General features: G+C 39.5%; 2 protein-coding genes across 7 annotated transcripts; one reads left to right on the forward strand and one right to left on the reverse strand.

Moving 5' to 3' along the window:
- Positions 1 to 290: 290 nt before the first annotated feature.
- Positions 291 to 62,174, forward strand: LOC122865855 (membrane-associated phosphatidylinositol transfer protein 2). 5 transcript variants are annotated; one of them, XM_044174792.1, is made up of 28 exons: positions 291 to 427; positions 9,656 to 9,685; positions 24,783 to 25,011; positions 35,747 to 35,961; positions 38,217 to 38,338; positions 38,715 to 38,948; positions 41,832 to 42,170; positions 42,264 to 42,359; positions 43,469 to 43,573; positions 43,706 to 43,770; positions 45,429 to 45,519; positions 46,135 to 46,288; positions 46,412 to 46,601; positions 46,722 to 46,841; positions 47,169 to 47,380; positions 48,600 to 48,775; positions 51,455 to 51,625; positions 51,772 to 51,912; positions 53,155 to 53,316; positions 53,420 to 53,686; positions 54,161 to 54,309; positions 55,471 to 55,587; positions 56,916 to 57,032; positions 57,142 to 57,290; positions 57,389 to 57,538; positions 58,835 to 59,018; positions 59,102 to 59,230; positions 60,286 to 62,174. In XM_044174792.1, exons 3-28 carry the CDS (start codon positions 24,934 to 24,936, stop codon positions 60,652 to 60,654), a joined length of 4,302 nt encoding a protein of 1,433 aa, XP_044030727.1. In that variant the 5' UTR covers positions 291 to 427; positions 9,656 to 9,685; positions 24,783 to 24,933; the 3' UTR covers positions 60,655 to 62,174. The 5 variants fall into 5 exon arrangements, with proteins under 5 accessions (XP_044030727.1, XP_044030732.1, XP_044030729.1 ...); XM_044174796.1 differs by lacking the exon at positions 291 to 427 and adding an exon at positions 9,331 to 9,511; XM_044174797.1 differs by lacking the exon at positions 53,420 to 53,686.
- An 8,471-nt stretch (positions 62,175 to 70,645) lies between these two features.
- Positions 70,646 to 96,169, reverse strand: LOC122865168 (kinesin-like protein KIF2A). Of its 2 annotated transcripts, XM_044173221.1 has the most exons (21): positions 95,914 to 96,165; positions 94,868 to 94,962; positions 92,970 to 93,089; positions 91,440 to 91,494; positions 89,677 to 89,796; positions 88,012 to 88,112; positions 87,240 to 87,335; positions 86,501 to 86,555; positions 85,278 to 85,440; positions 83,824 to 83,914; positions 83,680 to 83,743; positions 83,503 to 83,594; positions 81,424 to 81,566; positions 81,080 to 81,284; positions 80,402 to 80,512; positions 80,201 to 80,268; positions 77,452 to 77,541; positions 75,345 to 75,489; positions 75,140 to 75,241; positions 73,037 to 73,172; positions 70,646 to 71,448 (listed from the first exon to the last, which is right to left on the reverse strand). In XM_044173221.1, the coding sequence occupies exons 1-21, from the start codon at positions 95,972 to 95,974 to the stop codon at positions 71,363 to 71,365; spliced, it is 2,199 nt and encodes a 732-aa protein (XP_044029156.1). In that variant the 5' UTR covers positions 95,975 to 96,165; the 3' UTR covers positions 70,646 to 71,362. The 2 variants fall into 2 exon arrangements, with proteins under 2 accessions (XP_044029156.1, XP_044029157.1); XM_044173222.1 differs by lacking the exon at positions 77,452 to 77,541 and having other exon boundaries at positions 95,914 to 96,169.
- Between the last annotated feature and the right edge of the window lie 34,844 nt (positions 96,170 to 131,013).

A 131,013-nucleotide genomic window follows, 5' to 3' on the forward strand; every position in this document is an offset into this window, starting at 1 on the left:
GGCGGCTGTGCACCGCTGGGGGGCGCCTTTCTCCTTTGTTGTCAGACAGAGGGATGTCCTGTCTTCTGATGTAACAGTCAACCTGGATATAGCATCAGCCACCGGCAACATACTGACGCTCAAACACCGGACAGGTCATCCGTGTTTTGGATGATGGAGGTGCAGCGGTGACCTCCGTCCACAGCAGCGGGACGCAGACGGGCGGACACACCGGGGAATGAACGCTCCGTGTGGGGAACAACAGGACGGACAGCGCTCCCCCTCCTGCTGTAGAATATAAACACCATCACCGACGCTATCACCGGGCTTGTCCTCACTGCACTCCTGTGTGGGGGAAACACACCTTTAACTGACAGCGGTGTTGCACACAGGCTTTGTGCAATGTGGAAATCCAGCTGAATAACCGGAGACAGACTCAGAGCTGCAGGTGAGTCGCTGATGGAGGATAATAATGTTGTTGTTGACACTAATTAACTCTCAGATATATCATTAATTAGGCAAATGGTCACAATGCAAATGTTGATTATTCCCAGCATTATTTATGGCAGTGTTTGAAAGAGCTGCAGCGGTCAGGTGGCATCCGTCATTGCAGCTTTCCTTTTACCAGAACAAACCAGCTGATCAGTGATCAATAGAGTCTATATATCGGGTTCTGGTGTATGTCAGGGTTGTTTGAAGAGCATATTGTTGCGTGTATGTTTGTGTGCTGTGCAGAGTCTCATGTATCACCCCCGAGCAGTGAAATTACAGGTTACATAAACCCCACAGGATACCATGCACCTTTTCTCCCATTTTAAAAAACACAGACAGGTTCTGGGTCTACAAACTATTTAATCTCTGCAAAAAACACAATATACTGCACAATGCACAGTATGCATGGGCATTAAATGGCTATATATTTCAGTGTGCATGGCTGGGTTAACCTGTTAGTGAGTCCCTGTTGGGCCCCTAATGAGTCTCCCACCTCAGGCCCTCTGTGCATTGTGTAGCTGTATTACCTGTTATATTATATATATATATATATATATATATATATATATATATATATATATATATATATATATATATATATACATGGTCCCACATTCACTCTGTGTCAACTAGTTTGGTGAAATGTGATTAAACGCAATGTATTTAGGAATATTTACTATGTGAGCTCAAAATAATCTAAAAATAATTCACAATCACAACCAGATGTTTTACAGCCATGCTAGCGCCTCTGTGAAGCTGTACTCAGGCACAATGGTGCTTTAAGCTAAATGCTAATGTTAGCATGCTAACATGCTTACAGTGACAATGTTATTATGCCTTTTGTTCATTTTCACGTGTGTGCAAAATCCATCCAATAGTTGTCGAGACTTTTCACTCAACCCGCGAATGTCAGCCTCATGGTGGCGCTAGAGGAAAAGTAAAAGGATTACAAAAGTTATTAGGATTCATCCTCTGGGGAACATGAATGTCTGTACAAAATTTCATGGCAAGATATTTCAGTCTGGCTCAAAGTGACGGACTGAAAAGGCTAAAAACCAAGTGACATGCAGTGAATTTTGAGTTTTTCGGGCCGCAGGGCATTTACCCGCTGGTAATCCAGCTTTGTTAATGTGCAGTTAGGACCTGCTTCACATTGACACCTTTAATCCCGCCCTCCAAAGTTTTAACCTAAATGTCTTTTGACCTGAAAATCACCAAATGATTGCTCTGTTGGATGAGGTAGGATTGATGATGTAACTTCAAACGTTGATGAGAAACTGGACCAAACACTGAACGTGCCTTTCATTCGCTGCAACTCGCCATTATTTTCATTCATGAATCTATTGATTTTTTAAAAAATGTATTAGTAGTTTAGTCTGGAAGAAATAATGAAAAATGCAACAATGTCACAAAGACGTCTTCAGATTGCGTATTTTGTCTGACAAACTGCCAAAAATGTAAATATATTAAATTTACAATCACAGAAGACAAAGAAAAGCAGCAAATATTCACATTTGAGAAGCCGGAAGCAAAAATAAACAAAGAATTTTTGGCATTTTTGGTTTAAAAAAAAACATCATTAGGAACTTTTTTCTGGTAGTTGTGCGTCCACTTTTTAAATATCTTGTCTGTGTTTTTGTCCTTTTTTCTTATCCTCTTTCTGTAAAGCACAATATGAATAATTTTTACTTTCTTACTCACTTATATACTGTGTAAAACTCCACCCGTCCTTGCTCCAAATGTTCTGTACAACCTGAAAACAATGCAGGCATCTACAGAGCCGGAGCTATTCTTAGACCCTGAAGGTGAAAACGCTAAAGAGGTGCTGTTGTACGTGTGATCCTCGCCTGGCCTTTAACTTATTTAGACGGATGCTGCAGTGGAGCCAAAACTTTCTAAGAAGGACACCTTAAACCTGGAAAGAGTTTATCCCCCTGTCTGTCACCACAGGGCTTTAAATAATCAGTGTTTCCACATCTATGAAGTACAGCAAACAACTATATCAATCTTACTGTAGATATTCAAACCGACCTGTTGACTGATGCACATACAAAAGAGTGTGGGCAGTTATGATATTTTATTTATTTATCTGGTAACTTCTTACAACAGCAAGTACTGTTTTTAAATGAGGGTATGTGCACGTATGAAAACAAGAGTCTGCAGCCATGTTAGCTGCTCTGTGCGGTTGTACTTAGCCACAGTGGAGCTTTGAGCTAAAAGCTAACATCAGCGTGCTAACATGCTCACAATGACAATGCTAACATGCTGATGTATAAGCAGGTATAATGTTTACCATGTTCACCATCTAAGTTTAGCGTGTTAGCATGCTAACATTTGCTAATTAGCGCTAAACACAAGCTGAGGCTGATGGGGATGCCATTAGTTTTGCAGGTATTTAGTCATAAACCAAAGTACTGAACAAAACATTTCTGACCTGATGGTGGCGCTAAATGATGAGTCAGGTGATCACCAGAGTCAGCTAGATTCATCCTCCGGGGGCCGTGAATGTCTTTACAAAATTTCACGACAATCCATCCAATAATTGTTGAGTCTGGACCAAAGCGGTGGACGGACCAACAGACATTTCCACCTGTAGAGCTAAAAATCTGTCGGTTATCGAAGGATTTCACCAGCTCATTGAAGTTGTATCATGCAGCTTCACTATCGCCACGACCATCGGATCCATCGCTTAATGTACTGGTCCTGTTTCCTCCCATTTCAGGTTCAATGTGCATGATTTTAATGTGTGTAGTTGGGAGTGAAAGAAGATGGAGCCTCACGGGATCTGATTATCGGGCCAAAATGATTAGGTTTGCTTTAATGAATGCTGTTAGGAAGTGGCCACCTCAGAAAGAATGAGTCATGGTATTGATTGCTGCCCCCCTCCTTCACTTGCTCCTTCTCACTAGCCACCCCCCCCACCCCCACCCCTCTTGTCTTGTCCATCCATCCTTCATCTTCATCATTTCATGTCCTCCTCACGTGGACATGCCAGATTTCTTTCCCCCCTTCCTCTCCAAAGATACGACGGACGAGGATTTGAGGAGATGCGGCATGCAGCCGGGGCTGAGCGCTGCATACCAATAACGCCGTGACTCGTTCGGCGCTACAGTCTGGATGAGAGAGGAAGGAGGAGGGGTGGTGGGGAGCTGAGGAGGGGGTGGTGGTGGCGGTGGTGGTGTGTGGGGGGGGTCTTGTCACAAGATGCCACGTCATCGCAGTGTGTGGAATCTATTTTTAGCAGGGTAAACAGAGGGATTCCAGCCCACTGATCACGGCTTCACAGTCAGGACTGTGTGGTGGAGACGCTCTGTGTGTGTTGCGCTGGATGTGAATGAACCACACTTCTGTTCAGTCCTGACTGTCTGCCTCCGCTGTCACTCTCCTCGCACCCCCTCGGCCCGTCAGCGAGGAACACTGCGCCACAAATAGACCGACGAGCTCCGTTGTCGGACGCTTTCTCCTCCTCACTCCTCGCTTTGCATGCATTCACATATGCACTGTGTCTCTCATCTCTCTTCATTGTAGCACTTCTCTGAGCACATTTACAAAGTGCTTAAACAAAGGACACGAGAGACAGTAAGACAGTTATACAGTAAACAATAAAACCAGATAAATGACATAAAATAACAGATAAAATAAATTAAATATTACACTCAGTCGCCAGATTATTAGGTACACCTAGCTAAAACTAATGCAGTCTGTTAAAACAGCCCTTAATTGCTTTATACTGACAGGTTTATTATTTTGTTTCACTCCGTTTATATCAATGAGGATAAAACATTCTTTAAACAAGAGTTTTCTTTAATGCTGTGACAGATTTTTTCACTTGTTTTAAGAAAATAAGGTTTTTATGACTCAGATATGCAAAATATATAATACAACACAACAAAAGAAGCTGATAATATAAGTAAGATTTTGAATGTCTGACTTTTACTTGTATTTTTATATTCGTGTAGAGTGGTATTACTATTTTTACTTAAGTAAAGGATTTGATTACTTCTTCCAGCACTGATGCAAACAGAACAAGCTGTATTTAGACTCACATTGTCAAGAGTTTACAGCGGGCAGTCAGATGGTGCCCTTGCAAGAACACTTTAAATATAGATCCATACCTACATGACGTCCCCAGTTGCTTCGGGGTCATGTGAGACCAAGGTTGATGTGTGTGTGTGTGTGTGTGGGGGGGATTGTTCTGAGAATTTAAAGTGGTCACGTTTGGCCACGTTTGCGGTGCTCGGTTTGAGCACTTAACTCTAATTAACAATCCCCGGGCTTTGTGCAGATCCAGCGAGGCGTTGTGTCCTCATCAAATATTCAGACGCACACACATATTCAGTGGTATGGATGAGGCAGAGCAACCTGCTTACCTGATACTTACAGCGTCACTCTGTTAGTTAAAAGTTATCTCTGCGCATCTGTTTCCTCAGAGATGAGGCTGATTGCTCTGTGAGGCTGCACCAACAGTGGAGCTTTGAGCTAAATGCTAACATCAGTGCTAACATGCTGATGTTTAGTAGGTTTGCCATGTTCACCATATCAGTTTAGCGTGTTAGCATGCTAACATTTGCTAATTAGCACTAAACACAAAGTACAGCTGAGGCTGATGGGAATGCCATTTGCTCATAAACCAAAGTATTGGACAAATGACATTTTTGACCTGATGATGGCGCTACATGAAAAGTTGAGGGATCACCAACGTTAGTATAGTTTATTCTGAGGGGAACATGAATGTCTGCTCCAAATTTCATGGCAATTAATCCAATAGTTGTTTAGACATTTCACTAAAAGCTAAAAATACTAAAATAAATGCTACTACAATTGTTATTAATAGTCTTATTACCATTATTATCATTATTATTCCTATCACTATCATTCATATTATTATTATTATTATTATTTGGACCATTGGTTCTGCTTGAAGTTTCTGCCTCTTAAAGGAAGTTTTTCCTTGCCACTGTCGCCAAGTGCTTGCTCATGGTGGGATTTGTTGGGTCTCTGTAAATAATATTAGAAAGAGTATAAAGAGGTCTAGACAAAAAAGTGCAATGAGATAACTTCGGTTATGAATCGCTGCTATATAAATAAAATTGAATTGAATCATTAAAGTCGATTCATCCTCCGGGGACCATGAATGTCTGTACAGAATGTCTCGGTAATCCATCCAGTAGTTGTTGAGATATTTCAGTCTGGACCAAAGCGGTGGTGTTGCCGTCCCTGCTGCTGCTAGCGTTTTGTAATATCTTTGTAATGATTTTGTGCGTTAGTGATACATCTCCCCTAAGCAGAAACTCACACGTTTACAGTCAGACATTATGAATGTGGGTAATCAAGAGATGGATCTGTAATCTTAATGGATGCTTAATCTCTGTGACAAATGAAAGTGGGTGAAAGGGCCGCGTGTCACTGCAGTCTGGCTCCTGAGAGCGAGCTCCGTGTCACCCACGCTACACTGCTGAATGTTAGCCAGCCTCGGAGGCACTGGAGCCGGGCCAAACAGTAATGGTACTGGCCCGAGGAGTGGAACTTTCCCCCTTTATCTCTGGGCCTTCAAATCTCCTCGGCTCCATTAACAACAGTGTCTTCCTCTGCTGTCCTACTGTTTCCTTATCTATGTCTCATTAACGGCAACCCCGTCCTTCTGTCCACGTCCACCTGCTCACCCTCTTGTGTGTAGCTAAGTGTATGTGTTGGTGCTCAGGTGTCAAATTTAAAACCACAAGCCATCATCTCTGCGTCTCCTTGTCTCCTTTTCAGCCTTCTCATTTCTTTACCTCCACCTCTCTGCAGTTCCTCCCTGAGCCTCCGTTCTCGACAGAGTGAAGACGAGGTTATAAATGGAGGCGAAATGATGCGTTGAAAGCGAATTGTGAGTTGTTGAAAGAGTCCGTTTGTGGTTGATGAGGAGCCAGTGGCTGCTCGGGCGGCTTCTCTGATCTCGGCTTTCCTCTCTTGGAACAACTCATAGTGGTTATTTGAAGGAATAGATTGACATTTTGGGAAATACGCTTATTTGCTTTCTTGCCAAGACTTAGATGAGAAGATCGATAGCACTCTCATACATTATCTGTTAAATATGAAGCTCCAGCCAGGACAGTTGCTGTACTGTACAACTTTACTCTGTTCTCCTAAAGACTCCTTATAATTGTTTCATCTTTAGGGGCATGACTTTATGTTTCACTAAACATAAAACATAAGAAATGTCAGATTAATAAACAATGTGACCCAATCAGCAGGTGCTACACCTACACATTTGCTGGCATGCAAGGCTGGTTGTAAATAACATTTGTGTTTCAGGTTTTTTTGCCTTGTGGAGTTTTCTTATAAATAAACAAAGATCATGTTTATATTCAGTGTCACCAAAATGCGTTGTGTGTGTCCCTTGAGGTCTAACAAATGTGTTGGATGCATTTTCTTCCTGTTTTCTTCCTAAAACATTTGCAAAGTATTTTAAATCTCGCATTGTTAACATCCACGTTTACTTGCTAGCAGTCTCCTTCGTCCCTTAAACGAAAGCTGCGCTAATCAATATGTTCATATGAACAATGGCTCAAATGACTACATGTTATGTGAAAGGGGTCGCCTCAGCTCTGCGGAGCTTTATAGCTCATTGTTTTAGTTTTACGGCCCACGACTTTACTGTTTTGGTTCACTCTCGCCGCAGCAGCAGGCAGTGTTCAGCAAAAAAGCTCTGAGAAACTGACAAAATTAGCAAGTGAAAAATCTGTGATAAATCTACTTTCTGCCCAGCATCAAACCGCAGGCAGCTGGTGAACATAGTGGCACATACAGCAGCTCAGATATTAACCTCGGGAGTTTGTGGAAACCAGATTAGAGCTAAAATGATAGTCAATATTTGACTTACAGTTTCGGGTGGCCAGACACACGACTCCACATGAATGCTAATGTTGCTTTGTGTCAGCTGGATGTGTAAATAGCCATTTGTTTGCCTATATCGACTTAACGTTTGTACGCAGAAGTCTTGTATGCATTTGGCTGCTCTTCAGTTTAAGATTACAATCTGCCTTTAACGTTCTTCAGACGTCTCTGCAGAATCTCAAGCTTGTGCTGAATGTCCGACAATAATCCATAATGCCAGTTCACATCTCCCTGCCATCCACACGCTTAATGGTACTGAAATCGAAATTGTCCAGATCTTATAAATCTTATGAATACCTGAGAGTTTGGCTAAACAGCAGTCTCACTTTTACACTGGTGCAGAAACTAAAGATAAAAATGTATTTTTTTCTCCATCAGAATAAAGCATGTTTTTCTCTGGAGGATCACAGGAAAATGATTGTACAGTCAGCCATCATGTCTGTGCTTGACTATGGAGATATCCGTTATTGTCTTGCTGCTCACTGATGCAGTTTATCATTGTGCTTTGTGTTTCAATACAGAAGATAAATGTCATTTTTATTTATAAAAGTCTCCTGGAAAAGCGGCCTCAGTATATCACTTCTCTTCCTAAATTTAAAACCACAGCAGATCTCAGGCCTGTTAAACTCTGATTACCCCTCGGGGAAATGCTGAACCTGGGAAGACTGCCTTTCACTACTTTGCACCTTAGAAATGGAATAAATTACAGAGGATTTTAAAAGTTATTCAGTGATATTCAGGTTATTATTTCCAGCTGTGTTCTCTGTATATGTGCTTTTGTTTGTCTAGTTATGTTTGTTGTATGTATTTGTTCTTTTGTTATTATCTGGCTCTCTGCTGTACTCAGGTCTCTATAGAGATCTTGATCTCAATGAGACTACCTGATTAAATAAAGTAATATTATGTAATGTTGCATTTACATTAATTTGCCTTCAATCCAGGAACTCATTGTAAATCATAGATTGATATGTAAAAGTGTACAAGAGGGGAATTTTCCTTAAATAATAATAATAATAAAACTTTATTTATAGAGCACTTATCAAAACAAAGTACAAAGTGCTTCACAACAAGAGAAATAAAATACCACAGTGAATGATGAAATATAAAGAAATAAAATACATAAAACACACAAAAACAATAAAATGAACAGACAGGTAAAATCAGGATCTGCTTTCTAAAAAAAAAAGTGTTTTGAGACGAGACTTAAAAGAAGACACTGACTCAGATGATGATGTCTTCGGGCTGGTTGTTCCAGATCCTCGGGCCCTGATGGCAAAAGCTCTGTCCCCCTTAGTTTCCATCCTGGACTCAGGAACAGACAGGAGACCCCTGCCCGAAGATCTCAGACTACGTGAAGGTTCATAAGGGATTACAAGGTCTAAAATATAGTCTGGAGCTTAAAATCAATCCTAAAACCAACAGGGAGCCGATGTAAAGAGGCAAAAACAGGTGTGACGTGGTCGAACCTCTCGGTCCTGGTTTACAGCCGAGCAGCTGAGTTCTGTTCAGTCTGCAGCCGTTTCAGAGTTTTTTTTTAAAGTATTTTAAATGCTGTTGCTGCTGGTGAATAAATCAGTAACTCAGTCAAAGCTTTAAAAGAAAAGTTAGGTCCCTTTTTTAAAATATATTTAAACCAAGCACCCTGAAATTTCATCAAAATAAATCAGTGAATTTCTGTTTCCTCATTCCTCGAATGTTTGTTTTTAAGTGCAGTGAACACCATTATAGATGCACAAAGCAACCAAAGGCGCAGGAAAGCAGAGCAATTTGAGAAGCATCACAACTAACCCCTGCTAGCAGCCCCACCCCACCCACCTCTCTGTTTCCCCTCCACCTCCACTGCCGCCCTGAGCTAAAAATAACCCGTCCTCCCTCATCACCAAGCCATCACGTCAGGGCCACGTTCGCTCTCATTTGCTGCCCACGCCTCTTTTTATGTTGTGATGTTTTGACAGTGTCAGATGATCACATTAGCTGTGGGTGAACACGTTTGCAATCCATCAAGGAAAAGAGACTTCCAGCTAATTTCATGCACAGAAATCAGCTTTTAAATAATAGTTTTCCTAATATATTGTACTCTATTTTATTCTGTCCTGTTGCATTTCTGAAACTGGATTGAGGAAGGAAATGGTTTTGAAACGTGACTTCTGCTGCATATCTGGTATTTGTGCAATAAGAGTATATTTGACAGCACACTCTTTCACAGATAGCTGTGATAGCTCTTAAGCTCTGAATCCACGTTACCGTGCATGTCTAAAACATTACAACATTAGCAGCTGCTCACTGAGTCTCATCTCATTCACAGGAAGAAACCACCGCTGGAGATGGACTGCAGGTCAGTGACAACATCTCGTATCTGTGGTTCTGAAATCCAAACAGTTTCTGTCAGCTGAGCTGTGGAGGAGGAAGTATTCAGATCCTTTACTAAAGTAAAAGTACCAATGTAAAAATACTCCGTTACAAGTAAAAGTCCTTCATTCAAAATCCTACTAAAGTATTATCAGCAAAATGTACTTAAATTATCAAAAGTAAAAGTACTATTTCTGCAGAAACACGGCCCCTGTGAGTGATATATTATTATAATGACATTATTATTGTTAATACTGATGCCTCAATGTTAGAGCAGCGTTTTACTGTTGTAGCTGCTCGAGGTGGAGCTAGTTTTAACTGCTTTATATACAGTTAGCTAGTTTTAACTGCTTTATACACAGTTAGCTAGTTTTAACTGCTTTATATACAGTTAGCTAGTTTTAACTGCTTTATACACAGTTAGCTAGTTTTAACTGCTTTATACACAGTTAGCTAGTTTTAACTGCTTTATATACAGTTAGCTAGTTTTAACTGCTTTATACACAGTTAGCTAGTTTTAACTGCTTTACACAGTTAGCTAGTTTTAACTGCTTTATACACAGTTAGCTAGTTTTAACTGTTTTATACACAGTTAGCTAGTTTTAACTGCTTTATATACAGTTAGCTAGTTTTAACTGCTTTATATACAGTTAGCTAGTTTTAACTGCTTTACACAGTTAGCTAGTTTTAACTGCTTTATACACAGTTAGCTAGTTTTAACTGCTTTATATACAGTTAGCTAGTTTTAACTGCTTTATATACAGTTAGCTAGTTTTAACTGCTTTACACAGTTAGCTAGTTTTAACTGCTTTATACAGTTAGCTAGTTTTAACTGCTTTATACACAGTTAGCTAGTTTTAACTGCTTTATATACAGTTAGCTAGTTTTAACTGCTTTATATACAGTTAGCTAGTTTTAACTACTTTACACAGTTAGCTAGTTTTAACTGCTTTATACACAGTTAGCTAGTTTTAACTGCTTTATATACAGTTAGCTAGTTTTAACTGCTTTACACAGTTAGCTAGTTTTAACTGCTTTATACACAGTTAGCTAGTTTTAACTGCTTTATATACAGTTAGCTAGTTTTAACTGCTTTATATACAGTTAGCTAGTTTTAACTACTTTACACAGTTAGCTAGTTTTAACTGCTTTATACACAGTTAGCTAGTTTTAACTGCTTTATATACAGTTAGCTAGTTTTAACTGCTTTATATACAGTTAGCTAGTTTTAACTGCTTTATATACAGTTAGCTAGTTTTAACTGCTTTATATACAGTTAGCTAGTTTTAACTACTTTATATACAGTTAGCTAGTTTTAACTGCTTTATATACAGTTAGCTAGTTTTAACTGCTTTATACACAGTTAGCTAGTTTTAACTGCTTTATACACAGTTAGCTAGTTTTAACTGCTTTATACACAGTTAGCTAGTTTTAACTGCTTTATATACAGTTAACTAGTTTTAACTGCTTTATATACAGTTAACCTGTATTAACTGCTTTATATACAGTTAGCTTGTTTAATCCAGTGGTTCCCAACCTAGGGGTCGACCCCTCCAAAGGGTCACCATATAAATCTGAGGGGTCGAGAGATGATTCATTTATTTCAAAATAAAAAATTTTAGGACAAGCCCCTTGAGATCCTCAGACACGAAAACATGGAAATGAACAGATAATGAAACAAACAAACAATGACATAAAACAATCAATATAATAACATCAGCAAAAACACACACATAAGGGCTCTAACACAATCCCAAACCACACACACTACATCTCTATTACAAGCATCATCTGCACAAAAACCAGCAAGAAATCAAATAAATAAACACCGCCACGCCGAATAAAATTATGTTAATAGTACTGAGCCTACAGTCAAAACCAAGATCAAGTACATTTGAGTTAAACAAGCAAAGAAGTCATGGAAGCAGTAATAGCAGTAATAAACTGAATGAGTTGTTCCTGTCTGATGGGGCTTTGAATTTAAAAGATTAATGATGTAAGAGGAAAAAACGAAGCTCTGCTCAACATATTTGTATTCAGTTTTTGGACTTTGCTCTAATATTTGCTTTTTTTTGTGAAACACTGGATAATTTTAGGCTCTTTGAGCCTGGAACGGTTATTTAAATGAAACCAGCTGAGAAGTGTAGAGGGGGTGGAACTAGATGCTGTTTTCTTGTAAGGAGTCACAAGCCAAAAAAAGGTTGGAAACCACTGGTTTAATCTTAAACAATGTGGTATAAGCTTATCATTAGATTTTTTTTTTTTTACGTAAAATCTTTATCTGAAAAGTAACTAGCAGGCTAACTAAAGATGCCAGATAATAAGTGGAATAAAAAGTAAAATATTTCACTGTAAAATGTAGAAATTTAAAGTCGCATAAGAGTAAAGTAAAAGTACTTAAAGTGAGAACATGTAACTTTTGAGAGAAGGAACGACATTATTCTCAAATGAAAAGTAGATATGATAAGTAAAAACACTCAGGGATTTTGCCGATAAAACCTTTTTTGGTCTGGTATGACCAGTAGCTTATGGTTGCTAATGTTAGCTAAATTTAGGTCGATATTGCTGTGTAACATTACTGAACGTGTTCACTGACTTGATACTGTTAGCACAAGAAGACCTCAAAGTTGTAGTCAAGTACTGTACTTGAGTGAATGTAATGAAATTAAAACTCAGCTGAGGTGAAAAACGAATATATAGCAATCCACTGGGAATTGAACCAAATATCAATACCGTCAGTAACATCACAGGAGCCGACGAACAGTAACCTGCCACTGCTGTTTGATATGTGCAGGAGGAGTAACAGGAGTGTCTGGTGAGGAAAGATCACAAATTAATAGCCGTAACAGTAGCAGATGTTGTGTGTATAGCGGGACTGTGGCGTTTAGAGAGCAGGGGTTGATTCTGTTAGCATGTGTTCTGCTGATGCTCAGATAAAGTGTGTGTGTGTGTGTGTGTGTGTGTGCTGGGCGGTGTACCCATCAACAAGTCATTTCATTTTGAGGATGTACATCCCTGCAGCTCGCAGATAAAACGAGAGGCCGAGAGCGAGGAGAGCGATGCCTGCTGCACAAATCACAAAGCTCATTCTCATTCTCCGCCTCACTTCGTGGTCGTTGGTATGACAGTAAATTTAATCTCGGTGTAAGTTTTGCCTTTGGTGATCCGTTGTAGTAAATGTCTTCAGGTTCATCCTCAGAGCTAAAAGGCCTCACAAGCTCTCAATTCTTGTGCTGGATATTGTGTTTGAAATGTCCCTAAAGATGAAGCAGCAGCTACACAATCCCCTATAGAACCGGTCTGGCTGCAGGTGGGGTATTTTTAACCTCAAACCCACTGAGATGTGTTGGCTGGATGTAATTAAAGAGACGTTTATAAAGCATAGACATGTGAGTCATGGAGTTTATCCTCCGCTTGCAGCGCTCACTCAGTGCACATCAGGTCTCATTCAAAGAAATAGCTCCAGTTTGTGCCTCTCATGTATTAACAGTGCATTCACAGTCACAGGGCTGAGCATCTGATTTGATCTGATTCTGATCTTTAACCAAGAAGATCGTTTAACAACAGTTTTCCAGAATCCTTAAAGGAATAGTTTGACTATTTTGTGAAATACACTTTCTTGCAGAGAGTGAGATGAGAAGATTGATACCACTCACACGTCTGTCTGTTAAATATGAAGCTACAGCCAGTAGGCTATTAGCTTAGCTTAGCATAAAGACTGGAAACAGGGGGAAACAGCTAGCCTGGCTCTGTCCAAAAGGTAACAAAATCCGCGAAGCAGCACCTCTAAAGCTCACTAATTATCACGTTTTATATCACGTTTGTTTAATCCATACAAAAACTAAAAAAGTGTAAAAACACCAGATCAGTTTCCAGGCAACCAGCAGAGACTGGAAGTTACTGGTCCCGGCCAAGAAATAGTCCGACACATAACCCCCTGTAAAACGGTGAATTGTCATTTTTATAATCTTTTGTTTTTTGTACAGAAAAAACAAAAGAGATAAAACGTTAGTGAGCTTTAGAGGAGCTGGGAGGCGGATTTTGTTACCTTTGGACAGAGCCAGGCTAGCTGTTTCCCCCTGTTTCCAGTCTTTATGCTAAGCTAAGCTAATAGCCTACTGGCTGTAGCTTCATATTTAACAGACGGACGTGAGAGTGGTTTAAAGTTTAAAGGAAAAGTTTGATATTTTGGGAAATACACTTATTCGCTTTCTTCTTGAGAGTTAGATGAGTAGATTGATGCCACGCTCATGTGTGTACGCTATACAGGAAGCTACCGCATTTGCATTTTGAATCACTGTGTTGGTACAAGCTGTTAAGCATGCAATTTAAGTGATTTAAGTGTAGAAAAGCTGCTGCAGTATCCACATGTAAATGTAGATTGTAGGTAGTGGCATCACAGATACAGTCTGGAATAAAAGCATGTGTACAGTTTTGCTCATTCAGTGGTTTGTAAGTCAAATGGAGAGACATGTGCTCAGGCTGCACTCAGCTGGCTCATTCAAATTCTGTGGACAAAGCAGGTGAAAAAAATACCCAGCAGGAAAGGCAGGATGGTCACGACACCCTGCAAATAGATGCATAATCATCAGAGCAGGTGATCTGCCTCTGGGAGCACAGATAAAAGTGATTCATGCACATGTTCTGCTTTTCTACACGCCACTTTCAAACAGTACATCTCTAGTATCACATTTAAAACTATATCACATTGGAATAAAGGCGTTAAGGATTTGCGTGGATGTGTCAACAGAGCTTTGCTGGGTGCTTTATGGTTCGTTCACTGTACTGAGTGTGCAGAATGTGAGTCCTGATTTTATACCCATTTGTTGCACACTTTAATCAGGTAAATAAGGTATTTATAACTATTGTCGATCATAGCTTCTTCACCATTTTTTTAATGCAACATTTCTCAGGTTCCAGCTTCTCAAATACGAGGATTTTCTGTTTCTGGATTTTGTGTTTCTCAGTTTTATATCATTGTAAAAATGAATATCTTTGTGTTTTGGACTGTTGGTCGGACAAAACAAGACATTTGAAAACAGCAACTTGGACTTGTTTTCTGGCATTTTGTGTTCTGTTTGTTGCACGGGGAAAAAAAAAGGTTTTTAACCTGTTATTTTGGCGACTCGCACAGTTTAAGGCACAAAAACAAATCCTCTTGTTGATCTCCTCATAAGCTCCCAGTCGTTCTGGTTTACAATTGTATATTCTAATCCAGTTGGCCAGAAATGACAAGTCTTTGCTCTTTTTGTAAAACACAAGCAAAATATCGATGTGTTATTCTGTATGAAAAAAACCAAACGATTAATCGATCAAGCGAGAAAATAATCGGCAGATTAATCGATACTGACAATAATCATAGTCATTTTTTAAAGCAAAAATGACAACATTTCTCTGGTTTTTATATCATTAATATCATTGTCGGACAAAACAAGACATCTGAAAAAGTCACCTTGGACTTGTTTGCTCTGGCATTTTATAGACTATTATGTCCATTTGTTGCACACTTTAATCAGCTAAAAGGTTTAAAAAAGCATAAAAAAAGGTTTTTCTCTAGATGTTTGATGAAAACATGTCGTACGAACAGAAAGAAAGAAAAAGCAATCAGTCTTTTTCTTTTTTTCTTTTTATTGAATATGGGGTAAATGAATAATAATGATAATAATGATAAATTAACAAATCTTCATATAAGTTAAATTCTATCAAAAAGAGATTTATATTAGTGGAAAATTTGGCTCTGTGTGTGTGAGTAAGAGTATGAGATTTACAATAAAACACAAGGGCTTTAATGTTACATTTAAATTTAGTTATAAGGTCTCTTATTGAACGCAAATTCCTGTGTATCTGTCCAAAACTTACTCGATGAGGTGCAATCGTTAAATGAGAGGGGAAACAGATTCTGGCTCAGCGTTCGAGAGTGATGTGCACTGAAAAGGCAATCAATCTGGTGGGCTGCACCACCGACCTGCTGCATCACAACAAACTCCACCTATCAGGCTTCAGCCTCATGCGTCTCCATGGTAACAGAGCTTCCTCAGTCCCGAGGAGGTGGAGACAGCGAGGGGGGTACAGAGCAGAGGTGGATGGGGGAATGAGAGAAGGAAGAGGTGGAGGGGGAGAGAGAGAGAGAGAGAGAATCGATACCTTCTCTTATTTCTCAGCGAAGGATTTAAAAAGCGAAGCTCCTTCCCGATCAGGCGGGGCGAGCCGGTGAGGATTGGCTGACAGCAGACGGCAGAGTAAAGGAGCAGGGATGGGGTGGAAGGATGCCTGGGCTGCTGGTCTCTGTGGGACCAGGATCTGCAATGGCCCCTAAGCCTCTGCTCGGTGGATCAGCTGGGTAGCTGTGGTTAGGCGTCTCCTTCTGCGAGGTAAACATCTGCTTTCTTTCACTTGTTCATCTAAAAATACTGCCGTTAATCGCAGGGTTGAAACATTTCTGAGCTGTTGGCACTGTTCAGAAAACACAGGTAAATTAAATGATGGCAACATGGATGCCTGCCTGTTGGGCTGTAGCTCACACTAGTCCAGGCTGATGTAGATGGAAAGACACATTAGGTTGAGGATCTGCAGGTGGCTGCAGTTTGAGGTGGGGACTAGAGGCAGCTTTGTAATTTTACTGCAAGGAAAATATGAATGTGACAAGCGATGGATTCATGTTTGATGTGTGGGATTTACCTGTGAGGATCATGTGTGACTGCTTTAGCGATGAAACATGTTGCAGTGAAGCTTCTTGTCTTGTGTGCAACACATGTTTAACGGTCATGTTGGGTGGTTGTGATGTGCTGCACGTTCAGGGAGTTTTTCCATCTCTGAGTAGTGTAAGCTGATGGGAAATCAATCAGTATAGGAGGTAATACTTTGCAACAGAAAAGACGTGAAATAACATTTGAATCAGTTTAATTTTTGCTGATTTTTACTGTAAATATTTTGTAGGTGTTTAGCGATGATCACTGTAGCATGTTAAAATCTACATTGCCATGTCGTTCTGCTAATTTTAATGAGAACTGAAGTACGCAACGAGAGCGCACAGTCCAGTACTTGACTCTTGGGATTTCTCATAACATGTGGAGAAATTATACTCAGTGTGTTTGTCATCCTCGGCCTGCCTGTGTGCGTGGCAGACGTCAAATGATTCATTCGGCAAGCCGGCATGTTTCTTCAGATGGGGAATGCTGTGGTGTGTTTTAAATCCATGTGTGTTGCGATTATCAAAAGCAGAGACAAATCCCGTCAGGGGATCTTGTTAGCGCAGCACAACCCATGTAGCTCCTCTGAAGGCTGAAGCATCGAAATCAGATGCTCCGGGTGCAAAACACTGTGATGTGTACCAAAGACATGAGCTCCTTGCTCTTAAATTTGCTAGTGCATGTCAGATTACAGTGTGACAGATACATATGGTTCATGCTGTATATATATATATATATATATATATATATACACATACATACAGTATATACTTATACATGTGTCCTCGTGATTATGATAATTCATTGGATATGCATTGTGCCAATATGTTTTATTTATGGACTTGCTTTGATTTTCATGAATTAAACATGACCATCACACATTAAACAAGAATTTACTGTACAAAACCTCACATATAGATAGACAGGTTTCCATGTGATGTCATTGTGAGATGCTCGTGCATGTGAGGGTAGAAAACATCTTCTACAAGAGGAGTTGTTTTTGTGCCTTAAACTGCACGATTTGCCAAAATAACGGGTGAAAAATGTTTAATATCCCCCCCAAAAAGAAACCAGGGTGCAGAATTAGCTATTAGCATGTAGCGATTGGTGGTGGATAGTTTTGTACAGAAACGGTTGAGGAAGAAACATCTGTTTTAAGGAAAGACAGGTCACACTGTTACTACGTATTAATGGCTGTTTAATTAATATAGCAAAAGTTAATCTGTGATCAATGCTTTGCTGATCAGTTGTGACGTGTGTTTAGAGTTTGAGTGTGTGACTTGGTGACAGCTGATAGAGGTGGAAGGCTTTTTCATGACCCTCTACAGCTGATAAATAATACTTATTACAGCCGCTATTGACATAGTTTCTTGTGACTGAAGTTTTACCTGTATACACTGCAGGCAGCTGATATTATGAGTTTCTGCACCAACATAAGACATCTGGCATATATCTAGTGTCTGGTATATGTATTAATGGTAAACAGCAGGAATTTCATATATGCTAACATTACTAATATCCAGATTGAGGGAGCTGAAGTTGCTCAACTTTGACATTATTTTTACATTACTAACACTACTTTTTGTTCACTCGTTACTTTTTATGCTAACATTATTTTTTTTAATGCTTTTTTCCTTGCTAACATTACTTTTCTTCATGCTAATGTTACTTTTTTCATGCCAAAATTACTTTTTTTATGCTAACGTTACTTTTTTAAATGCTAATGAGCGTGAGGAGGGTTTCTGTGCTTTTAACCCGTGCTGCCTGTTGATGGTTTGGGATACAGACAGGTAATTCCTCATTAAATACAAGCGCTAGCTTTGTGTATTCTCGGTTAGCATTACTGCTACTAGCTGCCGTTTCTCCCTGAAATTCCACGTGTCATGCCAGCTAGCTAGAGTTCACTGATGTTTTTGCATGTACTAAATAAGTATTGGAAATGCGAGGAGTGCCATATACAAATTTACCTCTAAGAAGTAATTTTACAGGTTCTCAGCAAGTTGCTTTTTTCTAAATAATGAAAATGTCTGTATATAAACTATCAAGACATTGTGTCCAGCTGCACACTTAACCTTGTAAACGGGAAACTCGTCTACATTCAATCAAATTTTATTTATATAGCGCCAATTCATAGCAGAAGTCATCTCATTGCACTTTTCCTATAGAGCAGGTCTTTATAGCTAGATTACGATAACACACAGAACATGTCATGAGCGGCTATAATCTATATTTTTATATTAACAATGAATCACATGACTACATGTATATGAAAGGTGTCACTCGTTGTGATGAAACCACATCACCCGACTCTGCTGTTCCCCTCTACTCGACGTCTTCGTTTCAGCATCTTTCAGCTCACTGTTTTGCTTCTACGGCCAAACAACTTTATTGTTTTGGTTCGCTCTCACCGCTCTCATGCTGTTGTTTCCAGCAGCGCGAAGCAGCTGTTTTCTACGAAAAAAGCTCTGATAAATCTTCTTTCTGCTCAGCACCAAACGGAAGATAGTTAGAGACCAGCCGGTGAACATAGTGGAGCATTTCGCAGCTAAACAGTCATATATTTACCTCAGGAGTTGGTGGAGACCAAAACAGAGCTAAAAGAGATTGAATGTTCGACTTACATTCATCAGGTGACAAACACGACTCCAAACGAATGATAATCCGTATCTATTGTATTTGTAAGTAGGTTCCACATTAACTTAAAAGATGATAATATTATTGCAGGTTTAAGAGAGGGTGTTGACCTGACTCTTCAACTAGTGTTGTATGTAGTCCTGTACACCATTGTGATTTTAATACAATAAGTAATAATAACTTTTGCATTTCTGCAGAACATAGATCTTATTTTCTATGTTTTTAGAGCAGTGGTAGCTGCAGAAAAAGCCTGCAAAGGGCAGAGAGGTGCGTAAATAGCTGGCTCCAGAGATAAGTGGTCTCATCTCTTGACATCCAGGCTGAAACATTCACAGTCTCTATGGTAAGTCGGTGCACACAGTGTTTGAGTTTAATGTGAATGGGTGGACGTTTGGCTGAAGTGCGTTTTTCAGGGGGTCGGTTGAGCAGAAAGTCGATCCCCGGGAACAAGCTGCTGGCAGGCGGTGCTGTGTTTAATGGACCGGAGCTGTTTTTCCTCTGAGTCGGATGCCTCTGTGGCAAATTTGGTGCAATTTAGCTGTAGGCCTTCTTAGTCTGCCATCACACAGGACTTTGATCGAGGGCAGCTGGCAGCCAGTCACCCTCTTAGTGGTGGCGATGAGACATTTACTTTCTCTGCGGAGGCGGAGTGGACACTGACGGAGATTTTCGGCTGTGAGCTCAATTAGGAGGCTTTCGAATTTAACCAGGAAACTATAGGATTGTTTTGAAATTTCCCAGCGGCTGCATGAAGACAATCTTCTGTTGGATTTTGGCAGTGATTGAGAAAATGTTTTCATACCATCGTGGTAATTTGAGCCACCCAGCAGTGCTCGCAGTTGTTAATTTCTATAGAGGCCAGTCTTCCTTTATGATTGGCTCCATGTTTTATTCCTGATGCTGTAATACGAGGTGCGAACTTCATCAGTTAAATGGATTAGAGTGGATAGAGCTACACAGGGAAAGCAGAAAGCTAATTTCCTACTTGCTGTGGTTTAGTAGCTCTGTGGGAAATTGGCCATAAGCCCAAGGGAACTTTGTTTAGGTTTGAACTCGGTAGTGGACCTTCCCAAAGTCATTAGAGGGAATGGAGCCATATTCAGAAAGAGATACTGAAGGATGTTGAGATGAAAAGCATTACATCACATGTTAATAAAGTACGTGCTGTTATTCTGAAAAAATGTGATTGAAGTATGTGGTTGCTTGCCAAGTCAGAGCTCAGTATTTTAATGTTTTACTTTCAGAGTTAAGTGCTCATTAAGCTTATTGTGGCTTATGTTGCTACTGGGCGTGCAATATGAATATATACTGCAATACACACACACACTTCTGTTACAGACACACTGGATAACATGAAAAGCTTGCTTATAGACTAACTACTGTACTATATTCAATGTTCTTTATGTTTCTGTCTCAGGTTATTTAGTAATTTTGTGTTAGACAAAACAGACAGTTCTTATCCCAGTTTTGTAATAAAATACTGAATAGCATAAATGTCAATAAAGCTGATGGTGGATAATACGTAACTATTCTAGTGCTGAAACAGTTAGTGACCTAACCAATTAGTCGATTGACAGAGAAATAATCATCAAGTCATTTATGAGGAAAAAATGTCAAAAAAACTCTGGTTCCAGCTTCTCAAATGTGAGGATTTGCTGCTTTTCTCTCTTGTGTATCATTGTGAATATCTTTGGGGACTCAAAGATGTTGGTTGGACAAAACAAGGAATTTGAAGACGGCCCCCTTGGGCCCCTGAAACATGTGATGGTCGTTTGTCAGTATTTTGTAACATTTTATCGCTTAAACTTGCATTAACTGAATTTTTTTGCCACTTGGGGGCAGCAGAAACAAGCTGTGAACGCAACACTGACACACATTAAATTATTTTCGTTAATATGGTGAACTTGTTAGCAAACAGTGTCTTATTTACACATCCAGCAGTTACGGTGCAACATGATCGTTGATTAGGAGGCGTGTTTGTGTCACTTGATGAATGTCAGTCCAATATTCTCACTCTGTTAACTCTGTTTTTGGTCTCCACCAACTCCTGAGGGAAATATCTGGCTCTTTAGCTGCTAAATGCTCCACTATGTTCAGCAGCTAGTCTCTAACTGTGTCTGTCTGTTGTTTGCTGCTGAGCAGGTCGTGTACAGTGGCTTTTTACAGCTTTCTCTCTGAAAACGACGCTATGAGAGCGCTGAGAGTGAACCAAAACAGTAAAGTTGTGGGACGGAGAGATAAACAATGAGCTGAAAGGTGCTAAAAAAGTAGCTTCTTTGGCCAGAGCTCGACGTGCAATGTCGTATCTAGAGCTGCAACTAACGATTATTATCAGCATCGATAAGTTTGCCACCTATTTCTCAATTCACAACAGTGAAAGACAGTGAAAACACATTTTTCCAGAGTCAAAGGGTCTTGTTTTGCCCAACCATCAGTCCAAAACCCAAAGATATTCACTTTACAATGATATCAAACAGGAATTTTCGCATTTTTGCTTAAAATAGTAACATTCTTCTAGTAATGAGCTCTAGTAACATCCTCATAACATAACGTCCTCGCTGTAACAGTCATCCTCTTCAGTTTATGTTCTTTATCTGTTCTGTATCTGATGTGCTGACTCACAGCTCACTTCGCTGATGGATGCAAATAAAAAAAAAACAAAAGGCTCGGTCTTCATGCACGGCAATCCGTCTATCTGTTTGTGTGTCAGTTTTCATCTGTCTCACATTTTGCTTTATGGGGATTACTGCGTGTCTATATATAGCAGTTCTTCTGTCGGTCAAGGACTTATTCTTCACAGGATTCAGTGTGAAATGCCACTCCATTTCCCTGCTGTAATTGTATCAGAGTACAAACCCCCCAGCACAGCAAATAAGGTCGTACATTACAGCCTCTGGAGAGCAGCTTGGATTCGAATGGTCATTCATGGTTGATACAGAGCACTGCAGTTTTAATACCCGCAGCTGAATTAAAGATCAGAATATGGAGAATATTTCACATAGAAAGTCTCACTGTGATTCAGAGGACTAAATGATGATGACACCCACCGATATCACTTGATTCTCTGTGAGCTGAATTAACTTTTAAATTATATCTTTTTAAATTATACTATTGAGATATTTTACTTATGGAAACAATGAGGAATGGTTCCAAACCATTTCCAAAATTAAAAAATTAAAGCTTTACTATAAAGTGACAACATGTACATATTGGCATTAGCATTGTCAACCTCTTTCTTTTAAGTTCAGTTTTTAGCTAGTCAGCAACTGACTGTATATTCAAGAAAACTCGCATGGTGGTTTTTTTGTATTTTTTCCTTAATTCTTTTGAAATTGTGACTGTATGGTTTGTACAGTTGGTAATTATATGACAACTTTTCGATAAACAGATCCACTTCTTCTCAACCAGACAGTCATGTAATCTTCATCTTCCCAAATATCTTAACAAGCCGAGGTCAATTTTCACTAAGACACGGTGCTGCTAATTTATAGAGTTATTATTCAGGGTTTCCCGCAGTGTTTTAAACCGGAGGTGGGCCTGAAATAAAGACCACCTCCGGTGACATCAGAAAAATCAATATACTTTAATGAAATAAAACAGAGCAAAGCACTATATCACACAATACATGCCACATATTTAATGAGTGTGGCTATTTTTAGCATGTTATCTACTAACTAAATTGATCACGAGACAAAATGTGCTGGTCGGCTTTGCTAGAAGATCTTACCAACAATTTCCTGGTTATTGGTTAACGTCTTAGAGAACATATTTAAAGATTAAGTTCTTTATAACTTTGTTTCTTCATTTTTTTTTTAAATTTCTTACATAATCTCCATCTTTGATATTCTGAATAAAGTTTTAAATTACTAAGGTAGAGGAAATGAATAAGCCCGGCTTGGACTGGAGGCTGTACTTTGTCACAGCCGTGCTTTGAGCTAAATGCTAACATCAGCAAGCTAACATGCTTACAAAGATAATGCTATCATGCTTTTTTTGACCAGGTATTATGTTGACCATGTTCACCATCTGAGTTTAGCATGTTAGCATGCTAACATTTGCTAATTAAAACACAAAGCACAGCTGAGGTTGATGGGAATGTCTGTTTTTGCAGGTATTTGGTTATAAACAAATTAAAATTTTGCCTTGATGATAGCACCAGATGAAAAGTTAAGGGCTCGCCAAAGTTATTACAGTTCATCCTGAGGGGAACAAAATTCAATACCAGTCCATCCAACAGTTGTTGAGACATTTCACTAAAAACCACAAATATGTACCTCAAGGTGGCGCTAGAGGAAAAGTCAGGGGATCACCAAAGTCAGGAGGATTCATCATCTGAGGAACATGAATGCCTGTACCAGATTTCATGGCAATCTATCCAGTAGTTGTTGAGACATTTCAGTCTGGATCAAAGCTGTGGACAAACAGACCGACACACCGGCTAGCGTAGCTTTAAAATAAATGTTAAAAAGCTAATGAAGCCCCATGTTGTTGGCAGGAGGCGCTTCCAGGCTGCTTTCACTGTCATACTGTACTTCCTGACCTCTACGGTTCATCTGCTACAGCAGCTTGACCAAACACGCATAGCCTAATCATGCACAGATGGACAGACAGTGGGACACAACCTGTACACTACGCTACACACAGATAAACACAGCACTTTTCATTTGACATTTCAGCTCCTCCTCTTCTCTCTCTCATGTTAAGACAGCATCAGATTCACTCAGTCTCTTAATCTGTCTGAGTATCCTTTGTCATGTGACTCTCCTAAACTCATGTGACTGGTCGCTCAGCAGGTGCACGTACAGCCTCACAACACAGCAGCCTCACAATCATCAGTGGACAAGCCATTACCCTAAACACTGTTTTCTTTTTGGACACAGAGGGAGAGCAGCGAAACGCACAGAGAATCAGTGGTGGAAGAAGTATTCAAAGCCTGTACAATGTAGCACTGTAAAAAGTACAAGTGCAGAAGTATTATCGGCAAAGTGTGCTTTAAGTATCAAAACTCAAAGTATTCATAATGCAGAAAATGGCTTCTCTGATGGTTTTTAATATATATATATATTAAAAACCATCAGAGAAGCCATTTTATTAAATATATAATATATTTATATATTATATAAAAAAAATCTTGTCCTAAAAACCTTATTTATATATTTAATTTAATTCTTGTTTAAAATGTTCTATAAATAAAACATCTGTATCTTGAAACAAGAAAGAATAAAGCAGATTGCGGCACTAGAATTATGAAAAATGAAACTTGATTTTAGAAAATAATTGAAACAAGTCAGTTTTGCATTTAAAAAAAAAAAACGGTTGGAATATTTTTTACAAGACCGGCAGATCTTTTTACTTAAAAAATAAGAAAATAGTACTTAAAGCGGCTACAATAAAACATTTTATTTATAACAATGATACTAATACGTAAACTACAAGTACCTCGATATGTTCACCGCACAGTAGACGAGAGCTTTGTTGGATTTAAAGGCTACATTGGTCACAACTTGGCTGAATCTTCAGTGTGTAGACAGAGTTGGGATTTAGGTTGCTGGGGGATTTCAGGGATGTTGCTAGGTCAGTGGATTACCTTGTAATAGATCTGTAGGAGGGCTGGAGGACGCACACAGGATGTGTTGGCTTGTGTACGGGGGGTTTAATCCTTGAGACAAACATGCTGTTTGTAAGTGATGCTGGAAAATAAAATCTACATATTCTTATATTCGTATCCCACTGAAAGTCTTTTCTTTTCTCCTTTCTCAGGTGTGAATGACGATGACTCCCATCCTCGCTGTTTGAACATGCTGCTTGGGTAGCGAAGCCGACCGAGAGGAGCGTCTACCCTCTTACACTCCTTCCCCTCTGGACACACACACACACACACAGAGTCTGTCGGCCCAATTCAAGCACAACCATGCTGATTAAGGAGTATCGCATCCCCATGCCGATGAGTGTGGAGGAGTACCGCATTGCTCAGCTCTACATGATCCAGGTGAGTGGTTTTCCTCAGATAATAACATCACACACAAACAAAATACAAAAAGCTGTTTATACTATCTGAAATTAAAGGATTTGATGTTACGATGTTGGCAAACAGGGAACAGGAAAGGACCCAAATGTAGACAGAAGAGGCAGCACGATGATTTAAGTGATTTAATGGAGTTTACTGGCAGGTACAGGTAGACAGGTACCAAACAGGTAACAGGCAGATATAAGTCCAAACACCAGGGACGCCAAAACCAACATAGCAACTGGGACGAAGTGACAAAGAACAAAGTAAGCTAAACTAAAAGACACTTGAGGGAAGTAGACTATTTCAAAATAAAACAGGAAATAACAGAACACAAACCCAAAACCACGACATTTGATGAGGGAAGTCAGTGTTGTTACTGCAGTACAAGGAAGCTGGAAATCTGGAGTATTTTCTAACATGAGTTCAGGTTTGTGTGTGAAGGCGAGCGGGAGGTTAGGAGTTTAAAGTGTCATCATGTCATACTGAACATGGTCAGAGGGTCACGGGGGCAGTGTTGTTCTGCAGACCAGATGGTGCTCCATATGCCTGTGGATTGTGTTTCATTTCATAATTTTGCGCAAATACACACACTCATATACACACATTAAAAATTCCTCTGAAAATGTTTTTTCTCCCTATGAGTAGGAAGTGAATAAAGGCAGAAGCGTAAACGCAGACAACCACGTTTTAGTCAAATTAGCCATAAATCAAGGAAAAGTAAGCATTTAAGTTTAGTGTGTTTGCAAACAAATTAATTAATTAATTTATTAATTGCTGATTATTGAAAGAGCCAAAATTTACTGTAAATGATAGAGTTGTGCATATTATTACATAGGACTGAGAATTGAATGATTATGTTAATTCTGTTTGTTGTTAGTGGAAATTTATTTAAATTTAATTGATGTTGTGTGGCTTCATGTTCTGAAACTTGTGTACTTTGTTACTGAGCGTGTGCAGTTAGTGATATAACCCACAGTGCTGGTAGAACGAAAAAAACTTGACAAAGTAGTTAAGAAAAAAGTGAAATACAACGTGCAACACATAACAACATCAAAGAGCGAGAAAGACAGGTTGGGATTTACCTTGTTGACATGAGGATGCTAAAGTCGCCTCAAAAATGTGTTTGTTTATTGCTACTTTATTTGGATGTTTGAGCTTCTCTGTGCAGAGTTTGTTTTCACATTCATCTGCTGAGGAATATTAATCTTTAAAAAGGTGATTTAACTTTTTTTTGTCACAAATGATCATGTGTCTTAAAACGTGTCTGCAGGGCCTCTTTAATAAACCAGATGATTGGATTTTCGCCCCTTCTTTGGAGTTTATGAGTCAAAACCTTCTACCTGACTGGCTGGTTTTGTGATTTAATTTTTGCCCCTATAATTACACTCAGTTGCCAGTTCATTAGGGACACCCAGCTAAAACTAATGCAGTTTAATATAACAGTCCTCCCTCCATGAAGGTTGTAATAAAACAGTTTTAGAGAGGTGTTGATTCAACTATACGATCATTTTGGAGGATGCAGTTTGCGGTGCTGTTGAACTCTATTGCATTATATGCGTTTCTTTTATTTTGTCCACCCCATGTACACTGATGAGTAAGCTAAATAACAGAAATACCTCTCAGGCAACACACAGACTGCCGTATCCTCCTGTGGGAGGTTTTTTTATGAAAAGCCTGTGAAGAAGACTGCAGACACTACTCAGGGCTGAAAAAACGCTCTGCCCCGTCCTGTGCATTTTGGCGTAAAATAAAATGATTAAAATCAGTTTTTATTTACAGATAATTCTCCTGAAAAGACGCTAGAACTGACCATCACTGAAAGATAATGCATTAAAGGACAGAGCTTTGTGTAGTAAAGATGGATAGATTATTTAACATTATTTATTGAGTTTAAATGTTCACTGTTGACTTTGGAAACAGTAGTTTGATTTTTTTCATTTAACATCATAACATATTTATCAAATCTGTAATATTGCAGCAATTTACATAGCATTTTTGTATACTACCATTATTATGGTAGATGATATACATACACAGTATATAAATGCAGGAAATAGCTTTGGTTTTTGGTTTATTACACAATATTCACATGTGGACAAATAATAATAATAACAATAATAACTTTATTTATACAGCACTTTTCAAAACAAAGTTACAAAGTGCTTTGCATGGTTGAACCAGGATTAAAACATTTCAGGACGCAATGAGGCAAATAAAATCAGACAATTAAAGATAAAACTAAAATAAAATGGAATAAAATACCCAACAATGATCTTCAACAAACCTCCTGAATGTCAGCTTTGATAACGCACATTATTACCTGCACACACACACACACACACACACACACACACATCCACTGCCGGACCCCTCCTCCTGTTCAGCGTCACAGTTGAGCGCCGGTTGCCACGGTAACCATGACATCAGCTGCAGCATGGCAGTCACTGCCATCATTTGTTTGGGGGGGGGGGGCTTATATGACGGTGCAGTCGGCGTTACCATGACAACATTATGTCTAGCTCTAAATATACAGTTAAAGTTGTATGCATCACTCATGTACAGGGGGGTGGACACAATAACAACCTTATGTTATAATGGATTTGAGTGTTTAGCTCCCTTTTCTCTCTGTTGTGGGAAAGAAAATAACTTTTCCAGCAGTTAAAAGATGAAGAACATGTTCCTTCATCACCATGAACACACACACAGTGTAGTTTGTTCTGACTCAGTCCCACACACACCGTCCTGCTTCCCCAAATACTCACTATAGCACCACATGTGGATTAATCCGCCGCTGAAAATAGTCCCCAACAAATGCACTATTTCCTCCTGTTTGTTTGAGTAAAAACTACAGTGAGCAGCTGTTTTAGGAATAAAGAAATTTCTGGAAAACAACAAAAAAAGAGAAAGAAATTAAATGTCTTCAGTAGGAACTAATGGGGGCTAATTGCCACAGACAGGGTAGGGAAGTCAGAAAGTATTGCGAGATGGACTAACACTGTTGATTTTGGTATTTTCATGGGATTTGTTGACAATAACAGAACAATAGAGTATTTCCAGCCTCATACCTTTAACCTACTATATATTGAACCGCAGGGGACGTAAAAATAAAACCTTGTTTCCAAGTGTCTTTGTAAAAAAGCTAATCCAAGGTGTATTACCCCTAGAAATATATTAAGAAGTAGTTTTTAAAAAACATCTGTCTCAGAAACCTGAAGCATTTCAGTGCAACCTCACCACCATACAGCCTCAAAATGACCATAGGGTTAGATCAGTTTCAACAAAAAATGATTTTAAACTTTGCAAAGGTGGAATTTATTGGATTACATTACACAGATTGTTCATGTTACTGTGTTTGACATCTCCTAAAACAGGTTGTCTTCTAATCAAATTTGCTAATTATAGCTGAGGTTACAGCTGCAGCCATGCTAGCGGCTCTGTGAAGCTGTATTTAGGCACAGCGGTGCTTTGAGCTAAATGCTAACAACAACGTGCTGACAACGACAATGCTAGCATGTTGATGTTTAGTAGGTACAGTATTCGCCACGTTCACCAGCCTTCAGAGCAATCCATCCAAAAGTGAAAAGACATTTCACAAAAAAATAGTTGTTGAGATATTTCAGTCTGGATCGAGGTGATAGACCAACAGACCGACATTTTAGCTAAAAAATAACCAAAAACAAGCGATTGCTCAGTCCTTAATGTGACCTGATGATGGTTTTATGTAAGTGAAATATCGTCTGATCTTGCACTTTTAGCTTTTCTACACTTTCTACACTTGTCTTTTTATAATTTTGTCCACTTGTTGTTGCAGTATGCGAGTTCTCGTGGCGTGTTGGTGTTATTTCACCAGAGACCTGACAGTTTGAAACATGAGTGTTGCCAGAAAACAAGCACAGAACTTGAAAAATGGGAGAACAGCTAAAAGAGTGGGTGCATGAAATGTCTGAGCAGCCAGTGATAACGTTTGATGCATGAGGCTCTACTGTTGCTCCAGTAGGACTGAGCGCAGGCCTGAGGAGGGGAGTTGTGAACCCCTGGTTTATGCTAACCTTGCTGTGTCACATAAATTATTCAGGGACGGCTCAGCCCGGCAGAAACGAGACCCTCAGCAAAGCCAGACCCATTATAATTCCACAGAGAGTCTGCCAAAGCTAGTAGCACTTCTCAGATTGTACATTGGATCTGTTTTCTTTCACTTCTTCTGCTCGTCTGTCTTTTCCTGTCAGGCGTTATATATTGTATTAGCTATTTCTTTCTCTTGAACAGTTTTCGTCTGTGTGTCAAACTGGATAAGTGCCTCGACTCGCTTCGCGGCCCAATTCTGACTCATCTTTCCTCATGTAGATCTTTGGTAGTCAAACAGTCAGCTTTATTCAGAACGTCAAATCACTGATTTTTACTACATTCAAGGACTTTCAAGACTTCGGTAACTCTTAACTTTACGGATCCATATTTTTCTGATAGTTTCCCAATAATTTCCTGGGAAGATTCCTGGAAAGAACTATGTACTAATTACTGGAAAAATAGGAATTTCCTTGAAAGAACAGTTCCATTTAAACCCAAATAAGTATTAATTCATTATTAATTCATTATTGATAACTTTAGTCTTTATATATGTTGTTTGCCTGTAGACAAATTTCACATTTTTGCATGTTCAGCTGATCTGCTGTGCACCAACTTAAAGACTCCCTAGGTTACGCAACAATTAATTAAAGTTGCTTATTGAACACTCTCGTTTTTCCCTGTAATTAGTACCAAATAACATATTTCTTTCCAGGAAACTTCTTAGGAATGTTTTGAGAAATTATTCTGAAAATACGGATCTGTAGAGTTTTTACTTTTTATTCAGTCTTTCCTCACCTGCACATTTTCTCTGAGAGGAGAAAACATAAACGCGTTAAGGTCATTTATTGCAGCAATACAAAAGCAGCTTTAACATACTCTGTTCAGAAAGGTTGGTTAAGACTGTGGAATTTTTGGAACTTGTATCACTCGTCTCTTTAGTCTCCTAACATTGATTCAACCTTCTGCAGATCACTATTTGATCTTAGCTTCGACCTGAATTTCTCCTCTTTAGTTTTCGGCTGTAAGGAGGACAGTGTCGTCTGTCGGTCAGTCTACGACACCAGTTTAGACTGAAATATCTCAACAACTATCGAATGGATTACCATGAAATTTGATTCAGACATTCATGGTGCCCAGAGGATGAATCCTAATGACTTTGACGATCCCCTGACTTTCATCTAGCGCCACCAGCAGGTCAAAGTTTACACTTATTTAGTGAAATATCTCAAGCATCGACTGAATGGACTGGCTTTGGTGATTCAATGACTTCTGCTGTAGCTCCACCATGACATTTATGTTTTTGAGTGAAATATCTCAACAAGTACTGGATGGATTGCTGTGAAGTTTTGTACAGACATCCAAGTCAAGTCAATTTTATTTATATAGCCCAATATCACAAATCTCAAATTTTCCTCTGTACAGCGTACAACACCCTCTGTCCTTAGACCCTCATTCTGGATAAGTAAAAACTCCCCAAAAAAACCCTTTAATGGAGAAAAAAATGGAAGAAAGCTCAGGAAGAGCAACAGAGGAGGGATCCCTCTCCCAGGATGGACAGACATTCAGTACATGTAATGTGTACAGAATAGACCAACATAGTAAAATTACAGTATGGACACTCAGGATTGCAAAAGTATAGGTAGATTGTAAACATATATGAAGAATTTGGATCCGGGAGGACAGTGAGCAACTCATTCATGTCCTTTGGTACTTTGGTTTATGATCAAATACCTTCAAAACTGTCAGCCTCAGCTATATTTGGTGCTTATCAGCGCATGTTAGCATGCTAACACACCAAACTAAGATGGTGAACATTATATCTGCTACACATCAGCATGTTAGCATTGTCACTGTGAGCATGTTTGCACGCTGACGTTAGCATTTAGCTCTTAAGTACAGCCTCACAGAGCCGCTGTAGACTCTTGTTGGCTTCTTTCATGCCTCAACTGTTGTGTGTGTGTGTTTGATTTTGATGACAAACACCTGAACCCACAAACCTCAGCAGCAGCCTTGGTTTAGAAAAGCTTCCACTATTGTTGCACATGACAGCAGCACAGGGAATTGAAGGTTATATTACCATGAGGTGGATATATTAACACTGCTGACTGCAGGACGCTGATCAGTACCATCTTTAGATAGTCAGTCTTTGACTGTTTGGACTATTGTGCAAGAGAATATCTTCGGTTTTCTACACAATGAAGACCTGTAGAGAGTGTCAGACTTCTCGTAGCATCACCTGATTCGTTTTCATAAAGATCCATAAACCTCCTCACAGTCCCCGGGGAAATGCTGTATAGTCGACAGCTCTTTGCTCTAAGATGTGTGTTATTAATACAGATCCTCTGTGCTGCAGCAGAGAGGACGCAGACACGAGAAGGTAATTTAAGGCCCTTAGCTCCTCACTTAAATTACATTACCTGCTAGATTACAGCAATTTTCCAGCTGTTTGCCTCTTCTGACCTTCATTACTGATATCCCCTCCCCAAAGTCTTCAGGAGAGAGAGCTCCGTGTTCAATCTGAGCTCTCATTCTTGACCCCGAGCGCCCCACTCTTGCTGTTAATAATGATCACGATGATTTGTATTCACATAGTGCTGTTCCTCGACCCGCAGCACCTTACAATGGAAGGAATAAAACAGCTTTTCAATCATCAGTTACAAACCATGATATGGTGTCTACAGTACTGACAGTGTTCACACTGACTCAGCAGTAAGATTAAAACATAGTAGTCTATGCAAACAAAGATTTTATTAATTGATTAGAACTACAGTGCGTTAGGTAATTTATATTTTCAGCACCAGTTTACATCAAAAGCGTTTATCATGGATGTGATGTTGGACCAGCTGGGCACCGAAACATACAGGTGACACATGTTTTGACTGATTATTGGCACCTGGAAGTACCTGCTCCATCATCGGTGTGTGTATTTGTATCAAGGTAATTAATAGGGATACACTGATCGTATCAGGGCCGATACTGACCTTGATCGGATTGGGTATCGGCCAGGCATGACTGATCCACATTATAAAATTAGAAAATTATTATAAGAGTGTTTCTGCTAACAGTTGGCGGGCGGCTGACATGAGGCATTCCCTCATGTCACCTTAACTAAAAATGATCTGGGGGTTAACAGAAAGCACACAGATTTGAACAAACACTAAACAAACCTGTAGATTAAAATTGAAGCGCAAGATGGAGGAGCTATTGGCAGAAATGTAATATAATATTTATAAGCATGTTTTCATTAGTGTAGAATCGCCTGAAAATAAGAATATAATATTTTAAGTGTTTTCATTAGTGTAGATTCACCTGAATAAGCCCTTGTTTTCGTTACCTATCTACAGAGGAGCCCCTTCCACAGGAGGTCGCCATGTTGCACTGCCATGTTTCTACAGTAGCCCAGAATGGACAAACCAAACACTGGCTCTAGATAGGGCCTTTTGTGTTTTTTGCGAGTTTCGCGGCCTCCATAGTTTTGCCTACACTATTGGAGGGGGAGGGTGAGGTGAGCGGTATTCAAATTGTTGCGATCTGCAATTTCACTGCTAGATGCCACTAAATCCTACACACTGCTCCTTTAATTTATTGATGAATTGAAAATTCATGGCTATAAAATGTCAAACAAATAGTGGAAAATGGCCATCACAATTTCCTGCAGCCCAACTTGATGTCCTAAAAGTGTTTGTTTTGTCAAAAATGCAAAGATATTGAATTTACAGTGATCAGCAAATCAGCAAATTTCGCACATTTTATAAGATGGACACAGAGAACATTTGACATTTTTCCTTAATAAATTAATCACTTTGATCACAAATTGTGTGTACATAGACTAATCGATTCATTGACGAATCATTTCAGTGCTGGTTGAGAGCCTCTCCTAAAACTTAAACGTAGATAATTGGGCTCCTATAGCAGATCCTGTAGGGGTTTAATATATTTTACCAGCCAAATAAACTCACTACGTGCATTCGCATGTGTTACAGCTGAGTGTAACAACCCAACGGTTACAGTCTAAATGGAGAGCCTCTTAAGGAGATGTAGTGTGTTTATAAACTGATGCCGTAATCCACGGCTCCCTCTGTGAATCAACAGGCTTAATACACACAGCTCAGTCTTACAGGATCTGTGGGGTTGAACCATCTGCTGCCTTTTATCAGAGGATGTTACATGCTGGGGAGAAAGGAAGATCATTGGTTTCACCTCCTCTTTAAAGAGTTCGGATTATTTAGCACAGAAGGAGAGGAGAGAAAAATAAGAGGCCAAGTGAGCTGTGGAGGTATTAGGAAGATTTGAAGAAGAGAAAAACAGATGTAGAGTATAAATAAGAGGTGACTAAAAGAATTATAACAAAAGCATGTGGCAGCTTTTTTCTTTCCAGCTCATCACTTTGCCTCTGCTGCATCATCCGTCCAGCTCTGTGAGGGAGGTGGATTTCACAAGGTTGCACAACACCTGAATGAGAGACAGGAGTGCTGTGTAAGGGGGAAGTTAAAGGAGAGGAGGGAGGCTGGGAGGGTGTGTGTGTCAGGCTAAGTCTGGATAGACTCATTGCTTGTATTGGCTGTTTCTGCACTGAATTACCTCTCAAACCCACATTTAGCAAAATAACTGGGGATGTATTTTTGTCCCCCTCACTTTTACACTTTCAGTTTGATTTACTCACTAAAATATCTCTTTAACAGTGTGAGAGATTATAAAAATGTTGATACGTTCATCTACGCCGACTGTTGCTACACCCGTCGTTGCGTAGATATGCAGTTTGTAGTTTTTAAAGCAATGGGTCCTTGATTGGCAGGTTTTATTGGCTCCATGAGTCGGTTGAAAATGCTGTCTCTGCTCTGGGTGACTTTTTAATGTTTCAAGCTAACTTGTTTGAAATTATGCTGTAAAAGGGTCTTAAATATGGTTCCATACATGATATCATGCTAACAGACTAGCAGGCTAAAGATAACAGGTCCCAGGCAACAAGTTAGCATCCTCACCAACTGATGATCCATGTAGAATATATGGAAATGAAGAAACAGCATTGCTCTTGTGTTGCAGTGTAGAGCTAGTTAGTCCTACTATTATAATAGTAAAGTAAGATAAGATGGCTGCTTATCTTACATACTTACCATATCATATCTTACTTCAAACGTTACAAGAGAAAAGGCTTTTGGGATGAGGACTAACTGATGTGTTTGACAAATGTAGCTAACGCTATTTCGGGTTTACGTTGGCTTGAGTGCAGCGAAGCTTCCCCAAATCCAACAGAGCAGGACAGAGCCGCCAACGTTAGCCTAAACCCTGTAGCAGCATCCAGGATCAGCTTCCACACATTGAATTTAAACTCTACACAGTGGTTAATCTATCGTGAAGATGTTTTTTTTTAATGTTATATGTAACCCCACAAAATAATGTAGTATGAAAATGCTCCTTATTAACCTTGGAAGTGACGGTCTGTTACTACTGTAGCAAGTAAGCTAGTTAGCCGGACATTGCAGCTCATGTTAGAGCAAAAAAACCCCACACAGTTTAATCCATTCTTTACACTTTTGCTCTTGTATTTTATGTCCTGAAAGGTTAAAAAAAACAATACCTTCCAAACTCTTTAAATGCTGTGTGTCGCTCTTAATAGGGCCGCTTGAACATCCCTTTAACATGTGCAAAAATCCAAAGCTTGACAGACCTGCTGAGCCTATAGCTGCTGTTGCTAAGCTACGATTGTTTTTATTCACAGTTAATATTATCCAAAAACACGCGAGAATCGAGCATAAATCAAAGCTAAGGCAGAAAATCTCAGTGCTCTTAGTTGAAAAGATGGAAGTGCAACATTATTTCAAGAAAAGGCACAAAAAAGTGCGTCTTTGCTTTATAAACCAAAAGTGTTTTTAATCTTAATGAACAAAGGGGCTGTTTTGATTATCTTCTTATTTACAACTTTATTAATCGTAAAGTTTCAGATCTCTATCAAGGAAACCGAATTGTGACTTTAAGTAGGATTAATGATGCAGCAGTTTACAAAGCATCAGTGGTGGAAGAAGTATTCAGATCCTTTACTTAAGTAAAAGTACTAATACCACACTGTGAAAATACGCCACTGCAAGTAAAAGTCCTGCATTCAAAACCAAAGTCAACTTTTCATGAGAAAAACAGCCTGTTTTCAGCTCTGTGACGATGCGTTTTCCAGCTGATCCGAGGGGGGGTTAAAGAGTTTATTCAGCTTCAGAAGGAGGAGAGTTTTCTCAGCGCATAAAGGAAACTCTTCATCCTTCAGTTCATCACAAACATTCCCAATCACCACATTTGCAGGTTTTCACTCGATATGAAGGGGATGAAAAGTTGTAATCTGCAAAGGAACTAAAGCGGTCAGACAAATGTAGTGGAGTAAAAAGTTGCATAAAATGGAAAGTACAGGTACATTAGGTAGCATTTAAATTTTTTTATTTTTTGTTGCCAAAAACACAATAACCAATAAAATTCAGGAAATGGCTTAATGTTGAAGAACCTCTGATTTTATTGTGTCCTCCCTACTGCTGAAACCAAACCTACGCCCGTGAAATAATATAACAAAATGTTGATTGTTTTTATTTTTACATTTTTGATGAACCTAAGCAGATCCTACGTCTCCCTCCTCCCTCTGTCCTGTCATGTTTCTGCCGCCTTGCAGAAAAAGAGCCGAGAGGAGAGCTGTGGCGAGGGCAGCGGGGTGGAGATCCTGGAGAACAAGCCTTACGAGGACGGCCCCGGAGGCTCGGGTCAGTACACACACAAGGTCTATCACATCGGCAAACACATCCCGTCCTGGTTCTGTGCCATTCTGCCCCAAGCTGCCCTTCGGGTGGAGGAGGAGTCCTGGAACGCCTACCCCTATACACGAACCCGGTGAGACAACCACACAAAAAGGAGGAGGAAAATCACTAATAACACAGATATTAGAAATGATGAATGACCATCTGCAAGGCATGAAGATATTGCAAAATTGCTCCAACCCTAAAATCATCCCTGAGCCCGTGCTAAAACATTTGCTCCACATTAACACTTAAGCATATATTACATTAAGTGATTTCAGAGCAGCTGGCATTATCTAAAGTACAAAGACTGACCTTTTAGTAATAAAACGTTGTTAATGGTTTTTATCATATAGCTTCTAGACTCATAAATTTGACGAATTAAATACAATTCACTTGACATTGCTGATGGAGCTGTTTTTTCTATTTGGAACAATTTCAGCTGAATAATCAGACGCACTGCTGCCAACTTTTTATATCCTCCCGATAACTTAATTTCTCCAAACTGACCAATCTAGCTACTTTTTCAGACCAGCAAGATTTTATGCAGCAAGTTAGTAGAGTTGATGTCAATCTCATAAATTAGATTTGCAGGACGTCACCAAAGCTTTGTAGCCCCTCCATTAGATTTTAGCACAAAATAGTCATTAAATGCGCTGAAAACACATTTTCTTAATCACCTTCTTACTATGAGCAAAGGGGTCGAACACACGATTCAGTTGTGGTTATTTCACATAAGAGATTTATGTATTTGTGTTTTTGTCTGTGCTCTTCTGACTGGTTTGAGGTGAGCGGGGCTCAGGTGGAAATAGGCGATGTCACGTACTTCCGTGCACCAATCAGGATTAAGCAACATTTGAATCAAAATGGGTTGACAGTTGTGTGTCAAATCAAATCTGATCGAACCACCCCTCCCCCCGACAGTCCAGTGTTTCCTCCCGTTTCATCTTATCAGAAATGGGAGCTGCATCTGGACGCTCTGCTCTCTGTGAAGGATGTCAGTACAAATGCTTTTGGCTATGCAGTACGCCTGCTACTAACAGCTATTTTAATTATCGAATAATCTTCCAATTTTCTCGATTAATCAGTTTTGTCTATAAAAGTGTCCGAAAATTGTGAAAAGTTTGTCACAATTTCCAAAAACAACATATTCAAATTACTTGTTTTGTCCCACAAACAGTTCAAACCCCCAAATATTCAGTTTTCTGTCACACGAGACAAAGAAAAGCAGCAAATTATCACATTTGAGAAGCTGGAATCAGGAAATGTTTGATTATTTTTGCTTGAAAAAATATTCATGAAATGAATATTCTTTTAAAATTTTATGTCACTGAGCTTTAGAACTGCTATAAGCTTTAATTTTCGAGAGTATTCATATCTTCCCCTTACTGTTTATTCTATTCATTAACACTATATATATATATATATATATATATATATATATATATATATATATATATATATATATATGTATATGTATATATATGTACACTACTCTGCACTTCACTGCTTTTTGCGCTTTTGGTTAGAGGCTAAACTGCATTTCATTGTCTCAGTACTTGTACTCTGTGCAAAGACAATAAAGACTAATCTCTAATCTAATCTATACATATAATTATTTTCTTTTCCTGTTCATCTTGTATGATCATCACTGTGATGATAATGATGTGCCGACTGACTGTTGTGATGGAGATGGGGGGGTAAATGTGGTTGCTATGTACTGTTCTGTGTTTTCTATTTAACTTCAGCACAATTTACTGTAAAAAAAACAGATGTCAAAAAGTCTAATCCAGGTCTTAATTCAGTTTAATATGAATATAGTCACTGTGTTTTGGCTTAGTAGGGCAGCATAATCACATGCACACATTTAAGCGTATGTGAAACGTGATGCAGTGCTCATATAATGGTAAATTCCCATCTGCCAGCAGAGCAGCACAATCGCTCCCCGTCATCTTTCAACTGTCATCTGCTGCAGTTTGTCACAATCCATAGCATCCCACCGACTCTCCGGCTGACAGCTCTGGGGCCCCGCTGAGGGGAATCAAATGGATTGTGAGCACAGCTATGTGTGCCAATTGAAAAGGCACACACCCGTTTGTGAAATATACATTTTCAAATAAAGATTGGCAAATAAATGTAACCTCAGTTCAAGGAGCGGCTGAGGCATTGTCACTGGAGAAAATTAATTGTTACCCGCTCAGCGACGGCGTGTGACAGTTTTTGAATAGGCTAGAATAGACAGTTCTAGACATTGGTGTATTCCTTCAAATATTTAAATGTTTTGCCATAAACTGCCAAAGTGATGGTGCATCCATACTTCTAAGCAACCGCTTGTGTTTTGTCTCTCAGGTACACCTGCCCCTTTGTAGAGAAATTCTCTATAGACATTGAGACGTATTATAAACCAGACACTGGAAATCAAGTGGATGTCTTCAATATGTCCTCTGCTGAAAAGCGACAGAGGACTGTAGGTAAGTCTATCTAAGTGTACTCTTATATTGTGCCTTTTGGATCCACTGGCAGATCGACATCTCCTCATAAACAGGATCAGGAATCAAATTTACACAATGTTATTTGCAGCGAAAACGCAGACAGTGAGATGCAGAGGGATACAGGCTTGTGTTGAGCCTCTGAATACTAAAATTCACTGGGGTGCAGGAGAAATGTGCAGCCTGCTCCAGACACGTTCCCTGCAGGGAGTGATTACATAAAAGTCACACACACACACACACACACACAACTCTTGAGGTTGGTGTTCAGTCAGGACGTCGTCACATCTGTCCTGCTGCTCAGATATGCATCAGTTTTGCATTTGCATGATTTGTTATAATTTTGTGCCCCTTGTAGACCCTATAGACATCGTAAAGGACTACATCCCTCCTCATGAATATCTGGTGGAAGAAGACCCTAAGCTGTATCAGTCAGTCAAGACCAAACGGGGTCCGCTGTCAGACGACTGGATCGAGGAGATCAACCAGAATCACGGTCAAAGCCCCGTCATGTGTGCCTACAAGCTCTGCAAAGTGGAGTTCAGATACTGGGGCATGCAGTCCAAGATCGAACGCTTCATACATGACGTGGGTAGGTATGGCAGATTGTACGCGTGTGTGTGTGTGTGTGTGTGTGTGTCCTTAAGAGTCAAACACAATTCACCTTTAAGGTCCTTTTTCTCTTCTCTTACGGTTAACCCTGAAAAATCAGACATATTCCTGAAAAATCAGGGAAAACCATGAAATGTCAGAGAAAAAGGAGAAAAAGATGGAAATGATCCTGAAAAGTTGATGATAGCCCCTGAAACATTTGGGAATAATCCAAAAAAGTCAGGGTCAATGCTGAAAAATTTAAAATAATTCTAAAAAGTCAAGGATAACTGTGGAAATTTGTAGGTAACTTTGAAAATATAGGAATAACCCTGAAAAGGGATAACCCTCAATTTGGTGAGTAACCCTAAAAGTCAGTGATAACCCTGGAAAAGTTGTGAATAACCCTGGAAAAGTCACTGCAAACCTTAAAAAATTGTGAATAACTTTACAAAGTAAAAGATAACCGTGGAAAGCCAAGAAAAAAAACAACTGAAAAGTCAGTGATAATACTGAAATGTGGGAATAACTTTCAAAGTTAATAACTCTAAAAAGTCAAGGATAACCATGAGAAGTTGGTAATAATCCCTAAAAAAGACAGGAATAATGCAGAAAAAGTTGATAATTAACCAAAAAGTCACGATAACCCTGAGAATGATAACCTTGAACATTTTGGAATAACCCCAAAAAAGTTAGGATAACCATAAAAAGGTTAATGTTTTTCAGGATCTTTCCGTTTTCTTTGTACCTGTGTGTAACTAGCAGGTCTATGAGAAAACAACAGACCTGATCTCTGTAATGATTAACCACCGATTAATGAAAACACTCTGGTGTGGAGCAGAGAGAGAGATAAGGGGAAAATACTGAAAAAGAAAATGGTGTACAAGGTGAGTGTGAGGAATCGTAAGAGGACAGGTAACGCAAATAAATAAAAAGCTAAAGAAACCTGGCTGAGACAGTATAGGAAGTGTTTGAAAGGCAGGAGCACAGAGAAGAGTCTGGCTCCCTGAGATAACACAGCAGACTGGATTAATTTCCTGCCAGTGTTGGGCTGTTTCTGTTTCACTGCTGTGATTTAAGACTGTTTATACACTCTCTCAGCCCTCTGCTCACTCCGTCACAGCATTTACGTCCAGGCTAATGAAGCAGCAGCTGCTCTGTCTTCATGGCATTCTCACTCGGTGGTCTAGTCAGCAGAACTTCAACCACAAAATGTGCTTTTTTTTTTTTCTCCCGTTGCATCCACCGCCAATTACATGCTTTCAAGGAACTTTTCCGTTGTTTTTATTCTAATTTCATCTTCAGCTGTTTACTGGACCTCTAAACTGCATCTCATCTGCGTGATTCATATTATAATGAATAATATTATCACACAGCAGTTCTAACATGGTGTCTTTATTCTAAATTGTGCTGAAATTGTCTTTGGGTTTGTGTAATGCAGAACGTTTCAAGCTTTAATAATCATTCATTTCAGCAATCTAAGTTCATGCCTAATGTCATAATGCGTTAGTGGTTATTTTCACTGGATATTAATATAATAGCTTTCTCTGTTTGCTAATATTGGCTTTTATTGCCAGGTTGGTTGCTTTAATGATGATCTGCTTGGAGGGTTACGGTTTTATAACCAGCTGGTGCTTGTTTAGTTCATCAAGAGAAAGACATTGATTAAAATTAAATCTCCTTTGACAGATCACCTTTCAGTCTCGTTTCCTCCAGTCTTTTAGTTTTGATTTGGAATGTGTTTTCATATATATATAAATAACATTTTTAATCAGGCAATGTCATTGTGATCAACATGTGTTGTGCAAGGGAGAGATCTGATTTGATAAACATCATATTTTATAAACTGATCATATATGTAAAGCCTGAATCTGTTAAATAACTAAAATAAATAAACATAGTGGAGTAAAAAGTACAATATTTCTTCACAAGTAGCAGGAAAATGAAATACTCAAGTCAAGAACAAGTACCTCAATATTGTACTATATTGTGTCCGTCTGACTTTCCAAAATCCTATTTTAGTCCGCCGTCTACTTTACAGTTTCAGTTTGACTACAATTTCTCTTAACAGTGTCCTTGAACTATCCAGCTGCTAAAATCCAGATGAGAGCTGATAAAAACACAAAACAAAACAGTATTAAAAAAGTGAAAAAGTGTTTTCCAAAAGCAGCAAAGCAGCCTTATAAGGCTTTTTCTGCCCCAGGATGAGCCTGTTGGGGCTGACAGGAAGCTCTGCAGACACTACTCAGGGCTGAAAAACTACACACCATGCATGTTTTTGGAAAAAAGAAAAACAATTAAAAATATTTCGATTTAAAGGTGACAATGTGTAATTTTATTATTCTGATGAAAAGACGCGACTTGAACAAAGGACAGTGTTCCTGAGGCAAGAATTGATTTTTAATGACAAAAACTACATTTCAGTCTTAAAGTTTTTGCATGTTTTAGTTATTTTATTTTATTTTTTATTCTTGCAGTTTCTGGTTAGAGGTGTAAATCTACTGTAGCATCAGTTCAGTCTCAGGTTTCTATCAATGCAACCGGTATTAGTGTGCAGTAAAAATACAGACATTTAGGACAAATTTCTAATTCACTCTTTATTACGATGTGTTATTTGCTAAATAGTATTCCCTTATTTTTGTCTGGTTGAAGAACACCAGGCTTCACTGTGCCCCTCCTCATGTCTGAAACCGAACCTACACCCTTTACCTGGCTGGACCTTTACCTGACATGCCGTTCTTAACTGTAAATCTCTGACCAGCTTTCTGTATTTCCCAACCATAACTACATACTGTACTTTAGTTGATTTATGTCACAGAAATATGATTTCTTCCTCACTAAAATGAATTGACACGCCAATAAATCCTTGTTGCCGTCCTTCCAGGCCTGCGTAAAGTGATGGTTCGAGCCCACCGGCAGGCGTGGTGCTGGCAGGACGAGTGGTACGGCCTGACCATCGAGGACATCAGGCAGCTGGAGCTGGAGACCCAGCTGGCTTTAGCTAAGAAGATGGCCCACTACAGCCTGAATGAAGAGGGGGAAATGGAGACCCACGGCTCCTCCGTTAGCCAGGACCAGGAGCAGGGAGCTGAGACTGTGGGATCGGCTGCAGAGGCCGAAGGAGGAGGAGGAAAGCTGGGAGATTCATTGGAGACACGAGGGGAGCTCACCAAGCAGTGGTCAACATCCTCTAGATCCTCCAACAGGTCATCTAAGAGAGGCGGTGAGGACGAGTTTGTGGTTTTTACCTCATTTATTAGCTTTTGGCAAACCTCTCGCCTTTCTCGTAAGTTTAACATGTTGTGTATGATTACAGGCAGTCCGTCTCACCAGAGCATTTCAGAGTGGAGGATGCAGAGCATCGCCCGAGACTCAGAAGACAGTACAGACGATGAGTTCTTTGATGCTCACGGTAAAATCATCAGTTTCTGCAAGATACATAATATATTATTCTGTATTTTATACATGCACTATTTGTTTTATGTTACAGCGCTAAAAATGATATTTCAGTTGTGCCTCCTGCTTCGTTCTGGCTTTACAGCATGCAAACATTATGTTTGGGCTGATGAATATTATCTGTGGAGCTCCTAAAGGTTCCATCCTTAATCCTGTTTTGTTCCCTTTTGGTTCTCATTTCGCCCCGTAATGAATGCATCGAAACATGAAATATTAAATGTATAAGACCATCAGATTTATAGAGGAGCAATTGTGCTTAGGTTATATTATTACCATTAAATTTATATTATATTCACTGAATGAAACCTACAGTACATGGTCTTGCTCTTCGAAAGAGCTGCCAGAAAAATAGTCAAGTCCCTTTATATATAAAGCACATTTAAAAATTTTCAAGGCAAGGTTAAAAATTGGCTGTTTAAGGCCGCGTTCAGACCGACTTCAACCCTACATGAAAAAACGCAGCCCCCTAATTCGCTTGAATGAGCAAGTGACGCAGAAGACTCTGGCTTTTGCCGGACTGCAGCGTGACGTCATCCGGCAAACGCTGCAGTGGCCAATCAAATACGTGCAATAGCACATTCCTGATAGTAGATTACTTTGTAACGAGAACGCTGTATTTCTAGTGTTTACCTTGTGATTGTCACGACCAAAGATAACTGCTTTTGTGATAACGCTGTAAAATCCTGTCTGTCAGTGTTATAAAATGCTGTGCAGTTTGTTGGCGTGCGAATTCAAGCCTTCAAATTCAAGGATCTGTTACTCAGACCGGACTTCCTGGATTGTCTCACCTGAAGCAACATGCCCCCACCAACGCAGCCCCCTGTGTTGTCTTAACACAGACAGAATGACACGCAAAGGTTTGATCCCCTTTGCTTTTCAGCCTAGAAGGTGGAGCAACTTTAGGTCGGAAGACCTCAGAGACCTGGAGGAGGTTTTAAAAGGGTCCAGCCGTACAAACAGCACATAAATATGCGTCATCTTTGATTCTGTGTTATGAGACTGAGACTGTTTTGACCAGCAGAGAAGTGTCTTAGATTATTTACATTAGAGGTCTGTATCTTGCAGAGGACTTTTCTGACAACGAGGAGATGTTTGCCAAGGAGATCACCAAGTGGAGCTCCAATGATCTGATGGACAAGATAGAAACAATAGAGGTGGATGAAGCACAAGGTAGGTGACTCTCCTTGTGTTTCTGTTAGAAACTCATTTACGTACACATCTGATAAAAAGGACCACAGGACTTGCATTTACAGTTAGTAATCTTTTGTTTTAAATATCAGTGAATGAATTATGTTTTCACAGAAGCTTTGTATCAGGAGTCGGACGGGGAGTATGCTGTGATGAGTAATGAGGAGAGGCAGATGGAGGTACAGTTTCTTCACTTTTTCTCATTTCATTCATGTCTCACTCACACACTAACACCCGTAATTAAATAGCTTGTAGATAATACTCCTCCTCCTGAATTAGCTTTCAGTCATCCTGCCAGTGTAGTGAAATTAGGATCCACTCTCTACTGCAGCCATCAGCTGAGTTTTATTTCACCAGAAGTAAAAGATTAAGGGCCCTATTTTTGTGACGGAGCAACGACCAACGCAAGAAGTGCACAGGTTTCATTCAGATGAGACACACATAAAACTCGGTATTCTGTCTGTGTATGTGGGAGACGTCAGATTACCGGAGCTCATTAATCCTGTGTGTCAAACACTGCTGTGCCACATTTTATGATATGATGCGACAATTTACAACATGAGATAGAGTAGAATTAAAACTGCAAAAGTGTGGTATTGATGCGATCATATAAACGGCCAAACTACGTATTTATATCGTCACTGTACGAAAAACAGGAGTCAAATTCCTTGTATGTGTACACATACTTGGCTAATAAAGCTGATTCTGATTCTGATAAATCACATTGTGCCACTCTGCACCTTCCAGACAACTACACGAGTTCCTTAAGAAGCGTCTTTCCATTTGTTTATTTATTGTTTTCATGCGTCACATTGATTGGCTGAGAGTGTATTTATTAATCACCACACCCTTCGATTTATATTCCACTTCACCCAGACCTTTTACACTTTGCGCTGCTGTACATATGAACCATGTCCGTGAGCTCAAGACCTACCGCTTTGCACTAAAATAGGCTTTCACAGGTTACAGAGTGTGAGTTTGTATAAATGCTGTTTTTGGGTGCGTGTTCCTCCTCTTTGTGTCCAGTGCTGTGTCTCAAAAAGGCAAGGACATCAATCCATCAGGTTTTCCAGAAAACTAAATGTAAGTCTCAGTCCTGTAGTGCACAGTTCTTCCAACAGAAGAGAGTAGAATGACATTAGACGTCTTAAGAATAGATCTACACTTCTAAGAGAACATTAAAATAGATTAAATTTCGTGTAGAATAATACAGAATCCACTGTTTCTTGGCTCTGAGCAGTTGCCAGGCAACCAGCGGAGATTCCAGGAAATTACTGGTCGCGACCAAGAAATACTCCAACACATAACCCCTGTAAAACGACGAATTGATGTTTTTACACTTTGGTTTTTGTTGGGATTAAATGAGATGTAACATGTTTATTAGTGAGCTGTAGAGGTGCCCCTAATTTTCAGTTTGTCCTGAAATTAGAACCCACATTCAAGGCAAAATATCCCACCACAAGCGAGCTGCTGTTTCCTGTTTCTTCAGATTGCTTTATTTAGTCTGACCAACAGCCCAAAACCCAAAGATATTCAGTTTACAATTATTTAAAACAGAGAAAAGCAGCAAATCCTCACATTGCGGAAGGTGGAACCACTGAATGGTTGTCATTTTTACTTCATAAATGACAAATGATTAATCAACTATCAAAATTGTTTTTGATTAATTTATTGTCAGTCGGATCAAATTGTTTTAGCCCGTATTTTGCCCTGTATGTTGCTCATTTGTCTTCCTCTGTGCCCTTCTGTCCTTTCCCCCTGTTTTCCTGTAATCTGCTCGCTACTTCATCCCGATTAACCCCGTTTCCTGTTTCCTTCCTCTCTGTCTCACCTGCAGGATTGTTCGTCTCAGCAGTGTCTCCAGCCGTCCAAAATTCACGTCCTCGTTCTGGTCCTGCATGGAGGAAACATTCTGGACACTGGCTCTGGTACAGCAGCTACCAAATCCTGTAACATTATTATGAAAGTCACACTTCTAATTCCATGAGTAATTAAAGCAGCTATAATCAATATTTTTATAATAACAATGGATCAAAAGGCTGTGTAATCTGAAAGGTGTCGGTTGTAGTGACGAACCTACAGAGAATTAACACGAACTCTGCAGTTCCTGTCAGCTCTACGGAGCGTTTTAGCGTCTTTCAGCTCATATTTTGGTTAGGGGGGCAACAACCTTATTTTGTTTCGCTTCACTCTCACAGATTTCATAATGTCGTTTCCAGCAGCTGTTTACAGTGAAATAGCTCTAAAAAAAAAAACGACACACTACCTGCAAAGCACATAACGGCAGGCAGACAAAGTTAGCGACTACCTGGTGAACATAGTGGAGCATTTAGCAGCTAAAGACCCAGATAGACACCAGAAACACCTGGAATACCAGATAGTTTTAACCCTTCTTCACATGAAGCAATGTAAGAAAGAAAATGTCTTGTTGACAAATGACAAACTTGTGACAATAGATCGGATCGCTTTATTTTCAAGGGTGGAACCACTGATCTAGAGTCCTACAAAACAAAACATTTGACCGTGTTCTTGTTTGTCTGCAGGTGAACAGAACAGCAAGCAGGCAGATGTGAACACGCTGAGTGGGGCTTTTGAGACCGTGATGAGGGTCCATTACCCTGCAGTGCTGGGTCGCATCGCCATCCGGATGGTCCCCTGTCCTGCTGTGTGTGTCGATGCATTCTCACTAGTCTCCAAGTGAGCATTGCTCTTGAGTATTCAACAGCATTTAAATAATCTGCTGTAATATATGCAAAACCTGCTGTGCAACTGTTAAACACACATACGGACAGATAACAACAGCTCCTTTCTGCTGTGCAGTTTAAGTCCCTACAGCTACGACGAGGGCTGCCTGTCCAGCAGTCAGGACCACATCCCTCTGGCCGCTCTGCCCCTTTTGGCTACCTCTGCGCCACAGTACCAAGACGCAGTGGCAACCGTCATCTTACGAGCCAATCAGGTGTACAGTGACTTCATCAAGTCTTTAGAAGGATCGACTTTTAATGGCCAGGTGAGTGTGTAACCTGGAGGTGCATATTTCTGTTTCAGATTTGCCTCGTTGGCTCGGTGATGCATGTACAGATGAAGTTATGTGTGTATTCATGTTTTTGTGCTTTGTTTTCTAACGCAGGTGTGTGTTATCGGGGACTGTGTTGGGGGTATCCTGGGGTTTGACGCTCTATGCAGCAGCTCTGTGACGGTGTCAGAAAGCCAAAACAGCAGCAGGCGGGGCAGCGCCATCAGCGTTCAGGTATCAATCTCAACTCTCAGGTGTAATGTTTACCATGGTTATCATCTTATTAGCTCTAAACACAAAGTACAGCTGAAGCTAATGGGAATGTTGTTAGCTTTACAGATATTTGGACGCATTGAAATTTTGACCTGATGATGGCGCTAGATGAAAAGTCTAAGGAAAAGGATCACAAAATTTATTAGAATTCGTCCTGATGGGGACATGGATATCTGTACCAAATGTCATGGCAAACCAGCCAATAGTTGTTGAGATATTTCAATTTGGGCCAAAGTGGTGGTCAAGCCTGACGATGTTCTTTTTGTTCTCTCCATCTCTGTCTCTCAGGACACAGACCTTCTTTCCCCTGGTATTGTCATAAACAGCGTCTCTCCTTCCTCGCCGTCCCTCGAAGGAAGCCGCCATCTCAGCCGCAGCAACATCGACATCCCTCGCTGCTCGGGGCCCGACGACCCCAAGAGACAACTTCCACGCAAGCGCAGCGACTCCTCCACGTACGAGCTGGACACCATCAAACATCACCAGGCCTTCCTGTCCAGGTGAGACACAGAAATGGACACAAATGTCAGACACTCTTCCACAGATTTCAGCTAATAGTATGTTTGTTTGCATTTTGATTTAGTTTTAGTCTTTTGACAAAAGTGTTCATTAGTTTTTGTCAAATTTAGTTATTTAGTTTCAGTCAACAAAAACTACATTTTAGTCTCATTTTGTTTGCATTTTCATGTCTTGTAAGAATTTTGAGGCCTCAGCTATCGCCATCTTTGTTGTGTACAGTCACCATGGTTACGAGTGTTGGTCTGATCAAGGTTAGCACTGTTAACTTGTTCATGCCCACAGAGTCCATGCTCTGCAGTAATACAACAGACTGACTCTGATTCTCAGTAAATCCAGTTATCATGTCCAAACAGAGCTGCTCTCTCTCTTTCGTTCCTGCTCACCTAGGATTAGCATTAGCATTAGCATTGCCAAAGCCACCTGTTCTCTCCACTGCAGAGCAGCGACTCATTTAGAGGCTGGATTCACTCACTTGTTCACTAAAATACTGTTCACTGTCTGGGTTTAGCTCGAAAGGAGAAGCTAAAACGTCGGATAACGTAGTGATATTTCTTTAGTACACACATCTAGAGGAAGATTTAGATGGTTGACTGTCGACATAAATCCTAGAAGTTACTCATTTCTTCTGATAGCAACACAAAAGATAGACGACTGAAAGTAATGTTAACATTACATCCACAGCACTTGATAAAGTTACGTTAGCTTACCTTTTTATAAATGTTGACCTGCGTGTTTACGCAGTTTGTCCCAACCTTCTTGTCTGATTCTCAGTGGATTGTGGATGAATTTAGTCTGTAAATCTGTTTCTTCTAAGAACTGGTAACATCAGATAACATTACTGACAGAGACAGGACGTTACTGAGTTTAAGATGCTTCTTATTAACAGTAGTGCAACAGATCAAGCTGCTAAATCATCTTATGAGCAAGAGATTTTTGGGGCGACTGAGGAAACGATGTGATTCTGCAGATGCATGCAGGTTGTTGAATAAGTCATTTGTCTGTCTGTCACATTATCGCTTAGTTTTTATTACTTGATGAAAAATGTAATAGGCTACATGTCCATGTCATTTGCAAAGGTTACTTTTTATTTAGTTTTAGCCTCATTTTTGTCATGAAAAATAGGTTGTCAACGAATATTTTCCAGCACAGTTTAATTAACGGAATGAACACTGATTGTATGAATGTTTTTTCTCTGAGCAGCCTTCACTCCAGTGCGCTCCTCGGGGAGCCCGGATCACGACGCTCCAGCAACAGCACCATGCTGGAAGGAGGCTCCTTGGGAAAGTTTGACTTCGAGGTGACTGACTTCTTCCTCTTCGGCTCTCCTCTGGGGTTAGTGATCGCACTGAGGAAGACTGTGGTGCCCTCATTAGATGGTGAGGAAAGATTTCTCCTTTTTTGTGCACCTTTTTGTTTTAGTTTGCTTTTGGTTTATTATGATGTTCCTCATGTATCCGACTAAGCATATGCTGTAGGTTTAAAAACAAAATGATTCTAATGATTTTCCTTTTGCCAGATGAGCAGGAAGTGGTTATTTGTAGCCTCCAATGTTTTTTCCTGTGTGAGATACATATCTCCAGCAGCTGGAAAGCAGGTGTCAGGGGTCAGAGGTCATGATTCTGATCTCAAAGGCTGAAAAAGTTTTGGCTGAGACAAGACAAATACGTGATTGAAGTCAGAGCTCACGCAGGCACGAATCTGTCTGTTCTGTGTGTCCTTTGGGGTTTAAAGGAGAGAGGTTACTGACCTGCAGCTGTTGGGTTAACATCTGGACTAATTTCCAATTAGATATGATTATAGTTCACAGAATGTTGGACGTTTAATGTTTCTCTTTTCATTTCTTAGTTTTCTCAGCCATTTATTTCTCATTGTTTTGATTGATTGGGGTTTATTTTGGTCCATAAATAATCACAAAGGCAATTACTGCCAACAAAACAATACTGAAGAAAACAAAACAACACATTTTTTCAGACTGAAATGGTATAGGCTGAAGTTGCAGCTTATTATGCCTGCTCTTCTTACATTACATAGTTTGTTTGCCATCAAAAGTTACAGACAAACGTTATAATATTCTTACCACGCTAATGCCATCTTTTTATCATACATTTTTAGATTTGTTCATTAAAGCTGCTCTAATCCAAATTTTTATATTACCAATGGGACAAATGATGGTGCCATTTGTAGTAAATATTAATCCGACTCTGCAGTTCCCCCTCAGCTCCATGGAGCGTTTTACCATCTTTCAGCTCCTTTTGTTTTTACAGCCCACAACTTTTAACAACAACTGTTTTGTTTCAGTCTCACGGCTCTTTCAGCGTAGTTTCCAGACGCAGCAGGCAGCTGTTTTCAGGGAAAAAGCTCTGATTAACCCACTGTACACTACCTGCTCAGCAGCAAACAGCAGACAGACACAGTTAGAGACTAGCGGGGCAAGAAAGTAGGACATTTAGCAACTAAAGAGCCAGATATTTCCCTCAGGAGTTGGTGGAGACTAAAAGAGAGAGAATATTGGACTTAAATTTCTCAGGTGGCCACAAACACGACTCTAAATGAATGACAATGATGTTCCTTAACTGCTGGATGTGTAAATAGGCATCTGTTTGCTAACAAGTACCCCACATCAACTTTATATCAATGTTGTGTTTACAGCTTAGTGCAAAATGTACAGCCAAAAAATGTATTAATGTAATTGAAATAATTGTTAAACATTTTTGTGTGCTACATGTTTTCAAATTAACCCCTTTAACTGAAGTACCCTGTTTGTCAAACATGCACATTCATCTTAAATCATGTTGGCTTTCTTTCACTTTAAACAACGTTTGGATACTTTCAGGTGGTGATTTATTTTAAACTTTATACATGACTTGTACCATTACAATCTACTTATTGGCCTTCTTATCGAGAGTTAAATGAGGACATTGATACCACTCTCATATCTGTACGCTAAATATGAAGCTACAGCCAGCAGCTGGTTAGCTTAGCTTAGCATAAAGACTGGAAGCAGGGGGAAACAGCTAGCCTGGTTCTGTCCAAAGTTAAAAAAAGTCCAGCTACCAGCACCTCTAAAGCTCACAAAATAACATGATATGGTGTAAAAAGGAGTTGTAAAAAGTTGGAATTTTACGGGGGTTATATCTAGAACTATTTTATTAAGTCACATAGTCTAGCTCATAACCCCCGTTAAACTGCACCTTTTTTTAAGACCAGATATAACGATATTACTGAGCTTTTGGCAGATTTTTTAACCTTTGGACAGAGCCAAGCTAGCTGTTTCCTTTTTGTCTTTATGCTAAGTGTGGTGGCACTTTAAAGATTAATTCACAAAGAGCAAGTTGTCTTTCAGAGTTTATTGCAATATTCAGTCACACATTTGCAAATGGACCTCTGAGCTTGCTAGCCTAAGAGATACTGAATGAAGTTAGATGAAGGTTTAAACACAGTGTTGGCTAGAGAGTCTCTTTCTGCTGGATATCAAGAGTTGCTGATAACATTGGCAGGGAAGCTGAGGGCTGAATTCCACGGGTAGCAGAGAAAAGACAAGGTCTTAGACAGTATTCTGTCTAATATAAGACAGTATGAAGTGAATTAGTTTTTAAACTGTCAATAAACTAAGCTAAGCTAATCGCCTGCTGTTCATATTTAATGGACAGACTGGTGAGTGGTATCAATCTTCTCATCTAACTCTCGGCAAGAAAGCGAATAAGTGTATTTCCCAAAATGTCAAACTATTCCTTTAAATACTAACTAAACAGCAGCTGAAAATCTTGTTTTTGCTGACCTCCAGTGGTTTAATTTCTCACCTGGCTGCAGTGACGTAGAAGTGTACTCCAGGGTGTGTCAGTACACCGTGACATCACTGCTGGGTGTGGTTACAGGTGCAGCAGTCTTGAAACTTTCAACCAGAGAGAGCAGTGAAACACTACTTTTTTAAGTAATTCTTTAAATAAACAGCGGGTTAGTTTGTTCTTGATAACTAGTTGCATGTATCATCCCACAGTCTGTGTTTTTAAAAACTCTTTTTACACTCTTTAACCGTGTTTCCTTCCCCTCTCCAGTGTCCGCTCTGCGTCCGGCCTGTCAGCAGGTTTACAACCTGTTTCATCCAGCTGATCCCTCGGCCTCCCGCCTCGAGCCTCTCCTGGACAAGCGGTTCCACCTGCTGCCTCCCTTTAGTGTCCCTCGTTACCAGCGCTTTCCTCTGGGTGACGGACACTCGGCTCTCTTGGGTGAGTCCACACAAACATACATCACGAGACATTTCACTGCAATTTTACTTTTTCTGTACTGTACTACATGTAGGTGAGTCTTTAGTTGTTTATGTGTCATCCAGCTTTTGTATCTCTTTTCTTCTTCCCTTCATCTGGCTTCCTAGTTGAGACCGTGCAGAGTAACCCTCAGCTGCTGATGGAGTCTGGCGGTGCAGCGTCCCATCGCTGGCTGGAAAGCAACATCAATGAGACCTCCATCCCTGTGCCCGTCCTCAACTGGCAGACCTCACAGCTCCTCACAGAGAGTGTGTATCTGTTAGCTTTGTCTCAGTCACGTTGCTCTCTTTATCTCTTTTATCGCTCTCGTGTTTGTTTTTCTGATGCAGTCTTTGACTTATTTTAAAGGTAAATTATTGACATAGTTTTGACCATGATTTCTATCAGTTAAAATAACATTGTACTAAATAGTTCGACAGTTTCGGAAATATATTTAGCGTAAAGTCTGGGAACAGGGGGAAACAACTAGCCTGGCTCTGTCCAAAGGTAACAAAATCCACCTATGTACTACACCCCTAAAGCTTGCTAATTAGTGCCTTGCAACCTCACGGTAACAGCGAGACTCCAGGAAGTCCCTTCGCCCAGTCTTGATGCTAAGCTAAGCTAACTGGCTGCTGGCTGTAGCTTGATATTTAGTGAACAGATATGAGAGTGGTATCAATCTCCTCACATAACTCTCAGCAAGAGAGTGAATAAGTGAGTCTCCAAAATGTCAAACTAACTATTACTATTTAATTGCTGAGATCTAGGAATATGGCAACATCGCTAAAAATAAGTCTGACAGGGAAGAAAAAAAACACAAAGTGAGACAGTCAAACAGGTTTTGAACAAATCCTCACGTTAGTCAAACTTATTCGGAAGAGAAAACAAAGGCAAATGGTAAAATGGTTCATCACAGTTTACTTCCGGTTTCGACTTTGTGGTTCAACTGACAGTTGATCTACCGTACTTTTGTGAAAAACCTATTTTCCTGTGCAATTAGGGATTATTAGCAACATCCCAGATGCACTCACTTTCTCACTCACCTGTTTACAACCGGGCTGATCAACTGACTGCTCGTGTTTCTTTCCCCGTCAGGCTTTAATGTAGCGTCTGCCGAGTTCCCAGATCTCAGCGATTACTTTGCTAACTCGCAACTCTGTTAACCACTCTCTTAAAATGTTTTCCTCCATTACATTAGCAAATTGCTTGTTCATCAGCTATAGAGGAATCATACAGACTCACGTGTGTGTTATGTTAGGTTATGACATATGAAACCTGATGATAAAGGTAGTGGTTAATAGTGTTGCAGAAATCACAGTTACAGTTTTTTGGACTCCTGGACAAGAAAGTTGTGTGTATGTTATCATAAACAACAGAAATGTTGCCAAAGCTACGGAAATACGACTTAACTGGAATTTTTCTTAAATCACTATTTAATTCATTCATAATCATCAATTCTTGATCGTCTTTGCAGTGAAGAATATGACTCCTCTCTTCTGTCTCTGCAGCGGATGCTCTTCACTCACATGTTTTTGTGGATGGCCAGTACCCATCGTCCACATCACCGGGGGTTCCTCACCTTCGTTTCAACCGCAGGGCCAGCGAGGCCAGCATAGCCAGCCAGGTGTCAGGCTTGGCTGACTCTTACACCGCCTCCAACATCGCCACGAGTGAGTTGACCTCTAACCTCCTCTGTCTGACCCAAGTTTTGGTCTACAAGCTGACAATGTATGTGTTGACATTCTCATTTCCTCCCTCCAAACATCCCCTCAGCACACAAACGTGAAGTCAGCCACACTAAAAGGCCCAGTCTGCTGTCCCAGCTGGCTCTACCCTACAATAAATTTGCTTCTTGGAGCCCGTCCCCACGGTTGCGCCAGAAAACCCGTCAGGTGTTCCCAAAACCCAACGGTGTGGAGTCTGAGCAGAGCTCGGACGTTAGCTCTGACATGACCTCTGACCTCACCAATGTCACGTCTGACATCACAGACATCAGCTCGGCGCCCCCGTCACCCGGGGTGCTGAAGAACATAGAGCAAGGTACCCTGGGAGCTGTAGTAAGAGGACATGAGGGAAGGATGCTAGGCTCCAGCCTCATTCCCTGTGCTCTTTCCTTCCTCCTCTGGCATCTTCCTCTCTCAGATAGTCCTCCTCATTTGACTTCTTTTAAGCTCAGTTTCATGAGAACCACTTCAATGCTTTCCTTTGCAAGACTACCAGAAAAAGTTTTCTTGCGAGAGGGCGTTCCTAACCTCTTTTCATCTCATCGCTGTCTGTTCTTAGTCATAGTTCGGAGTCTAGTGCTTCCTGGTGTAACCCTTAAAGCTGTGTTATCTTTTAACTTCCTCCAGTTTATGATAACCTTAAGCTGTTTATCTCTACATGAGCAGAATGTAGATCTGCAGTGGACTTTTTTTTAACCACACCACAAAGATCAAGATACTTGATGCAATGATTCCTAAACTTACTCTCTCTTTTTCCCCCCATATTTTCCTTGTTTCCTCCCTGCTGTAGTTGCTTCTCGGTGGTGGGGCAGTAAGAGGATGGACTACGCCCTGTACTGTCCTGATGCCCTGACAGCGTTTCCCACAGTGGCTCTGCCTCATCTCTTCCATGCCTCCTACTGGGAGTCTACAGACGTCGTCTCTTTCTTACTCAGACAGGTCCGTAGAGTCTTTCGATTATTTATAATAGTAATAATTTCATCTTTAAATGTAATTATTATTAAGTATTTTTAGCCATGCTAGTGGTGTGGCTCTAACAATGGGGATCCACCACTTTGGTCCAGACTGAAATATCTCAACTATTGGATGGATTGCCATGAAATTTATATATATACAGTGGTGTGAAAAAGTGTTTGCCCCCTTCCTGATTTCTTATTTTTTTGCATGTTTGTCACACTTGTTGTTTCAGATCATCAAACAAATTTAAATATTAGTCAAGATAACACAAGTAAACACAAAATGGAGTTTTTAAATGGAGGTTGTTATTATTAAGGGAAAACAAAATCCAACCCTACATGGCCCTGTGTGAAAAAGTTATTGCCCCCTAAACTTAATAACTGGTTGGGCCCCCCTTAGCAGCAACAATCAAGCGTTTGCGATAACTTGCAATGAGTCTTTTACAGCGCTGTGGAGGAATTTTGGCCCACTCATCTTTGCAGAATTGTTGTAATTCAGCCACATTGGAGGGTTTTCGAACATGAACTGCCTTTTTAAGGTCATGCCACAGCATCTCAATAGGATTGAGGTCAGGACTTTGACTAGGCCACTCCAAGTATTCATTTTGTTCTGTGAACAAAATGTAGTTTTTTGCAATACTTTGACATTCCCATCAGCCTCAGCTGTACTTTGTGTTTACTTAATAAATGTTAGCATGCTAACAGAGTAAACTAAGGTAGTGAACAAAGGACAAAGCCATAAACCTTGTTGAGTGAAATGAAGCACACTTCAGTCAAAGCTAACGTGATGCTACAGCAATTTATTGTCTATTTTAATGGTTATTTTTAAAAAATTTACATTTATTTTCATTGCTGTGATGATCCAGAATATACAGATGAAGAATTGCAACAGATGGATGCCAAGAAAGCAACCAGAGAAAGTGCCTATGTTAGCAGCAAAATAAAATCTAAAACTTTAAATTAACTACTTAACAATGGCAGACTGCTGCATCATATTAGCTTTGGCTGAACTGTGGAGTGCTGAGGCACACCTGTCCAGTATGAAGATCAGATGGCTGTGAAACTGAAACCTAAAGTAACCATTTACTACTTGACTATGAAACTGGTTCTGGGCTATTTATTTAAAAGTAATTACCTTCCCTAGGTGATGAGACATGAGAACTCCAGTATTTTGGAGCTGGATGGTAAAGAAGTGTCTGAATTCACTCCGTCCAAACCCCGTGAGAAGTGGCTCCGCAAGAGGACTCATGTTAAAATTAGGGTAAGAGCTCTCTTTGTTTTTAAGTGCATTTCTTACAGAAAATGTTTTGGACAGAAAGGAAATGCAGAACACTCAAAAACATATGATAAGCTTATAAAATACAACACATTGTTCAAGATTAAACCAGTGGTTTCCAACCTTTTTGGCTTGTGGCCCCTTACAAAAAAGTTTAGTTGGGGCTCCTTGTCTCATTTCAGATGTCTATGAGTTGTTAGCACTTTCACCAAAGAGTGATTCCTTCTAAACTTCACAGATGGTTTCATTTAAATTACTGTTTGAGGCCCAAAGAGGTAAAATTATCCAACATTTCACAAAAAAGTAAATATTAGACAAAAGTCAAAAAAATGTATACAGATTTGTGTAGCAGGACTTTGTTTTTTTCTCCCCCATTTATCATCTCAAAACCCCTCAGATTCTTCTTGGACCCCTAGTTTGGGACCCACTGGACTAAACTAGCTGACTGTAAATAAAGTAGTTAAAACTAGCTAACTGTATGAAAAGTAGTTAAAACTAATTAACCATATATAAAGAAGTTAAAACTAGCCAACCATATATAAAGTAGTTAAACTAGGTAACTGTATATAAAGTAGTAAAAACTAGCTAACTGTATGTAAAGTAGTTAAAACTAGCTAACTGTATATAAAGTAGTTAAAACTAGCTAACTGTATATAAAGTAGTTAAAACTAGCTAACTGTATATAAAGTAGTTAAAACTAGCTAACTGTATGTAAAGTAGTTAAAACTAGCTAACTGTATATAAAGCAGTTAAAACTAGCTAACTGTATATAAAGTAGTTAAAACTAGCTAACTGTATATAAAGCAGTTAAAACTAGCTAACTGTATGTAAAGTAGTTAAAACTAGCTAATTGTATATAAAGTAGTTTAAACTAGCTCCACCTCGAGCAACATTGATGCATTAGTATTAACAATCTAATAATGACATATATAATAATATATCAGTCACAGGAGCCACTTTTCTGCAGATTAAGTATTTACTTTTGATCCTTTAAGTACATTTTGCTGATAATATTTCAGTAGAAGTTTAAATGCAGGACTTTTACATTGTTGTATTGGTGCTTTTACTTAAGTAGAGGATCTCTACAGATCGTCTTCCCCCACTGCATACAGCTCCAGAAGAACTCCCACAGGAGGGTAGGGTGGTCTCAGTGTTGCCTGAGAGGCAGAACCCAGGCCAAAAAAAAGTCAGAATATGACTCACTACTGCTCGTAAAGCGGGATTTAAAGAGAGATTTTAGAGAATGACTCAAACCGAAACTGTAAAAGTGAGGGGGATTCTGATTTCCTGTCCTATCCTCCTCTGTGTGTCAGAATGTGACGGCTAACCACCGCGTGAATGACGCTGTGTTCACGGAGGACGGAGCCCAGATGGTGACGGGACGTTTCATGTACGGCCCTCTGGACATGGTCACCCTTACTGGAGAGAAGGTAATGACGACGTCCAGCTGTGATGTACCAAAAAGAAAGGCGAGTTACGTAATCATGTCACCATCTGTGTCATTAAGGTCATACAGAGTCATTGTGTTATTTCTTGCAGATTGACATCCACATCATGACCCAGCCTCCCTCTGGAGAGTGGGTGTACTTTGACACAGAGCTCACCAACAGCAGTGGACGTGTCTCTTATGTAATCCCTGAGAGCAAAAAGCTTGGTATCGGGGTGTATCCTGTCAAAATGGTGGTCAGGTATGCTAACACCGTGTTATTTATAAAATAAAAAATTTATATTTTACTTGTACATCTCACAATAACTTTTCCATCTTCCTTTGCTGTTTCTCTTGCAGGGGTGACCACACATTTGCAGACAGCTATCTCACTATTGTCCCACGAGGAACAGAGTTTGTCGTATTCAGTATTGACGGCTCTTTTGCTGCCAGTGTGTCTATAATGGGCAGCGACCCAAAGGTTCGAGCTGGAGCTGTGGATGTGGTGAGGTAAGGATCACACCCACAACAACTCTCTGTAGCTTTATTCTGCAATCATATATACATACACGGTAGATATCTTTATTACACAGTTAACTGTTAAAAGAAATATCTAGATGGCGGTGGCCGGTAGCTCCCTCAAACTTTGCTACATGTTTATTATGTTTGTTGTTGTTTTTTCTTTTTTGGGGGGGTAAATACCAAAGCACTACTACTAATTGCATATTATATTTTTATGTGTATATGTGTATATACATATTTTCATTGATGTCGAGAATACAAAACAGAATAAATGCACGCAAAAAACAAGTAACGAGAAAACAAACAAACAGACAGCAACAGAACACAGTTAAAAATGTGGAGTAGTTTGTAATCATGGTTTTAAACTGACTTATAGGTACAAATGTGTTGAGTTTTAGTGTTTGTTGTAAAAATGTTCCAAGTGTGTGCAGCACAAAAACCAAAAAGTTTTCCCAAATTTAGTGTTTGCACGCGGGACATCGAGCTTCAACCAGTCACTAGATCGAGTCAAATAATGAGTTTAATAAGGAAGTGATGATATACTGTGGCAAGTTGCCATTAAGGGCTTTATAAATAAATAGAAACCAATGCCTGTCACGTCTTACTGTTAGAGATGCCCACCCAACCTTTTCATACAAGATGTAATGAAGAGTGGAGGCAGAGGCGTGTCTATAGATAACATCACCATAGTCCAAGACAGACAAGAAGACGGCCTCAATTATTCGCTTCCTACTGAAAATTGGAACATTAGCTCTGTTTCTGCACAAATATCCATTTATTTGTCGTAGATGGCAAGTGTGTCAGTGTGAAATTTAAATGTAACTTTTTGATCCATCCAGATGCACAGTTAGATTTGGCGGAGAGGCTCTGCTCTTTGAGCGATCTTTCAAAGAATCGAAGCAGCAACAGGGATTCTGCAGGAAGAACTAATCCCTCCTTAATGAACACATATGTGAACATTAAATCTTAGTTAAATAAACAATACTAAAAATATAGCACATAAGGAGGAGGTTGGGGTGGTGGAGGGAGCTGCGGCAGCAAACAGCGTTGGCATGAATGAATCAGCAGAGTAATAGTGAAAAATGTCAGGTTATAATGGTCCACCTGTACACCTGCATGAATTTAATTGGATGTTTCACTCAGCTGGTAGCCACACAGCTTTCAATGAGCCAATGATGGTGTAGTGTGAACGAAACAGCTGATGCCAATCAGCTAATGCAAATGCCACTTCAGTGCTCAGCCTGAACTAACGCTGTGCTCCATTTATTTTATTATTTCTTGCAGATATTGGCAGGACTTGGGCTATTTGATAGTATATGTAACGGGTCGCCCTGACATGCAGAAGCAGCGTGTGGTGGCCTGGCTCTCTCAGCATAATTTTCCTCATGGCGTCGTCTCCTTCTGCGATGGGCTGGTTCACGACCCGCTCCGACACAAGGCCAACTTTCTCAAATCCCTCATCAACGAGGTAAGGAAGGCCGCTGTGAGTTTGAGGCGGCGTTATAATTAAATTCTTGAAGTCTCTAAAAGCTGATGTCCCTCTTTGATTAGGCCCACATGAGGATCTTTGCTGCCTACGGCTCCACCAAGGACATCTCTGTGTACTCGTCTATCGGCCTGCCTCCCTCCCATATCTACATAGTGGGAAGGCCCACGAAGAAAATGCAGCACCAGTGTCAGGTATGGAATAAATCCTGATTTTTTTTGTGCCTAAATTTACTGAATCACACCACATCAGACAAATAAAGCACATTAGTGTTGTTCTGTGCAGTCCATGCGGTGAATCGATGGTCATGAATATGCATGTCAGTTCATCATAATCAACATTTTAACCATCTGCTTTGTTGTACAGACCAACTTTTTAATCTATCAATACCAACTTGTGCTTAAAATGTTAGACAGCCGGTCAGAATGCAGTATGGCCATGACAGCGTGGGAATAAATATTGTGATTGTTTACTCTGTTCTGTAGTGGATTTTTAAAATTTTCATCTAGGGGAATGTAAACAGCAGCAAGATGTTTAATAATATGGTCGGCATCTTAACATTAAAAAAGACATCTGGGAAACACTGTCCAGCAACTTTGACTAAGTTTGAGCACCAAGCATCATTGATGTAAACACAGAGTCCGCCTCCACTCGTCTTGTGTTCTGTCTGCACGTCGATTGCAATAGCTTGATCTGGGATGTTGTGGTGGAGCCAGGTGTCTGTAAGATGTCAGCAGTCTCTGATTTCCCATTGCTGGGTTAGCCTGAGTCCCAATGAATGAATTGAAATGAATGAAACCGTGTGAAAAGCTTAGAGGGGAAGTGTCTTTTTAGGTGGAACTGCTAACAACTCATCTACACGTGACAAGGGGCCCCAACTAGACACTGCTTTTTTGTAAGGTTGGAAACCACTGGTTTGATCTTAACAATGTGTTGTATTTTATAAGCTTATATGTTTTTTTTAATGTAAAATCTTAATCTGAAAAGTAACTAAAGCTGTCAGATAGTGGAGTAAAACTTTCCCTCTGAAATGTAGTGGAGAAGAAGTATTGTACCTCACAATTGTACTTAAGTACAGTACTTGAGTAAATGTACTGTTTTGTTACATTCCACCACTGTGTTCAGTGGGCTATGAAAAGGTTTTATTATTATTGTATGTATGTGTTTGAGCTCTGTCACTGTCAGAGGATTTTCTAGCTCTTCATACGGGTTAGGAAACCAAATCTGATTGACTTGACATCTCTTCCAGTTCATCCCGGACGGCTACGCTTCCCACCTGTCCCAGCTGGAGTATAACCAGAGGTCTCGTCCTGCCAAGCCCGCCAGCACACGCATGGTCCTCCACAAGGGCAGCTTTGGGTTGGGTGCAGCCGGTGGAGACTTCCTTCGCAAACGCAATCACATCTTTCGCACCATCTCGTCTCAACAGCCTGGAGGGGCGGGGCCGGCCTCTCCCAGCCAGCCGGGGCGGACTGAGCGTACGCTGAGCCAGTGCGAGATGGAGCGGGAACGAGGTGTCGGAGCAGCAACCCAGAGGAGTATGAGTATAGCTGCAGGGTGCTGGGGCCGCAGCGGGAGCACCAAGGAGGGCAGTGGAGGGTTACTCGGCCCTAAATAAGGTTCAAAATGGAGCTGTGGTGTTAAAGGACCCGGCCTGAGCCACCATGATCTCTGGACTAGACAAAGAGAGAAGGGTGGAAGAAGAGGAAGTGGATGGAGGGTTTGTGTTTTAGAAATTTAAAGGGATAGGGGAGGGATGTAGCATGAACAACACCGTTGATTGATTGTTAAAGAATAGGGAAGAAGGGATAGAGAGGGATCTATCCAGGAGGAGTGGATTAATCAGGCCAAGTGGCATCCATTGAACAAAAGACAATTCTGTAGCATGACTCTTTTACAGTAATACTTTTATAGGATACATCACTAACTATTTAAAAAATGACAAGGAAGGATTAAATGAAATATTGTAAGCCTTAAACTAATCTCGTATAACGGGACCCCCCCATCTCTCCTTTCCGAACACACACATATACAATACACCGTCCTAGCATTCGCACTCATGAGCTCAGGACAAACTGCAGAGCCAGATTCATCTTCAAACAGTCAAGCACGGGTTTGAGGCCAAGTTGATTGGCAGCCATGGCAAAAAGCCAATGACTTTCACTTCTGTTTCTGTCCCACTGTCAGCTGAGCGACATGTTTCAAACACAACACTCTACCCGGCAATGACTGGCAATAACACAAAGGAAGGAGAGAGGAAATAAGGAAACAAAGATTAACATCTTAAAGAGCCACTTCATCCAAGTTATAAAAAAGACAAACATATTTTCGCACTGACCTCTAGTAGTATCTAGCCATGCAGGTCGTTTTGGATTTGTTTGTCCAGGATCCTCCACCCCAATACAGTGCAGGAGAGTTTCAGCCACTTTCTACTGAAGAAATTGTCCCTTGAGGTCTGTGGGTTATGCAGAGTAATGATGACACTCACTGTGGACGGACGTTTTTAGCCACTCTAGTGGCTAAATATTTTGCCTCTAGTGATGGCAATATTGGTCGGTCGGCCACTTTGGTCAAGACTGAAATATCTCTTCAACTGTTGGATGGATTGCCATGAAATTATGTAGAAACATTCATGGTCCCCAGACTTTTCCTCTAGTTCCATGATGAGGTAAACATTTTTGGTTTTGAGTGAAATGTCTCAACAACTATTGGATGGATTGTCATGAAATTTGGTTCATACATTCATGATCTAGTGGTCATCTAGTGCCATTATCAGGTCAAAGTCACTTAGCAAGTGAAATATCTCAACATCTACAAGATGGATTAGGGCATAGGATGGAGCCTTGGGGATGGATTAATGTACAGACATTCATGATTCCCAGATGATGAATCCTGCTGATACTGGTGATCCCCTGACTTTTCTTCTAGCGCCACCATGAGGTTGACATTTGTGGTTTTGAGTGAAATGTCTCAAATTGGAAGAATTGCCATGAAAGTTGGTACACGTCAAAATATGAATTTGTCCAGTACTTTGGTTTATGACCAAAATCCTGCAAAACTAATGACACTACCATCAGCCTCAGTTGTACTTTGTGTTTAGTGCTAATTAGCAAATGTTAGCATGCTAACATGTTAAACTAAGATGGTGGACATGGTAAACATTATACCTCCTAAACATCAGCATGTTAGCATTGTCACTGTAAGCATGTTAGCATGCTGACGTTAGCATTTAGTTCAAAGCACCGCTGTGTGCAGTAGTACAGCCTCACAGAGCAGCTAGCATGGCTGTAGATTCTTAAGTCTTGTTTAAATGTAAATTTTCAATGTTGTGAGCACCACAGACAAGATTCGATTCACCTCCATTGTACTGAGGTGGAGACAGAAATCTTAAAAAAGTTGGGCACATAAAACCAAAACTGTCTGCATGGCAAGATACCACTAGAGTTAGTGAGTGAGAAAATATGTTTTTTTTTTTTTGTAATTTTGGGTGAACTTATCCTTAAACATCTGAGTGCTGGATTTGAAATCATGAAATATATTCTATCAGAGATGAAAGTACTTTTTGTCTTAGTCACAGAACAATTCATCACTGATACATGCATCAATACTACATGTATTTAAATACATAATGTTAGCAGGTTGCTAGTCCAGTTTTCATTCCACCATGTGTGAGACTCTGTAGTATTATCCCTTTCAGTGTGGCCTCTGGGCCATCCAAGGCCTTAATATCCAACAAGACACTTGCTCCACAGATGGAACAGAAAGCAGAAAAACAGGGCATGCAGCATTAAAGCAACAACTGAAACTCTGTACAGTCCACAGCAACAATCCCTTTATATATTCATCTGCTTGCAATACCTCTGATCCACCTGTTGGTGGTGTTCTGTTTCCCACATGTGCTGCTGCTGGGAGACACTTGTGCGGTGTTCCCGAGCTTTTTGCTCTTTTTGCTCGTAGGATATCATACAGGATGGACCTGTTTCATTTCAGGCTGGACCCTGGGAGGGACGGAGGAAGTATTTCCACATAGCTTTCACTTACAGAAACCTGTTAATCTTTCAGTATTTTTACCAAATGGACAGAAGAATGAGCCGGAAGTGATTCGGCATGAATGTTGAAAAGACTGGATTGATCCTTTCGGTGGTGCCCTTATGAGAGCAAACATAATTTTGTTACTTCTGTCTACTGAACTGTGTATTTTCATACAAAGGGGACGTAGAAGAAGAAGCCACCTCACATTTCCAATCCAAAACCACAAACGTTGTGCACAAAATAGTTGGATTTTCCAGTGCTGATGCCACCCTCGGATATTAAAGGATAGGTTTACAATGTTCACAAAAGTCAGGTGTCCATATGAACATTGAAACAGGTTTTGCTTGCTGTAATCATTCCTCCTGTTTATACTGGCCATTAAGAGGTTTATAATGCGCTTCCAATGTGTGCAAAAATGTATTCAAAACTTTATATGAAGCTAATACGAACGTTCAGCAGTCTGAGTTAGTCAAATCAAGTGGATAGCTCCCAAAGTTACAGACTTTTTTGTATGAAATTTGATCAAAACAACATTTTGGACAAATTCTAATCAGGTTTCAGGATGCATCACAGTAGTAAGTCAGCTCTGCTAAGGGTAACAAATGTCTTGCCTTTGGATTGTCTGTAGACTCTGGAAATCATGCCATTTTAATTTTTGATACTCTTGGACCATCTCAAACATGTAGGCATTCAGGGTAAGGCCTTAGAATAGTTTAAATCTTATCTACAACATAGATAAGTATGAGTTATGATTGCTTCTGCTACTGTCACCTGTGGTGTACCCCAAGGCTCCAGCCTAGGCCCTATTTTATTTTCATTATATATGCTTCCACTGGTCTTTGTGTTTTGAAAATTCAACATCCCTTATCATTGCGACGCTGACTACACAGCAGCTATATTTCCCCTTGAAACCAAGCGAAAAAAACCAACTTTAGTCTCTTTTAAGAAACTAAACTCCAACTAAGTGAAATTAGAAAAGCAAAGAGTTTCTGTAGTGGTGTAGAACATTCTCTTCTGTACACATGCCGAAACTCTGGGTGTCACTTTTGATTCTGCGTTTGTGCGTAAATTTGACAACCCTAACCCATCACCTATAGTGGAAGCACATTAAGAAGTTATCTTTTGACAGCCAGTATGAATGGGAGGAATGATTACAGCAAGAAAAACCTGGTCCAATGTTCAAATGGGCACCTGACTGTTGTTTCAAGGCAGAGTTGAAAAATTGTGAACCTATCCTTTAAACCCATGAAAGCTTTTGGAGTAAGGATGTGTGGAGTGGTTGTAGCTCTTGTTCACTTCATGTTACTATGCTGTTGTTTTATGCCCAGCTTCCACACAACACAAGAGTTTCTGTTTCCACTCTCTGTGTGATCAGCAATGTCTTCAACCCACCAAAAAAGCCAAAACCATTCTCTAATACTGTAGTTAATCAACTGTGTAACCTCATTGTTGTTTTTTGCACTAGTTTATGGTGGAAATATACTGTAGTTACCATCTCATGTTGCTACATTTAAACACCTCTGTAGTGCATGACACTTTTTATTAATTCCAGGGTATACTGTATGTGCAGGTACGCACATGTCTGTACATTTTGTCAGGATATGAAAATAATGTAAGTAAATGTGCCAAACAGTAGACAGTTCTAGAGAAGTATTTAGACCAGGGGTTTTCAAAGTCTTTGCCACTGTGGGTCCACCCCCCTCAGACACAATCAAGACAACTGCATCCCACCAACACTCCCCTCCTCCTATTCTCCTATTATTATTCTTTGTCTTACTTCTGTTTGGTAGATAATCAAGCTCTAAGTTTTGGAGCTACAGTTCCCATAATGCTTTGGGAGATGTAAACAGGAAGTAAAATGTTGCTATTGCAACTTGAGCCCTGTTTTTATTTAGCTTATATTTGTTTACATTTTGGCAAATTGGCACAATTAAAAGTATGCCGAATTAGCTATTAGTGGTTCCCATTTGCAATCTACCCATGGATGTACAGACAACTATCAATGGATTACTCTGATACTGAAGAAAACTTAAAAACTTAATGATTCTCAGGCAGGTTCTGGAGTTATAAGGAGCATATATTTTCTATGATTTCTTCTCAATTTATGGACGTTTATTCACAAAGATAATGATATCCTTGGAAAGTGTAAGTCACACTGAATTGAAAAAGATGTGTATAATGTCTGAGTGTTCAGATTTGACTTAGTTAAAACTCTGCGAAGGAGTACAAATTTTGACGCAAATTGTTGCAATCAGATGCAGAGGGTTTCAAAGTACGTTAATTAATTGCATCCATGCAGTGTCACAACCACTGCTGCTGCAACTGCTGACTGTGTTGTTAAGCAGATCAGCAGACCAAACTTACAATAACTAACTTCCCCTTGTTTTCAGAACTCCAGAACACAGTTTGAAAACCCCTGATTTAGACTGTATCCAACGTTTTATTATAGTAAGAAGGTGAGAAGTGTACTAAGAGCATTACTTACTGTTTTGACTGGATTTTGATTGTTGGTGACTACATTTTTAATATAATATTGTCCATGTCTGAGAAAGAAAAGTGGCTTTAACAGAAAACTGAAGATACTTACTGTAATCGTGGACTATTTTGCAAGAAGTCATGGACTTTTGCATTGAGTTTCTGTTGTGCTGTGGGTGGTAGGTTTTTGGCTACAAACACATTGTTCCCTATTGTGGCCGTTTGGCTACTGAGTTGAATGTCCGCCCATTTAGATTCTGAAACTGTTCAGGAGCCATGGATGTGTCGGTGTACATACTGTAAAGATGTATATGTAGGACTTATATGTTTGAGAGTTATTTATTTACCTAAAGATCATGATGTTACTCTGGAAATTTCAGGTGAAATATATTTGAAATATGTAGCATTTTATTTGTCATTAAGGCTACGGACCAACACAGTATGGTTTTTGTTTTTACCAGTGCAATATTATTGTTCCAGTCACAGCCAGGCAGAACCACTATCACAGCAGGGGCACAATCTACCACAATACAAACTACAGGCAATTCAGTCTGAAATCATACACACACCACCTGCAGATGTGTTTCACACCTCGTGAAAACTATTTGTATTCGAGCTACTGTTGACCTCTGCTGTCTCTTTACAACAGTCAACTGCTGAGCATTTTATAGGACTTACTGTACCTATTTTTCAAACTGGAGTATTTTACAAAACCTTTGAAATATAACTGGAGACTGGTTTTTCAGTCAGCAGTGGGTGCATGAAAAAGTGAAACCCCATAACGAAGCAGCTCTATTTATCAAGCTGTTGCATGTCATCTAGTCAGACTGGAACTACTTAACCTTCATGCTTAACAATGATAAACCAGTTGTGTTGTCCACTATGTCCTTACTGTTTAATGAAATATATATCAAAACATTCTGCTGATTATATTTGAGATTATTATAATTATTGCCACATTTAGGAATATGCTTAGAGGCCTACAGAGATTTATCCTCATCTCATTTTTTAAAATGCACAGTCCAGTATTAGTTTTAGTTATTGACACCTTACAACAAAACTTTTTGCGTACCACTTTCTAATAAAGCACCCTTTATTATAAGTTGTAACTAATTGCTTTATGAATGGTTAAATGACTAGTTTGACATTTTGGGAAATACACTAACTTCCTTTCTGGCGGAAAGTTCGATGAGAAGATCGATATCGCTCTCATATCTGTCAGCAGCCGGTTAGCTTAGCTTAGCACAAAGACTGGGAGCAGGGGGAAACAGCTAGCCTGGGTACCCAGCAAAGTCCGGGTCAAGAAATTGTTTGGCATATAACCCACCATAAAAACAGCTAATTGTCATTTTTACACTTCAGTTTTTGTACGGATTAAACAAACGAGACATGGTGTGTTAATTTTCAAGCTTTAGAGGTGTCAGTAGGTGGATTTTGTTACCTTCGGACTAAGCCAGGCTAGCTGTTTCCCCCTGTTTCCAGTCTTTATGCTAAGCTAAGCTAAATGGCTGCAGCTTCATATTTAATGGACAGTTATAAGTATGGTATGGTATTGATCTTCTCATCTAACTTTTGCCAGAAAGCAAACAGCGTGATTCCCAAAATTTCAAACTTTTCTTTTAATACCAGTAGATTATTTACTAATGCTTCAAAGTTTAGTTAAAGGTTTTTCAAAAATCTTCCAACTGAAAATGTGTTTTTATTAATGGCTTATAACTGATCTATAAATGATTTCTAAACCATTAATAAAGCCATTACAACTTATAAATCCTGTATAAAGGGTTCCTTATTATTAAGTTTTATATGATTCATAATTATTTATAAATCCCAACACTGGGATGTTACATCTCCCACACTTTGTGGTAATCCAGCTGTAGGATAAGTCATATTTTCAAAATACACAACTGAAATAAAACATCACAAATACTATATAACTGTAGGTCTGTGACATATATTAAGGTCAACATTTATTGTGGCAATAATTCATATATATTTTGGATATATGCAGTGTTTGAAATTAGATTCAAGTTTCACATTCTCAAATTTGAAATTATTTTAGTAACAATTTATTTTAACCCCCTTATTTAGCATTTATAAGCAGTATATAAACACTTACATATTATAACACTAAAATGTAGTTGTGAGCAATTATAAGGACACTTTTTTAAATGCATTTGTGACAACTTTAACTCTTCCTACAGTACAAAAATCCATAATTGCATAATAAACAGTTAATTAATACTTGATAGCATAATACAACATAGTTATGTGTCTTCATGGGTTTTAAAATATATTAACAGTAATAAACCTGCCTGTGAATGATGTGTACATGTACATAAACATACGTCATTAAATGCTTTACAACACACTGTAAGGATTTATTCATGTATGATTACAACTTTTATGTCATTTTATTTTAAAGCATTTATACACATTATAGATGCTTCATAGAATGGGTTATAGTTGTTGACAAAGACATTAATAAGCACTTAATAAATGTTATAACTGATTACAACTACAAAACACAATGATGTTAATTCAGTGTTAATATACTGCGTATAAATTCTAAACAAGGGGCTTTAAAATAAAGTGTTTCTCCAGTATTTCTCTGTATTCTGTTAGCAGCTGTATACAGATGGCCATATAACCTCTTTTTTTTTACATAGTTTGATTGGAAAGTGTTATTCTTTCATTCATGACACTGACAACCACTTATAGAAGTACAGTGTGTACTTGGTTAACAACACCAGTATCAGAATTACTCTTCTAAGTGATTTTGACTCGCGTGTTGTTGTTTTCAGACATAGGATACAGTAGGTACTGATGTCTCCTAGTTCATGTGTTCAGGCAGATCGGCTTACCTCTGCCCGGGCCCCCGGCTCGCTCTACCATTGTCTGTACTGTGGAATAAATACAATTGGATGGTAACTCAACATGTGTACGTGTGATTTTATTAGCCATGCTACAGCGGCATGGCTCCATGGATGGTAATCTTGGTCTGTTGGTCGGAAACTTTGGTGATTCCCTGCTAGCGCCACCAGCGGGTTGACCTTTGTGGTTTTAAATGAAATATCTTGACAACTATTACAGATATTCATGTTCCCCTCAGGATGAATTATAGTAACCTTGGTGATTCCATCACTTTTCTAAAAGTTTAATTTTTTACCAATACTTTGGTTTATGACAGAATACCTGCAAAACTACTGACATCAGTCTCAGCTGCAGGTAGTTTAGTGCTAAGTAGCAAATGTTAGCATGCTAACATGCTGTAGCGGTTTGACTAGGAGCTGACAAAGATGATCTTTTTAGTTAAGGACCAGACAATCCCACAAAAGGACCAATGTCTTTCAATACTTGGGAGTCACAATAACTAACAACCAGGCAACAAAAAACACAAAGCACACCAAAAAAAAACAACAACACAAAAGTTCAAATTCAAAGTTCAGCAAGAGTCCATATTTTAACAGGAAACTCCTCTTCAGGATCCCACCCAGCAGTGTGAGACTCATTGCAAAAAGTTGGCCGACAAAAACAAAACCAAGTGACCCCTCTTGACTCATGAACCAGCTTAGTCTCCGGAAACCCCGGAGTTACCTTTGGATGACCTTCGGCTTGACACGCCCTACTCTGCCACTGATTGGCTTACCCCGATATTCTTACCCTAACCCTAACCAATCTCACTCCTCTTGCCTAAACCTAACCCAACCAACGAACGCAACGAGTACTAGCCAATCAGAGACAGAGTAGGGCGAGCCATGACTTCACCGTCCAACCAAAAATGGCGGCCGGTGCGCTGCAGTTGGCTCCAGAGAATGGACGGGCTGGGATCCGGGCCGTTTGACTGTAGAACGGGTGAACACGAACTGCCAGGGGTCGGCAAGATAACCGGCTGTCAAGCGTTTGGACATACTGGACCTCTTCCACAGGTGAGTGAACGAGCGCCATTTTAGTTTGAAAACCCGGCATCGTTATTCTTTAGGCGGGAAAACTGGTACCTGTGTTTGCTGTTTTTATACAGTAAGCTAAACTAAGATGTTGAACAAAATAAATGTATACCTAACCTGCTAAACATCAGCATATTAGCTTTGATATTTTAAATCCATCAAAATTAAATTCTTCTCAAGTAAACCTAGCACCAGTTTGTTAATCTCATGTGTTAGCATAACTAAATTTGGGTCACAGAGGTAGCTAACCATGGTTTCTCTAACAGATAATAAACTGGCTATGTTTGAAAAATCCCAGAAGGTCGTAAAATATAAAAATATAATTAACTCCCCCTTGTATGTTTGGTCAAGTTTGCTTTGTGGCTACAATCACCTGGAGAGGCAGCAGGTGTATCCATTACTTTTAACTTTATATTTTGACTTTGCTAACTAGTTTTCATGCACTCTCAGTTGCAAAACTTGCTGTGTAGGTTACTGGTTAAAGACCAATTTCTAATCCTATCTGTGTGTTGATTTTTTTCCTCTTAAACACACACACGTGGATAAATCTTGCATATATGTTTTTTTCATCTCATTACAATTTAATTAAATTTTTTTTTTTATTATTTGAGCTATTCTGCAATCTTTGCAGGTACCCCTGCTTGGGAATTAATGCACTAAATACCACCAAATGTGTATTTTTTTCCTGTTTGAATAACGTTTGCTAAAAACTACAGTGTTCAGCTGTTTTAGGAAATTACTGAGCCTTTACAAAAATATACTTTTGAGACCTGTTTTTAAAGATTTATGTCTTCATCGGAACAAATTTAGGCACAGACAGGGTAGGGAAGTCAGAAAGTAGAGACGGGCTAACACATAGTTGATTTTGGTCTTTTCATGCGATTTGTTTACAATAACAAAAATATAGAATAACACAAGCCTTATCCTTTACCTCTTTTGTCAAAGACACAAACCATCGTCACACCTTTTCTGGAAATCACACAGTAAGTTCCCACAAATGCTTAAAGAAATACTAAAAATTCAGAATGATTGAACTCTCAACATTAAGTGTCTGTAAAATGTCACGAATAAAGTCTGTCTGCAGTAACATATACAGCTCAAGACTTCTATCATAATATTAACATTTTAAAAAGTTTTTAAAGAATAAATAAAAACAAATACAGCAACAAGAAGTAGCCTTTCTTTATTTTGGCAAATTAAAAATGACTGTTTCAGTAATTGTTGCATGTAACACTCTGAAATCAGTAGCTTTGTCTTTGATTATAGTGCCCCCAGTAGGTAAATTAATGTAATGCAAGGCTAGTTTTGTGTTTTAAGCTTTCTCTCAATCAAACATATATTACATATAGTATCAACACAAACACACAGTGGCTCATTTTACACACAAACTCGACATGCCCTGTTCACCCCTGAGCTGAAACAAGGGGGTTGAACAGGAAGAAAATCCTCCAAATATTGCACAAAATGGCAAAAGTTGTTTATAAAATTGGCCAAAGTGAGGATAAGCTATGATTGACCCTATAAAAATGTATTTAAAACAAATAAATATTCACCTTTTTTTGTTTTTGTTTTAAAATGAAGCACTTGTGACATATCACACATACAAAACCTTGTAAATACACTTCACAGAAGGATGGAAGAGCAAAGGCGGTCTGCTCTTTGGTTTTACAGATGGACGGATGGATGATGGGAAGCGATGGCAGCCTGTACAGCAAAGAGGTTGAGGACAGACCAAACGCACAGAGAGACAGTAAGTCATAAAATCACAGCTGAGCTAAATCAGCTCTTTTGTCAACAGTGACCTCCTTAACGGCAGGCCTTCACCTTTCTGAACACAAGTCAATATTACAGTGAAATATCATATATTTTATGTGTCTATAGTGCACGAGGCCTCTTCGGGGTTATCTGTTGGCTAGCTTGCTCTTCTTCCTGGAGTGCAGAACGGAAAGACTTGACTTTATCTGAAAGAAGAGAGAGTATCACAGCACAGTTTACAATGACTGAACTATCAAGAAAGAAATACTTGTGTTTATAACCTCTAAAGATCTTTTAGGACAGGAAATACTCAACATTGCTGCTTCATCTATCTGTTAAAGTCCTAGCTTTTTGTCATATGTTAAAGTTCCTTACAGCTTTATTCAGACATGACAGAACATTTACGTGTTCGTGTGATATTTGGCACCTGGTGCGAGAGAGAGAACAGCTGTAAATTAAAAACGTTCATATAAACGAAGAAGACTGTTGTCTCACAGGCTGCATCATTAGCCAGGTTTCCATCCAAATGTAGGGCAAAGTTTAACAGAATTTTCGGCAAAAGAAAATGCGAATTAATGTACGTTTCCATCCCCTACTGTTATGCGAATATTAGGAGTTGGTTCATTGAGATGAGCAGTAGGTGGCGCTTATGCTTCAGTCAGGTGCCATTAAACCATTGCAGAAGAAGAGGGTGCAACAAGATTACGTAGTTAAAAGTGCGGCAGTCAAACTTCAAATAGTGGGGGAAAAAATAGAAGTAGAAAACATGATGGAAATATGACTTTTCTGTTTCATGTATTTAATTTAAGAAACGCCTCCTCACAGCTCCACACAGATCTGATGTTTTTGTCTGCCGACATTTTTCGTCTCTTCGGTGGAAGCTTGAGTGACGTTTAAGTCACATGCTTTATGTAAGTTGTGATTTATTCTCTAAGTCGGTTTCCATTGCACACGTTGCATTTTCTTTTTATCGATGAACAAACTTTTCCACCTCAGCCTTTTTGTGATATGTCGACTTTGTTTTCCAATTTTCTGCGTTTCCACTCAAGTTTTTTAATGCGCAAATTGAAAATGCTCATTAAAAACGGTGGATGGAAACCCTCCTACTGATGGATGTTAAAACTTACTTTGCAGATGAAGCCTTATTAATGACACACGCCCACGTTGTGTGAATCCACTGATACATTTTCACATCAATTTTATCATTTAACGTTATTAGAGAGAGAATCCTGCTGCTTGTTTTATAATATCTGACATCAGTGCATTAGTATTGACTAACAGGATGCTAAGTTTAATTGCTGTTAGCTCCTATGTATAGGGGTTTTCCTGGATATTTATTTATTCATCCATGCATGAATGAACACTGAAATTATGGGGAGAGACTGTTGGTCTGATTATTACTGCGATTGTACGAGTTTTTTATTTTTATCCTCCTCGGCTCTGGTTGCACTGCAAGGGGAAAAATAGGTTTTATAGACTGAAATGATTTGAGAACAATCTCCTCAACAAGTTAAAATTGTCTCTTTCGCAGTGTTTCACGGTTTATTAAACTAAAGTGTTTTTTGTGCACAAGAGATGAAGACTGAGATAAATTAATTAAAGGCAGTACAAGACACGCATTTCTCTCTGTTTATTGTGCTGCTGCAGCCGGCTCCTTTCAGACTTCTGTTGAAAGTGTCATGGAAATGGTAACGTAAAAGTGAGCAGGGAATTTGTTCAGACACGAGGCCGACAGATTAACATAAAAGGGTTCATGTCTGAAAGGGGCTTAAACATTTAATGACAGATCTTTACCTCTCAGCTCGGTGAGAATGTCTATCTTCTGATCCAGGATTTGTTCTAGTTGAGTTGCAAACGACTCGACATCGTAGTCCACCTCCTCTGTCATTTCCAAAAGCACCTTCTCGTCTTCCAGCCAGCGGATCGACTCCTGTAAGGACACGATGCAGTTTAACACCTTCTGTGTTGTTTAAACTTTAACGTGAGACATGAGACTGATAAAGAGAACGGGAATGAACACCTGCCTTCATTGAACTGTGAGCACGTACATTTCTATGGACTACTTGAGGGAATTGGTCTGTGGGTCACATTTCGAAAGAGCTGTAGCTTGACATTTCATCACATTTCAGTAATAATTATTTGGGCTCTATTTTTGTGGCAGTGCTACGATAAAACAACTTGGTATTTTCCTGACCATGAAATTAGCTTTGTGTGTTTGTGGTATTTTAGTGGGAGTTTTATTCAAATTAAGAAGTGCAAATAGAGTTGTTGGTATTTTGGTGGAAACTGGGTCTTTAGATGTCTCAGAACTACGTCTATTTCTGGCACAATGAAGGACAAACTAAATCCTGTAGATTTTTAAATTAGCATTAAAAAGTAACATTTAGCGTGGTTAAAGCAGGAACATAAAATAGTGTGCACTGATCTATAAATTATTGATTCTTGCAGTATCTGTCAGGGTTCATACACATTTTGATCGATGGATTTCTAAGAAGTTAAAGTGTAACTTCACCCCCAAATTCTGCTAGCTCCCTCCGTCCAAGCATATTTAAAATATGCATCAGAGGACTGCAGGACAAACACTGTAGGGGGCGTGGCCTCCAGAAGGTAAGGAGTGAGCGATAGACAGCTAACCAGCCATGAGTAGCTGCTGTCAGACTCTCCGTGTCCACGCTGGAAACCTGTGTTGTAGCTGAGCTATCATTAGCGGCTGAGAGGCTCTCCGGTGATGGGGGAGTGTCAGTACGTAGCCCTGCTGTTTATCATGGGATCATATGAGGGAAAAGAATGATGCGGTTCTGGTGGTGCTTCTACAGCCGTCAAAAGCACATATCTGAGCCATTGCGCCAAAATTTAAGAATACTAAGTGCATGGTTAGCAAAAACTAGCATAAACTCCAGGGAAGGATGCATCATTTTCCAATTGCATGACTTTTTCAGGTTTTTCTTGACCGTACAGTACGAACAACATATTCTGTTGTCCACAGCTGTTTTACACTGCAGGGATTTAATTAACTGAAGGAGAAGTATTTTATACAGGCACCTGAAGGCAGCGGGGCAGATATATATGTTAAGTCTGCTGCAGCGCCGCTTGATTAAATCATGTGCAAAAGACACCAAATTTGCAACAAGCAAGCTGTGACTTGCAACATGAGATCAATTTGACAAATGTAACTAATCAAAAGAAACTCTACTTGTGACCCACGCACGACAATAATTTGTGAAACAGGATGCTGGCACCATTTGTGATCTGTGTGTAGGAAGTGCTCGGTGAAACAGGCCCCAGGTCGGTTTTAACTCGGTACTCTTGACTGTTTGTTTATGCGGGAGACGTCAGATCACCAGCGCTCATCAATCCTGTGCATCATCATGGCCTTCTTTTGAACTGTTTAGCAAGGACAGCGTTTCATGTTTTTAAAATTTAAAATGCATTACAGTCCAAACGCCACTGTGTCACATCAGTTACGATATCATATTTACAATGTGAGATACAGTATTAAGTAAGTATTGATGCTATCATATAAAACAGCTTCAACAAACTATTAGAGTTTCTATTATTTATTTCTGTACAAATTAACTATTTAAAAAAAAACATCTGCTTCTGGCTGCAGATTTGTGCTGCTGTGTTTATACCGTGCAGCTCCGTACCATCCAGATAACAACACGACTTCCTGAAGAGGCGTCTCTTCATTTGTTGAGCTGCTGTTGTCATGCTTCCCTGTGATTTGGCTCAGCTGTTACAGAGCTATGAGACGATGTGATTTGCTGAGAGTGAATTCATTAATCTGATATATCACTTCAGCCAGCCCGTTTGCACGTTGCGATGTTGCACAGACATGAACCATTGCAGTCTGTGAGCCCATGACCTACCACTGTTAAAATAAAGGCTCTACTGTACCTGGAAAACCGCCCTGTGGTCCTCCAGAACCTGCTCCTCCATCTCCACCAGCTGAGAGACGGCTTCATGGAAAGTGAAGAGCTGCGGGGAAACCTCTTCCTCCTAAAGAGAGCACGACCACGTCGTTTTACATCAGTGACACTGCGACATGTTAACTGATATGTTAAATCAAGCTTACGTACACCCGAGTGAATAAGTAGCTTACGTTCTGTTCACAGAGCAGCTTCAGGTCGTCTCTCTGTGGAGAGCTCCCGACTCCCCACTGAGCCTCCAGCACCTCCAGCTGGTTGACGTGTCCTCCCTGACGGCTGTCCATCGCTGCTGCAGGGTCCACTGTGAGCTCCTTCACCCTGACAACACATCAGTGCCGCTAGTGAAATAACTACTGCTACAGGTATCTGATGAGCAACACTGTGTAACAACCTGGTTGTAGTTGCATGCGATATACAGAAGACATGCAAACAATACAGACTGACTCCATGCATGTTTAGAGTGTGAACATCAAAAAAATAATGAATGGTGGAGAAAACTGGTACTGCAAAATTAACAAACAAAACGACATAAAAAAAGGCAGAAGTTCTCCCTTCTACTAACTTTGGGATTAAGTGATGTAACAACTTGGGCCAATGTGCATTATCATGGGTGATACACACCCTTCCCAAGATATACTGAATATATTTTGGTGGCCTTCAGGTAAGCTCCCCTCCAGACATGTTTTAAGACATAAAATTACTCCCGCTATAATAATAATTTATGGTTTTTCCACAAAGAAGTTCCAATTACCCCGTTAAAAATGCTCATTGAATGCCTCATTTCAAAAGCTTAACTGCTGGACACAAGATGTTTCCTACTTAAATGTAAAGTCCATTCTCAGTGTTTGTAGACCGGAGGTTACAAGTTTCCACATCACACTTGTGTAAGTTGCACACTAGACCAGATTTAAGGTGAGCTCAGAAAAACTTTCCACCTTTTTAGCAGATACATATGAAAACATCCCTATTTACACCTGGTATTAACATGTGATCTGAATCTGGATAATGACATCCGATCCCCGGGTCTTTACATTTACATCTGGTTTTAAAATTCTTGTTATCTCGATTCTGCCCACATTGTGATCAGATATCAATATGCAAATCTGTTAGGCGAGGCTGGCTTGACTTGTCAATAGACATAGTACGTCTCAGGTCAAGGGTAAATTACTTTTAGCGAAGCAAGACTTGCTAGCTAACGTGCTTGCTTAAGCTAGCAGGAAGAGGCGTTGTTAGGTGACCTTTTAACTTGCTGGGCAGATTTTTTTTTCTTAAGAATGTGGTCGTGCTGTACGGATTGTATTTACACCTGAGATCCGATCACAATGCGAGCCAGACCACCTTCAGATATGGTCTGGCTGATCCGATCGCATTCTGATCCCAATTCGTTCTGCATGCATTTACACTTTAACATATGTTTATCCTAATCCAGGTAATGTATCCAGATACAGATCACATGTTAATGCCCGGTGTAAATGGGGTGCTAGTGTCAAACTCTGCGCATACATCATTCTGCACAGTGAAGGTTAAACATCCAAGTGAAGTAACAAGAAGGAAAAACACATTTCTGACTGGAGGGGGACTTTAAATACAACCTGCAGTTAAAGGATAAGACTGGTGATATTCTACATTTTTTGATATCATCAACAAATCCCAAGAAAAGAACAAAACCAACAATGTGTTTGTTCGTCTCCTTAATTGTTTCTGATTCCCCCACCCTGTCTGTGGAACTCAGCCCCAAGCCCATTGGTTCCTACTGAAGGCGTCTTTTAAAACAGCTCTCAAAAATATATAGTTTAATTTTTTTTAAAGGCTTAGTAATTCCTGAAACAGCTGGACATTCTAGTTTTTAGCAAAAGTTACTCAAACAGGAGGAAATAGTGTATTAGTAGGGGACTATTTTCAGCTGCGGATTAATCCACATTTGGTGCTCAGGTGAGTATTTGGGGCAGCAGGAAGCATGAAGGAACATGTCACCCAGTGCAACAGTGTGGCTCACTGATGTGTTTTTAATAGTTTCTGGACAACAATGGAGATCTGGCACAGAGGAAGAAGATATATCAGGCTTTGATACACAGATGATACTTGTTAGTAGATACGTTCATTGTTGGTTTTGGTCTTTTCAATATTAGCCTTGAACTGAAATATACTTTCTATGGCTCTAAGCGACTTTGGGTAACTTCCGACTGGACAGGAAGCAACAAAAATTGTTTGTTAATGAGTAATGGGGATTATGTCATGGGTAGTAACTTGTTGTGTGAGAGATGTATGAAGTGCTCGTACTCGTAAGTAGGGGAGAGCTCAGAGCGACTCCCTCCGCTCCCGCTCTGGGAGAAGGGAATGTCTGAGGGACTTATCCCAAACTCCTTTACTCTGGAAACATGGCAGGAGAGAGACAGAAAAACACAAACGCATAACCACAGAAGAAGAGACGGTAGAGGATTATGTTATGTTGTGCAACCATTCTCACACTAATTTAATTCAGTCAGCATGAACATGTGAGGAGAAGGAAGACAAACAGGGACGCAAAGGTAACCAAGACTAACTGATGTGAACCAAATGATTCAAGATATAAATTGTAACTGGTGCTGCGCTATTCTAGAGAAACAACTGCACTATTCAATGTTTTTATATTAACAACAGGTCAAAGGACTGTGTGATGGGAAAGATGTCGCTTGAGGTGACAAACCCACAGAGAATTATCATTAAACTCTGCAGTTCCCCTCAACTCTAGTCTTTTAGTCTGCTTTAGCTTGTTTTTGGTTTTACGGCCCACAACTTTAATGTTTTTGTTAACCTTCGCTGCACTCATCAAACTCTTTTCCAGCAGCAGCTGATGAAAGCTCTGATTAACCTACTGTACACTACCTCTACCTGCCCAGCACCAAACAACAGACAGACATTACCTTTATAAAGTGATAATTAGGGACTTTTTGATCGGATATGAATCAAAGTTTAATTTGGAGATTCTTAAATTGACGTGAATCGATCAGCCGATCATTTCTCTAAAGAAAGGTCTCCACTCTATTGGTCCCTGTTGAACTACAAAAACAACACTTACGGTCATAAAGTGGTGTTACAGAGTGATGCGTGTTTTCACTCAGAAACAATCTTTGAATACAAACACCAGCTGCAGAAAGCACATTAACCAGAGAAACCATTTCTAAATGCACAGCACATAAATATTGGAACAATTACTCGACAGCAATTTTGATAAGTGCTTAACTGTGTAAAATATTTATCAAGTAAAAATGTTTTCTGGTTCCAGCTGCTTTTCTGTTTTATATCATAATAAATTCAATCATCCACAAGGTTAAATTTTCGGTACTGTCTTGTTCACAATTTATATTAACAGTATTACATCCTTTATAACAAACTGTAATGCCCATATTTATGCGGACGATACAGTTCTATATTGTTATACTGCACACTCAAGCAAGACTAAATACATGCTATTTTCTAGAGCCAGAGATATTATGGACAATAGTTTGCATATTACCACTCTGAATGGACAGAGTATTGAGAGGGTTTCAGAGTACAAATATCTTGGTATCTGGCTGGATCAAAACGTTACATTTAAATTTCACATTGACACACAGCTATGACAAATGTTCCAATGTTCAGTAGGAAGCGGATAATTGAAGCTGTTTTCTTGTCTGTCTTGGACTATGGTGATGTTTTCTATAGACACGCCTCTGCCTCCACTCTTAAACCTCTGGATTCAGTTTATCACTCCGCCCTAAGATTCATTACCAGTGACAGTTTTTCTACTCATCATCACATCTTGTATGAAAAGGTTGGGTGGGCATCTCTAACAGTAAGACATGACAGGCATTGGTTTCAATTTATTTATAAAGCCCTTAATGGCAACTTATATCACTTCCTTATTAAACTGGTCCCACAGTCTTTATTTAACTCGATTTAGTGACTGGTAGAAGCTCGATGTCCCACGTGCAAACACTAAATTTGGGTAAACTTTTTTTTTTGGTTTTTGTGCTGCACACACTTGGAACATTTAACAACACACACTACAACTCAACGCATACCTGTAGTTCAGTTTAAAACCACGATTGGGTATCTTTCACCATTTCTTGACATTTTATACATTAAACAGTTAATTTAAACATAATAATCTTTGGCTGAATACAGACAACAGCTGCAGAAAGCACATTAACCAGAGAACAGCAAAACTTTTCCTTTTAGCCGTTACTGAATTAACGTTAATTAGCTATATCGGATCTTATTTTAACCAGCGACAGTCAACTAAAAATGAGAAGCTGCTACCTTTTTATGTAGCATTGCTCTTTGCTAATAAAAAGAGTGAGGAGAGAGATTTGTTAGTGTCAGAGCTCAACGAAACCGGGTATTTCGCAGACTGGTAACCGCATCCAAAATGGAACCGGCAATCTAAACCCATCCCTAGTGATAATGTCAATTTTGTATTTTACACCATTTTCCAGAAGAAAAATCAATGAATACTGCTCTATGTTTTGCCTACAAATCACAGCTCTTACACTAAGCTTTACAGTGATTATTAAAACACAAACATTTAAATTAGAATTTATTTAACTGAGATGATAAAATGAAAAGTCTATTCATATTTACATTATTTTGAGTGTATTTTAGATACATATACAGTCAGCTGTCACCATCACACTCATCACTGTCTGGGTATGAAAGGAAATGCTATGAATTGAATTTGACTTCTTTTTTAAAAGCAGGAATCTCAAAAAGCTCACTGAAGCAATAGATAAAACACATGAAACCACCATCAGAAGAAAGATTTCTCATGCCTCTTTACAATAGGGCTCAGTTTAGAGATTGAGAGTGTGGATCGTTGCTGTATGTAGAGATGTGTTTTTATGTAAAAGTGAAAGTAATACCAATAACCCTGTACAGCCACTGATGCTGGATAACTAAAATATCTTATTTTAATGTATTATATTGTGTCCTTGATTTACAAGACATAGAAACACCTTCTTGAAATTTAAATTGCAACTCTTCAAAAGCTTTTTGAAGCAATCAATTTTACCTGTTGGCATATCTCAGCGTGTTCAAGGTGTTTTCACATGATGCCATTCCAGGAGAGACGGTTGCAATCTGTGCAGGGAAACAGAAACAGAGAGTTAGATCAATAATTATCAACAAATCTGTCAACCACCATCATATTTTAAATAATGCATCTGTCCACAGAAGGTACAGTAATATACACACAGCTCTGCTTTTGTCTCACCATGCATGTCCTGGAGTTTTCTCCTATGAAGGAGTCCCTCAGCACTTGGGTTAACTTGCTGGCTCTAAATGGAGTGTGAGGTTTGTTTCTGCCCAGAGCTCGAATACACTCCTGCAGAGAGAGGAACATCATCAGTGGCTGTGTAGAGTAACAATTTCTACATGCATATCACATTAATATTGGAATAGTAATAGTCGATAATCGCATAGCTGTGTAAAATATTTATCAAGACAAATTTAAAATATTCTCTGCTTTCTGCTTCTCAAATGTGGTGATTTATTAAATGAAATATCTTTTGGTTTTGAACTGTTGGTTGGACAAAACAATCAACTTAAAGATGTCAGCTTGGTCTAGGAGAAATTTGGATGGGTATTTTTTTTTTGCCATTTCTTGACATTTTATACATACAATTCATCTAAAGATAACTGGCTGCAGATGGGACAGCACTGTCATACTGTCTGCTGCAGTCCGATACAGAAAGGGTTAAACAACTAAATGGAAGGCCCTCAAACATACAACTTGCAGGAGTGAGTGCTAAGAGTCATCCCTCTGGTCCCATATAGACTCATCCAGGTTGAGGGTGGAAGTAAACAGGCCACCATAAGTATGGTGGCATCTCACTTATAAACCTGCTGTATTAAAAGGATTTTACCCCCTTTTTGCCAGGAAATATGTGACCTTTAGTGCCAGCAGGCTCTTGTTGATCTCGGCTCCTTCGAGGCGAGTCTGACGGTCAGCGCTGGATGTGTCTGCCCCTCTCTCATTCCCCGCCAGGTCAATAAGGGAGAACTTTCCGTGCATCTTCCCCCGCCGACGCAGAATTATCTGGAACACAGCGTGGCTCCGAGAGGAGTGAGCGTTCGCCGAGGTCTGACCAGAAGTCCTGAGGGAAACACAGGGACAGAGGAAAAACAAAGCTTATTCTTGAGGGCCAATCCAAACTTTTCTGAACAATATTTATAACTCAGCTACTCTCAAACTACTGCTCTTGCTGCTGTTTTATTTAAACGATCATCTCGTACCTGCAGCTGTTTCCCACTTCGATGAGTTTGAGGACATCCTCTGTGCATTTCACCTCCCTCTCCTGCAGCCCCACCACCTGCACCTGCTGCTTCCCGTCCTCCAGGACCCGTAACTTGGCTTTGCGGTTTAGCAGGTCAAACACCTTTTTAATACAAACACAAATTGGTTCAGCGTTTCACCTGACGTCTCTTAAGCTTTACTGTGTCTCTCAGGGCTTCTAGGGCTGCCCCTAACGTTTTTTTAATCGATTTAACTAACGATTATTTCTTCGATTAATCTAACAACTAATTTATCGATTATTCTAAAGATTCTTTTTTATTAGATTATTTTAACAATTAATTTACCCAAAATAAATATCAAAAAACTTCAATCATTTTCTCTTAAAAACAAACAAATGTAACAAGAAACAAAGTGTGTACTGCAGGGCATTATTCTACAATAAAAAATATATTTGTCTATTGAGATTATGATCACATTTGAAAGAATAAATTAATATTACCCTATTTCTAGTAGGTTATTTCTTATGTTACCATTTTTATTCTACTTAATTCACCGCCTTATTTTAGTGTTTACTCACAAACTACTTTAATCTGCTCACCTTGCTTTTCCCTTCAGTCGTCCCCCCCCCCACGCCACTTTCTGTTTCTCTCTCTCTCTCCCTGTATGTGTCTGCACTGTTGACTTCCTTCGTCAGCATTGTTTTATAAAGTCGCCCAAAAAACACAATTTTGGATGCTGCAGCTTGTTCTCCGGGGCGAATCCATGCTTTGACCGGGTACAGCCATACTTCATTGCGACGGGCCGCCGCACGATATGCAAATCGGCGTATTTTTGTAATCGATGACATCAATTACATCAATGAATCATCCCAGCCCTAAGGGCTTCTGTAATGTTTCTCTCCAAATGTCAGGCAAACTCTAAGCAATGGTTTTAAATGCTGCAACAAATCATAAGCTGAAGTGAATACACAAGGTTCTTGAACAAAGCCACGGCAGAAAGATAAACTAGCTAAAATTACTCCGACCTCAGAGTGCAACTATAGAGTTATTTAGGAAGGGTGTTACTCTTTTATGACACAAAGTAGAAATTGGTGATAGTTTTCCTTTCCAGTTTGCAGTATTGGACAAAGGAAAATTTTGAAATGCAGAAAATACTATCAATTTTTTACAGGCAAATAATGTAGGTAAGTATTCTAGGTTATATATGCAAAAATATCATAGTGGCCAAAATGAATATATATCTTAAATCTCATACCAATCTCATATCTCATCTTACCTATATTCTCTTTGCATAGTAGGCTATGAAGTAAACATTGGCAACCACTTGCATGGCCTAACAAGACTGAGGCTCTGCTGTACGTAGGTACGGTGATGCTTTGAGCTAAATGCTGATGTTTAGCAGGTATAATGTTCACCATCTTTGTTTAACATTTGTTAATTAGCACTAAACAAAGTAGAATTACCCTAGTCGGCCCTATCCAATCGTTTTTCAATGCTTACTGTCGTGCATCTTGGATATTTTGTGAAGCAATGTCCAGTTCCTCTTTCACTACACCCCCTGTTAATATATGTGCCCTTTACAGATGGGCGAAAATCTTCTGTAACATGTCTCAAATACTATATCCCTGCAGTTGGCAAACATAAAATAAATAAATAATTATTAATATTATGACTTGCGTGAATGCAGCTTGTTTTTCCATGACTTCACACACTTCACACGTCAAAAAACGCTAAGACTGCAAGGACCTCGACAGCATGTGTCTAATTTGCACTGTATTACACTGACACTCACAAAAATTGTTCGGTTTGAATAATTTGTTACAGTTAAGGACACCTCTGGATCTCTTCTAAGTATCAGCAGAGAGATAATTTCCTAAATTAAGAAAGTAGATCAAATGCTTTTATTCATGAGCCTAAAAGAGAATTTTTGGCCATTTAGGCCTGATATCCTACCCTGAGACTCTAGATAAATATGGACCCAGAATTTGAAAGAACACTTGCATCAAAGTTTCAGAGGCAGCACAAACTCAGTCCTCTTCTTGAATAAATTAATTACTAATGATGTTAAAAGACACTTGCCTTCCCGCTGTAAATCTCGAAAAATGTGGCAAAGATTTGGAGATCCAACTTCTTGTAATTTGGCTTCTTTATCATGAGAAAGACATCTCTGGCTGCATGAGGAAAGAAAAGGAGAACTGAATTCAGTCAAATGGAGTAAACCAACAGTGAAGATAGAGAGGTATGGGAGAAACTAACCAGACAGTGCATAGATCCCTTTAGAGCAGTCCTGGTTCTTTCCTGAAAAGTCCCCTCCCATCGTCTAAAAAGGAGATATCAGTTACAACAGGAAAAGTGCACTAAAAACATACACTCTTCTCAAGTTAAAATCAAAGCACTCACATGTGTTTTTCCGCTTCCAGTTTGTCCGTATGCAAAACAAGTCGCCATCCCCCTCTCAAAAATGGTCTCAACCAGCGGCTGAGCAGTGAACCTGGAGCAGAAGCGCGTAGGTTAGCATGAGCAAATTGTGGAAAATATATAAATGAAACTATAATTTGTAAATAATTTAAGAAATTATTAAAACTCAACTCATTATTATAAAATGTTATTTCATCCTTCTTAGATACTTTTTATTTCATGCCACTTTTCATTACAGTGGTGTTGTCACCGCCCTCTCACCGTTCAGCCAATCACATGTCCCCTGCCTTTTAAGCTAGCAAGCTCAACAACTGATTTACCCATTTAGCTCCTTTTTAGCTAGAGCAACAACAATATAATAATTCTGTATCAACTGTCTAGCTGCTGCTGTAAATACACACAGTACACAGACATAGACACTACCATCTTTTATTTATTTATCTTAACAAGGCTGCACGTGCCACTTACCTAGCTGGATAACTAGCTACCCAGGGCTGTGAGCTTGGTTTATTACTCAGCATCAAAGTGAAGATACAGTGTTAACGGCAGCAGCTAACGTTATCTGGTTAATCCAGAGTTACTTCTGTCACATTTTGAATCACAAATGTGTCAGAGAAAGATTAAAAAAAAAACAACTCTGTGAATATCTTTCTCTGTGGTTGCTCAAGCCAACATCAGCTAGCTAACAATGCTAACAGACTATTCACTTTGATGCTGAGTAATAAGCTCACAAGCCAGCCTGGCTAGCTAGGTAGCATGAGCAGCCTTGTTAAGCTAAGGCTTAAAAGTTACAGAAGTTAGTTACTGTGTTTTAGCTGGTTGATTCAAAATAACGTTGGCATTGTTGTTGCTCCAGCTAACAGGAGCTAACTGGCTGGTTGGTAGCAGTTGTTTAGCTTGCTAGTTTAAGAGAAGCAGGGGGTATGTGATTGGCTGAAAGGTGAGAGGGTGGTGACAACACCATGGTTATGAAAAATTACATTATGAAATAAAAAGTGAAATAATAAAATTATATAACACTTTTTAGCATTGAGTATTTTTAGCCTTTATTTGATAGAAACAGCTGAAGAGAGACAGGAAATGTGGGAGAGAGAGAGGATGACATGTAGCAAAGGTTCGTGGATTCAAACTCTGGCCGCTGCGGTATGGACTCAGCCTTGTACATGGGGCACATGCTCTACCAGGTGAGCTACCGGGGCACGCCATAATGTTATAAAACTTAAAAACATTAAAATTAAATAAAAATGTTATCCATGAAATTATTTTGTTATTAATTAATATGAAAATGAATGATAAAATTTCATATTAATGAGTTAAGTCTTAATACTTAAATTATTTCACAAATTGTTACACAATTTATTATGATTATTTCATAACTTTAAAAAAAAAAATGTATTTAATATTGAACATTTTGGGCTTCCATAGAAACACATTACCTGTAAACCATTTCATTGGTGGAGTTCTCATCAAAGGCGAAGTCAAATCGGAAAGTCTGGTTCTCTAAGTAGCGGGTCAGGTCTACTTTCTGCTTGGGCTCATGGACCATTACCACGTCCTTACTGGGAATGGTGATCACATCCAAATCCTTCACTGACAACTCTAAAGAGACATGGACAAAGACATTTTCCCCCCATTTCTTTGTTCATGTGTATGCTACAAAGAAAACGCCAGTTGCCGATACTGTGTTCAGACAGAACGCGAGGCGAATTTTAAGAGTTGGCACGACTGCATACAAATTCTATGAAAAGACATGGTTAGATGCAAATTTTCCTGGGGGAAGCGCGACTTGATGCAAAATATTTTAACCAGGAGAAATTTGCACACAGACTAAAGTGAAAATGATGTATTCAACTTTGTGTAGATTCATGAATAAAACTCTGTGTACGCAGATAGACAGAAATACGCAGACGCATTCTTTTCGTCAGATTTAAAGCCGCACGTACGCCTGATTCTGTATAATTCTCAGTCATTGTTGAGCTGGGCGCAAGTGCACGAACCTCATTTCTACTCCCACAGTTTGCCATAAATGGATGTAGAAACGCCCTTAAACATCCGTTTGCATATCGATATTTGTGCCCACTCCACCACTCATTAGACCTGTCAAAGAGAAGAACGGCAAACAAGAAGAGCAATTTCACCCATTGTGTTGCATCAATGAAGTTCTAGCTAGAAGCTAGATTTGACCACTGTGTTTACCTGTCTATCAAATTTCAGATTATTGTCTGATTATTGTATTATTCCGAAGTTTTTTGCATAGGGTCTGATGTGATTGTACAACTGATCATTAACAGGAAAATAATAGCTTAAATGTAGATAAAAAGAACGACAAAATTCATCATGAGTCATGACTAATTAAAACTTTTAGGGTTAGTTTATAAATGGTGTATGCATGGTGTTTTTGCGTACGTATCGTTTATGCATCCGGCCCCTGGAGTTTCTCGTGAGATCTCTAGTGAGGCTGAGCTGAACTCAAACAAACGCAGGTGGTGCCTATGTTGCTAGCTATCTTACAGCTAAACGTAGACACAAACACAAAAGAAGAACACAATGGGATAGCCGGCAGCGAGAGAGGGGCAGGTAGTGCGGAGGGTTAAGAGGTGAGGGGGGGGGGTGCTTTGCGCTCTGTCTGAACACACCTACTGAATAAAGCTACTCTTACCTTTTTTATTGAGGGGACGTGCACGTACACATACACATATCCTGTGCTCCTCGATCTGAAACATCAACAGATAAATTGTACTGTGCTGTATGTATTGTGTAAACACTTGTATAAGACATTGGAAAGAGCCTCTGTTCAGACATTTTAGCGCCTCAACATCACAACCTTCCCCCTTATATTTCCCCTAAAGTAGCTTTAAGGTTGGAAAAATCAACTTATTACACAGTTTCACATAGAGCTTGTTTCAGCTCCTCGAAGCTCTATGATGTTTACACTGAGTGAAATATTCAAACCCCAATGTTTTCTATGGATGCATAGAAATGTCTTGTGCATGATTTTATACACATTTCCCCAAAGTTCAACCGGACATATGTGCTAAATTTGGAAACTCTGGGATCTCAACAAAAATTTTAAATAAAAGTTCTGTGGGTTTTAACAATGTTTGGCTACACAGCATGAGATTGTAATGACTGGCGGTGTTTAAGGAGCTAATTCTCAGAAGCCAACACACTAAAATGATGTAAGAGACTAAGCTGGTTATAGTTAATGATAACAAGCTTCACAACAAGAGCAAATATAGCTGTGTTCTTTTGGTTAAGTACCCAACAGTAATTTCTAATGAAATCTCATGCATGTGTGTATATATATATATAACATATATAAATATGTGATGTGGAGGAAATAACCAAAACCAATACTTTACACTGAATCTGGAAACATGGCTGTAAACCAGACTTACCAGATCATTACTGGTTAAAGGCCTGTAGTCTAGACTGGCTCTGAAGTCTCTGATCATACACATGATTTCATAGTTTGGCAAATTGACTTCCACCTCCTGAAATGGACAGAAAACAAAAGTATCAAATGAAACGTACACCCAAAAAGCCAATAAAAGCTGTGCATTTTGTATATTTTACATATCCATACAGGCACAGCAGAGAAAAATATATGTATTTTTTCTGAAGCAAATGAAAACCATGTTCTTTATTTGGAAATATGAGAAAATGTGTTGTAATATTGTGCTTTTTTTAAATTTTCAAGATGGAAATTATCCTACTAGAGTTGTGCATGAAACCCGAACCCGGCTCGAGACCTGAAGCTATATTTTTGCTTAATTTCATACATTATTGACCCGCAACACATGGAAGTAAACAATTGGCACAGTCAGGGGGACATTTCTTAAAGTCCCGTCATAAACATGTTTCTCCTCTTGTTCCTTTTCTTGGATGTTTGAGTTTCACTGTGCAGAGTGATGTATGTGCAAGAGTGCTCACCTTAAATCTTATGATTATATGAGATTACAAATAATTTGGAAGCCAATCACAAGTGATGTGGAAACTTGAAGCCTCCAGGTCACATACACTGAGGATGGACTTTTAAGTGAAGTAGGAGACATTTTGTGTAGAGTAGTTATCCTTTACACACCTCAGACACTGTGTATATGTGTGTGTATACTGTATGTGTGTGTGTGTGTTTGACAGTGTGTGTATATGTGTGTGTTTGCTACTCACTTGTGCCCTCTTCTCTCTGAGCTCTTGTTGCTGAAGTCGCCTCTTCTCGCGTTTCTCCTGCAGTTTCTCCACTTCCTTCACACAGTTGGATTTCCTCCGAGCTGGAAAATTATCAGTATAATCACAATTAACAACCAAAATTATTTAGGGATAAGGACGGTGTTGTTCTACATTTTTCTAATAGAGTTCCCTACCCTGTCTGTTGCACTCAGCCCCAAGACCATTTATTCCTACTGAAGACGTAAAACTTTAAAAACAGGTCCCGAATATATAGTTTATTTGTTTTTTCAGTCTCAGTAATTTCCTAAAATAGCTGCTCACTATAGTTTTTATCAAACATTACCAAACAGGAGGAAATAGTGCATTTGTTGGGGATTATTTTCAGCGGCGGATTAGTCCACATTTGGTGCTCTAGTGAGCATTTGGGGCCGCAGGAAGGTGTGTGTGTGTGTGTGTGTGTGTGTGTGTGTGTGTGTGTTCATGTCAACATGTTACCCAGTGAAAGCAACTAAGTACATTTACTCAAGTACTGTACTTAAGTATAATTTTGAGGCACTTGTACTTTACTGTACATTTATTTAACAGCTATTGTTACTAGTTACTTTGGTAAGGCTCTGCACACCCACACAAGTGTTTTCAATCACTCTGGCTGATTAAACCTCTTAGTCCAATTACACCTCTTAGGTGTAAGTTGGGTGGAGCTATGTTGTACTATTAAGGGTGTTAACAGGGTGAGTTGCCCCTCCCAGCAAGTACTGTGGCTGGACTATGGGTGTGAAGGAGCTTTAAGATTTTACATACAAATTATATCATACCTTTTATAAAATATGATGCATTAGTATTGATTAAACCACCAAACCATATAATACTCTAAGTAATAAGCATTTGCTCCATCTCAGCCAGCTACAGCATTAATATGCTACTTATACTTAAATGTATCAGAAGTAACAAATCAATAATGTATAATATACCACTGACAGGGTCCACTCTGCATAATAAGTACTTTTACTTTTGATACTTGAAGTACATTTTTCTGGTGATACTTATAGACTTGTACTAAATTTGGATTGCAGGACTTACTTGTAGCAGAGTATTTTTACACTGTTGTGTTACTACTTTTACTTAAAGCATCTAAATACTTCTTACGCCACTGGTTTTTCATAGTTTTTGGACAATAATGGAGCTCTATGGCACAGAGGAATAAGATATCAGGCTTTGGATAAACAGACAAGTTGTTAGTAGGACACATTCGTTGTTGGGTTCAGTGTTTTTAATGGGATATGATCTCCCGACTTATTCTTTTTAAGTGATTCTGCAGCTTTCCAAATGCACATTTTATATTTCCACAGTAAGCTACATTCATGCTAATTCCAACAGCCACAGCTGAAAACTAAAACAAGTGCTGTAGTATGAGTCGAAGTCCAGAAGCCAAGCCAGTGAGAAACTGTGAAAGAGCCTTTGACGCCCTTGCACACACAGCTGTGTGGGAGCATGACCTCACTCGTTGTGGCCTCTGCAACATACCCTCCACCAGAAAATAACAACACACACACACACTTGGTCTTGGAAACTACCTCGAAGTACATCAGAGATTACAAAAACTAAGGCATGTGGACTTGAATAACCTCTGACATGCATGATCCAGATGGAGAGACTGCGTGTTACCGTTCTGCTGCTGTAACAGGGTCTGGTTGAGTGCAGATTGGGGCGCGATGGCTGGTGGAGGTGGCTCTGCAGCTTGGCTGTGCTGGCTGGGACGGGCCCGAGTGGTTCCCACTGCTGCAGCTGAGGAGCACACAGTCCAAGATAAATCATCCATTTGTGCAAGTTAAAGGGTCATTTCAACAAAATTATAAAACAAACATACATACAAACTGTTTTTCCACTTAGCTCTACTGGTATCGATGCATGCAGATAGTTTTGGTTTTATTTAGAGCTGAAACGATCAGTCGGTTAATCTGAGTTGATTGACACAAAATTAATTGGTAACTATTTTGATAATTGATTCATTCTTTAAGTCTTTAAGCAAAAATGGCAAACTTGCTGGTTCCAGTTCCTCAAATGAGAATATTTTATGGTTTTCTTTGTCTTATGATGGTAAACTGAATATCTTTGGATTGTGGACCGTTGTTCACAAAGCAAGACATTGTAAGACGTTCCCCTTGGGCTCTGGGAAGTTGTGATGGCCAAAGTTTTTATTTGCTGACATTCTCCAAACCAAATGATTAATCAAGAAAATAAATGATCACAAAACTTTACTGAAGAAACAATCCCTGTGAAAACTGTTTACAGTGAGATCTGTGGATACAAGATAGATTTATTGATCATTTTACAACACAGGGTTATATAATGAGATTTTGTTTTGTAGTTCCCTTTATGCTACTCAAAAAAAAAAACTATATACAGTAGATCAGTGAATAAATAATAATTAATAGAAATAGAAATTATTATCCAGAGTAACAAAGACATTGTTTCTGGAAAGATGCGTTGGTGTTGAATTTTTTTAAAATGTAATTTTTAAATGCTTTGAGCACCACAGATGAAAATTCATTCACCCCTCTGTACTGCTTTGGTGGAGAAAAGATGGATATCTTAAAATCTGGGCAAATAAAATAAAAAACTAAAGTAATTGCATGGCTAGATACTAGGGATGCACTGGCCCCTATACTGACCTTATTAATCGGACTGGGTAACAGCCAGATGTGACCCATCCACATTAAATACTTTAATATTTTCTGTTCTGCCCTGTTCATTTAGCTGCAGCGAGCTATTACTTTCTGCATGTGCTTCACAGAAAATATGCATTTTAATGCGAAGGCAGCGGTAGGCCTTTTATTATGAAATCCAAAGTGTTGACAATGACATTCACAGCTTTTACAAAAGTACATTTTCTGCACATTTTGGTCAGGAATTCGTTTTGAAACATTGCATGGACGAAGTAACGTTAAATGTGACTACATGTGTAACAAGGCTTGATAAAAGGAGATGAGAACTGACGCTAAATCTTATTTAAAAACAAACTTTTAGGACTGGAGTAAAAATAACTACGGAGGAACTGTGTGACATTAGTTTGTGAGGAAAAAGAAGAAATAAGACAGAGCCACACGCAGGTGAATCCATTAGATGAAGAACTGCAGAAGCATATAATTAACCTGAATGGTGCTTTTTTTGTCTCGGCTGTCGTGTGGACACAAAGAAGAGAGCAGTGCAGCATCGACTCTGATCGTTTCAGCTCGTTCTGTTTGTAACGTCTGAATCTGTTCACTACACCAGTAATCCTAAAGCAGGAACTGTCTGTGTTACATGTAAAAGACATGAACTTGATGGCATCTCTGCCTTCAGGTCAAGATATGATTTAAAAACTCACCCACACCTCCCTGGGGAGCAGTGCTTCAGTTAGAAAAACCTCCGATTTAAATCAAACTTACCTCTATTCTCCCGTGGAGCATTCTCAGCCTTTGGTATTGCTGTAATCCGTCTGGTCTGAAAACAAAAAAAACAGAACCATAAACCATTACAGAGCTGAAAGTAGACTGATTTCACAGACACTGTTCAAGAACACTCCCAACATTAAAGTGGGTGTCTGTCACCGTCATGGACAATTACATGCTGAAGTCATTATCAAACATTTTTGGAGCAGTTTGAACAAATTTCATTAGCTGATCTCAACGCACAGGTTAACACAAGTCTAACCTATAAGTGCATTAGCAGCTATTGTTACACAACCAGACTTTGATTAAAATACAGAAGCTAAGTCTATGACAATAAGGTGTGAGACATATTTAAAAAACCTGCTTCCTCACAGTTGAAAGAATAACTGTGGTGCTAATGATGATTTTCACAGGTAAACACTCATCTGTATAACACACAGTAGTTTGGAGTAGGGCTGCAGCTATTGATTATTTTAGTAATCGAGTATTCTACCGATTATTCCATCGATTTTAATCGAGTAATCGGATTAGACTACTCATACTTTTGCTTTATTAAAGTTTATTAAATTATAGTAAATATGCAAAAGAGAAAATAAGACAGGTCTCTTAAAATGAACAATTAATTGGTTTAATTTTAAGAAAAAATCTACATTTTTATTGCTTAAATTGCATACAATAATATTATCTGTCAACTAAACCCATTTAGTGCATTTAAGTGCCATATTGCATTCTGGGTTTTAAAGAAAACAAGTTTCAGAACTACAAGTTTCAACTTAACTACAGCTCAGGCATAACGTAAGCCTTTACTGTCTTCTTCATGGCATCTGTAGGAGGCAGAAACGAGTGGACAGGAACTGTGACTATCATAATAATAAATAACATGAATGAAGCTCAGGCTTTCACAAATTGGCCGCAGCATTTTATTTTCTTGAACAAAACCTTTCTAACTTAGGGACATAACTAGCCACCATATTGATTTACGTAACTAGCCATTACATAGAGCCATAATTAACGTAGCCTACATTCTTTACTAGCCTTCATATGGCTTGTGTCGGGTCCGCTTTGTGGACTGGACGCACAGACTGTAACGTTATGTTTTCTGCTGAGATGCTGAAGCACAGACATCGTGCTATTGTGGTAGGCTAGTTGGGTTTTACAATAGACACACTGCAAAGAGTTTTCGTGGACACTTTGTCGCTTCTCTGCGCCCCTCGCTATTTTCTCTCTTCCTCCTTTTTGTAATCCACGCTGTCAAATCACACCAAAGACGCTCTGAACCGTCTCTTGTGCGGCAGTAATAATCATCCGTGCAAAACACAGTGCGCTGTATGTAATTATATGGATTAAACAAAGCTTGCTGATGATTTTTAGTAATCGAGTTACTCGAGGAATCGTTTCAGCCCTAGTTTGGAGCCTTGTGATAAAAAAAAAACACCATGTTCTCTTCAAATCAGGAACAATAATCTATGACCATGTCATGTATGAGAAAAGGGATTGATAATTGGTAGCAACTGGTGAGGAGCAGACCTTGGGGAGTTTGCTGGTTTTGGCAACATTGGAGGGAGGAAGAGGAGCTTCAGGACTCTGTGGTATCTCCTCATCAGGAGCAACATCTGGATTCAGAGCAAAGACGCTCTCCAGATCGATCTGAGGCAGAAACAAGACAGATGGTTATTATTATTATTATAATAACCTTTTGATTTCATCAGGTAATCTCACTGAGATCAAGATCTCTTTTGCAAGACAGAGTATAAAACCCCTTTCACACATGCAGTCTATCCCTGAAATGTTCAGGAACATTTTCTGCATGGGGTCTTGTGTGAATGGGAACAGGGATCGATATTCACGGAAATCTGTACCTCCAGTTTCTCACCTCAAGACCTCAAGTGACATTTCAGGGGAAATGGCTGTGTTGTGAATGAAAGCAGTAACATTACAGGGACCAGCACATAAAGGCCAGTGGTGGAAAAAGTATTCAGACCCTTTACTTCAGTTAAAATCCTGCATTCAAAACCTTACTTAAGTAACAGAATGTAACTATTATCAGCAAAGTTCACTTAAAGTATGAAAAGTAAAAGTATTCATTGTGCAGTAAAATGCTCCCTGACAGTGTTTTTACTATTATATCTGATGTTTCTGGATTAATATTACTGCTGCATTAATGTGTTTACTGCTGTACTACTTTATATACAGTTCGGTAGTTTAATCTACAGCGATGCATCATATTCTATAAGATGTTTATAGCGTTGCTGTCCTAAAGTAAACTTTTCATGAGCTCAGAAAAACAGCCCCCATCTATTGCCAATGTTCCTGAATGAAGCTGCATGTGTGAATAGTGAAAATCACTAACAGTGCCTGAAAGGTTATCCCTGTGATTTACTGGGAACGATGTGTGAAAAAGGCTTAAGAGTATAGAGAGCCGAGGTGAAACCGGAACTTCCAGGTTCTGTTTCTGAAGGAAGAAAACCTCATTCAAAATTATCTAATAACGTTGATTATTCAATATTTGTTTTTGTTTTTTTTTAGCTGCCTTTAACGAACACCATTTCCCTTAATCCCTAGACGTTAGCGGGCTAAACGTTGCGGCTCGACAGAAGAGGCGAGTCATGAGCGAGTCAAGAGGTTGCGGTTAGTTCAGACATGACTGTAACAACTGCAGGACAGAGACAAAGTTTTAAGACAACTAGAAAGATTAAAAAATTACTTTAGAAGAGTATTGTGACGAAATCAAGTTACGATGACGCAAGTAGTTTTTTTTACATGGGCGTTGTAGTTTTTAATAATTGTTTAACTTTGTTAAAATCACAAAGGTTTCAGTTCATTATAGCAAGCCATGTAGTGGAGCCAATTTGTCTTATATGGAAAATAAACTTCAGGAACAGGCTTAATTTTTTTCAGAAAGACCCGATGAAAGAAATGCCGAATGACAGATTGCACTGAGTTACAGAAGCTAGTGGAACACAGGCTAGACAGGAAGTGACGTCGTGACTTCGGCTCTCTATTGAAGAAGAAACAGAAAAGAGGATGAGACGCACAACAAAACACAGCCAGTGACACACAAACAGCATCATCTAAAAAGATTTAATTTAATAATCTTTGTAATTTATTACATTCATATGGTGCAAAGTTGTGGAAGGCTGATGAACTGTAGTTTTATATTTGATTAGATATATTGAGGCGGTTTTAGTAGGAGACATTTATAAACTCCTTTTTCATGTAGTACACAGTAATTATTTCAGATGGAGGCTGTGAGGGAATTACTCTGCAGTAACAGCACAAATAAAACTCATATCTAATGCAAGTTAATTTAACTGTGTCTTGGTGCCACACTAATTATTTTCCAGACACGCTGAACGGACAAAAAGAATTTCATCAGTTGATTTGTCAAGCCAAGACATAATATAGGAAGTTAGTGGCAGCTGTACCTCTTTCCCTTTGGTGTCTCCGTTCTCGATCCACTCCACTGTCACACTATCATTGTCCTCGTGCAGCGATGTGACCATCGCCTGGTGTATTCGCCCTGCGGAGAGAGGATGTAAAGAGATGCTAGGCCTGCTCTGCGCTGCATGGGACCGTAGAGTCGACGCTTATAGGATATATATGCTGCTTTAACCTTAAATCACAGAGGCTGACATCAACACATCTAATGAGCCATGAACCAAACGTATCTCTAACTGAGAATATAATTTTCAGATCATTTCATACAGGGGGAAAAAACATGTCAATGCCTAACATTTTGGATTCCTGCAGTCACAGTTTATCACTAAAATAAGGATACTGAGATGCTAATGGGTGTGGCTCATGATAAGACTTTCCCCTGTCATTCACTATGTCACACACAACTTCAAGGGCTGCATTTAGTGGCTGTTAATTGGATTCTTGGCAGCCAGGTCTGTCTTTAAAAAAAAAAATAATCCACAATTGTTTATGAGCACAAATGAGTTTTAAACCAGGCTGTTTTTGTGGCAGTGAGATGAGATGCAGTCAGAGGGGAGAGGCCCCATGCATGCAGCCATCCATCAGCCCATGATTCACAGGCCACTGCTACATGATGCAGTGCAGGTTGGTGCAGTTAGTAGCACCGGAGGGGTTTCAGCCATGATGCAGCGGGGAGGACAGAGCAAGGCAGGGCAGGTGTCATTTTTGGCCGGACAGGTGGACGTACCCGCCCGCCTGCTCCGGCCGCTCCCCCCCCCCGGGGCTTGCCGGCCGGCCGGTCGGCCGGCGTGTGTCTGCTTCACTGACAGTCGACAGCAGAATGACAGACAACAACATTTCTGTTGTTTTTTACGGCTCTAACGCTTCACTCGCCGGGTTTTTAACACGACACCCCGGTGAAAACGATGATGTAGCAGCTTGCTAGCTAGCATAAACACCCCGCTGCGGTAACGTCTCTCATCCGGACCCGCCGGATCTATAAGTGTATATGTGTGTGTGTGTGTGTGTGTGTGTGTGGAGCTAGCTTACGTACCGTCGCTCCGTTTTATCTCCACATAAATGCCCACGAAGATCTTCCCAAAAATACCGGCCATCTCTCTCCTCGTGTGATATGTGTGTGTGTGTGTGTGCGCGCGCGCGTGTGTGTGCACGCGCGTGTGTGTGCGGAGCCTGTCCAAGCTGCGTGCTGCTGCAGAAACTGAGGTCACTGGCGGTCAGTCACAGGCGAGGCAGGAGGAGAGGAGAGGGAGCCGGTGCGCATGCGCGGGCGGTGTCACTCAGAACAGTTTGAACTAAAAGCATCTTGTGTAAAATCGTACCTGCTAACAGTGGTGGAGGAAGTGTTCAGATCCTTTACTTAAAGGGACAGTTTACCCCAAAATCAAAAGCTGTTGAATCTTACAAAAGTGTGTTGAGCACCACAAGCCGAGTGCCATAAAGTCCCGATATCTCCAAAACTCGGCAACTCACACCAAAACAATCTGGATGGATAGATAGCACTACAGGTGAGAGGAAAAATGTGTATTTTTGATTTTGAGGTGAACTGCCCCTTTAAGGGAGACACATGAAACACAAAATAACAAAACAAACTCTGAGGCTTGAAGAGTATCTGAGGTCTAAGGGGAATCATTTTTCTCCATTCAGGTTTGAAATAGCTATGTTACAGATATGGGAGTAAATGTAGTCAATGTGGAGTCGTAGGATTCTTGCATCTGTTGGTGTTTGATTCAGGTCTACTTTGTTCCTTTTGCACCGAGTAGACGGGAGGAATAGAGAGAAGAGAGATCATCTTGAGTAACCGGGTCATGATTTCTGGAAAGAGACGTTGCCGTTGAGTTTTCCAAATGCATTTTTTTGGCGCTTTGAGCTCCACAAGCCGAGTGCCACATAGTCCCATTATATTCCAAAAATGCAGACGTCTCTACGGCTGATACCTCCAAAACAGTCTAGATGGATAAGTAGCACTACAGGTAAGAGGAAAAATATGTATTTTAGATTTTGGGGTGAACTGCTGTAGCTGGTTGAGGTGGAGCTCATGTTGAACTGTTTTGTATCGGACTGCAACTAATGATTATTTTCATTATGGACACAGTGAGAGAAGCTGTCACAATAACCCAGAGACCTTTTTTAGTTTTTTGTTTGGACAAAACAAACATTGTGAAGGTGTCACTTTGGACTTGGGTAATTGTGACAGCCTTTGTCACTATTTTCTGAATCTTTACAAACCAAACAATCAATCAATTAATGGAGAAAATAATCAGCAGATTAATCCATAATGAAAATAATCATTAGTTACAAAATAGTTTTAAAAAAATTGTTCCATCAACTACAACAGAAAAATCCTGATTAAACATTAATGCAGGAGTAATAATAATCTAATTAAAAGTAACATTTTCAATGCAGGACTTTTACAGTGTGGTGTTAGTACTTAAGTAAAGGATCTGAATACTTGATAAATGCCTAAATGCTCATGTAAAAACATTAGTATTAGTTAACCACGTTGCTACTATAAGACACCTCGTTGCTACTGTAGTTAATCACATTTAAGATAGAAAATGAGGATACTTTGTTAAACTAATGAGATTATGTGTAGCAAAGTCCTGTGAGGTGCTCCCTATCCTTAAGTACACAGTGTTAGCCTGTATAATCCATGGGTTTGACCACTATATTGCTTTAATATTCAGTTAATAGTTTATCCAGTCACAAACATCTGCTCAGAAAACAAACAATACAGAATACCAGTCAAAAGTACACTAACGCATTTTAATCTCAACGTAAGTTCCCCTGCTGCCTTAAAATGTGAGTTAACTGAACTAAACTTGAATGATAATTAAATAATGTTTGGAAGTATGCTAATATGCTAATCATGTTTCTTTAGAAGCTTAATTTGATGAGTTTAGTGAACACAACAATACATTCATACAGAATAATGGTTTTAATGTTTATGAGTTCTGAGGTGGGTATGAAAATGAAAACTAGAAATTGAAAATTTAACGTATATATTTACATTTGTTAATTGGTAAAAGATGAGTTGATTCCACTAAAATTCCTGTATGAAGTTTTAAAGTGTGTGACGTTGCCAGTGCTACAGAATGTATGCATTTGTAATGAAATACTTTATTATATGTAATTAAATACACATCACATATGATTTACATTAGAGCTGCTGCATTTTAGTTCATTTTGACATCATTTCTATATATAACATAATTATTTATACTGTACATTGTGTGGAATTGTTTTGTTACATACAACAGAATAGAGAAGAAATGGGCTGAAACTTCTCTCAGTGAACACAGGATGGCAGCAGAGGCCTGTTAAAGGACCAGTGAAGTAACAGAATCTGGGTTTATGGGGTGTGCTGTTGTATCATTTTCCTCTTTTATTGTAATTTATTGCCGTTTAGTTTCTGTTTTCTAGTGCACTTGTGTCAGCCTGTTCTTTCAGGTTTCATTTGTGAAATTTTTTTTTTTATCCTGCCGAGGCAAAAAAGATAAAGAAAGAACAAGCGACAGACATCTCACATCTGTAAATGAAGATGTTTTATTATCTGTCACTGATGAATCTATATTAGAAAGATTATCTACAGTAAAAAGATAACAGCAGTGCCTTCATATTCTCATGGATTTGCTTTTGTATTACAAAATGCACACTTGAAGGGTTAGGCTGCTGTTATTTTATATTTTTGTTATTGTCAACAAATCCCATGAAAAAAACAAAACCAACAATCTGTTAGTGCGTCTCTTAATACCTTCCGACTTCCCTACCCTGTCTGTGGTTCTCAGCTTCAAGCCCATTGGTTCCTACTAAAGATGTAAATCTTTAAAATACTCACAAATATAATTTAACTGTTAATTCATTTCCTAAAACTGGACTGTAGTTTTTAACAAACCTTAATCCACGTTTGGTGCTCTAGTGAGTGTTTGGGGCAGCAGGACAGTGTGTGTGGGGCTGAGTCAGAATAAACTACAGTGTGTGTGTTCATGGTGATGAAGGAACATGTCACCCAGTGCAACAGTGCGGCTCACTGATGTGTTTTTAATCCTCTAGTTTTGTTTTTGGACAACAGTGGAGCTCTATTTTCAGTGGTCTCCGAGGTTATTAGATGATTAACAGGAAAAGAAAGCAGAAACAAACACTTCTTGTTACACCAAATTACATTTATTTTTTCAGATTTTCCTCTAATCTTGTTTTTTTTTTTTTTGAATTACTGGATAAACTTCCCTCTAAATTTTAATCAAATGAAACAAGGAAACACAAGACTAATAGTCTACAGCCATGCTAGCAGCTCTGTGAGGCTGTACTTATGCACAGTGGTGCTTTGAGCTAAATGCTAATGTCAGCATGCTCACACTGCCAATGCTAACATAGCAGGTATAATGTTTACCATGTTCACCATCTTAGGTTAGCATGTTAACATTTGCTAATTAGAACTAAACACAAAGTACAGCTGAGGCTGATGGGAATGTTTTTTAATGTTGCAGGCATTTTGACCCGATGATGGCGCTAGATGAAAAGTTAAAGGATCACCACAGTTTTTACAATTTATCCTAAGGGGATAAAACTAGGGGAACATGAATGTGTGTGTAACAGATTTCATGGAAATCCATTCATTAGTTGCTTGCGATAGTTCAGTCTGGACCAAAGTGTTGGACCAACTGACAAATCGACATTGCCATCCCTACAGCCACATGGCTAAAAATCATTCTTTGGTTGAACTGGTCATAAACCAGTAGACATCGCTTTGTTTTAAGGGGTCACAAGCCAAAAAGGTTGGGAAGCACTGGTCTATGTCACAGAGGAATAAGTAACATCAGGGTTTAGATACATAGACGATACTTGCTAATCGGATCAATTCATTGTTGGTTTTGGTCTTTTTATGGGATCTATTGACAATAAGTAAAATACAGAATATCACCAGACCTGTAGTTTAAAATCCCAACATGTGTGACATTAATTGAGTGAAGCCTGTGTACTGCTAGATAAAAACAAATTATTAAAACAAACTCGAGGAAGGAACTTGAGATTATTGAGATGCACCCACAGCGGCTCATCCAGACATCTATCAGGCAGCCACAGTAAAGCCCCCCATCCACCCACAACCCACCGAAAGCCTGCCCTAAGCTGTAGCTGTCACTCCCCCTGTGGACCAACCATCCATCCACTAACATGACTGAAGACTGCCTCCTCAACTCACCGACGGACAGACACACAAACACTGACACAGCCCCTCGCTACCCATCAGTCCATCTGCTCCCCAAGGTGTCGGCCATCACTGTCTCTCGTAGGCGTTTCCCCAGCAACCACAGCCTCCTCTGTCAGACTTGAGAGAGTGCTTTTTTTTTTCCCTGTTTGCTTTGGTTTCTGGAGGATTAATGGACACGCGTTATTGTGCTGGTGTTGTTTCTAGGTGTGTGCATGAGTAGCGGGGGGTAGAGGATACACTGAAGCGTGTCATACAATGAAAATGTCATACAATGAATGACATTTTGTGTGCAAAACTACTCATGACATTTGACTGTCACAGGAAACCTGAGCTAATTTGTCTGGTAGAAAAAAATCCAGACTGAACCCAGACCAACTATGCATGCATACATATTTCTGGGGATCATTCGCATTATTTTACATACCAATATTCCATGTAGTGCAGCTACTGCAAGGGATCTATTTTGCAATCATGGATAATTCATGATCTGCACAGACACTGCATATGAAAATCCTTTGAAGACGGGTTGGGACTGGGAAATTCCCCTTTCTTCTACTTGCCTTCACTTTGTAAAGGCGTTGCTTCTTCTGTTTCATTGCCTTTAAATTCACACAGTGAGGTAATGCTCTTTTCAATCAGGTGATATGACTCAGTATTACATTTACAACATCATGCTGTAGCTTCACTCAGACATGTAACGGCACGTAAAGTATTGACAGCTTTACAAGATCTCTAACACACAATCAGAGGGGTTGATGCCTGACGCACAGAGAAGTGTGGGTGTGTTTACACGCACGCAAGTATCATGGTTATGATCAGGGGTGTTGATCTCAAGCGAAGTGCTCTGACTCCTGAATTTTGTCTTATGACGTCCTGTCCACACTGGGAGTGGGAATGTGTTGTGTAGATTAACATCTGCTGCTTGTGATCACCTTTACCTACATTTTAGCAAATATCTTAGCAGTTTTATAATCTAATGTACAGCGCGAAGGACTGACAGAGCTGGAAGAAAATGAGAGACTTTTATTCTACAGCAGTCTGACAAACATTGGCCGCTTATTTACATAGCAGCTCTAATCAGATCAGTTCTCCTGCACAGTGCTGGGATCAGCTGTTAGTTTATAATAGTCAAAGTGACTGGTTTGTGTTTTATTATGTGCTTATAACAATATGGTATCATAGCAGAAGTTGTCTGGGTGGACGTTCAAAATGTGTTAAGACAGTATTTCTTAATCCACCGAGTCACAGTGGAGACTGATTTACACACAGTCTAGTTTTTCTATGACATTGCTTTATTATTGTGTATTAAGCTCATTATTCCAAATTATATTATGACTGATATTGCATAGTTGAGTGAAACGTTAAAATGACTTCTTCATAATAGAAGATGTGCATTTGAAAACTTATAGGAGGCGTCAGCTGTAGACTGTTAACTGCACATTAAGATGAACGATTCCAAGTATAAAACATTTCTGTGTAGTTTACAACGCTTATGCTTTGTGATTTATGTATTTTTAATATAAAGCAGAGTTTACAGACAGTTAAATATGCAAATTTACTTCATATTCAGCATCGTCATCAGAAAGGTGACATTAAGAAGCTCTTAGCATGCGTGTGCACTCACTCTTCAGTACTGCTTTGGGAAACGTGCAGGGGTGGAAGAAGTATTCAGATCTTTTACTTAAGTAAAAGTAGCAATACCACACTGTGGAAATCAGGGCCATACAGTGGTATTTTTGTGTTTTTTAATTTATTTAGGGGCATTTGCTTTTTAAGGGAAAGCTCCACTGTTGTCTATTTGTTTATTAAAAGCTTTATTGATTTATAAAGTATGCCTAGTCATTTATTTTCCTTCAGTGCTATTAAAATGACTGGGGGCCTTGAGGCCATAGCCGGGGGGGGGGCTTAGGGCCCCAAAATGTTCAGAAACGACCCTGGTGAAAATACTCCATTACAAGTAAAAGTCCTCCATTGGAATTATAACAAGTACAAATAGCCTACGTAAGTATTATCAGCAAAATGTACTTAAAGTATCAAAAGTACTCCTAATGCTGAAAAATGAAGTATTGTATATTGGATTATTATTATTGATGTATTCATGTGTAGATAACATTTTACTGTTGTTGGTCAAGGTGGAGCTGATTTGAAGTATTTTTTTTTTTAATACCGTTTGGTAGTTTAATAGGCTATTTTACATACAAAACATATGCTGAACATGATAACAATGCATCATGTTTTATAAGTTATGTTTTGTACATAAAATCTTGCAAAGTAACCAGTAACTAAAGCTGTCAGATAAATGTAGTGGAGTAAAAAGTAAAATATTTCCCTCTGAAATGTAATGCAGTATAATTTATAAAGTAGCATAAAATGGAAATACTCAACTAACGTACCTCAAATTTGTACTTAAGTACAGTACTTGAGTAAATGTACTTAGTCACATTCCACCAACGTGGAAACGTGTGTAGAAATTTTAGAGCATTCGAAGAAACACTCGTAGAAAATGAGTAAAAAGATCGATCGGCAAACAGGGCCCTGTTTTGACCTGACTGTGAGCTCAGACAGCGAATTGTTATTATTGTTTTCACAGCATGGCTGCCAGCCTGCAGTCCTGCTCCACCATATATGAGATGTGTAGGACTGCAATGTCAGCGATCGGTACATTGTTGACCTGTGCAAGCACGTCATCTACTGCGTGCACTGTAACGGCTGCAGTTCCACTGCTAATTAATAATCACTGTCAAATCTGAAGAAGCAGGACTGAAAGGTCTGAGCGGTGCTCTGCGAGGACAAAGGAGGCAATCGAATTACCGTCCATTTTACTGATTTCATTTCCATGGTGGAGGCTGTGGCAATGGAGCGGCTTCAGTGGGTAATGGTTTCTGGCAACGATGGGGCCCTTAGTCCTGTTCACTGGAGCTGCAACATCCCCCCAGGGTTTCATTGGCAGTTAGAGCTATCGTTTCTCTTCTCTTGATGTCATTTAATGGAGAAAAAAAAAAAAAGTTATCCTCATCGTTAACCTCACGCACTGTTTGTTATGCATAAAAAAATTTAGGCTATTGTACGTCTACTCAGCTAAACAATGTCCTTGTGTAACAGCGTAGGTCAATCAAATGTGAAATTAGATAATTTAGAATTCATACATGAGAGCTGTGTCTTTATTTAGGCTACAAATAAACTGAAAAGCTGCAGGACATTACAGTGATTGTCATGGAACAGGCCAGAGATCTTTAATTGGAGGGGCAGAAACTGGGAGGAGGAGGAGGAGGAAGAAGAAGAAGAAGAAGAAGAGGGCAGGAGGGGGAGGATGCTGCTGCAGTATTCAAGGGTGAGAGGAGTGAGACTTCTCCAGGGATAGGGTGCTTTACTTTAAAGCGTGTGGTGGGACTGTGTGCTGCACAAAATCCCCGCCGCCCCCCAAATCCTTCGTCTATCAGGCTTTCTTCACTGCCATGTTTGCTCATTATGTTTTCATGGGCTTATTCTAGACGCCTGAGTCAAATCTTTTGGCCCAGGAGAGACAAACTCCGGGGGAATAGGAATGAGGCTGGCGTATTTTCAGGTCGGCTGTCGATGTGGATTGATGTGGCTGACATAAAAAAATACTCCTTTTGAATCCAGATGATACCTTGACATGCTAAGAATGTGTTGTTGTGATTCTTTGACAAGTCATAGTGATTTGGCTTATACAGAGCAAGCTACCTCAATTCTGTTCTCAAAATCTTTAAGCCTCTTTTCGACCTTGAACCATTAGTTTCACATTATATTTCTTCATGCTCACTTGCCCACATTAAATGTTTCTTCTTTGGTCCTGACGGAGCACTCCTGCCTCCCCATGTAGCCCTGCCTTTTGTTCAAATTATATCAAGCAGATGACAAAGAAAAGAGCAGTGAAATCGTCTTTTTAATGATGCTTAGCAGACGTTTGACAAAGTTTGCATATGGTCTTGATTCTTTGTCTTTAAATCTTTGTCTCTGTTCACTTTAATATTCATCAAAGTCACTTTTTTTAAAGTACAAACATTCTAGATGTCATAAGATACAGGATCATTAGGTAATATGCAATAACTAACATCCCTAACAATCACTATGAAACCAAATCCCTAATTTTTTTACCCTAAAATTCCATTAATAATGATGAAATTAAGGTATTTTAATGGGATTTAAGGGCATAATTAATGGATAAATGAATAGATTGTAATATACAGTACACCTGTATTAAGGTCATTTAAATGGATTATATGCACCGTTTAAGGGTTTTTTGATGGGTAAAACACCCTCAAAAACCATGAAAATCACTTTATACCTTTTGAAAAGGCTTAATTTTTCAGTTAAGGTGAAATTTCAGGGATGGTCTCCACTGTGACTCTTTTTTTGGATGAAGAAATACTGTATAAACACATGTATAATACACAAGAATCACAAGAATTAGTAAAATAAAAATTTAATCTGAGTTTGGATCCAGTTGTTAAAATTAAGTGCTTGCAAGAAGCTGTTCTAAGTGGAGGAGTTTATTTTGAAGTCAGACACACTGGCAGCTGATGAGTCCATCTAATGCATTTCTTTCTGACCCGATACTCTCTCAAAACCAAATCTATCTGGACTAGCTCTGTAATGACATGCATTAGAGTCGTGTGGCACAGAAATCCAATATTCCCAGCCATCCTCTCTCCACCAATCCACCATCAACTAGGCCATAAACTGGACTAAATTTAGTGGAGTCTTTTGTCTCTGGCAGCTATGAAATCTTATCGTTTTTACTTCTGAGACTTGTCAACACTCTGAAAATTGATATCTTGTCAGATGATGTTCGCGCTGTTTTAAACGTGATTCCATCGATTCCTCTCTGCCAACCCGTCTGTTGTCTGTGGCTCGTGTGCCCTTCCTGTTGCACTGCTTGTCACTTATTTCAAAATGGCTGTTTCATGGCGAGATGATAAAGCCATTATCTAGCCTATTCAAAAACTGTCACACGCCGTCGCTGAGCGGGTAACAATTAATTTTCTCCAGTGACAATGCCTCAGCCGCTCCTTGAACTGAGGTTACATTTATTTGCCAATCTTTATTTGAAAATGTATATTTCACAAACGGGTGTGTGCCTTTTCAATTGGCACACATAGCTGTGCTCGCAATCCATTTGATTCCCCTCAGCGGGGCCCCAGAGCTGTCAGCCGGAGAGTCGGTGGGATGCTATGGATTGTGACAAACTGCAGCAGATGACAGTTGAAAGATGACGGGGAGCGATTGTGCTGCTCTGCTGGCAGATGGGAATTTACCATTATATGAGCACTGCATCACGTTTCACATACGCTTAAATGTGTGCATGTGATTATGCTGCCCTACTAAGCCAAAACACAGTGACTATATTCAGGCAAAAGTGAGTTAAGACCTGGATTAGACTTTTTGGCATCTGTTTTTTTTTTTTTTTTTACAGTAAATTGTGCTGAAGTTAAATAGAAAACACAGAACAGTACATAGCAACCACATTTAGCCCCCCATCTCCATCACAACAGTCAGTCGGCACATCATTATCATCATAATTCCTATACAATGGTCTGTAAATAATCCAAATTATTTTCCTTAACAAACTAGTTAAATGGACTGATTGACTGTTTATTCCCTCATACTCCCATAAGATTATTGAAGTGCAATATCTGCATTGTTTTGGTATAATGTATGTTTTATGGCAATATTTTCAGGGGGTAAATGAACAGCCTAAAAACATAAAATGAAGGCATTACAACCTTTCTATCTGTTTTCCAGTGTTTTTCAAGTGTCACCTTAAAGCACACTTTTACTCACAAGGCTTTAACTGTGTCTAACTTAACCAGCTCAGGTATTTCCCCTGAAGTCTCTGTAGGTCTGTGTTGTCACTATGGACTCTGTGTAACCATGTTCCTTTATAATAAAAATAAAATACCATTAGCAATAATTTGATATTCTCTCTGGCGGTGTGATTTAAGCTGACTGTGATTTAAGTTTATGATTTATGTACAAAAACAAATGGTTAACAATAGGGCCTCAGATGATTACCTCCCTTTTCTCAAATTTCAACAGCGCTCAATCCCCCTCGAATCCTCAGAGTCCCTACATCGACAAAGCTTGTAGGGAGAAAACATTTTTCGTTATGAAATATGCATGGTGTATTCAGCACAAAACCTGTCACCGCTCTCTTACTCCAAACTGCTTTCCATGATCTGTCTTTTATGAAAAATGCATGTGTTGTTGTGCCTGAGAACTTCAGCGCAGCCACACTTCAATTCGATCAGGGAGAAATCCTCAATGAGGAATAATTAATCTTCACTGAGATGCATTTGGTCTCCAAAAAACTTACATGACATTGAACGAAGTGGAGAGTGGAGGATTCTTCTCTTGCATTAGCAGCCTCTCACATCGTCGAGCTCAGCATGAGGATACACAAAACAGAGCCACAAGCTACAATAAATCTCCCTCTGTGTAGAAGTCTGAGGCACTGATCCTGAAAATACACTAATAAATCAATAATTACAACACATAGCTAAGGGATAAAAAGTTTGCAAAAGAAAGTAAAAACACATACTTTATAGTATGATTGATAGATTTGCCTTTAGACAGAGATGCATCTGAACGCGGTGTCTGTCCGTCTTTCCTTGAGAAGCGTAGATTTATTGTGTTAGACCTGCTGAAGGCCTCGTCCTCCACCTCTCAGACAACTATTAATCACCTACACCTGGATTAGAGATGCCTGAATTGCTATAATTAATAACCCTAAACCTCTGGGAATTTTAAGCAGCAAGTCACATTTGTTTCTGGGGAGACTTTTGGACACTGATGGACAACCACACCTTTTTTTAAGACCCTGAGCCAGCCAGTCGCTCCTAAAAAATGATCAAACAGTGATGGTGTTCCTCTTTCTTGCTTTCTTGGCTGTTTTTAAGTGGTGTGATTTGTGCAGAACTTTGGTCTTATTCCACACGTATCTGATAAAGCAGGTAAAGATGTGAGACACAATTCTGCTGATATACAACATTCTGCATTTACAGTTTTAAACCTGTGAGTGGTGCTGCCGGCCACTGAACATGCATGAACTCTGAGTGTGTGTGTGTGTGTGTTTTTTTATACAGCTTCAGTGATCACAGGACAGTATCTGCAAAACAGAATAGTATGACAATTAAGACAATGGACCAGACAGAATGAGGCCCTCTGTGTATTCATGTTTGTTTCACTATCCCTGTGGGGGACAGCAGTCATTGACATAATGCTTTCCCTAACCCCTTACCCTAACCTTAACCATCACAACTAAATGCCTAACCTTAACCCTTATCCTAACCCTAACCTTAACCTAATTGTAACCCGAACCCTAAAACCAAGTCTTACCCCTCAAAAAGCTGTCTCTACCCACCGGGACCTCAATTTTTGTCCCCACGGGACTTGTGTCGCCGTGGGTTAGTGTGCATTCAGGTTAACGTCCCCACCGGGATATAAGAACATGAAGCGCACACACACACTGTCCTACTACCTACAATCCCTTTCATTCCCTTCATCTGTTTAATTGCCTTCCAGTACAATTTTCCAACTAAATTTATCACTTTTATCTTTCTCCCAATCACCTTCTTTCAAAAACAAACAAAAACACAGATGTAAATAGAATAAAGTGGAGCGGAATAACCCTGTCTCGAACTGCAGCTTAATAAGTGTCTGTACATTTGCAGAATTATTATTGTAATTTCTTATCTACCTCTCAATGTTTTGAACGTATCAGTAAAATGTTCATTGACAACATATTTCATCCGCTTTCCACCAAAATATCTGATCTTGCAATACAATATCTGCTCGTAGAGACTGCTGCATTATTAAACTTTTTATGGTTATGTGGAGGCACTGGCAGCACTTGGGTTAAGGTTAGAGAAAGATCATGGTCTTGGTTTAGTACAAAAAGAGTCTACAGTGAATTGAGACACAATATCTTTATTAGCATTTATTGCAGAACCAGGTCTCTGGTGTCATAGTGTCTGTGCTTTGTACTCCCACCATCCACCTCGATCTCCTCCCTGCAGGTCTGGTGCGTTACATTGATGTAGCACTTCATTTACTCAAAAAAAAACACAACCAAAAAAAACCCATTGCCTCTAAACATAATCCAGGCGGTGATTGTTTGTCAACACAAAGAAATTGAGAAAACAATATACTACTGTATAAATGTAATTTCTAGGAGACAGGGTTGCTCATAATGACAATGCTAGCATGCTGATGTTTAGCAGGTAATATTTACCAGGTTCTTCATCTTAGTTTAGCATGCTAACATTTGCTGATTAACACTAAACACAAAGTGCAGATGAGGTTGAAGGGAATGCAGGCAAATGTATGCAAATGTAGTGTTGCAGGTATTTGGTCATCAACCAAAGTACTGGACAAATTAGAATTTTAATATTGAAATTTTCACTTGATGATGGCTCTAGATGAAAAGTCGAGGATCACTAATGTTAATACACTTCATCCTAAGGGAGACATGACTGTACCAAACTTCAAGCAAATTTATATGCAGAATAATATATAAACATCACAATTTTACATGTTGCTATTATGTTTCTCTATGCATAATCATGATTATTGGAATTCAGGCTTAATTACCATTGAACAAAATATGTACTGCACAGTAAACTTTTGTTGCACAGCAATCCCACTGTATTTACAAAAGGCTTTTTAAAAAGCTGGAGTTACGTTCCAGCTTTGTGTTGTTTTGCCTCTGGCCTGTAAATATATGCATGTGGTGGCTCCCTGTCTCCTCCTCAGACATTCATTTGGTCTTCTGGCAGCTTTGGCAGCGATCACTGGAATGACCCGGCCTAATGTAGCGAGGAGATCAGTAGACCACGGTGAAAATCATCCCTCCCTCACACACATGCGCACGGAGGCAGAAACATCTGCGACAGACTAAACAAAGGACCAGAGAGCTGAGTGTCCAAACTGGATCATCAGCACACTGAGCCAATACCCGCATGTTTGCTCACAGCTGAGCAGCTATCTCTAAATGTTCGCTATATTCCAGTCCTGTTATTTTGTCTTTCTCAATGTGGTGTATCGTTTATACAGTATGGGGCCTCTTTGTACTTTCACCCCTCAGAAGCAGCTTTGATTTGATGGTAGATGACTGATGCTATGAAAAGAGCCGGGGGCAGTGTTCTTGTAAGCATTAAAATGCGTGTATCATCATGACAGCACTCTCCCAGATGAATATTGCAGGCAGAAGGTGGGAAGACAGCAGGATCTGGTGTTAAAAACAGTAGTCGTGGCGTGAGGAGGGAAAGTGTTGGTTCAAATGCTTCTTCTGCATGGTGGCTCTGAGAACTCAGTGCACTGCAACTAAAAACAAAACATGCAAATAGACAAAACACCAGCAAATGGCGAAAACATTACCAATTTGAAAAACATATGCAGCCTAATGACATGGCACTGCAGAAAGAAAACACAACCAGATTAGCGAGAGACTTAGTGTGAGATCTAACGCTAGCTAAGTCTTTAGTTGTGGGTATTTCATCAGTTTATTTGAATCTGACAGCTAATTGCTACGTGTATAGCAAATATCAGCAATAATACCTGAATCATGCAATCAGAATGTTAAAACTAAAATAAACCTAAATCGTAAGCTCATTTTCCAACACCATTAATGTAGTCAACTTTAGTAACTCCATGGGTTTCTGTATTTGCAGCGCGTTCTCTGTATTTGCTTGTGTTTTCTGCATTTGCAGCGTGTTTTTGCATTTGATTGTGTTTTTCTCTGCAGCGTATAGTTTTTGTAGTTCTGGCTCATGTAATATTGCAACACATCAAAATGATATAAAATCAGGAATAAATGTGAAAAATCTAATATTACCGCTGCTGAAAAGATATCTGAAAAATAAAATTACTGTGTGAGGTATTGTTGTTATTTTATCTTACAGTACAACCTTTTGTGAAGCTTTACAATATTGAATTAGGGGATCAAGAGTTCTTTACACAATTCATATCCATTGACATTTTGTGGGCTCACAGGTTGCACATTGTGCCCCTGTGGAGAAAGCAATCGATGGCCTCAGCATTTCTCTGTGGACCAACAGTATTCTGCAGTACAGGGAGTGTGTTTGCCACACATGGCAGGATCCTGTTCCTGTGCAGCCCATGGGAGAGCTGTGCACACAACTCAGTAGATTTACACAAGGTGAAAAGGTGGTCAAGATGCTGCTTACTCATCTATTCTGCTCACGCTTGGACCAAGAAGGCAGACAGACAAGGGGCAGGGGGGGTCCCCCTCCTGCACAGCTGAACCCCTGAAATGTCATGGAGAGGGCGGTACATTATTGCCATGGAAACCCAGCCTCAGTAATATTTGATTTTGATCAGCACCTGCATTCTGCTCTCCAGGTGACTGGATTTTCAAACTTGGGTAGCAACCCGAAGCCGAATGACAACAATCTGTTCCAGAGATTATTGTCATTCGGCTCTTGAGGCTGCTAGATTAGTTTTAACTCTGCTGATAATTGGATTGGGGAAAAGAGGACTCCATCTCCATGTTTTCTCCTTCCCTTTTCCATGTGGAGATCTTAGTCTATAAGTTTGTCCCAAGTATCTCTCCATGCTGAAATACCAGCTCACAGCACAAGGAACCTGCTCTCATCACATAGAAAAACTGTTCAATCAGTGCTCAAATGTGCTACTAAATTATATCATTTCCCATCAGCTAGGAAACACACAACAACACACCTGAGTCATGAACAACATCAAGATTACTGTATCTAATACCGCACAGGCCCTACTGCCTGCAATATGAACCCCTCTGTCTAGACACCCATTACCCGCCTGCACCTAAAACAGTGGAATCAATACCATCGCAGGGAGTCATAATGGCCCAATTACTGTTTGTAGGTTTGTCAATGCCACGTCTCTGAGGACGCCTGCAAAAGGCCACACGAACACACTGTGCAGGAGTAATGCCATACATTTGTAATAATGTGTGTGTGGGATTATATATTCTAGCCTGCACCGCTGTGACATTTAAGAGAAAACGGTGGCCGAGCTATGTGTATGACTTGTGTTTATATTGTGGCGCTGGGTTCGAAACAACAGCATAAACCGCTTAGCATTGTGTCATCAGCAAATCGTGTTAACTGGGCAATTATTTGTTCTATTGGTGGATTCTATCAGTAAGATCTGATGTCATATTTACTTAAAGCTGCTATAATCAATATTTTATACTAACAATGGATCAAGTGACTGTGTGTAATGTAAAAGGACAAACTCACAGATAATTATCACCCAACTCTGCAGCTCCCCTCAGCTCTACGGAGCTTTTTAGCATCTTTCAGCTCGTTGTTTTGGTTTTACGACCCTCAACTTTACTGTTTTGGTTCACTCATCATTTCCAGCCCCAGCAGGCAGCTGTTTTCAGCAAGAAAAGCTCTAAAAAACCAGTACACGACCTGCTCAGCAGCAAACAGCAGACAGACACAGTTAGCGACTAGCTGGTGAACATAGTGGAGCATTTAGCAGCTAAAGAGCCAGATATTTCCCTCAGGAGCTGCTGGAGACCAAACACAGAGCTAAAAGAGTGAATATTGGAGTTACATTCATTGGGTGACCAGAAACACGTCTCTAAATGAATGTAAATGTTGCTCCATGTCTGCTGGATGTGTAAATCAACAACTGTTTACAACTTAATAAGGTGATATGTCAGTTTTTGTTTACAGCTGGTTTTGCTGCTCCTGAGTGGCCAAAATAAATCTATTTTCTGTCTACTACTGCTTCTATTCTGTACACTGTCTACTGCGTACATTTTGGCACCTATTGCTCTTCCCGAGATTCCTCACATTTTTTTCCTGATAAAATGTTTTTAAAGCTTTGGGCTTTTTCCTTATCTGAGTCGAGGTTGTATAGATAGAGTGAGTCATACTTGTCTTCTATGTTCAGTTTTTAAATCTCTCTGAGACGAAAAAATAAATTAGAGACCAGCTCATCCATTGGCTGGACTGACAGTATCGTTGATTTTAGTGTATGACAGATATATATAAGTATTGCCGTATGTTGGATGATAAGTAACAAGAAATTGCAGTAAAGAAATTCCAAAGATTTCTTCTGAAAGGCATTTTGATAGGTTTTCAATCTGTTGAGATCAGTAATGTTATCCTGTAGCTTACATTGCACAGACGGGGGCAAAAAAAGTACTGGTAAATGAAAGGTAGATTATTGCATAAAGATGAATTATTCATTGGTGACTGGCCAAATTAAAAAAATTCATTAAGGTACAAATTACAACCTTGTCCACATCACACACTTCTTCATTTAATTTCTATTTTATTTCAGTATAGTTATTGAAGTTGTGATAGGTTGTCAGTCTATAGGCTGCAATTTTCTCTATATCAGCCTCAAAATTCCAGTATCCATCATCCTCTACTATATGTAAAATTGACATGATTTTCTGAGCTCATACTGAATAAGGAGCTATGGCACGCACACATTACTGATGGTGTGTATAAGTAAGAACACATGCTGCTGAGGAAGCAAAGATCAGAGCCACAGTTTCCCAGTGGTGGAAAGTAACTAAGTACATTTACTCATGTACTGTACTTAAGTACAAATTTGAGGTACTTCCACTTTATGCAACTTTATACTTCTACTCCACTACATCTCAGATGTTAGTTATTGTACTTTTTACTCCACAACATTTATCTGACAGCTTTAGTTACTAGTTATTTTTCAGATAAAAATTTTTCATTCTCCTACTTCTGAAGCTAAATAAACTCTTTAACCCCCCCTCGGAATCAGCTGGAAAACGCATCGTCACAGAGCTGAAAACAGGCTGTTTTTCTCATGAAAAGTTGACTATTTAGAGATACGTGGTTCTCACAGGACAGCGACGCTACAAACACATGATGATCATATAGACCATGATGCATTGCTGTAGATTAAACTACCCAACAGTATATAAAGTAGTTAAAATGAGCTCGACCTTAAACATCTGCAGCAGTAAAATGCAACACAGACATTAATGCAGCAGGAATATGAATCCAGAAACATCAGATATAATAAAACACTGACAGGAGCGTTTTACTGCACAGTGAGCACTTTTACTTACTTTAAGGACATTTTGCTGATAATACTTAAGTAAGGTTTTGAATGCAGGACATTTACTTCTAGTGGAGTATTTTCACAGTGTGGTATTTAGTCATTTTACTTAAAGGTGGGGTATGTGATTCTAATCCAACACACGTCTTTTTGTCGAATTCAGTGAATATCTCTTCACGGTCCGCTAGCTGTCTGTTCTGTGTGTGAGCTGAAAAAAACCCTCCGGTGTTTGTACGCAGCCCTGGCTCTGTAAATGGGAAATAAACAAAGAGGCTCGGACCGAGCCACACAGCACTATTCCAGCCATGATTTGTGTGTCAGGTGACGTTAAATGACTTGCCCACTTACATTCAGCTAACTTTCTAGTTTGCCAAGATGTGCTGCTGTTGTGATGTTAGCTATAGTAGCAGGAGAGTTGTGAGTATCGCTGTCTGGAGCTGCTGTGCTGGCTCTGGGAAACCGACTCGTCCTCTCTGGCTGTTAGCTTTGCAGCCGCAACTGTAGCGACAGTTTGCTAACCCACAACCAAGCTAACGTTAGTTACATTACTTGCTCTGGCATTGTTCGCTCTATATCACAGTATTGGATTTCTTCAGAATCACACACCCTACCTTTAAAGGATCTGAATACTCATTCTACCACTGCAGTTTTTATACCTTGTTATTATGGTTCTGTAACATAACAGCAAATTATCTGGAGGTCGGTGTGAATGTCATTGTAATAGCTGCTATAACAGTATATGAATGAGAGTCATTTGATTTTGTACATTAATTAATGTGTGTGTCTCTGTGTGTTTGTGAATCAGGGCCTTGTTCTCCACCTCCTCCTTCAGCCTGTGAAGAATGGCTTCGTATGAACTACATAAATCAGCAGCCACCGAACAGGTACACACCTCCAAATGAGACACACAGTAACTAAAGGTGAAATGGATGTAAAAGGACAGAATAAACAGGCGTCAGTTGAACATATCATTCCCTAAATGTTTACATGCAGGTATCTCACCTGTATTTGTGTGACAGCAAGGTTGGGCTGATTTAAAATATCCGACATAAGTCGCCCTCCCACCCTGCCGGCCTCTCTCTGGAGGACTGTGTGACACTGAGGTATGGGAATTGAATAGGCAGGCTGTAAGAGGCTTCTTTTTTTGGACCATTAGTCAAAGGCGGGGACACTATCAAGGCTTTGATTACAATGGTGGAGTATTCCCTCGGGGTCCTCTCTTCTTCATTCATATTCTGCTCTTTAAACATCCCATTCATCAATTACCACCATTGAAGCCACATGGTCGCCATTGTTCATGTGCATGTAGACTCACACACACACACACACACACTGGGTGCATACACATTATGCAGAGTATTCATTAAAACCCCCAAACATGCGAGTCCATTATCATTTACATGCACAGATGCACACTTGCATGCACACACACAAATGACAAATTTAATGATTTGCTGGATGTGGCTGCTTGGTGTCCTTACACAAAGACTGTAGATCTGCAGGACGGTGCAGGATTTTTCTGTTTATGGTCACCCGGCCTGGATACTGTTTGAATTTTCTTTTTGGTACCTTAGTTTGGGGAATATAAACATGTTATAACCCTTTTTATCCATGCTAGAGGCGTGGCTCTTGGGACGTGAATGTTGGTCAGTCCACCACTTTGGAAATATCTCAACAACTGTTGGATGGATTGGTACAAACTTTTGTACAGACATTCGTGGTCCCCAGATGATGAATCCTACTGACTTTAGTGATCCCTTAACTTCTCATCTAGCGCCATCAAGCCAAAGCCAAAATGTTAATTTGTCCAACACTTTGGTTTAGGACTAAATACCTGCAAAACTAATGACATTCCCATCAGCATTCAGTGCTTATTGGCAAATGTTAGCATGCTAACATGCTAAATATAGTTCTTAAATAAAGAACTTTGCTTAAATAAAATAATTTCCAAATGTTAGAAAAGTTTCCTGATTTTAGATCAGGAAATATCTGATCAAACAAAGTAATCAAGACAAAGAATCTGACCAGAGTCTTTGTGCTACAGACACATTTTGTTCCAACCGACGCCTTCCCTTTTTGATGCACATATTTTTCACATTTGATTCAATTAATTAATTCATATCAGCCCCCGCAAATGCACTTTGAGAGAAATGGGATGCCGTCCGAATGATGTTTTTTATTAACATATCTGCCAAGTCGTAACAGAACGTATTTACAAAATGTTCTGCTCATTGCTACTAAAGCATGAATAAAAAATTATGGTTGTGTTTAGACACTCGCAGCAGTTGGTTAAGATTAGTGAAAGATCGTTATCTTGGTTAAATATTGAAAAAGTGAGTTGAAGCACAAGACAAGAAGTGGTTATTTTATTAACATCCAACCAAAAATCAAACTAAAATCTTTCCCTTAACCTTAACCAAAACACTTTATTTGCCTAAACGTATCCACACACAGGACTTGAATGCGAACCTTAGCCTACGGTGTCAAAGTCGCGTGTTTTTGAATTGCACATAGCACAAAACATTTGCCCTTCCTTCATTTAAAAAAAAACTAAACCAAACAAACAAAATAACGTTGCCACAGAGCATGATCTACGCAGCATATACTTTATTATATAAGTATTGTATATGATATGCCACCACCAGCACATTGCAATATACAACTATGCAGCTACTTTACAGCTTTATAAAGGTCTTTATAGACACGGAAAAAACACCCCCACACAGGTCCAGCAGTATTGCTGTCTTTCTCTTTATCCTCTCAGTCAATTTCCTTAACAGCTTACTCTTTTCTAATGTGTGGGTATGGCATGAAGGGGCAGCTGGATAATGTCTTTTAGTTGTATGTGTTTAATTTGTGGCAAAGAGGATACATATGATGCTGCATGTTCATTATAGTCATCACCAGCCACCTAAACAATGAAACTCACCAGCTACATAAATGAGTGGATGCAAACAAAGCAGAGTGCAGCACTGTACGATGCAGAGCTGGACTTCACAAAGAAATCTGCCCCCTCTGAAGCAGGCGGCTTCAGAGTTCATTTGTGAGTTCACAGATCACTAGCTCCTCAAAAAGACATGGAGGGCCACAACCCAAAATCTGGCACAGCAAGACACCGAGGACTGGGATATGGGGGATTGGGGAAACTGGAGGAAGTGGGGATGTGTGCACTGGAAGTGGTTTTTCCCAAAGATCCTGTGCGTTAGAGAGGTTTGGGGTTTTGCATGTGTGAAAGGAGACAGCCAGGCTAAATCAGGGGTTTTCAATCTGTGTCCCCCAACACCCCCATCCTCCTATTCTCCTTTTATTATCTTTATCTTATTTCTATTTGGGAGATAATCATGCCTATGTTTTGGATCTACAGTTTCCCATAATCCTTTGAGGGATGTAAACAGAAAGTAAAATGTTGCCACGGATTCAGTGGGTTACACTGTTGGCTACAACTTGAGTCCTGTTTTATTTTTGATTTTTTTGTGTTTTTGCCTCTGCGTCTTTTGGCAAATTGGTACCATTAAAAGTATGTCGAATTAGCTATTAGCAGTTCCTGTTTGCTGTTTACCCATGGATGTACAGACAGCTGTCACTGGATTTCTTTTGATAAGATACCCTCATAAAGTGTAAGTCACACTGAATCTAAAAATATGTCTGTCGTGTCTGTGTGTTCAGATTTGACTCATCAGTTATGACTCAGAAGGAGTGCGATCGACGCAAATTGCGACAATTGGGCGTTAACGGTTTAAAAGTACCTTAATAGCCTCTATGAGCTGTGTGTCACATCCACTGCTGCTGCACCAAGTGCTGCTACAATAACTAACTTCCTGTTGTTTTTAGAACACCTGCATGCACCTGCCCCTTTCCCCTCACGCATTATCTTTGCCTCACCTCTCTCCCTTTGCAACCGCCTTCAACTCTCCCACGTCCCCCTGGGGAGGTGAGCCTCACAGTATCCATTTATCCATCCAGGCTGGATGGATAGAGGGAGAGAGAGAGACAGACAAAGGGTAGTAGACAAGAGAAAATCATCACTGCTGTGTGCAGTCTGGGTCCAGATGGCGACTAAAACATGCCTGAGTTGCTTGCAATGTATAGACTGCAAGACACATGTACACACACAGGTGGTGATATACTGTATATGGTTCACATGAATAACAGAGACAGACACCAACGCAAGCATGAACACTGCATTGCATACCAATGAGCAGAAAGAAAAAGACAATTAACTTCTGCTGTGTCTGTAGTGTTGTTTGCTGCCGAGCAGGCAGTGTACAGTAGGTTTTTACAGCTTTTTCTCTGAAAACAGCTGCCTGCTGCGGAGGAGACAGGCGCTATGAGAGCGGCGAGAGTGAACCAAAACAGTAACGTTGTGGGTCGGACAGGTAAACAATGAGGTGAAACTCACTATAAAGCTCCGTAAAGCCGAGGGGAGCTGCAGATTCAGCTGATAATTCTCTGTAGGTTCATCACTACGAGCGACCCCTTTCACGTTGTCATCTGATATATTGTTGTTATAAAAATATAGATTGTAGCTGCTTTAACATGAGCATGTTACTGTCTCTCCATGGATTACAATCATTACAACTTTATGACTTACGGGGCGTAATGTGCAATAACATGGACTTAATTGTTGAACATTTTAAATGAACTGACCTGTACTTGAGATTTGATATTGTACAATCCTTACCGTTACCCTTGTTTATATTTTGGGTTTGGGGGATTTTAGATATCTGTTTATTAATATTTTAATTCCTACTTTGTACTGCAACTGCTGCACAACAATTTCTCCAGGGATAAATATAAGTTCTATCTTATCTTATGTTAGCATTGTCACTGTGAGCATGTTAGCATGCTGACCTAGCATTTAGCTCAAATCTTATGCCTAAGTACAGCCTCACAGAGCTGCTAGCATGGATGTAGATACTGTTACTTCACTTCTTTCCCTCTCATGTGTTTCTCCTCCTCTGTAGCTTCCTGTGGTGATGTCAGTATCTGTTCTTCATCCTCCTCCTTCCTAATCTGTTGACTGACACACACTCTTCATTCTCATTTATTATCAGTCTACGTAGCCTCTCATTCCAACTGCTCTGCTGTTTCATTATGATCTTTCACAGCCTCCTGTCTGTATCTACAGTTTCCCTGATTGCACTTACTCAACAGAGCCTTTTTCAGCCCCACATCCTCGCTGTCTGTCATAGCCTTCCCTCAGCCTTTCATCCGCTCTCTCCTTCATCTTTTTTCCCTTGGTGCCTCATTCGCCCCCTGTGCTCTGTTTGTTTGCTATTCAGGTGGGTTGGACCTCAGCGAGTCTCAGCCTGCTCTTTGGAGGTTTGTCTGTGGAGCACAGATAAGGTTTAGGGTCAGGACTAATTTAGAGTAATAACACAGAAGCTACCTTTTGAAATAGTGCGAGTGAGTGTTTGTGTTATCTACTATGACAATAAAGCCACAGTTAAGACACAACTCACAACTGATGGGCCCGAACTCATCAGGAACTGTTTATATAAATGGAAAAATAGCAAAACATAACAGCAAAACCAAAACCGCACTGCACATACAACTAGCAACAAAATAAAAATAAAAAACTAATGGTAGCACAGTGGTAAAGCATTAATCAGTAATGATGTACATGAAATTAGAGACAATTAGTCGACCAACCGACTGACAGAGAACCATTCTGTTCTATTTTGATGGCCGATTAATTGTCTTATACTCTTATTTCCCTCCAGTCTCCCTCATCTCTCTGTTTATGAAGTAGATTTTTAAAGCACATCGAAACATTTTCATCTTCTCTTCAGTTTAACAAATTTGTTTCTGATCACGCCGACTCGCATCTGTCCGTTTACATTTTTATGCAGTTGCGCCACTTCTAAAAATTTGTCTCACGTTTTGTCTGAACCATCGACTGTATTAAAGGTCCAGTGTATAACATTTAGAAGGAGGAGGAGGTTTTCGTTACCTTAGAATGAGCTGTTTATATCTACCTAGGGAGCAGGTCCCCCTTCCACGGAGGCCGCCATGTTGAACCGCCATGTTTCTACAGTAGCCCAGAACGGACAAACCAAACACTGGCTCTAGACAAGGCCGTTCGCATTTTTCGCGAGTTTCATGGCCACCGTAGTTTCTCCTACACGCTTGGAAGGGGAGGGTGAGGCGAGCGGTATTCAAATGGATGCAAACTGCAATTTTACCACTAGATGCCACTAAATCCTCCATACTGTACCTTTTAAAGAAGTGGACGTAGCCATCGTGATGTCACCCATTGGTTTGTGGACTACCGTTTTGAAACCTCGAGTTTGGCATTTTGGCAGAAATAAATGTTTTGTTTTTTTCAAATTTAAAACTTTGAATTATTATTTTCTGTGATGAAAGGATTAAAAAGGGATAAAATCACTTGACATGTAAATAGACTATTATATTTTTATTTCTTACATTTAGTGAAACAATATTCTTTCTAACGTTTAACTGTTCTATAATAATATTTTGAATGATTATCACTAAATATTTGTACATTTTTATAGGTCATTTTTCTTGTATTTTGGGTTCCTGGCAGCTTTAAACTTATAAATAATAAGTCAGACTTACAGCTGAGTTTGTGTGGTAAGGACAGTATCAAAGGTGCTAAACAAAGACAAAAATGAACGCATAGAAATTCAAAATGAACCAGGACTTTAGAGGGTTTTAAAGTACATGTATGGCACGTCCACACTCTCATCCACCACACTTCTCTTTCATGTCACTGCTCCAACCCTCAGGTTCATGTTGAGTGTCCGATGTTGAGAGGCTCTGAGGGGCTTTGGATCAATCATGAGGCAGAGTCTCATCTTTTTTCTTCCTCCCATCACCTTTGCCTTTGTTTCTGCCTCAGTTCTCCACATCTGACAAGCTGACCAAAGCCTTGTTTTATCTGTCCTCCTCAAGCTGCGGATGACACTTCATTCAGGTAGAGAAACATGCAGTGAGTGACACATTTACTGCTATAAACAGAGGGAGCCAGTATATACATGATATCTCATCCTGAAGCAGAGATGTGGCTCGGTGGAGATAGAAAGATCAGGATGGGCAAGACAAGGCAAGTTTATTTGTATAGCACATTTCAACAACAAGGCAATTCAAAGTGATTTACATAAAACATAACAGCAATATAGGGCAATATAAAAAGACATTTTAAAAACACTTAAAGAGTTAAATAGAAAATAAAAAAAGATAAAACAGAGTAAAAGTTGCAGTGCAGTGTAAGAAATTAATCATTATTTGATTTAATAAAAGGCAGTGGCAAACAGAAAAGTCTTTAGCCTTTATTTAAAAGAACTAAGAGTTGCAGCAGACCTGCAGTTTTCTGGGAGTTTGTTCCAGATATGTGGTGCATAAAAACTAAACACTGCTTCTCCATGTTTAGTTTGGGGACAGAAAGCAGACCTGTCCCAGATGACCTGAGAGGTCTGGATGGTTCATAATGTAGGTGAAGATGAAATGTAATGTACTTTGGCCCTGAACCATTCAGTGCTTTATAGACCAACAGTAGTATGGACTGCCTGTCTAATTTTCTGAATTTTGTCAGTGAAGGAGGCAAATTCATTGCAGGCCCTGGTAGATAGAAGTTCAGAGGCTACTGACACAGGAGGGTCTGTTAGCCTGTCGACAGTAGCAAACAAGGCACGTGCATTATTATTATTGTTTTTGGCAATGATGTCAGAGAAGGACGACTATCTTGCATTTCCCAGTTCTAAATTATAAATGCGAAGTCTTTCTTTATAGATATCATGATGAACCTGAAGATTTGTTTTTCTCCACCTGCTTTCAGCTTTTCGACACACTTTTTTTTTTTCTATTCTTACCAGCGTGGCATTTCTCCATGGAGATCTTTTCTTACCAGAGACAGCCTTAACCTTGGTGGGTGCAATAGCGTCAATAACATTTGTAATTTTAGAATTGACGTTATCTACAAACTCATTGACTGAGACCCAAGAGAGGGCGGATGTGAAAGAGAAAGCCTGAATAAATATTTCAGTTTTCAGTGATATACCGTTTTGTGATTATCTCTGTTTGAACATTTGTGTGCACGGAGATAGCACTCTCAAAGAAAAAACAGGAATGATCAGAGAGAGCAACATCAGTCACCAAAACCGTAGAGATGTTCAGACCCTTGGAGATGATTAAGTCCAGAGTGTGCCCCTTGTTGTGTGTGGGCTCCGTCAAATGCTGAGTCAGTTCATAGTTATCACAGTTAGTTAGTTAACACAACACAGTTCTTTAGTCCCTCTGTCCTGGAAGTTGTCAACATGAATGGTTAAAATCACCAATAATGACTACACAGTCAAAGTCAATACAGATTATAGACAGCAGTTCAGTAAAGTCCTCAAAAAAGTTTGCACAGTATTTAGGTGGCCTGTAGATATGTAGAAATATAGCTCGAAAAGAGGAATTCAACTGAAGAGCCACATATTCAAAAGAAGCTAAATTTCCATAAGACATCTTCTTGCATCGGAGGGAATCATTAAACAAAATGGCAACTCCACCTCCTTTCTTATGCACTCTAGTTTTGCTCATAATATTGAAGTTGGGAGGGGTAGACTTGAAAACAACAGCTGCACTGTTGCAGTGCATCCGGGAAAGTATTTTTCCACATTTTGTTATGTTACAGCCTTATTCCAAAATGGATTAAATTCATTATTTTCCTCAAAATTCTATAAACAATACCCCACAATGACAACGTGAAAGAAGTTTGTTTTAAATCTTTGCAAGTTTATTAAAAATAAAAAAACAAAAAATCACATGTACATAAGTATTCACAGCCTTTGCCATGACACTCAAAACTGAGCCACTCCTCAGTAAAAGGCACATGACAGCCCGCCTGGAGTTTGCCAAAAGGCACCTGAAGGACTCTCAGACCATGAGAAACAAAATTCTCTGGTCTGATGAAACAAAGATTGAACTCTTTGGCCTGAATGGCAAGCGTCATGTCTGGAAGAAACCAGGCACCGCTCATCACCTGGCCAATACCATCCCTACAGTGAAGCACGGTGGTGGCAGCATCATGCTGTGGGGATGTTTTTCAGCGGCAGGAACTGGGAGACCGGTCAGGATCGAGGGAAAGATGAATGCAGCAATGTACAGAGACATCCTTGATGAAAACCTGCTGCTGAGCGCTTTGGACCTCAGACTGGGGCGACGGTTCATCTTCCAACAGGACAACGACCCTAAGCACACAGCCAAGATAACGAAGGAGTGGCTACAGGACAACTCTGTGAATGTCCCTGAGTGGCCCAGCCAGAGCCCGGACTTGAACCCGACTGAACATCTCTAGAGAGATCTGAAAATGGCTGTGCACCGACGCTCTCCATCCAACCTGATGGAGCTTGAGAGGTCCTGCAAAGAAGAATGGGAGTAACTGCCCAAAAATAGGCGTGCCAAGCTTGTAGCATCATACTCAAAAAGACTTGAGGCTGTAATTGGTGCCAAAGGTGCTTCAACAAAGTATTGAGCAAAGGCTGTGAATACTTATGTACACGTGATTTTTGTTTTTATTTTTAATACATTTGCAAAGATTTCAAACAAACTTCTTTCACGTTGTCATTGTGGGGTATTGTTTGTAGGATTTTGAGGAAAATAATGAATTTAATCAATTTTGGAATAAGGCTGTAACAAAACAAAATGTGGAAAAAGTGAAGCGCTGTGAAAACTTTCCGTATGCACTGTATCTTGGTCTAACGAACTTTCAGTTAAAAACATGAAATTAAGATTGTGTTTGATGATAAAAATAATTGATTAAAAATGTTTTTCCTGCCAAATTTTTAATAATGCTAAATTCAATGTGTTAAAAGCATTATCTGCCCAATTTTTTGCAACAGGCTGTGGCTGATGAGGAATGAATGCTAAATTTGCAGAATCAGTTGAGTGATTCCTGTTTTTTAGCAGATTCTCCATTCTTTTTCTATTAACTATCAAGACAGGAACTGAGAAAGCTGCCAGCACACAGGGCCCCGGCTTGTCCGTGAGTCATGAGTCATGAGTGCCATTAGCCTTGTAGCCTGGACCCGGCAGATATCAGTTAGAGCCTGCTGTGTTTTGTAAACAAGCAACTGGACGTGCTGTACTTTTATCAGGCTGGGGAGACAGGATGATTCTGAGGCTGTCATGGAGGGGGGGTGAGGGGCTGGGCGCCGTAACTGTGACAAATTTGTCAAAACTGTCTGAGGACTTAAAGAAGTGGGCGACGAGGAGAGTTTAGGGGAGAAAAAATGGGAGTAGGGCGAGGGAAGGGACAGGGGGTAAGTTTGGTTCCAGCAGTGACCAGCTCTTTCATCCGGTCAGTGAACTCCAAGAAGGGGAGAAAGGGTGACTGGAGATGAGGGTGACCTGGATGGGGTTTGTGGGGGTGAAGAAGGTGAATCCTCACCAGTAGTTGTTGGTGAGGGGGGTGGAGACTCTTCCTCTCGGCTCTGATGTCTCTGATGATTAAAGCTCTCTTCAGGCGGGGGCTGGGGTAGCTTTCCTTCAAGGTTTCTGCCGGGCTGTTATGTCTTCCTCCTGTTTTGATTCCTCTTGTAACATATCCTTGGCCGAGGGAACAGATGGGTGACACAGGAAGTAAAATAGGTTAGAGATGAACAATTTTACTCCTGACTTGTTATGGCAAAGTCCATCTGCCTTAAAAAGATGTCTGCGGTCCCAGAAAAAGTTGAAATTGTCAATAAAATGCACTGAATGGACGGTGCATGCAGTTGAGAGCCACTGATAAACACCTCAGCATTCAGAGAGTTGACTGTGTTCAACAGATCAATAAAGTCCTGTTTAAGCACTTCAGACTGTTGTTTCACAACATCATTGGTCCCTATGTGCAGTATGATATTTTCTACATTTGGGTGTGCAGCCACGATATGCAGGATTCTTTCTGTCAAGTCGGAGACCATATCCTTGGGAAAGCAGAGTATTTTACTGCACATGCTTCTTACATCTTTTACAGCAAAATCACCCACAATCAGAGCTTTCCCTGTAGCCTTTACTTTCTGATTTACTCTCAGTCCTTACCCTGCTGTGTGAAGATGAGAGGTTATCCAGGTCATCAGACAGAGATCCAGTGTCCTGCAACAGTGGAGCAAATTTGTTCTGCAGTTGCACATTTGGTTGTTGGGAAGGTTTGTTGCTAACTCGCCCTTTCGCAGCTGTCCACGGCTGTGTCCTACTAAGAACAGGGGTTGAAGAGGCTCTCTGCCTGGATGATAATGCAAGCCAGCCAGTCGCATCACAAATCTCAGGGCGCTGGGCTCTGCTTGTTACTCGTCCTCCCATTTCCCAGGGAAATGATTTACTCTTAGGCTTTGCACCAAGAGAGTTCCAAGGAGGGCTACCACTTGTAGATTTATTACCTGTTACACAGCCCTCCTGTTTCTCGGTAGTCTTATTGGTGCTAATTAGCTCTGTGTTAGCATGCTCTTGTCCACTGCCACTGTGTCATTACCACATAGTCCATTCACTTTCATGTTCACTTCTAACCAGTGGATTTTGGTTTCCAGCACTGCAATTTTCCATAGAAGTTTGTGGAAGTTGTCCATGGAGAAGGGAGGCATCTTGCTGCTAATTAGCTTTAGCTAAGTATCCAGTCACTTTAGTACAGGCTTGTGCTGTTGGTAGGCTGTACTCACGTAGTACTGAGGATGTCATAAAAGTGCTGAAGATATGGCAATAGCTTACTTTATCGGAATAAATGACAGTCCCAATGATTTATAAGTATCCAGGAGCCGCTGCTCATAATTTCAAGAATATCAGCAAAAGAATACAAGCAGAGGCGAGACCAAGCAGCAAAGCGTCTGCACTGTAAGAAAGCAGGAAGCAGAGTGAGGGTAGTCATAAGGTGCAAGAAATATATTACAAACCTCAAGATTCTCCAGCAGCATTGATGGAATGTAACATTTAAGTACTATACTTAACAATTTGAGTATTTTCTTTTCATGCTACTTTCTACTTCTACTGCACTCGAATAGCTTGACATTTTAGGAAATACAGTTATTCGCTTTCTCGCTAAGAGTTGGATGAGAGGATTATTACCACTCTCATGTCTGTGCAGTAAAATACTGGAGAAGGACAGGGTTGGAAAAGCCATAAACACTTTTACCTTCAGACGTGGTTGGGCAACATGTTGTAAGAACTAGTTTGTTTCAAGCATGCCCCCACCTTAACTGCACTGCACTGAAATTTAATGTAATTCTAATTTAATTAACTTTGTTTCCATCTTTGTCCTCCGTATTGTGCTTTTAAATGTGGTTCAAATACATTCCTTTGACTTTTGTAGGGATATTTTGTATTAGCTCTACATTGGCTTCAGTGTCTCACTGAAGTTGACAGTGTAGCCTCTTGCCTGGTTTATATTTCATGGCCAGGCAGTCAGACTAGTTAGTGATTTGTTCAAAGAGCAGAAGCAAAGGTCAGACTGTACCACTGGACTGATAAAAATATGCATGAAGGTGAATTTTGCCATGCAAACAAACCAGGAAGGCCTGGTTACACCAGATCCTACTGTGCACTGAAGAGGAAAAACACTGTAATAGGTAATTACATGGTCAAACATTAGCACCAATCTTTAAACAGCCCACTAAGTTTGAGATAGCAGATATAGTCGGGTAGAACACATTAATTAACTGCTCCTCACACTTTAATACAATATAAAGGTAATAGATGCCCTCAGGTGAAATTTAACAAAGGCATATAAATTAACTTTAATGTATTCATTTTTTCTTTATCATGAAGCTCACAGGGGTATTACATTACACAGTTACATCGGGTGGTGAGGAATTATTGCAGAAAGGTCGAATGTTATCAAGAGGAGCAATTTTGATATTAAATTCAGGCTGCTTCTTTTCAGGTGGTAATGGGTTTGAGTGAAATGATCACTTAATTCTACTGAAAGCTGGGTTTGCGGGCTTGTTAGGTAAGTGAATAAATGGCGACTATTAATCATCTGACAGGGATGATGTAGAAGACACCGCTGAGGCATAAGCTCTGGAGGTATTAATTAGTATTTAATTATAAAGCCTGGTCATAAATATCAATAAAAGCTTTCACATATTTTCACTTAAGAACAGACACGTACTATAATAATCCATAATCTGTCGGGGAGTCTTCATTGTGTTTCAGCACATGGAAATGACTTGACCAAATTTGTTACATACAATTTAACTAATGTTGGGGGTCAGTTTCAGTCAAGTTTGTATTTGGAGTACTACCACTTGGAGTGGAAGAAGCTGGATGTTTCAACAATTTATCAATTACATCTAACTAACTATTTCAACTGTTTAATACTATAAGATAACCATTTATACGATACATTTAGTTATTTCAACTATTTGTCCATTACTTTTAGCTAACTATTTCAACTGTTTATCTATTAATTTAGCTAGCTAACTATTCCAACTTTTTATCTATTGGTGTAGCCAACTATTTCAACCATTTATCCATTACTTTTGGCTAACTGTTTCAGTTGCTTATCTTTTTAGCTTACTATTTGAAGTGTTTAAACAGTTAGCTAAAAGTAACTGAAACTTCTCTGCTCGCTTGCTAACTAGTTTTCACGCACTCTCAATTGTAACAGGAAGTGACTCAATATGTGGATATTAATATTTATATGTGGATATTTCTTTCTTATCAAAACATAATTTCTATTTTTCCAAATTAGTTGAGCTACTCAATGCTGACATACTCCCTGGGATACTATTTTCACTACAAACACGGATATATTGAAATAAATGTTAAATGTTTTTTGATTTGTAGGATCTTGTTCTGATGAGGAAGATATATCATTTAAAGGGTATAATCAAATTATTACTAATAAATACATTCAGATAAGCTCTGGAGGTATTAATTAGTATTTAATTATAAACCTTGGCCATAAATAAAAAATAAGAGCCTTCATGGTATTTCAGCAAAAGACAAACCTGGAAATGTCTCTGGTAACACTTGATTTTAACCCCCTTATTTAGCTTTTATACGCAGTATGTAACATAACATTTAATATATAGTTTATAACAGACTATTGTAGTTTTAAGCAGATATACCGTAAAACTGCACTGTAAAAAGAATTTATAGTCTGGGTTTTTATTTACCTCAATCACTGAACTCAACCTGCCTATATTTGGGACAGGCCTTAAATTCCTTTTGCACAAAACTCTTGCTCAGCAAACATGCGAAATACGGTAAATAGGATTGGACACATATTCGTTCTTTATGACCGCTTCAATGGTAGGGAGTCGCCATTTTTTCCATCTCTCTTGTTTACCATGGCGATAAATCTGAATGAATTATACTTTGGTGCTTATGGTTACCGTAAAATGAATGGAACCGATCTAATGATGTGTAGCATGTCCATATTGACAAAAGTTTAAACATTTATATTTGTATGCACAATCTAAGCAGCTTAGAACTAGCTCAAGTGGGCAACCCAGTGGGCACCCCTTTTTTGGGAATTTTCGCCTAGCTTATAACAGGCCCAAATGTGGGTATGAGGCTTCATTTGAAAGGTAACATCTTCTTGTTTCTGAAAATGTTTCGCATGTGGCTAAAACACAACCTATTGGCCACAATTGTGAATGATTGATTGACTTGTTGATAGCCAATATGTATCAATTTGTAGGCAGCAACCTAAAGAAAATAAGCATACCCAACAACACTGTGCAGGAAGAAGAGAATGTCTTTTCTGTCGGATGAAGTGCCGTTTTTTTTTTTTTTTTTCAAAGTTAGCAGACAGTTAGCAATGGACCTCACATGACAATATTCACAACTTGGATTCATTTTATGAAAAACCCTAATTGAGATCTGCGTATATTTGTCAAAACGTGTAGCCACACCCGGCCGGTACAATGGACTCTGCCTTTAATTGGGGCTGGGCTTTTAATTGAAGTTTTACGGGTAAGTGCTTATTAATGTATTTGTCAACAATAGCTCCTCTCAGTGGGCACCCATAAGTGGATAAGTAATACTGCATATAGTAAAAACGCTTAAAATGTCCTTATAGCTGCTTAAACAACATTAAACTTAAACATAAACGTTATAAACCATTTATTAAATATGTATATGCTGCTTAGAAATGCTAAATAGAGGGGTTTTAAGTAAAGTGTTACCATGTGTCCTCTCTAGTATGTAGGATTTAGTGGCATATAGTGATGAAATTGCAGTTTTCAGCCATTTGAATACCGCTCTACTTCTGTGGAAGGGCACTCACTCCCTTTCTAGATATAAATAGCTTATTCTAAGGTAATGAAAACACTAACGATTCTTATTTTCAGGTGATTATACACTAATGAAAACATACTTATGAATATTATATTACATTTCTGCCAATATCTCCTCCTAAATGTTACACACTGGACCTTTTAACGAGGCATTTCTTCTACCAAATTATTGTTCAGATATTTTTGAAATCACCATCCACATCTGAAAAGGCTCACAGTGAAGAGATGATAGCTGGGACAAAGAGCCTCACTATGTCAGCAGCACTTGTTAATGCCAATCAACAGGCAGAGAGGCCCCGCTCTGTTGCTAGGAGACTGGAGAGGATATTTTCAATCGGTCCAGCGAGACTGTGATTGGACTGTCATTACTGGCCGCTGGTGTAATTGACCATGAGTGTAATTACTCAAGTTTTGTCTTGAGAGTAGCCATTTTTGAATCAAGCAAATTTTATAAATTGACCGAAATAGCTATTGGACTTTGCATGGTGATCAAGGAATGTCACAGAGCACACAAACATAGAAAGACAGCTCCTCTCTGTCCCATAAAACATCAAACAACTGAAAAAGCTGAATCAATTAAAAGCTAGATATCAAGAGAAAGGATCTTAACATAATTACACAAATTATTGAAATGGAAATCATCTAAATAATCAGATGAATTCAAGGGCATAGGTTTTCATTTCAACAATGGGGGGGATAAATTCTGTCTGTTTTGAGCGTCAAACACTTTTCCTGCATTCTCTTAAATTTTGTATGCACCAATTAGAACCTTTTCTGCATCAATTTAATTCATGTTAGCAAGATTGGTAACCTAAAAATCTAATCTCATGTTTATGTTAAAAACATCTATTACTAAACGCTGTTGTATGAATTTATAGGCCATATGTAAATTCCAATTGATGAAATTAAAATTCAAATGTTCCACACTGTCAACAAATCACATTCTGCCATTATTTTGACTGACTTTGGACAGCTGCTGCAAAGCTAATGCTAAATTAGCTTGTCTGCTGCTAGCCTAGCTAGCTAGCTAACATTACCTTAAGATTAGTTGGCAAACAACACTTCTAAAAGTAAACTCGAAAAACATTACTAGTAGCCATCACAACTTATTTGGTTTTGAGACTTTTTGAGAAAAAATGTCCTAATATCGGACCTCCTTTTTCCCTTCTGGCTCTTCCTCCATGGTTATCAGCTGTGCATAGTTGATTCTTCTGGTCGTGTCTAGATGGTAACCCTAGATTTGTAAAACTCCCGCGAGATTTGTTGTGTTGTTTCTTCATTGTGTGCGTTCCTAAACCTGACCAAGATACCCCCAAAAATCTACACCTATGGATGAATTACGTTGCTGTTTCTCTCTTCCTCTGCTTCAGTTGTGAAGAGGTGGCCTTTCAGGAAACACCTAATTGCTATTGGCTGTTTCGTTCGCTGTGACATTTATGAAAACTTTATGGACAGCAATCGCTCCAGCTTGTGACATTTTGGATTCCCTTTAAAGCTGTGAATATGAAGGTTTCCTACTTTATGGGCCACGGGACTCAAAATGAAAACAGCAGCAGCTCCTACACGGACTCTCGTTGGCACAGATGAAAGAGCAATGGGAGAAAAGAGAGTGACAGTGTTTTCATCCTGTAAGAAAAGGTCATAAATATGATGCACCTTTATAGAGACAGAAGTCTTGTTTGGTTTGAAATCTGAAAACTGAAATCCTTTCACAGGTTGTTGAACTCTGCAGGTAATTGAAATGATGAATTAATAAACGGATGTTCCAACTCTCAAAGCAAAGATGCACCAGCTATCAGTGAAGTCAGAATCAGAAATACTTTATTGATCCCCGAGGGGAAACTCTTTCGTTACAGCTGCTCACTATCACGTCAGTGCACACAGGAGTAGAAGTACTAAGCAAATCAAAATATATTACACTATAATACAGTTAAGATAAATTAAGTGCAGAGTGGATATAAGTATAAAAGCTAAAATAAGTGTAAGTACCAAAGTGGATCTAGAGGTTGATAAGTATGTACGGTATAATAATACAATGTAGTGTGATACTACTTGGTTTATGTTTTGATTTGGATGTGTGAAAAGACATCGGTTTCAGTGCACTGGCACCAATTTCAACAGAATTTATTGGCATTGCAAACATTGACGGTTAACACTCCAACAAGATAATCAAACATTTCTCAAGAGCAGAGGATGAAGAGCCTCCAACTTTTTTGTCATTGTAGCATCTCTCAAATAGTTCTGCTAGCATGATTTTAATTTTTGTTTGTACAAAAATGAGACATGAGTGGAGTTGGAAGGGTTCATCTTGCACAAAGAAAAACATCTTAATTGTATTTGATTGTTTGTCATTTTCATTCAAAAGTGGGAACTTTTTCCTTTTTCAACAAAGCCACCATTGAGAAAATATAAGTTAAAGTACACTCACTCTGCAGTACACGACAGTGAGTGCAGATAGTCTTTAATCATTAGTTAACATGTGTTTTGGTTGGTCTCATCCCACAAAAATCCTTGTTTTGCTCTTTATATAATCTATACATTATGCAACAACAGCATATCCTTGATGAATGCAATTAAATTAAATGTGTTTTTATCTCATTTTTATTATTTTTTTTTAGCAGCAAGTTAG

Source organism: Siniperca chuatsi, linkage group LG18 (assembly GCF_020085105.1).
Source record: "Siniperca chuatsi isolate FFG_IHB_CAS linkage group LG18, ASM2008510v1, whole genome shotgun sequence".
In the NCBI taxonomy this organism is placed as follows: domain Eukaryota; kingdom Metazoa; phylum Chordata; class Actinopteri; order Centrarchiformes; family Sinipercidae; genus Siniperca; species Siniperca chuatsi.

Excerpts from the sequence above, each read along its gene's own strand:
- LOC122865168 (XM_044173221.1), bottom strand. The coding sequence starts at position 95,974 with ATGGCCGGTATTTTTGGGAAGATCTTCGTGGGCATTTATGTGGAGATA. Across the intron at positions 88,113-89,676 it reads CCTGTTACAGCAGCAGAACG|CTCGGAGGAAATCCAACTGT; the intron begins GTAACACGCAGT and ends ATAATTTTCCAG. Across the intron at positions 75,490-77,451 it reads GAGCTCTCCCCTACTTACGA|GGTGAAGGAGCTCACAGTGG; the intron begins GTACGAGCACTT and ends ATGTGTTGTCAG.
- LOC122865855 (XM_044174792.1), top strand. The coding sequence starts at position 24,934 with ATGCTGATTAAGGAGTATCGCATCCCCATGCCGATGAGTGTGGAGGAG. Across the intron at positions 51,913-53,154 it reads CTCACAGCTCCTCACAGAGA|CGGATGCTCTTCACTCACAT; the intron begins GTGTGTATCTGT and ends CTGTCTCTGCAG. Across the intron at positions 59,019-59,101 it reads TCAAATCCCTCATCAACGAG|GCCCACATGAGGATCTTTGC; the intron begins GTAAGGAAGGCC and ends CTCTTTGATTAG.